Source organism: Ruditapes philippinarum, unplaced genomic scaffold (genome assembly GCF_026571515.1).
Source record: "Ruditapes philippinarum isolate M1 unplaced genomic scaffold, ASM2657151v2 ctg4041_1_1_1_1, whole genome shotgun sequence".
Classification (NCBI taxonomy): Eukaryota; Metazoa; Mollusca; class Bivalvia; order Venerida; family Veneridae; genus Ruditapes; species Ruditapes philippinarum.
Genome location: NW_026859454.1, coordinates 1 through 128633, shown reverse-complemented (window position 1 = coordinate 128633; position 128633 = coordinate 1). Strand labels below are relative to the sequence as shown.

Genomic DNA, 128633 nt, shown 5'->3' with positions numbered 1-128633 from the left:
TGCTGTTTGTTTAATTGTATTGTGAAAATGTCTTCCTGCTCTTTATGTGCAAAATTTTGAAGCACAGGTTGTTATTATCAAATACAAAAAGAGAATGTTAGACACGTTAAAGTCCGAGTCAAGGGACTGGTTCTCAGATATCAGGTTTCAATCTATGTTATCATTATTGGCTTTTAGCTCTTCATGAATTACTCCACTGAATAAATCGTTTTCTAGCACGTTTGGAAAATGATTCAATGCCATAGGTAACACTTTGCCAACAAAATTACCGGGATGTTTGTCGTATTAGGAAAGACAAAACAGCAACGAATGACCTCTCAAGGTCTTGGTAATAAACCGGGTTGTCCATTGACATTGAAAAATGAGCGATGAAGAGTAAATTATCTTTTGTAGACATTTTTTTAGAATGTCATTCATATGTCGAACTGTGACTCTACTCGATGAATGAATGAACAAGAAAAACACGCGTACAAAACCACTTTTGTTCTACATGACACATTCATTGTCCTATTCAATGTGTTGATTCATTCCTCCTCCATTTCTTACGATATTTTGTTCTATCATTCAGTCCCTGTTATTACTTTATCCACAGCAAAAGATACAAATTAACTGTACTTTATATGCCCCAAATTTAAACATAGAATAAAATGAAAAAGTTTTACTTCGCTGATTACTGAAATTGAATAAACATCGAAAGCGGCGTTTTATCTTTATTTTCAAAATACAGTCAAAACTGATCGCCAATAAATTAAAAACAAGGTTGACCAAAACTTAAAATGAAAGTAAGGTAAGCTCATTTATTGCGGAATTGCTAGATAAAATGGCGTTTAAACTAAACATTAAGTGTTTAAGATAAAATAATGTATTGGTACTATTCATTATTAATGGAAATTTATCGCATGTCTTTGTAGACATAAATTCAGCTATGAAATGTCTTAAACACATTATAGTATTTAAGCTGAAAAAAGTTTTGGTGTTGCAAAACACATTTGCCTTAACTGTATAACTTATTTATTTTGTGTTTTAGTTAACAGTATTGTGTATTTGAATCGATAAATTACATTTTTAGCCAAGTTAGACACGTCAAAACTCATTTATCCGATGCAAATGTTACTCTGTCGTCAAATTTGTTTCGTTTGTATTAAGCAATATTTTCTTTACTAGATAAAAGTTTTTGTTCACAAATTGTCACAAATCATAGTATGCATATATTTCTTATCTACTAGCTATGTAATTATTATCTTATTTTTACTATTGCATGTATTTTCGATGCAATAGGAATTTGTTATTAGTAATGTTACGTTCAGACCCCAGGAAAGCCTCACACGACAATTTCAGTGTGCCTACTCTTAGCAACTGCGTTTATTGTTGATGATAAAGTGAACTATAGAATAATAGTGTTTCTTTTCTTGTCAGTTATAAGAATGATTAAAAGATAGGACATGAAAGGAGAAATATACTATGTTAAATAAAATCATGGACCATTTGATTCATTACTATATTGTGATCATTTACGTTTATATAAACATGTATTTTAGATGTACAATCTTACATGTAACAGTCAACATTATCTTTATTTGTAAATCATACGTGGATTTAAAAACCCTTTGATTGAATGTGTGAGATATATTGAAATGTACTCTTTTTTTCTAACTTTTTTCTTTCTACGCAGTTTGTTACCTGCATTAGCCTACTAACATAATTATGTACCTTGATCTTCTATCTTCCTGATCTATATCTGACAGGTTATTTGTAAATTTTGTCATTTGCCAATACGAATGTGTTCTAAAGTGAAGTATACTTTTTGGCTTCCTGATCTATATCTTTGTATTTTTTTTCTTTTTAAAAACAAAGAGTTTAAGGTAAACTAAGGTGAACACTATTTTTAAGTTTGCTCTACCTAAAGAGGGTACTACAGTAGATAAAACCCTATAAAATTCAATATGAAAGCTTCCATCAAAATCTGATTATTGTATTTTGTTTAAAATTAAAAAAGTGATAAGCAAAACATTGTATTAGATAACAATAATCGTGTTATATTAATACTTGTGCCACTCTCTTTATTGATCAACGAATGTATTGTTTTAACTCATGTGAATTTTAGTCTTATATTTCAAGACAGGTTCTTTAACATACCGTATATCATTTTATACATTTCAACATCCTTCTTTAAGGTTATCATAAACCTCCCCAATTAATTTATATTCCACAATAAAAAACAACAGCAATAAATTAATGTCTTATGATGTTATCAAGCGTTGTCAAGTATTGTAATGGAATTGTCTTCATTTAGATTTTAGGGAATATTTATTAATTGAAATGTTTAATTTAAAAATGTGTAAAATAATTTTGAATTATCGCACTGGTGTCCAAAATCCTTTTTGTAAACAACAACAACACATACATACTTATTTAAGACTTGCTTCGTTATTGCACTAAGGTGACGAACAGTTCACTATTCAACGAAAAGACTAAACAACAAGGAAAATTATTATTTAACTTACGTATATTTTCTTCTATTTATATATTATCGGAACTTGAGATATCATATAAAAGAAAAGAAGTGCCTTCCTATTTAATATTTAACAACATGTCATATATAAGACGAATAATCACACACATAAAGCACAAGAAAGTTTCAAATACATTTGTACTCTATAATATAAAGCCTTTTTCTATATCTAAGTTACAAAGCTACAAGTATTGTATTATAACATTTTGAGGTTTATATGTTTAAAAATAAAAAGAAAACATCTATGGCCCGATGCAGAACCATATCGATGGCTGAACGCAACACTGGTCTAACTTGATTTTTGCAAAATTTCAAGGAGGCTATAAAAACTTAATTAATTCTATAAATTGGACATTTTTGTTATTATTTTTAGATTTTTATATCCATATAAGTTAAAATTTTAGTTAAAAGGAGTTTCATAAATAAATATTGTTAAATAAAAAAGATATTTGAAAAGATATGAGTTAGATCAGTTTTCCATTTATAAATCACCAAATTTCAATGATAAAGTTTCAGCAAAACTGGTCTAACTTGACTTAGCCCTATGTTGCATTTACAAAATGGGTTCAATAAGGCCAAAAGAATAATCAATAAGTGCTATGTTTGAAAAAATAGGATGATATAAATAGAAAAAAGCTGTAACTGTAACCATATAGATTATTTTAAAAGAAAACAACTTTTATAAGGAAACCGACAATTGTTAATTTATACAAAATTGACAACTTTTGCATAACATACTAGAAATCAGACAATCTTAAAAGTCAGTTGTTTTATCACATAAAAATATTTTAGAAAAAAATTCTAATTACAAAGTTTCAGTTCGGAATGAAGATTTTGTAGACAAGATAAGATTTATTACATTAAGCATAATTCAATATAACATTAAAATTCAAGCACATACTCATAACTGAAAAATAGAAGCATGTAACTATATAAAACTTGCAATTCTAAAAACACAGGCAATATTATTCAAAATGAAACTAATTTTTGCCTATTGGATCTTCATTTATATTTTCAAGTTTATTTATGTAGTCAGAATTTCAAGAAAAATGTTAACTTTAGGAACATTTTGCATAAACTAAAGTTGCCAAAGAAAAAACTTTTGCCTCTCTTTGTAATTAAACTTGGCATGGCACTTGTATCTATAGCTTTGTCCACCTTCCTTTCTCATCATCCGTTATACTCATTTTTTTTGTCAGATTTTTAAACATATTTTTTCCCATATTCCTATTACAGTAATTCATTACATTTATCTTTTATCTATCATCATTCTTACTGTTTTATCTAACATTTTGCCCATTTAATAACTATTTTCTATATTACATAAACTATCATTTTAACCATTCTCCACTTGCCAGCACTCATCACCAGCATAATGATATCAAAAACCGTAATTTCACCTTCAAAATGATTAACAGCATTTTTATCACCATCATCATCCTCAGCTCTTATACAAACAGCATTGTCTCCACTAGCCCATATTAACCAACATTACTATTCTGAATTCTCATCTCACCACCACTATCTTCCTCACCATCATATATAAGCAGAATTGCCACCAAATTACACCTCATTACATCAGTATTGTCATCATTCACACTTTTATCATCAGCATTGTCTTCCTCAGCATATTCCCCTCTAACTACAATTATATCACCAATATTGTCCCCACTGCCCTTATAATACCAACATTGTCCTCACTATTAACTATAATATCACCAGTAATGTCCCCACTAACCCTTATAATACCAGCATTGCCCAAACTAACAATAGTATCACCAGCATTGTCCCAACTATGATATCACCAGCATTGTCCCCACAAGTTATAATATTACTAGAATTGTCCACTAACTATAATATCACCAGCATTGTCCCAACTAACCCTCATATCACCAGCATTGTCCCCATTTGCTATGATATCACCAGCAGTATCCCCATTTACTATGATATCACCAGCATTGTCCCAACTTACCCTCATATCACCAGCAGTATCCCCATTTACTATGATATCACCAGCATTGTCCCAACTTACCCTCATATCACCAGCAGTATCCCCATTTACTATGATATCACCAGCATTGTCCCAACTTACCCTCATATCACCAGCAGTATCCCCATTTACTATGATATCACCAGCATTGTCCCCATTTACTATGATATCACCAGCATTGTCCCCATTTACTATGATATCATCAGCATTGTCCCAACTTACCCTCATATCACCAGCAGTATCCCCATTTACTATGATATCACCAGCATTGTCCCAACTAACCCTCATATCACCAGCAGTATCCCCATTTACTATGATATCACCAGCATTGTCCCCATTTACTATGATATCACCAGCATTGTCCCCATTTACTATGATATCATCAGCATTGTCCCCATTTATTATGATATCACCAGCATTGTCCCAACTAGCCCTCATATCACCAGCATTATTCTATATTTACTATGATATCACCAGCATTGTCCCAATTTACTATCATATCACCAGCATTATCCCATCTATGATTTTGCAAGCATTGTCTCCACTATTACCCTCTTTGTCAGCCTTGGCCCCACTAAATATAATATATCACAAGCATTGACCCCACTTTTTTCTTAAACATTTCTTTTCTTGTTGGGTTTTATGTCGCACTTACACAGTAGAGGTCATATGGCAATACTCCAGCATTCCCAGTGGAGGAAGACCTCAAGTACCCAAGTTCTTCTGCTTTCATGTTTGTAACATCCGAGGTTACCTTACAAGAATTTATTTAACCTACAAGGAATTTACACCAGCTGCCAGTACAGACCAGAATATCTAACTTGAGGGTAATTTTTATGGCGGTAAAGAGACTGCAGACTGCAGAGTTTCCACTACACAGTTACCCAAGAGCTAGATATTCCTGTCTGTGACAACAGCTTGTGTTTGATTTTTTTTTCTCGCAATATTGCATATTAGTGATATTTCGTAAAGAAATGACAATAACTTATACTTTCATTTAGCACTTTTCTCGTATAGTAGCGTATGACTCTACAACTTCATTATACCCCCACAAACGAAGTTTAGGGGGGGTATATAGGAGTCAGCTTGTCTGTCGGTCGGTTGGTCGGTCGGTCCGTCCGTCGGTCGGTCCACATCATGGTTTCCGGACGATAACTAGAGTTTGGAATGAGGTATTGTAATCAAACTTGGTATTTAGCAACCTTATGTGGAAACTCCGGTTGGTATTGCATTTGGACCCCCTAGGGTCAAGGTCAAGGTCACCGTTACTAAAAATAGAAAAATGGTTTCCAGACAATAACTAGAGTTAGGAATGAGATATTGTTATCAAACTTGGCGTATAGCAAGTTTATATGAAGACCTGGGTTGGTATTGCATTTGGGCCCTCTGGGGTCAAGGTCACAGTTACTAAAAATAGAAAAATGGTTTCCAGACAATAACTTGACTTAGGAAAGAGATACTGTAATCAAACTTGGCATATAGCAAGCTTATATGAAGACCTGGGTTGGTATTGCATTTGGACCCCCTAGGGTCAAGGTCAAGGTCACCGTCACTAAAAATAGAAAAATGGTTTCCGGACAATAACTAGAGTAAGGAATGAGATATTGTTATCAAACTTGGCATATAGCAAGCTTATATGAAGACCTGGGTTGGTATTGCATTTGGACCCCTGGGGCCAAGGTCACCGTTAGGAAAAATAGAAAAATGTTTTTTTTGACAATAACTAGAGTTAGGAATGAGATATTGTAATCTTATTTGGTGTAAAGGAAGCTTATATGAAGACCTGGGTTGGTATTGCATTTGGTCCCCCTAGGGTCAAGGTCACCGTTGCTGTGTTACTAAAAATAGAAAAATGGTTTCCGAACAATAACTAAAGTTAGGAATGAGATATTGTAATCTAATTTGGTGTAAAGGAAGCTTATATGAAGACCTGGGTTGGTATTGCATTTGGACCCCCTAGGGTCAAGGTCACTGTTACAGTGTTACTATAAATAGAAAAATGGTTTCCTGACAATAACTAGAGTTAGGAATGAGATATTGTTATCAAACTTGGCGTATAGCAAGCTTATATGAAGACTTTGGTTGGTATTGCATTTGGGCCCCCTGGGGTGAAGGTCAAGGTCACCGTCAGAAAAATAGAAAAATGGTTTTCGGACAATAACTAGAGTTAGGAATGAGATATTGTAATCAAACTTGGTGTATAGCAAGCTTATTTCGAGACCCCAGTTGCGATTACAATTAATTGAAATATTTCTTTGTACACAGTTGATAGTTTGTGTTCAAATTTTTCTTCAGACTACTTTTTTTTCAAAAAGTCAAAGTTGCTGGTGGGGGTATTAATCACCTTCAGTGATAGGTCTAGTTTGTTTTGGCAAAATGATGTCATCTTTAGAAAGCAATTCATTCATAAAAGGCGCATGGGAATGACTTCATTTAAAAAATTGACTTGTCTTACATGGGCGATGTTAGACAGGCTTTTCTAGCACCGGTGTAAACAGTAGATAATCCTATCTGATATGCAAGATCAAATCTTTCCTGTTTCAGCGACATTATTCTGAGGACCTCAATTCTGTTGGTGCGCTGTAAAACCAACCAAACCAAAAGTTTTATTTTAATGATTACAAGCCTTGTACATACAGATACTTAAAGAAACTGCACTGTGGTCCAAAAGCATAAAAAACTTAAGATTTGAATTTATGAAATGAATCAACTCGGGCCACATAAACAAAAAGACACACAAGAGATATAAAGAAATTATACTTAACATGAAATCAAAATTCTTATCATGGTTCTATTAGAATCTTATTTGAGTTTAAAGCTGCATTAATATGCTTTTCAATATCGGGTAATTTTTTTAGTTCACATAATTGCTCTGGAAAAAAACTTAGCAAATAATCTGAAAGTTTTAACACCACAAGTTATTTGTCCAGACCGTCATCAAATTGGGTGTACATAAATCTCGAAAATATATTTTAAGTCCCATGATGCCAAAATTGGAGTCCTTTTAAGAGTTAGGAGCAAATTGTATTAAATAATTATAAAATCTTGAAATTTTAAAGGGTGGGATATCTTGTTTCATCAGTATTAATAGATCACTATGATTAAAAACGACAACAAAACGACAACAAAAAACAACACAAATTGTCTTGTAAATAATTTTCATCAACAGTGAATTGTATTGAAATTTAACAGCAACACTGTGCTAACTAGAGTTAGTTCAGTGTTATCATCCAATAAGTAAATTTCCATTAATGCAACACAGTTCTAACTTGAGTTAGCTCTCTGTTGCATTTAAGTTATAATCACATTTGAGATAGAGCAAAATGCCAAGTGGTAAATAAAACCCATAAAATTTCACAAATATTTCTAATATTTTATTTACTGATGTATTTCATGCAAATAGACTAAAAAATGCAAAAAAGTCATTTTTGAAAAAAAATCAAGTTAGACCAGTGTTGCGTTCAGCCATCGATATGTACATACATATAATAAGTTTTAAGACAAAGGGTAAAAATTAAAATTTCATATGTTAAATAGATCAACCTTGTACGTACATATTTAGCATTGATTATTGTCTCTATTTAGAAGGAGGACATTTAAACAACAATTTTATGTTCAGCATTCTATACCCATGATTTGTCACGTCAATATTTGTTGACCTACTTTAAAAAAATCCATTAAGGCTTTTGTTGTGGTAAATTTGTTTACGTTTTTTTTTTGTTGTTGTTTTTTTTTTCTTCACGTAGGCATGCAAATCGTTCATGTCCTACAATAATTTGCTGTCTTGTCTGGTGCACCTAAACTTCTTTAAAAAAACATATACAGTAAAATGATAAAATGATATGATAAATCATACGTGGTTTTAGAAATCATATGATTGAATGTGTGAGATATATTGAAATGTTCTCTTTATTTCTTACTTTTTTTTTCTTTCTTCGCAGTTTGTTACCTGCATTAGCCTACTAACATATGCATATGTACCTTGATCTTATTTCTTCCTGATCTATATCTGACAGGTTATTCGTAATTCTTCCATTCGCCAATACGAATGTGTGCTAACGTGAAATAAACTTTTTGGCTTCCTGATCTATATCTTTGTTAAAATATTTGTTTTTTCTTTTTAAAAACAAAGAGTTAAGATAAACAACATTTTTAAGTTTGCTTTACCTAAAGAGGGTAGTACAGTAGACACAAACCCCATGACAATTTAATATGAAAGCTATCATCGATATTTCGATTATTGTATTCTGTTTATAATTAAAAAGTGACAAGCAAAACATAGTATTAGTTAACAATAATCGTGTCATATTAATATTTTGCCACTATCTTTATTGATAAAATGAATGTATTGTTTAAGCTCATATGGATTGTAGTCTTATACTTTAAGACAGGTTCTTTAATATACCGTCATACTAATCTCATTTTATACATTTCAATATCCTTATTTAAGGATATCATAAACCTCCCAGTGATATATTCCACAATAAAAAAGAACAACAACAGCAATACATTTATGTCTTAAAAAGACGATGTTATCACCGTTGTCAATGACTGTCATGAATTGTCTTCATTCAGGATTTTAGGACTTTTTTATTTATTTAAAAGTTTTTATCAAAAGTGTTAAATACTTTCAAATTATCGCACTGGTGTCCAAAATTCTTTTTGTAAACAACAACAACAACAACAGCAACACACAAAGACTTATTTAAAACTTGTTTTGTTATTCCATTAAGGTGACTGACAAACAGTACAATATTCAACAAAAAAAAAAAAAACAACAACAAAAACAGGGAAAACTATTATTTAATTTATGCCGTATATTTTCTTCTATTTATACATTACTGGAACTTGTCATGTCATAAAAAAGACTAGAAGTAGCTTCATATTTAATTCTTCTATACAGAGTCAATACTTTCACAACATGTCATATAAAGGATGAATATTCATGGTTTTTGTTCACATACACACATAAAGCACAAGAAAGTTTCAAATACATATGTACTTTATTATACAAATCCTTTTGTCCTATATCTAAGTAACAAAACTTCAAGCATCGTACATTTCGAGGTTTCTATGTTTAAAAATAAAAACAAAACATCTATGGCCCAATTTAGAACAATGTCTACATATAGACAATAAGTTTTAAGACAACTTGTGTAAATTTAAATTTCATATTATCTTAAATAGATCAACCTCGTACGTACATATTTTGCATTGCTTATTTTCTATATTTAGAAGGAGGACATTTAAACAACAATTTTATTTTCAGCATTCTATACCCATGATTTGTCACGTCAATATTTGTTGACCTACTTCCAACTTCCAAAAAAAAAACCCCAAAAAACAGCCACATAGGCTTTTGTTCTGGTAAACTGGTGTTACGTTGTTTGTTTTTTCTTCACGTAGGCTATCAATCGTACACATGTCCAACAATAATTGTCTGTATCGTCTGGTGCACCTAAACTTCTTCAAAACATATGCAGTGAAATGATAAATGATGAAATTCGTATACCAATAAGAGTCAGTCGATCTTGATTTATTTAGTTGTTTATAATGTAGTGTTCAAAACTTTCATTGACTGTTAATGAATACAGAAAAAGGTAGATATATCTGTGCGGTGCGGTGCCGCAGGGCGAACGAATCGATCCAATTTTTAATTGTTTTCCATTTAATACAATTATGAAGAATGCACTTCAATAATTATGTATTTATAGCTTAAAGATGTTTATTAAATGATTATAGTTAGTGTGTGTTATTATTTATCTAAATATGGAGTAATAGAAGGGTATTTGGCGTTATTCTGGTAACAAAAGACTGTTAAAAATTGAAGTCAGGGCGTTATTGAAATAATTATGCATTTAATATATTTCAAAATGGTTACTAGCATGATGTGCTATTTTGCATTTATTAAGTTATCTAAACGCTATCAGATAATTATGTATAACTGTCATATCATCGTAAGCCATGTTGATGGTAAAATAAAAATCTAAATTAATCATAATTATACAAATGTTCTTCGATCATAAGTAATTTTAATAATTTTACAAAAAAAGAGACAATAGTAAAAATGTATACAAATCGTAACTTCAAATAAATTTAACAAATATAAGAAAGAAATATATCTAAATGCTATCTGTCTTTTACAATTGTAAATATCCATCTACAATTTTAGGCTTACTTACTGAACAATATTGACACATTTTGAACGTAACTATTTTCATACAAAACCTAAGGGCCATGCACACTCTTTGAATTTGAAAACATTTGAAACTATGTTATTAGTATTGCATTAAATTGAATATGAAAGATGTTAATATGTAAAAAATGAGCACATCCCAAGTTAGAAACATTTGGCTCTAACTGACTTTCATTAAAATTTAAACACCTTTTGAGTTATTTTTGTTTACAATTTAAGTTTATACATGTATTATCTAATTTTCCCGAATGTTTTTATTAGAGAAACTTCTAATAAGAAGTCCATAATCTACGCAGTGATATATTCAGATATGTATGGTGGCTGATTTGTGCCATTTGTGTTTTCGCCCCGCGCCCCCGCCATTTTAACTTGTTAATTCTCGACTTTTCGCTTGGCGGGGTCTCGGGACGAAAAACTTACTAATTAGCGGGGGCGCGGGCGAAGTTTTATTTTATTAAATTTCGCCCCTCGCCCCCGCCGTTTTATTTCTTAATTCTCGCCCTGCGATCTCGCGGGGCGAAGTTTTATTTGTTAAACTTCGCCGCGCCCCCCGCTAATAATCGTGTTTTCGCTCCACGACCCCGCAATTTTTACTTGTTAATTCTCGAATTTTCGCTTGGCGGGGTGGCGGGAGAAAAACTCGCTAATTAGCGGGGCGCGGGGCGAAGATTTATGTTATTAAATTTCGCCCCGCGCCCCCGCCGTTTTATTTCTTAATTCTCGCCCTGCGATCTTGCGGGGCTAAGTTTTATTTGTTAAACTTCGCCGCGCGCCCCTGCTAATTATCGTGTTTTCGCTCCGCAACCCCGCATTTTAACTTGTTAATTCTCGACTTTTCGCTTAGCGGGGTCGTGGGGCGAAAACACGATTGGATTAAATCAGCAACCATAGATATGTGATTTTTAAACATGCGCAGAATATTTCTTATCTGAAGGTCACCTTACCCTTCTGTAGGAATAAACAAAATTAATATTTTATCATTGATTGTTAAAAACACATTATCACTGAGAAAAAATTGTTTTTAATCTCAAATAGAAATGCCAACTTTGTGTTCAAAAATAATCCAATAATATGTTTAGAGCATATAATACCGGCGCACGACAAAAAATTGGGTTAGTTCATTACTGTAATTGTATTAATTGTGTGTTGCTTTTAAAGTAGTATTTGCTTTTTATGTTATAATTTGTTTCACTGTCAATAGAGGTATGATTGATGCAAAGTATTGTGTAGTTTTTATTGTTTTTATGCAACGTACATGTAGCATATTCCACCAGTGCAGGAATATATTGGACTACCCTCGTCACATGCGCCGGCATTACGGACGGACGTCTGTCTGACCGGTTGTCATCGTCTACCGACTCTCTTTCTCTTCCACAGAGCGTTTGTGCCATTTAAAAACCAGCCTTCATGACACTGAACTTGTCCCACTTGCCCTTTTAAGTTCGTTGTAGGTATCTGTTGGTGTTTTACCAATATTTGCACCAAATTTAATGATCGTCCGTATTTCCAGACGTTTAGCGACTGACATTTTCACGTAATTACAGTATTGACGACCACACACAAATGTTTGTTTACGACTTTTACAATAGCGCAAATGACGCCATATTTTCTAGTGACGTTAGGAATACGTACACACACTTTTCCCTGAATTTTAACGTTAATATGTAGTGTTTAAAGAATACCGTGATGATTTTTTGTCGTGCGCCGATATTACGTTACCAAGGTAACTGTATGACAATTCGCTTTCAGGACATGCCGGTTACATGTTTTTTTCTTTTGTTTTCTTATTTAAGATATATCTCCTCTTCAAGTGATATATAATTAATGTTTTTCTATCAATAACTCAAACGACAATAACTGCAGTGCACGAATTTTTGGACAACCCTTGTATAATGAAACATTGAATTATCATTAAGCATTTAAACAGAATTTACCGTGTAACGATGTGATACGGCCATGCAGATAAGGGTGTTTTTAAACTTTTACTTATTTGAGGAACCCGATTGCAGTACTTGAGTTAATTTAGAATTGTGAAAATATTGTTTCATATTACTTCATATCTAATCCTCTAACTATGTCAGTAAATATTTTGCCTTATATGTTGAAAGGGTAATTTGGAAGCTTATCTAAATGTGACATGTATGTAAATTGACTTGGTGAAGACGCGGTCTAATTCTTGAAGTTATAACATTCTAAAACTAGTTTAACAATTAATTGAAGTAAATTATTACAATAATATCATTGTTTATGAAATCTAACAAGATACAAGCGAGGATCTACGAGTATAATGCCTGCAAAGGATTTGGTTAAATGGAACGGGATAAGTATAATGTTACCTGAGAAAAGTTAAGATGAATGAAGCAAGTGCATTTCTTCAGCTCCCTTTGATTTTGCGAAATCTTATAAAAATGTTCCATTCCTAGCCTGTCAGAGTATCTCGAGTCACTTCAATAAGTACCATAACAATGTTTTGTTGTCCCTTTCCGTTATACACTTAATTCGATTTTCAACTTGTTTTCTTCCTATAATTGTATAAAATTTCTTAAAATATTGCGTGTAAACAAAGTTAATATTCATGTATAATGCAATGGTGATTGGGTAAAATCTATTTTTAGAATTATGTTATCTGCATATCATAGCAGCAAGCATTCTCACACATAATACAGTGCACTGGTATAAAGGGATCATTGCTAACCTCAATCTGTAATAAACATTAACCATATACGGTCCCTGTGGGGTGCAGTGTTGTGAAATACAAAATAGTATACGTTTTAATACATGGTCAACGTGTTTTAAGCTGAATCCGATGCTCCATCATTTTCTGTGCTTTTTAGTCTGGTACCATATGTTTAGTCTCAAAAAGCTACCCCAATTTAGATCCACTAGATGAAAACTACATTATTTCTTGACGGAGATAAAAAAATATTCGTCACATGGACATAAAATTGTAAATTACCAATTTTTGCATTTAACTGAAAAGGAAAATGGGTACGGAAGTGTTTGGCATATATATGTGTATGTTTAAATTTACTTTGCAATAATTTTTAATACTCGACACTTAATCGTGTTACCCCGCAGTAAATCATGCGTCTAACTCAAAATAGTACAAGACAAATGTTATCCAAAAAAAAACACAGAGTATTTTAAAAGTATAATAACACTCATTAGCTTTTACAATTTGTCGCAATACGTTAACTTTTTATTTCATTTACAATGTAGGTCATTGAATATTTGTGATGTTTTATTCATAATAAGCTGGTGTTGGAATATTAACGACATAAGAACGAATTCTAAACTCTGTTTTCTTATATTTAGTTACATTAAAAAGAAGACATTTATACATGTGACCAGGTTAGTATGTATACGTTTTATACCAAAATGCAAATTTTATTGCTAATCCAAAACAATCCATGTTGAATAAAAGCTTGCTTTTTTAATGATAAGAATATAATGTTTTACTGTATAAAAAATAGATTTAACATTAACTGCTAAACTTTAATAATAAACATTAGGTACAAAAATGAACAATATTTTCCAAAAAATGAATTCATTTTTACCAGGTAAAATAAAATGCAAATGTCGAATGAAATTCTTGAACATATTCAATTCGTACATTAACTAGAATTGGCCAAAAATGCAATGTTTTAATCATCGGATAGAAATATCGGTTGGGTATATGATAATAATGTTTTAAAATTACTTAATGCATTCACTGAGACGAATGTATATATTCAATAGACAATTAATAATGTGACAAGGTTAGTATGTGTATGTTTAATATCAAAATGCAAATGCTATTGCCAATTTGCAAGTTCATCTTAAAACACCTGAACTGTAAACCGAATTCCCGTGCAGCCTTGTTTATTTATTATTCACAATAGAAACTATGACGGAAACAACAGAAAATTGTCCTAATCGATAATCGTTGCATCAATCATACATAATTGTTATAACTGTCACAATTAAAAATTACTTGGGAGAATAAGAACATACAACACATGTAAGGTCGTCACCCTCTTTATATGGAGGGCATTTAAGCGCACCACACTTAGCTCGAACAAAGTAAAACAGTGCCCCGTTGTGATTGGTAGCAAGAGATTTGCTAGCTGGTTCAGGTTCACCATCAACACAAACGTACTCGGAAGCTGCTTTATGGGTAGGATGTCCAGCCATAAGATAACCGTTGTATTCTGTAACGAAATGTTTGAAACAGGTATTCTTCGCAGGTACCATTATAACGCTGCTTCTTGGGACTTGACAAACAGCGCAGGGAACATCATGGTTAGTAATTCCTTCAAACATACTTTTGTAGAGTTCATATTCTGCCCCGTATATCAGACCTACGTACTGTGGGTTATTGCTTTTATTATCCCAGTCTGGACTTTGTGGAAGACATAAATAATTTGCAGCTGCCCCAGTTGACATGTGTTCTCCCCCAGCTGCAAACCCTTCATAAACTAAGGATGCCCAAGCAGGACATGTTCTACGTCCCCAACGTGTGTACATGCTTGTTATTTCAGGATGGGTAGACTCGTGTTTATTATTACGTTCACGCGATCTGGCATCTGTAAACCAAAGAAAGTTTAATCAATTTTTTAGTAACGTGTAATGTCATCTATTTTTACTAACATATTTACTGTACGATGCGATACTTACTATTATAAAACATTTCCTATCCTTAAGATAAAAATTGGAACGGATTTTATTTTCATGTTTAAACTAACAATGAACTTTATTCAAGGCGATTAGTTCCATTGATACATTTCGTAAAAAAATACAACAGCTGATTTGTTTGCCGTGAAAAAACCTATAACATTTTAAGTTTAAAAATATATATAAAGATACGTTGATATTAATTGAATTGAAAATACTAAATAAAATCAAAGAATGTTAAAGAAATTACCAATAAAATTCGAGCATTGTCTTTTGTCGACAACACTTAACATACTATTTATTTCAAGTACAGGCAAATAAAAAAAAACTTTAACATTACAAAACGTCATTGTTTGAGTATAAAAATATATATTAAAGCACTACCTTTAAGTTCGTTCAGTAGCATAGCAATTCCTACGTCTTGAAGATCATACGTAGCATGGTCTAATAGTTTATTTATGGTATCGTCCGCCGATAAATTCTGAGCTTCAGTTTTGTTATCATGCGCGCATGCACTGAGATAAAGTCCACACAAGATAATTACTGCTGTAAAATACATTACTTTTAAATTATTTTATGGCAATCTGTAAGCCTTGATATATATTTAAAAATGACTTGCCCAGCAGATGTCGGTAAATATTAAGTACCTTGACAGTCTTAAGGTGCTTGACCTTTGGATGTAACTATTATGCTACACGCGGTTTATCAGTTGAAAGCCTTTATTTAAAAGTTTGTTTATCATTCCTCATGAACTACCTGATGTAAATATTTTTGCTAAAAATTGCTATTTTAGTTTCCTTTCCATTGTAAGTACGGACAAGATGTATAATTGTATTTGTAGTTTTTTTAACAAGTCAATAACAATAACACGTAAAAATAAAGAGAGACGACCTTCAAATGTTGATGCCTAGTATCATAACTATTAAACAAGGCCACCGGCCCATAATATATACAATGCAACATAAGATAATGCTTATTTCACGTCTCTCTTTGAGCATCATGTTATATACAATTAAAATGGTGTATATAACATCTGAAATTAGAAAAAGATTTTCATTCCAATAATTAGTATTGTTACATGAACATTTAAAATTGTTTTAAAAATTCTAAAATGGAAATATTGATTGGAAGTATTAATATTTTAATGCAACAAACAACCATTCACTGTTTGAACAAATGGATGAAACGGTCAAGATTGCCTAAATCAAGGCAAACCAAAAACCATAGCAAATAGACATTTTGTACTTGCATGTATATAATTACATGTTCATCAATACTGCTGATGCGAGATTTTAAACTTAACATAGGCGAAAGGCAACGGTCAGAATAATCAAAGGTTAAAAACTTCAACTCTATACAACATTGTTAAGAAATTATGCCCATTTGTCCTAAGCGAACTTTTTTATAATAATAATAATACTATCTACATAAAGTTATTTTGATTTCAAAACAAAATGTAAAAGCTTAGTTTTTTTATTTTCATTAAAGAATCAAAGTTTTAGAATTCAGGAATATTTCAGTCGGTTTATTAAGAATTCAAAAGCATGAGAAAAACATATACATGTAGATTTGATTGTAATTGACAGACTCTGCTTCCATGTGTAGTAAAAAACTATTTCCTCTTTGTAAGTAAAACAAAGTGGCACTACACTTTTTGGTAGTTTTGTTCTTTACTTGTGGAAACGCAATGGTAGCGGGACAAAACAAGATATTTCTTTAGACTTTGCGGTATGCTTCTTTCACGAACATCAGTATAAATATGTATCGCATTAGGGATTGATTATTATGATTATATCTGCATAGTTAATATGATCTTTAGATAAAATAAAATTAAAGCGATATTGTATAAAATTACAAAATCATCTAGTTTGAACAGGTAACTGCAAAACTTGTGTAAAAAGTTGGTATATGTTTAAACATTGTCTCTCCAGACTTAAATTTTTTATTTACACTTAAGAGAACTCGTTTATCAGAAAATAAATCGTCACGGAAACAAACGACAATTGTCGCATGTGCATACAATAATCATAATTCCCCCCCCCCCCCGTATTAATGACAAACAACGCACGGCAAACTGAACACTTAACGTAGCAAATCAATGGACCTGTGACATAATGATAGACAGAATAATGACGATTATTTTGTAGCTCATAGTAATAATGTAAGCTCATTTATCAATTAATTACTTTGATATATCATGCATATCGACTTATAGCTAATAAAATAACTCAAAATGATAGCATAATTACTGAAGCTTATCAGGGCCTCCACTTATCTAAAAGTTTCACGTCATGTCAACTTGTTTCTTCTCGCTTTAACCAAAAACATTCAATGAAGACGTTATGATTAATACGTAATACATAAAACATTCCATGAAGACGTAATGATTAATACGTAATACGTAGAAGTTTTAAATCATTGCAAAAACTTTGTTGAATTACGTGAGCTATTTGTCAATGCGAGTAATGTCTTTGCGTCGTACTAAATATTTCAGCAAAGTCGTGAAATCAAGAAGTTTCGACAGGATGTTGATCGAAGAGACAAAAGCTTCAAGCATATCGAAAAAAAATTACTTGCAATGCCTAAAAGCTTCTCATCTTTGTCAGTAAATTTTATTGAGAAATGCAAAAACATCTTATCAATGCGAATAAAAATAAGTTGACTTAGCGCAAAACATCTCACCAACTGTAGGCCCTGATACGCTTCCGTACATAATTGTAACAAAAAAGTTATGTTCACGAACGATTGAATCACAATTATTTATAGTGTCAGGTCAATCGGTTTACTCAAATACTAAACAACTTTAAAACATATAGATACATATTGCCACAAAATTATGACTTTAACAAATAAAGATAAACGCGACTTTCAAGATCTGTTTCGAGGCCGACACAACTAAACAATATAGTACTGGTACACACAATAGTATATCAAAGCCTACAACATTTCTTAAATAAAAATCCAAAACTTTTAAATATTATATCGTGTTAAGGTTTTAAATGTGAGTGTGTAAGATATTGTGTAAGATATTTTTCCGACACTTCAAGGAATTGTATATCCTCATATCACCTTCACATGATCTAAAACAATTATTATAGACATGTTTCTATGACAACAACGAAGATATAAAAACAAAAAGAAATGCTTGTCACGAACACTTCTTGGCATCTTTAAAACTTTTATTGATTAATTCGAATGATGCAATGTCTGATCCATTGAAAATGCAGCTGTTTGAAGAGGAATATATTTTCTCGACTAAAATTAAATCGTACAAAAATTGTATTGTTTCTTTTTACATTGACTATTAACAGGGATAGCCCTTCAATGACACATAAAACCTTTTGCAAAAAAATGTAAAAAAAAAACGTTAAGAAATACAGTCTTTCTCAAAATTTAATGCATCAACTAGAAATGTATTTAATTTGAAAACTATTTTGCCATGTCTAAACTAACATAAAAGCACACAAGCCTCTTAAAGGTATATTCTCGCCCCTTTTTGTATATGTGATCGTGTATAACAATACTAAAGTCAGCTATTTCTCATAATTCAAGCATTAGATTATCGGTATTGCCTTAGTAATACCCTAACAAAGACCGGTATCACACAGATGTAAGAGTTGCAAAACCATTATGCAGGTGTGATCTCAAACCGGAAGTGACGTACATATATCCCTATTTAAATTGTTGATTGTTCATGAAGGTGTCTCTGTTCGTGATAACGATATTTAGCTATGATTTGAATGAATGTACATAATGTTTATGCATTATATAAAAAATATCGTTGAAAGCGATCAATTCCTTGTTCACCATTAAATATTTGGACAATAGCCATTGACTGAATCACTTTTTACCTAACAAAACGACGATGAACTCGACGACTTTAGCCCTTGTATGAAGTGAGTTGATTTAACGAAACATAATCACTACTTACTAGTTTATATCCAACAAAAATATCTTTTTATTCCAACATGAAGATATATTTAAAACAATAAACGCTTCCTTGGATTTATCCAACATACCAGTCATATTTACGTTCATGTATGTAAGTCCTCATACTCCCGGTTTTCAACCTTTATTTTTGATATTCATAATTTTATTGTAAAAGTATCTTTGTTAGTTAAGATATTTCTATTCTCATGTCTTCTCGTATTACAGGGATAGAATACAAACGTATTAATTTAGGGTTTAAACTGTGATGGAAGTTGTATTTCTTCATTAATTATAATGTGCTTTTTATAGTTTATAATATCACATAAGCATTCTTTATACATATCATCAGAAAATCACTTCATTCTTGAAGATATGTGGCCAGGTACATATCGTGGTTAAATGTATATGTAAGTCCTCAGCATATGTCATCATGGGGAGAGAAAGATATGATATTTTATGAAATATTTTCAAATGGTGATTTATTACTTAATTTGTAAAAATATTTTAAACAAATGCTACACATTTATCATCATACAAGCACAAGTCACTTTCCTTTAGATCTGATAATTTCAATTGTGTACACAGTTCTTAATTTCTGCACTCCATTACAGAACTCTAATGGGATTAAGGTCAGATTATTGAATTCCTCGCTGAAAATTGCCCAGGTGGATAACTCGTAAATTCTAGATAAACGAGACATATATAAAGATATACAGCTCGGGCATCATCTTAACATTTGTCAACTGATTCTAACTGCATCGTAAAAGTGTCTGCTGCAAAAGACTATTTCTTGCACAACATTTTGAGCAATATTGATTCCAAAATAAATAGAAACACATTGGATGATTTTGATAACTTACATTAATTTGAAACACAAAATGACAGAAAAAATTCTCTTTATATCACGATACATTAATAATGAATTATAATCTTTTTCTGGTGCTAATGGGGATACCTATACGAAAGGGAGGGTAAGTAAATAATAATGCAAGTTCAGGTCACAATATTCCTTCGATTTAGAAATTTAAAATTGCTCTCTTCGTGACAGATACAAATTTACTTGTTATAAAAGATATGAAAATAGCAATCGTACGTGGTTAATATTCTTATGATACAAAATACCTTAAATTGTTTTTAAAAGACATATATGATATTAAAAAAAGCTTAAAATGTCTTCATGAACCATTTCGAAAAAGATAATTGTCGTATTGTTGTCTTTTGACTCATGTTGACTCATATTTAATCAAAGGGAGGCATAGGCAAAATTTTCATTGCTTCGTTTTTAATTTTTCATTCATCTTTTTTTTTTAATGTCCTTAAAATGAATACACTAGGCAATAACAGAACAAAACTTTTCTCCTTATAATGAAGAATAAACTGGTGGTTTCCTAACTTGACAGAATTTGGTCAGGTTAGAGCGTAAGGATTTCACAATAGTTATCACAGTGATTTCTGGCAAGTATGAACATGTCAAATGAATAATTTAGTCTTGTTTAAATCATATAATATCAACAATATCTGTTATTGTATCTTCAAGGCTTTGTCATATGACTTGTTTTAAAACTTGTCGATGATTCTGTCTGTATCTTTATTTCGTTCAACATGTACATGTATAAATATATCTACGCTTCAAACCACAAATATATAGAATCAATGTCGGAATTCATACTTGGACTTTTAAAAATGTAATTTTAGCGTGATTTGAGTACATCAGGTCATTGTAATGTTTTTGTCTTTGATTTCTTTGAGTGTCCTATTAAAACAAATTCATTGTTCGTTTTTATTTACTCGTATCGATATAACAAATATTCACATATGAAGGGAAGAACAGGTTTCAATTTCTGGTATTAAATATAAATGTCCTTGCAACAACATGCACAAGCAAAATCATCCCCTTTAGTGTCTTCATTTCGAATCAATAGAAGATGCACACACAGAGTAGAACGTTATTGTAAAAATAAGATAATGTTTTCTTTGAAAAAAAACATCTTAAAAATCATACAATAAGAAATAGGAAGAACGGATGAAAAAAGAACTTACGGCCGAGAAAGGTCGTCATCCTCTCCATATGGAGGACATTTGAGTGATCCACATTTAGCTCGAAGAAAGTAAACAGTTTTCGGTTGTGATTCTGAGTAAAAGATTTGCTAGCTGGTTCAGCTTCACCATCAAAACAAACGTACTCGGAAGCTGCTTTATGGACAGAAAGTCCAGCCATAAGATAACCGCTGTTTTCTTTAAGTTTTGAAGTTTTGAAACATGTATTCTTTCCTGGTACCATTCCGACACTGCTTCTAGGGTCTTGACAATCGCCACAAGGAACATTATGGTCGACTATTCCATTCAAAAAGCTTTTATGACTTTAATATTCTGCTCAATATATCAGGTCTATATGCATTGGGACATTGCTCTGGACTTTTTGGAAGACATAAATAATTTGCAGCTGCCCCAGTTGACTGGTGGTCTGCCCGAGCTGTAAACCATTCATGAACTAAGGATGTACCAGCAGTACATGTTTTGCGTCCCCAACGTGTGTACATGCTTATTATTTCACGTGCATATTATTTTGTTCGTATGATCTGCCATCTGTGCACAGAAGTAAATTTATTGATTTTTTTTTTAAAAGCGTTTGATATTATCTTACTTTTCACTGACATATTTTTCTGTACGATGTTTATTATTATTAATTATTTCATATCCTTATCTAGAGCTCCTTCCGCTATTTGATCGTGCAGTTTTAGACATACGATAGTGGTAATTGAAACACTTTGTACTTTTTTCAAAGAGACTTAACTATTTTTCGCTAACAGATATACTCTGTTTGGTCTTTAACTTTTAAAGAAAAACTATTTAGGCATCCTTTTCAATAATATGGCCAGTAGTGGTTGCATGGCTATTATGAAGAAATAATATATTCTCTCTTTCCCACTATGTACGCAATATGTACGTAATAAGCAACTCAATGGGTTAAAAAGTCTAGTTAAATTTTAGCAGAATTCAATTAAGTTCGATTGTTACCCATCTTTTCATTATATTGTAATGCCATGAATACATTTAAAGCCTGGCCATAGTAACATGATTTAGACACCTATAGCACTATCGACAAACGTTTCAGAAAGAATTACGCTGGTTACATTTTGTTTTCATTTTACGACGTCAAGAACGTCATTAATTGTATTGTTAGCGTGCGCGCGGGTTTCTTACTCCTTGTCATTTGAAAGTTTCACGGAAATCTTATTTGTAAACATTTTGCATTGATTTTTTTACTGTATATAGAGAACATGTTCCGATAATTGTCTCTTGTAAATTTGTAAACGTTAATTAAAAAATGTGAGCAGTAGAGCTATAGTAGAGTATATACTGAAATAACTATTTTGAAACATTTAAACATTATAGGCCGGACATACCATGTCATGTGTGATATTGACCAAAAAGGAAGACGTCTGTTCGATGCATATGACAAGTCGTCCCATTATTTTGAACTTTTGTGCCAAAACATCTTAAAATCCCTTGAACGATGACAAACTTATGTATCGAGCAGAACATCTTAAACTTTGACCTCAAAGTGTGATTTCGTATTATTGTAAACATTTGTGCCAATCATTTTAACATCCCTCGATCGATAAACAAATAACGGACCGGGCACGAATTACACCCTGTAATAGACCATACCTTACAACATTAACATCCAAGTGTAACATTGACCTTTGAGATAGGCTCAGGGTGTTGTTAATTACAATTCGTATCATCATTGTGACCTGGAAATTCCCTATTTATTAAAACATATTTAGAATAGACATTAAATATATCATTTGCTGACCATGTTAAGTTATGACCACCACGTGTGACCTTTACCTTGACGGCAGGGTTCCGGTTGTTCTGCATGGCAGGTTGTCCTAATATTGTAAATATGTGTGTCAAGTATGTTTTAAGATTATTACACGATTAAAAATATTGAACTTTGACCTTCAAGTATGACATTGAAGGTAGAAGGCTGAGTGTTGCGCATTCCACGTCACCCCATTATTTTGAACATTTTTGCCAAGTTATTTCATAATCCCTTGAACGATGAAACAATTTTGGACAGGTGACAAAGTAAATCACTGTTACAGTAACATTTCATGTGAAGCTTTGACCTTGGCGGTTGGGGTGCGAAATGTTGTGCATGGAGCGTAATTCACTTAAATGCATGTTCAATACGGTAATGTCAGGAGAACAAAATGATAATTTACGTGATGCATTTCTTTTTAGTTTGCCTGCTTCTGTAAAATGAAAACAATGATAATTCTCTTATTGTTTTTTTTTTCTTCAAATAATTAGAAATGGATCTTTTTTCCATAAATCGTAAAACTGTGCAAAATGTCGAAGCCTATTTTGTTTTTATGAAGCACACATAGAATGTCAAACACGTTAAAATTATGTAGAGGGACTTGTTTTAAGATAATAGGTTCTAATCACTGGTTTAATTATGGGCGATGAGCTCTTCTTTGAGAAGTTTTATTACTATCCTGAACATATCCCGCAAATGATTCAATGCTGAGGTAATACTTTGCCAACAAAATGTTTGTCGTAGTTTTAGAAAGACAAAGCAACAACGAAGTTTCAATGTTTTTGTAATAAAATGGGTTGTCCATTGAAAACTCAGCGATGGGGAGTAATTTATCTCTTGTAAACATGCTTTTTAGAATGGCCAAATTCATTGATATGCTGAACTGAGACTCTATTCGAGGAAGGATTTGGCAAGGAAAAGGTGCCTACAAAACCATCACCTCTCTCAGTGACACAGTCACTGTCATATTCAATGTGTTGATTCGTTCCTTCTCCATTTCTTACCAGACAGTTTCTATCGTCCAGTCCCGATTAATGCTTTATCCACAACAATGTTACAAAATATAAATGTAACAATGTTTTGAATAAAACAGTCTTTGGTATTTGAATCGATTAAGCAAATTTGAACCAATGTAGAAAAGTTCCAAACGCATTTATGCGATGCTTCTATATATCTATTATAATCAAATTAGTTACGTTTGTTCTCAGCCATATTATCTTTCGATTTAGGTTTTTGCTCACCAAATTCTTAGACATTCGGCATTCTATAATATATATTCTTTTCATCTACTAGCTATGTATTTATTATCTTTTTTTTTCTATTACATTTACTTATTTTATTACTTTTAGGAGCTTGTTATTATAAATGTTAAGTCGATACCCCCAGCAAAGCCTCATTTTTATTAGTTTAAATTACTCCCCATGTAATTGGTTTTTCATTGTTTTACAATATTCACGACTACCACAACATGTTATATAAGTATGTTGTTATTGGTAACAATTTTTATTTAGTGTTGGTTCATATACCTATAAATGGCACTACATGTATTGGTTATTACGTAGTAAACTCTAGAGTTACAGTGTTCCATTTCTTGTCAGTTGTAAGAGTGTTTTAGTGTCAATTAATAAAAGGTAGGACATGAAAGGAGAAATATATGTTAAATAAAATCTTTGCGGCCGTATAATTGACCATTTGAATCATTAATATATTGTAATCATTTACGTTTAAATAAACATGTATTATAGATGTACAATCTTACATGTAACAGTCAACATTATCTTTATTTGTGAATCATACGTGGATTTAAAAATTCTTTGATAGAATGTATGAGATATATTTTTTTCTTTCTACGCAGTTTGTTACCTGAATAAGCTTACAAACATTAGAGCTGTAAATATGTTCCTTGACCTTTTTTCTTCCTGATCTATATCTGACAGGTTATTCGTAATTCTTTTATTCGCCAATACGACTGTGTTCTAAAGTGTATAATTTTTGGCTTCCTGATCTATATCTACGTTATTTTTTTAAGGTAAATCTTATTTAGTTTGCTTTACCTAAAGAGGCTACCACAGTAGACAAAAACCCCATAAAAATTCAATATGAAAGCTACCATCAATATTTGATTATTATATTTTATTTATAGTTAAGACGTGATAAGCAAAACCTTGTATTAGTTAACAATAATCGTGTCATATTAATACTCTTGCCACTCTCTGTATTGATAAATGAATGCATTGTTTTAACTCATGTGAAATTTAGTCTTATATTTCAAGACAGGTTCTTTAACATACCGTAATAATATATCATTTTATGCATTTCAACATCCTAATTTAAGGTTATCATAAACCTCCCCAATGAATTTATATTCCACTATAAAACAGCAATAAATGTATGTCTTACGATGCTATCAAGTGTTGTCAATTATTGTAATGGAATTATCTTCATTTAGCTTTTTAGGGCTTTTTTATTTATCTAAAAGTTTTATTAAAAAGTGTAAAATGATATCAAATTATCGCACTGGTGTCCACAATCCTTTTTGTAAACAACAACAACAACAACAACAACAACAACAACAACAACAACAACAACACACAAAGACATATTAAACTAGAAATGTGTCCATAGGACACGGATGCCCCCACACGCCACTGTTCTGTCAATCTTATGACTCTAGGTCAAATATTGTTTGGACTACATGTGCCACAAGTTGAAAACTAAAAATCAACAAAGGGCCATAATTCTGTTAAATTTGGTCGCAACAAAAATTCCTTCCTTTACTACCATCTACACATTAAGGTTGTTAATCCCTGGAAGTTTAAGCAAAATCTGCCATCTGGTTTAAGAGGAGTTGCGTTCACAAAATTTCTACATAGTATATAATGAAAAAATCAACAAAGGGCTATAATTCTGTTAAATTTGGTTGCAGCAAAAATTCCTTCCTTTACTGCCATCTACACATTAAGGTTGTTCATCCCTGGAAGTTTAAGCAAAATCTGCCATCCGGTTTAAGAGGAGTTGCATTCACAAAATTTCTACATAGTATATAGTGAAAAAATCAACAAAGGGCCATAATTCCGTAAAATTTGGTCGCAGCAAAAATTCCTTCCTTTACTATCATCTACACCTTAAGGTTGTTCATCCCTGTAAGTTTAAGCAAAATCTGCCATCCGGTTTAAGCGGAGTTGCGTTCACAAAATTTCTACATAGTATATAGTGAAAAATCAACAAAGGGCCATAATTCTGTTAAATTTGGTCGCAGCAAAAATTCCTTCCTTTACTACCATCTACACATTAAGGTTGTTCATCCCTGTAAGTTTAAGCAAAATCTGCCATCCGGTTTAAGAGGAGTTGCGTTCACAAAATTTCTACATAGTATATAGTGAAAAAATCAACAAAGGGCCATAATTCTGTTAAATTTGGTCGCAGCGAAAATTCCTTCCTTTACTACCATCTACACATTAAGGTTGTTCATCCCTGTAAGTTTAAGCAAAATCTGCCATCCGGTTTAAGAGGAGTTGCGTTCACAAGATTTCGGGACGTACGGACGGACGGACGGACGGACTGACGGACTGACGGACGGACGGACAAGTGCAACGCTATATGCTCCCACATTGTTGGGGCATAAAAACTTCTTTCGTTATTGCCCTAAGGTGACGAACAGTGCACTATTCAACAAAAGATAAAAAAAGGAAAATTATTATTTAATTTACATAATTATGCTTTCTTCAATTTATACATAATTGCAACATTTTCAATTGTGTTGTGTTGGACTTTCTTTAGGGATTCCGTTTTTCTCTATTTTATTGTCATATTCGTGTTATTTGTGCCGTGTGGCGGCTGTAAAAAGTCTCCCTGTACATATAATCAATGGTGTTATATTTTCGATCCTTAAAGATCGTTCGGCACGACATTATTGTTCAACTTGGGTGGTTCCAGTATTCCTACTTCAATACTGTATAATCACCCTTAGGATATGAATTTTATTTATTTATTGCCTGAATTTTAAATTTGTCTTTTGACGTCTTATCTGTGATATGCAGGCTTCATAACCTCAGATCACCTTTCAAAATTACATTTTGTTTTGTTCCGCCCATTGTTTTCTCGTTTAGAGCACACGCATTGTTTTACTTTGGGACCATACGCCGCTTTTCATGGAATGGCACTACTGTGTCACGTCAAAGGTTCCATGATAACTGCCGTATTAACACATCTGCGGATGTTTCTAAATTCAAATTTTCACCAATGTCGTGTTAATGTTGAATTCTGTTTAAGTCGGTGCTAGGGGGCGTGGACGATACCTTGCACTTTCCAGTACCATCCATGAACAGGCTCAATCAAACCGAGCATGCAACATTTTCAATTGTGTTGTGTTGGACTTTCTTTAGGGATTCTGTTTTTCTCTATTCTATTGTAATATCGTAAAAAAGGCAAGAAGTAGCTTCCTATTTAACTGTTCTGTACAGAGTCACGGCTATCACAACATGTCATATACAAAATGAATATTCACACACATAAAGCACAAGAAAGTTTCAAATACATTTGTACTCTATTATATAAAGACTTTTTCTATATCTAAGTTACAAAACTACAAGCATTGATTTATTCCATTTTGAGATATATGTTTAAAAATAAAAACAAAACATCTATGGCTTGATGCAGAACCATATGTACATATAGATAATAAGTTTTAAGACAAAGGGTGAAAATTTAAATTTCATATCTTCAATAGAGCAATCTCATACATGTACGTACATATTTTGCATTGCTTATTTTCTTTATTTAGAAGGAGGACATTTAAACAACAATTTTATCTTTATCATTATTTACCCATGATTTGTCACGTCAACATATGTTGACCTACTTTCAAAAAATAGCCAAATAGGATTTTGTTGTGGTAAACTTGTTTACGTTTTTTGTTTTCCTCACGTAGGCATGCAAATCTTACATGTCCAACATTAATTTGTTATATCGTCTGGTGCACCTAAACTTTAAAAAAACGTGTGCAGTGAAATGATATGATGAAATTCATATACTAAAAGTATTCAGTCGATCTTGATTTATTCAGTTGTTTATACTGTAGTGTTCAAAAATTGGATCGACTGTTCATGAATACAGATAAACCTGTGCGGTGCGGTGCCGCAGGTCGAACGAATTGATCCAATGTTTCATTATTTACCATAAATACAATAACCGATAATGCTCTATAATGACTACGTGTTTATAACTTTACGATGTTTATTAAATGCTTATAGTTTACAAATACAAAATAGACACAATATTAAACAAATCGTACCTACATCTTTCACAAAGATAAGAAAGAAATATATTAACTAAATGTCATCTTTCTTCTACATTTGTAAAATATACATATTCAATTTTATCGCTTACATACTGAAGAATATTTACAGATTTGGAACGTAACTATTTTCATATAAAAATCAATGGCGATGAGCACTATTGATAATTAAAAACATAAGAAACTAAGTTATTCGTATTGATTCAAAATGAATCTAAAAATATTATTAAAAATAAGCACATCCCAAAGTAAAAAAAAAACATTTAGCTCTATTTGATTTTCACCTACATTTAAACACCTTTTCAGTTAATTTTGTTTCTAATTTATTTTTTATCTAATGGTGCATACTGAAGGTTATCCTGACCCTTCTGGACGGAATAAATTACAAAACAAAATGAATATTTATCATTGATTGTTAAAGACACATTATGAAATTAATATTTATTTAATTTTCTTTAGAAAGGTCAATTTTATGCTCAATATTGTTTCAATTATATATTTAGAGCATTGTACATGTTGTAGATGTTAAGCAAGTGAAGAAATTAGCATTGAACATGCAGTTATGTGTCGTAAAGGTAGTAAATTGTAAACAATGTAGTATGTTTACTTCCATACACAATACTCAATTACTATAATTATACCAATACCCAAAAAGAAAAAGAGCAGAAGATAATTTATCTATATAAAGAATGAGTTACTCTTTGGATACTGTAACAAAATAATTAAAACAAAGAAGAAAAAATGAATTTCTCAGGCTTAATGGACCTTTAAACCGGAAGATAAACACAATAGTTTTGTTTGTAAATTTACGTCTGTCTTTGCAATACATGTAACATAATAAGTGATATTAAAACGTTTTAGTTAAGATTTTAGATAGTAAAGTTAAAAGTATGATTTATTAAAGCAGTCCATTTTAAGACTAAGTCTAGATACTTTGTTGATAGCTGAGGACTGAGGCCATTGTTTATAAAACAATTATTGATCATCATTGCAAGACAACATAGCACTTATAATTAAAAGTCGAACAAGTTTTGGTTTATACAGAATTATAAGTCAGTTTTTGAAGGAAGCTATAAGCTTAGAGACACACTTTTGAATCCATCCATGGATCCAAACGGTGTTGAACTATGAGTGTAACATTTCTTGTTCAAGGAAATATCGAAATAAAATAGAAAAAAAAACAGAATCCCAGAAGAAAGTCCAACACGACAAAATTGAAAATGTTGCAGTCTAGGTTTCATTGAGCCTGTTCATGGAAGGTACTGAAAAGTGCAAGTTACCGTCCACGCCCCCTAGCACCGACTTAAGCAGAATTCAACATTTAAACCCACATATTGTGAGGTTTGGACAAACGCGGCTATAGATAATTTGTCCGACGCGATAAATATTCAACCATGTCGGCTGCATAATTAATTTTATTAAAAAAGATACAGTTATGTGCCAATACAGAAATACGAATGTATCACTTCATTTTTTCCGTATGAGTTGCATTATTTGCATGATATAGGGTCTCAGAAATAATGCAGGATAAAAAGACGTTAATTTATGAAATAACAGTCAGCTAATTATATTTTATGTTTATTCCTTTATTATGTTTAGCTTCAATAAAATATTGACAACCCTTATATTCACGTACATATCCAGATAACTGGGATTTTATGATAACACCAGGGTCTGATCATAATATCAGACTCGATGTCCGGAAACGTTTGTATAACACTTATATACTGGAATTGTACTCAAATCACAGTTATTTATCATTGTGTCAGGTATTTCAGGGCCTATGGATTACGTTATTGTTGGCTTTGATCCAGTATAGGGACATTTGGTTTCTTCCTTATCTCATATGCCAGCTGTGCGTGACTTGTATAGATCAGTGGTTCAATCAAGTAAACTGAAAAGTTGCCATAAGATCATCACACAGTGGGTCGGACTTAAAACACGTGGTGCCATAATGTGCACTGGCTCTAAGTTATATCCAGATCTGAATCCTAAGCGAGGTAAAGCCCCGAAATTAGCCGAAAGCAAATTAATTAAGTGATATATTCTTATAACAGATGCTAAACATTAAGTTTCAGTTAATAATAAACAGTCACTTAAAAATGTATCACCTTAATATTATTTTTAACAATCTGAAACAAAGTCTTATTAAACAATAACGCGTAGCACAGATATTTACTAATCTTGCAAAGTTTCTATATTTATTTACTTGGTTTAGTTTGTAAAAGCTTTTTCAAGTTCGATTCTTTAGGGAGGTATAAGCTTATGGTTACTTACTCGAATCAGTCACTTGAACCAATTACTACTAAGCAATTAGCTTAAGAAAACAGCGGCGCTCCTTTAATAACAATAATGATGATAATAATAAAAATATTAATAATAATGATAATAACAAAAATAATTATTATAATAAAATATTATCAATAATAATAATAATATTAATTATAATAATTATGATAATAGTTACAATAATAATGATTATAATAATAATAATAATAATAATAATAATTATGATAATGATTATAATAATAATAATTATATATAATAATAATTACAATAATAATAATAATAATAATGATGATGATGATGATGATGATGATGATGATGATAATAATAATAATAATAATAATAAAAATAATGATTATGATAATAATGATAATAAAAATGATAATAATAATAATAATGATAATAATAATAAAACTATCTAAACTTGTTTTTAACACAGGAACCTTGACAACACTAATATTTATTCCTTATTACACACATCGATTTGATTTTGAAAGTCAAAAAATCCCTGGTAATCATTATTTTGCATTCAATGTATTGTGCTATTTAAAGTGCTGTATGTACTATGCTATTTTTATCATTTTGTAGTACGTCATACATTGCAGATACCTTTGTTACTTGTTGTGTTGTTTACATGGGTTACTATACCGGTGGATCTTTTCTTTTTTTTCCTCAAAATTTCCAGTTCATTTGTATTTGATACACGGCAGAAATGTGATATACTGTCGAATATCAATTATATCTCAATAAATGTTTTTTACTGTATTTTTCTGATGACGTCAGTGTGGCATTAAACTGATAATTGACAACACCAGCAATTGATTTTTCACAGAGTTAGCATTCAGTTGCATTTTAACACTCAATCTGAATAAAAAAAAAAACAATAAAGCCTAGGTACAAATCAAGTTCCGTTAAGTTTGAATGCTGAATTTACAAGACCTAAACAAACTGTTTTTTGTTGTTTGTTTTGTTTTTTTTTTGGATGGAAGGGGTCTACACATAGTACTATTTCGCCGCGACCAGAAATGTCAAATAGGTGGGGTGATGCCGACGTGGCACTCGATAAGCGTCGTTTACGCTCTGTTGTTTGCTGTACAAAATCTTTGCTGTACAAAATTTTGATACCCTAAAATTAAAGGCTATCTTGTTTGCGATAAAAAAGGTATTACGATTTAAACAATGTTTTGTAAGTGAAGTACGAGGAGAATTTAGATTAACAATAAATAAATCTTATTGTAAAAGTGCAGATATTCTGTATAAGATCATTATTTGTAAATCCGTATACATGTTGTTTTGTTATCAATGTTAAAAAAAGAAAATTTGCTTAGCTTTATCATACTTTTATTTTACAGAAATCTTTTATAAACAAAAGTATTTATGAACAAATATCTTTCAAAGTATTCTTAATATTTGTTATTTTGAAGTTATATCTTGTCTTTAGGCGAATACTGTCCTAAGATGATAATTTGGTCTTAACGGTACATGGGAAAGTCAAAAAACGGGGTTAACTGGATTATTATCCGATATCGTAAAAGTAAACACTTACATATACTATATAGCATTATTCTTACAGAATCGTTTGTGTATTACCGTTATGGCTCTGCCGGTAGGTCGGAGTAATTGTAACTTTTAGTGTTTTGTACTCTTAGGTTCGAACCGCAATTAGTGTCATTTTATAATCACAGTTTTTTCTTCTTACTCTGTTTTTTATCATTATTATTCTTTATTTATTTTTCGTTTTCCTTTTTGTTTTCTTCTATAATATATATTATATATTATATGTTAATTTTTTTTATTTCCATTCGATTTTCTTTTTGTATTTTTTGATCGCAGTGTAATAAAATATTCGATATCATATTCATGTATGTATATAAAAAAACTGTCAAACTTGTTTTCTGAAACAAATTGGCTGTTCTGAGGTAAAAACATGTGTCGTAACAGTAGTCGAACTCCTGCCTGTACGGGTAAAACACAATACTGACACGGTTGCCCTGCCTACTGCGCTAACAAGTCACATGATAATATGTAGTTTTATTTTCATTTTTATAGGTTGTGGCATTGATCTGCCAACCTATTTTTTGCATTGTTATTGGTCTTTGTTATGTAAACAAAGGCTCAAGTTATCATCCTAGGACAGTAGCTTTGTTCATTTTTTTCTAACAATGAATAAGATAAAAGTTTACGTTGTCTTTTGTTTGTTGGTATCTTTTTCATGTTAAGTTTACAATGTTTCATTTTAAGCTTCTCTCCAAAGCGTTTATTCAGTAGATAGAATCAGTTTGTTGCTATTGTGGCTGTCTATTGTGAATAAAAAAGACGAATGTATCCTAGTATTTTTAAAAAATTAAGTTTTGAACGTGAAGTTAAAGGTGGATCATCTTATTTTTGCAGCATACTTTTTAAATATAATCACCAAAAAGTGTACCATATTTGAAATTCAGAACTGAATGTATTATTCAACATGTTTGATAATTCTAGTTAAGCTTGACGTATTTTGAAAGGATGTTTTAGTTTGTTTATTGCGTTTTGAATTATTATATAATGATCAAATATACAATGAAAGTAAAGTAAAAATAAAGGTTTTTCTATATCTTCACTTTCATTATGTCAAAATAAACCATTTCTTTCCTTTTAGCCGGAAATATGTTACAACAAGTTTAATACAAATGCACGTAGTGTAAGTGTGATAATTCACCTTTTTAAACTTTCATTTGTCACGAGTGCCCTATGTTACATTTTAAATTTTTGATATCATCATATTTAATTAATTCTAAAATGTCACTTGTCACCAAATTGCAGATCGCCATGGTAAGCAAATACTTCTCGTATCGTATATATTGCTTTTAAAATATTAAAAAAAATGGGCTACTTTAGTTTTTGAATCATAGTAGAAGTGATGAAACATTCTTTACAAATTCGTTATTCAAAATGAGGATAATTAGGGGGAAAAACCTTTTGGGATAGTTCTACTTGCCTTACACGTTTGCCTTAATGAAACAAATAGCCCAAGTTCCGTGATGATTATTTTCAAAGTTATAGCAAATTGATGCCTCCCAAAAGTCAAATATGACAAAAAGAAAAAAAAGAAAAAAAAAACTTCAAAGGACAACAACTCTAAAATATTTATTTCAGAATAATTTCCATTGCCCTGCAACTTACCATTGTCACGATAAGCAAATAGTAATCCTATCCTATTGGTGTCTTCTTAAAATGTATAAATCATGGGCTACATTAACGGTTGTGCACGGTGACGACGACAAATACGCAGCCAGCGACCATAAAACTTCGACTTTAAAAAATACTATGACCGTGAAGGGTTATATATTTTTTGAAGTGAAACGAATTGGATGGATATCTCACCCGGCAGGTGTCAAGTGTAGAATATTAGCTGCCAGATATTTCCCTAGGTAGTGTGGTGTCTTGACATTATCTGATCATTTTCCATTTCACAAAGTTTACTGCTAAGGCTGGAACACACCTGAACCAATGATTGAGATTTTACGGGATCAAAAATGATTTTCTTAGTTTGGAGGAATCTTTCACATTTTACTTTAATTAGTTCTGTTACAGTATGCGCTTTTTAAGCTCATAGTAGTTTATCATTAACTTGATCAATTATAAACTCACTGTATAGCTCATCTATTTTTTGCACATTGGATGCACTATAATATAGATACAATGGCCGTCGAATATCATGGCGCAAAGATACATAGTGTCCAACATAAGTATGTAAAATGGGATAAAGCATTGCAAATAAGCCGATTGCGGGTAACCACCTTTAAATGTGTATGGTATAAAAAGCAACTTTAAACACAATGTTTTCAAGCCTTAGATAGAATATCAAGACATCATGACGAAGGCAAAATTGTTTTCATTTGTCATATTAATAACGTCTGCAATTTCTGTCTCGTTTTCGGAATATGCATCGACTTGCAAAAAATTTGATTGTGAATATAAATTGTTATCAAAAGTGATACAGCTGGAAGAAAGAACTGCTCAACAGGAGAACAAAATAGCTCTACTTACAGCCAAGCTTGAAGGTAAAATGTTCTTTTTCCTCTTCCTGAATGATTTAAATGAAACATATATTAACAAAATTGTTGTTTTTCTTACTTGATTATACTATTAATCTAAACCTTTTTGTTAATGTTTTTCTCTCAATATTTTGGCTATATAAATGTTGCTTTTGATATATTCATAGGATCTATTTAAGAGGAAACCAATAAGATATTTGCATACGCACAAAATAATTAAATTCAATTTTATTTATTACAATATAAATCGTTGACTTACAGGTTTTAAAGATGTAAAATATATCATAAGCTAAGTTTATCAAGTTTTAAAAAACACAGATCACTTTGTAAGAAGAACTACAAAAAAATACATTAATTTACCTTCTAAGTAATTTTATGTATTAGTAAAAATAACAAGACAGTTCGTTACCAGAATGAACATCGGTTACATACAAATTTAAAATAAATGTTCTGATAATTCTCTTTTTTATTTCAGATGCTGAAAAGTCACCAAAACATGACAAGAAAATTGCTATATTAGCCGCAAAACTAGCAGGTTTGGTTGTTTGAATAGAGAAAATAATAAAAGCTATACAATGTTTTGTTATGACAATATAAATAAAAACAACACACAAACTTCGTTTTGTAACTTATGTGTAAAATGAAAACTACTAATATTGATTTTAAACAATAAAAAAATCTAACATGATAAAAACGTACTTAGATCGATTGTTAGAAAATTAAAACGATTCAAGATTCAAGTAATAATTAATATCTTATATTGGGATAAAGACTGATGCTGTGTTTATCACTATATTTCTACTGCCTAACTAACGCAGTCAGGCAATTTTTGCAAATTTTTGGATAGTAAGTGCCGTTTGCAATGTGCAAATTATTTCTTTGTCTTTTTCACAATATTTTACTTTTAAACCATTAGGAATATTTTCATAAAATTTATGATGAATATGGACGCGTACCTCTAAAAATACTGTCAACATTTTTATAGTGTTGTTTTTAAGAGCCAATCCTTAATGTTATAAAAATAATTTATAATTATTTTATTATAAATTTCAGATGCCGAACAAAAACTAGAAAATCTGAATAACACACTAATAAAAACCCAGAAATTCTCTGATGGTGCCACATATATACGATGGGGTCGTACCACGTGTCCTGGTAAAGCCGTCCTAGTGTACGACGGCTACGTTGCTGGATCGCATTATCAGCATAGCGGCACTGCATCAAATCCATTATGTTTGCCAAAAGATCCAGACTACGACAAGCATACTGAAGGTTTTCAATATGCAGCAAGGATATATGGAGCTGAATATGAAGCACACTCCTATCCGGATTGGAAGTATTTGTATAACCACGACATTCCATGTGCAGTTTGTCGAATACCACGTAACAACGTTCTGATGGTGCCGGGGAAAAATCATTGTCATGACAACTACATACTAGAAAATAAAGGCTATCTTATGGCTGAGAACTGGAAACATCTCTCATCCTCTGAATTTGTGTGTGTTGATGAAAGTCCTGAAACGTTAGAGGGAACTCATCAGAATCTGGAAGGAAAACTGTTTTATTTTGTTGAAGGGGAATGTGGTTCACTACGATGCGATCCATACAAAAACGGATGGGAGCTGACATGTGCTGTGTGCTCATACTCAAAAAACGCAGGATCGACAAGTCTACAGCCTTTCACATAGTTTAAAAGGTCTGACTGTTTTACAAAACACATCCAAGATAGAGACGGCGAAACAAATTATATTTTCAAAACATTTTTTGGTATTATCCCTTATGAAATTTTCATAACAACAATATTTAAGGAACATTAACACTGTAACGTAACGATGATATATGTATTAGTATAATTTTATCACCAAACATATGTCATGTTTAAATAAATCAATTTTTTATTAACGACCGACTTATCTTAACGATATTTTGCTACTTTCATCAATGACTTCATAATGCATTGTTTATAAACGAGTCGATTTCGGTTTAGTCACAGTACTTACATAGATATAACAGACAATTTTTTTCCAGTGTTACTTTCTCTTCAAGATTCAATATCAAATCGAGTTTAACGTTCGTCAAGTGATGTAAATTATTCTATAGTTTGTAAAATATGAAACAGTATATTTGCCAAACCCAATACAAATGAATTGTCCGTATGAACAGCCATTCATTTGATTAAACACATGTACTGATGTTTCAGAACATTTTAATTCCTATATTCTTATGACTTTAGTATAAACGACGTTTTAGTCATGTCAATAGAAGAAAAATCATAAGCAATGAATTAAAGGAAATATATTTTGGCCACAATATCCCTAATTGAATAAGTTCAAAAGTATTATATTAAAAGCTTTCCCTGTTGTTTGTGTGTTTTTTAGTTTGTTTTTTGTTTGTTTTGCTTTGTTGTGTTTTAACTTCCTTTGGTCGATTATATATTTAACAGCATCTTATTTGATTTTTTTCAAGTAATAATGTATCAGTTAACAATCCGTAATAAAACACTTAATCGAGATCGCCATTTGAAGGCGTTAACGTCGCGCCAGTATAATATTATATGTTTCCGTTTGACGTTTTTAAAGTAATTTCCATTTTCTATTGTATGTTCTTGGTATTGAAGAAGACTTTATAGTCTAAACATGTATACAATGGTGTTATAAATCAATTTTTTCTCCAGTAACTGTTATTGTCTTAATCATTCTTTATTTCTAAACATTGAAAAAATGGCAATCAAATATACAATAAAAGGACCATTCGCTTAAAAATGTAATACATTTTTCATTCAATGGAAATGACAATTTTCGATTCAATAGAGCCTATATTGCAGTTTCTTTCTCGATAACCACACGTAAACTGATGTTATGTCAATTTAAAACATTTCAAATAGAACATTGTGGGTATTTGTAAGTTTTGCACGTAGTCTTACTCTCTAAAATGGATACATACATGTTTTTTATTATTATTCTAATTTATCATAAGAAATACGTATTTTCGGAGAATTCTTTCTACTTTTAAAAATTCTGACTACGTCAATTATTTTTATTTTCGCAAATTTTTGTGACGTAATTATTGAGCACATATTATCAACACTTTAAGAAAACACATAATCAGCAATAATAGAACACATAATCTGCAATGATAGAACACACATAATTAGCAATTATATTAACACATATTCAGTTATTTTTAAGAACATACATAATCATCAGTTTTACTTAAAGTATAGATCTTAAGCTACACTCATCTGAAAATAACTATTGTTTAACATCATGTGAGGATAATGTCACAGAAAATAAAACAACGCTTGTAGCGTACTAACATCATTACATCACACATGAACCAAAGGTACAAGAAACCTTTCAATGATCATCTTTGATTCTTTGTATATTTTGCATTTAATAAAAAAGGACATTTAATTTCTGAATAAAATAATACGCCGAAACCTGCATGTGCTATTATTTCTAATAAAGTATTCTTATAACAAATTTTGAGTTCATTATTTTAAATGATGTACAAATCAAGGATAATCCTCCTCCTTAAAATGTATTTTAATCATATAACAACATATCTTTAGTTTGTTATATCAAGAGATCAACATCAATGTCATTGTCATTTTTGAATACTAGTTTTACTTAAAACATTCGTCGTATCATGATGAGACAGTTTAGAGCAGATCAAACGGAAAATTTTACGTCGACTTTGAATGTTTGAACTGTTTGCTAAACTAGCAAATCGTTTCTGTTCTGTTTATATAAAATTCAATAGACATGAATAGATGTTTATTTTTATTTTCGCATTTTTTTTATAATTTATTAAACATAATTAGATTGTTTGGTTTGGTAAGAAATGCTTCTGACTAAACTTACACTTCGCTTACAATATTAAGAACAACAACAGGCCCGATGGAATAAAAAAAAGTAGGGAAATAACTTAAATCTCCGACATACATAATTGATTTTATTTTATGCTTTTCAGTGGATTACTGATTTATCCGTGAAAATTATATTTGGTAATTTCACAGTGAAAATTATCAAAATATAATTTCACTTTTTTCAATGACGAAACTACTTTTTTAATATTTTCCCCATGTGGTACCTCAATTTTATTTTTGCTGACAATTCAGACAATGTCAGGCTATTTAAAGAAAAAGGAAAGCTGAAATTGATAAATACTTTAAACGTAAAAAATAATAAAAATCATTCAAATTCCAATCACCAAATTTCGTCTCTAAATTTTTTGTTTCATTTTTACAGTCTGAAAAATACATTCCTTCCACATGCAAACTGCTCTTGATGACATTTGGGCATATTAAAGTATCCTACGAGTAATAACTGCCGTATGCTTTATGAAAAATTGAAAAGCTATGACAGCTACAGCTCGTAGAACAAGTAAACCAACCCAGCGTTCCGAGCAAGTTCCAAGTCTTCCATTTTCATAGCTGCTTTTTTCATGTTTTCACATCTGTCAACACTTAATTTTTGTCTGTTTCAATCCTCAAATATGTTTTCTTTCTTTTAAAAGGGTGTATGACTAACAATTCCAAATGATATCCCTCTGAATCAAGCACAAATTATTTTCCTCCCGTGAAATACACAACTTTAAAAAATGGCTGCCGCTTACATTTAACAAAGCCAGGTCTAATATAAATTCGCAGTAGGTAACAGAAATATGGATGGATGGTTGGACTTTTCTTCTTCACGAATTGTTTGTTTTTATTATTAAAACAAGCGATCATTCATATTTTTTAAACAAAATAAATAATATCACTGTCATTTAATGTTGATTGTCGGACTTATTTTTTCAGCTCAAGACTTCTTGTTTTTAATGAGAAATTCGCACGAAATTGGGCTCTCAATGGGGAAACAGATTTTAATATTTATGTTAATATTATGGAAATTTCGTTTAAACTTGTTTTTTAGCATAAAATAAAAAGAAAATTTGTTTGTTTGTTGTGTAAGATGTAATTTTATTTCATCTCGTGAACTTTAAAAACAGTATTCTCACTCGTGGCTACGCCACTCGTGAGAATACTGTTTTTAAAGCCCACTCGATGAAATAAAATTTCATCTTACACACAAACAAACAAATATCCTCTATATATTTTATGATGATAAAAATGAAGATAAATAATAAAGTGATCGTAATTATCATACTAGACAAGCAGTTATTGAAAAATGTTACATATGGGATCATATCAAATCGTTAATCGGTAACTCTAAATGTATGTAATTTAAAGTCACAATGTTTTGTGCTGGCATGATTTTAAAGAAATAATTCAATTTAAAATTAAAACAATTAGTAGACACAACAAAATTAACATCCTCATTGAATACTAATTAGTGATTACTGTTTTTGCCTATGACACATTAACTGAATCGTTTGATGCAAAGATCAAGTACAGTGAGATGTTTATTTAACACTATTTAATAAATCATTAACTGCTTCTGGTTTGTATCTAACTGTTTTAATGAAGGAGTTAGACACATTTTGTAGTAGCAATTTTCAATGTGTATCTTGCAAGCATAATTTTACAGAAATATTTTGACACGATTACAAGTTTGCCGAAGGGATGTATTCACAAAATTAAATTAGAAAAAAATGGTATTATCCTAGTTGTATGCCGCTGTTAAAAGTATTTAAAACAAGTAATATCCTTGATATAATCGGCATATCCCTCCTTTATGAATCTTCCAATACCAGACATCACCGCCAAAAATAACGAAACTACATTGCTTTCAATTTAAATTGAATGGATATGATGTTGCCTTGCAGTTGAGCAGTTATGATTCTGTACTTAAAACGCAAACGTTTAGTGGTGCATTAATAATACTTTTATTTATCATTAAAAGACATTCGGATTTTCAAAATATTGTCAAAACAAGTTCATAAATTTAAATTAGTTTCATCACTTAATTTTCTCACATAAGGCTTGTGAAATAATGATTTCCAAGGAAGATGCACAACCTTACGGCCTACGGAGAATATGAACAGACAACGCAAGTAAGATCTTCTCCACTTTTGTAGGGCGGACATTTTGATGAACCGCATACAGCTGGAACAAAATGGAAAAGCTTTCCATCTTCATTACCATCAACCATCTTGTTTATTCCGGTTCACCATCGACACATACATATTCTGATGCAGCTTCATGTTGAGGATGTCCAGCCATAAGGTATCCTTCGTATTCAACTTTATATTCATCAAAACATGTATTTTTTCCCGGAATCATAATTATGTTTGTTCTTGGAACGCGACAAACTGCACATGGAACCTCGGCGTTTTTCAAACTGTCAAAAATGGTGTCATGACTCTCGTACTCTGCGCCATAAATAAAACCAAGGTGTGTTGGTGTCTGCGTATGATTTTTCCAGTCGGGGCTCTTAGGAAGACACAGATAATTTGAAGCTGCACCGGTTTCGTGATACATTCCACCAGCTGCATAACCCTGGTAAACTAAAGAAGCTCCGTCTGGACAGCTTTTATGCCCCCAACGCGTGTATGTTTTTGCCACAACATTTTGTTTGGGCTTTTTTCTTCCTTTTCGTGTACTCTGTTTTTCGCGCCTGGAAGATAAATGATACATTTATTTGATCATGTTAAGTAATTATTAATCTCATGCTATAAAATGCTTCATGTTCTGCAAAGTAAATACAATTTAAAGGCCTATTATGCCTCAGAAATGCCATCATTCTTGTTTCTCAAAATCTTTTATTTTTTCTATTCATCATTTTCTCTTTCATAAAAAATACTCATTTAAAGTATCACTGAACTATCTTTGCTCCTTTTGCTTTGTTGATAATTGGTAAAATCATCGTGAATAAGTATTTTGTATGGAAGCAAAAATACAACTTGGTTTACATTTTGCTATTTTTACGACACATAACTGCCCATACAGCTGTACTTTCTTCAGCTGTTAAACTTCTGAAATGCTCTAAATATTTTATCAAAACAATATACTTGTTTGGCATGTATACAAAATTTAACAAATATGGATTTCGTAGCCATAATCATATAGCATTTATATTTAGTGTATTAACTTAAATTGAAAAGTGATAAACTATTATGAATTATTATTTATAAGGTAAGGTTATTAAAGAATGTATAATGTCGTTCATATAAAACCAGTTCAAATTATCTAGTATGAGAGGTACATTATGGACAATTTTACACTGTTTCGATAACAGATGCAGTGCTTTGATTGATAAATATTTATTAAAAAATATTAAAAATATATTTAAAAGAGCATCTTGATGTTTAAGATATATACAATAAAGCGCTTGGTCTGCATTTTCTGAATAAATCACGTATATTTCTGTGCAGTTTTTAACATATGACATAAACAAATCCGACATGTGATTACGTAAAACACAAAGACGATTTTTAATTGTAACCTTATAATAGTAGTAGTAGTAGTAGTAATAATAATAATAATAATAATTATAATAATAATAATAATAATGATGATGATGATGATGATGATGATGATGATGATGATGATGATGATGATGGTGGTGGTGGTGGTGATTATGATGATGATAATGATGATGATGATGATGATGATGATGATGATGATGATGGTAATGATAACAATTATAATTTAGATAGATATAATTTATTGACGTATACATATTTGTACATAGCTATAATACAAAAAACGTAATACATAAATCATAAGTCATGGTATAATCATATTGAAAACAAGCATTGTTAAACAAAAGTATAATATATGGAAAATGTTCTTAAATCCATATTTAAACAATACAACGTTGGCACTGCTCTAATTAATACGTTGCAAAAATGACTTTCATATATTTAATATTTAGTAAATCAACGATTCAATATACATGATAAATACCATACTGCCACTTTAAATGAGCAAAATTATCATGCACATACTGGTAAAAATAGTTTTTTAAATGGTAAAATTAATTAGGTCATATCGACGCTTAGTAGCAAAGATAATGTGTTTAGCAATACCAATTAATTCGGATTTGTTTTTTGACTTCAAAAGCTGCAAAAATTTAAACATACTCGGCCTTCTGTAAAAATATGGCTTAATGAACTCCCTACGTAATGCAGTATAACAATTATAAATGATATTAAAATGAAATTCATCCTCAATTTCATAGTACTATTTCGACGCGACCAGAAATGTTAAATGGGTGGGAGGATGCTTACGTGGCACGTGCTGTACAAAATCTATTCTCAAAGGGGCAATTTTACGTTGGTATGACATGTTTAATTCCAAAAGATCAATAGGATCACCAAAATTTACAATATTTTCAGCGTTATTGACACTTTATTTAGGTTCTTTACAGAGTTGATTGAAACAACGTCCGTCATTATTGATAGCCATAATTCATAATCAATTATCGCGATGATAACTTCCTAAGTTTTAAAAGTAGAATTTGCACGAATGTGAAACGACGAAGTCGAAAATAAATCTCACGTTTGAGGAGGCATATAATTTTATCCTACTTAAATTGTGAATCAAAGTGGGATATAGTGATTTGTCGACTTTTGTTGATTTCTTTGAAAACACAAGAAAAGGGGACACTCACTATTTTCTTAGCAAAGTATTTGCAAAATACAAAAAAAATATAATATGAAAACGTTAGTGACGCTTAATATTTCGTGTTTTGTGTTTCTCGTAATGAAATTTTGATACCCTACAATTAAAGGCTCTCTTGTTTGCGATAAAAAAACGGATAACGATTTAAACGATGTTAGGTCAGTGCGAGGAGATTTTAGATTCAAAATAAATAAATCTTATTGTAAAAGTGGAGATAGTCAGTATACGATCATTATTTGTGAAGCCGTATATTTCGATCTGAATTTTGCTTAGCATTTTGATACTTTTGTTTTACAGTTATCTTTTACAAACACAAGTATTTATTAACAAATATCTTTCAAAGTATTCTCTTTTGTTAGTTGGTATCTATGTTAAGTTTACAATGTGTCTTTTAAGCTTCTCTCCAAGGCTTTTTATTCAGTAGATAGAATCAGTATGTTGCTATTGTGGTTGTCTGTCGTAAATAAAAAAGACAAATGTATCCTAGTATAGTTTGAAAAAGGAAGTTTTAAACGTCAAGTTAAAGGTGGATCATCTTATTTTTGCAGCATAATTTTGACATTAAATCACCAAAAAATGTACCATATTTGAAATTCAGAACTGAATGTATTATTCAACATGTTTGATAATTCTAGTTAAGCTTGAGGTAATTTGAAAGGATTATTTAGTTTGTTTATTGCGTTTTGAATTATTATATAATGATCAAATATACAATGAAAGTAAAGTAAAAATAAAGTTTTCTATCTTAACTTTCTTATGTCAGAATAAATCATTTGTTTCCATTTAGCCGGAAATATGTTACAACAAGCTTAATACAAAGACACGTAGTGTAAGTGTGATTATTCACCTTTTTCAACTTCTTTTGTCACGATAAACGAGTGCCCTATGTTACATTTTTAATTTTTGATATCATCATATTTAATTAATTCTAAAATGTATCATAATTTAAACATTTTTCACCAAATCGCACATTGCCATGGTTAGCAAATACTTCACGCATCGTATTTATTGCTTTTAAAATATTAAAATAGTAGGCTACCTTAGTTTTAAAATCATAGCATAAGTGATGAAACGTTCTTTACAGATTCGTTATTCAAAATGAGGATTAATAAGGAAAAAACCTTTTGGAATAATTCCACTTGCCTTACACCTTTGCCTTAATGAAACAAATAGCCCAAGTTCCGTGATGATTATTTTCAAAGTAATAGTGATGCCTCTTAAAAGTCAAATATGACACAAACAAAAAATAAATAAATTTCAAAGGACCACAACTCTAAAATATATATTTCAGAATAATTTCCATTGCCCTGCAACTTACCATTGTCACGATAAGCAAATAGTATTCCTACAAATAGTACTCCAGTTTTCTATTGGCGTCTTCTTAAAATGCATAAATCATGGGCTACATTAACGGTTGTGCACGGTGACGACGACAACTACGCAGCCAGCGACCATAATACTTCGACTTTTAAAATAAACAGGCAAACTTAATATGACCAAATACTATGACCGTAAAGAGTAATATATTTTTGAAATGAAACCTTTTGCCAAATGTCATTTGTGTTTATTGGAAAAATTGGATAGATATCTCACCCGGCAGGTGTTAAAGTGTTAAATATTAGCTGCCAGATATTTCCCTATGTATTGTGGTGTCTTGACATTATCCGATCATTTTCTATTTCATAAAGTTAACTGCTAAGGCTGGAACACATCTGAACCAATGATTGAGATTTTACGGGATCAACAATGATTTTGTTAGTTTGGAGGACTCTGCTCTTTCACATTTTACTTTAACTGGTTCCTTTTAAGTATGCGCTTAAAGTCATAGTAGTTTATCACTAAATTGATTAATTATTAACTCACTGTATAGCACATCTATTGCTACACATTCGATGCACTATAATATAGATACAATGGTCGTCGAATATCATGGCGTAAAGATACATCGGGTCAAACATAAGTATGTAAAATGGGATAAAGCATTTCAAATAAGCCGATTGTGGGTAACCACCTTTAAATGTGTATGATTTAAAAAGTCACTTTAAACACCACGTTATTTAAGCCTTAGATAGAATATCAAGACATCATGACGAAGGCAAAAATGTTTTCATTTGTCATTTTATTAACGTCTGCAATTTCTGTCTCGTTTTCGGAATATGCATCGACTTGCAAAAATTTTGATTGTGAATATAAATTGATATCAAAAGTGATACAACTGGAAGAAAGAACTGCTCAACAGGAGAACAAAATAGCTCTACTTACAGCCATGCTTGAAGGTAAAATGTTCCTTGTCCTCTACCTTAATGATTTAAATGAAACATATATAAACAAAATAGTTGTTTTTCTTACTCTTACTAGATTATACTATTTATTTAAACCTTTTTAAAACTTTTCTTTCACTATTTAGGCTATATTAATGTTGCTCCTGATTTATTCATATGATCTTTTTTAAAAGAAAACCAATAAGATATTTGCATACGCACAAAAGCAATAAAATTCAAATTTATTTATTGCAATATAAATCGTTGACTTACATATTTTAAAGATGTAAAATATATCAGTAGATAAGTTTATCAAGGTTTTAAAAACTCAGATCACTTTGTAAGAAGAAATGCAAACATGACATTAATTTACCTTCTTATTTTACGTATTAGTAAAAATGAGAAGACAGTGCATGAGCAGAATGTTTGAGAAACACTTACATACAAATGTAAAAATGAAAAGTTAATTTTAAAATATATCTTGGAAATAAAGGAAAATATAGAAACTAGTACTGAGACGGTCATGTGAAATAGTGTTCTGATAGTTCTCTTTTTTATTTCAGATGCTGAAAAATCACCAAAACATGACAAGAAAATTGCTCTATTAGCCGCAAAACTAGCAGGTTTGATAGTTTCAATAGAAAAAAAAAATAATAGCGATCTAATGTTTTGTTATGACAATATAAATAAAAAAAACAACACACAAACTTCGTTTTGTAACTTATGTGTAAAATGAAAAATGTAATATTGATTTTAAACACTATTAAAACATCTAACATGATAAACACGTACTTACATAGATTGTGAGAAAGGTAAAACGATTCAATATTCAAGTAATGATGTATATCTTATATTATGGTAATGACTAATTTTGCTTTATTTATCACTATATTTCTACTGCCTAACTAACGCAGTAAGGCCAATTTTTGCATATTTTTACGTGGATAGTAAGTGCCGATTGCAATGAGTAATTTTATTTCTTTAACTTTTTCACAATATCTTAATTTTAAATTTTCATAAAATTTATAATGAAAATGGAGGCGTACCGCTAAAAATACTGTTAACATTTTTATGTTGTTCCTTTTAAGAACCAATCCTTTATGTTATTAAAATAATCTATAATTATTTTATAAATTTAAGATGCTGAACAAAACCTGGAAAATCTGAATAACACACTAATAAAAACTCAGAAATTCTCTGATGGTGCCACATATATACGCTGGGGTCGTACCACGTGTCCTGGTAAAGCCGTCCTAGTGTACGACGGCTATGTTGCGGGATCACATTACAAGCATAGTGGCACTGCATCCAATCCATTATGTCTGCCAAAAGATCCAGATTTTGAAGAGCGTACCGATGGTTTTCAAAGTGCAACTAGGATATATGGAGCAGAATATCGAACAAGTTCCTATCCAAAGTGGCAGTTTCTTCATGATCATGACATTCCATGTGCAGTTTGTCAAATACCACGTAATAACGTTCTGATGGTACCAGGGAAGAATCGTTGTCATGACAATTATATCTTAGAATATAAAGGTTATCTTATGGCTGAGCACTACAGTCATGCTTCATCGTCTGAATTTGTGTGTGTTGATGGAAATCCCGAAACGTTAGAGGGAAGTCATCAGAATTTGAATGGGAAACTTTTTTATTTTGTTGAGGGGAATTGTGGATCACTTAGATGTGATCCATACAAAAGTGGTTGGGAGCTGACATGTGCTGTGTGTTCTTATTCATACAATGGAAGAGCCACGAGTTTACAGCCATACACATAGTTTATACACACACTTATAAATGGACAATATACACACATTGGGCGATAGAAAAAAAGAGAAGTAGAACTTAAATAAAAAATATCGTTATATCCCCTTGTGAAATTCTTATTAAACTTAAAAAGCATTATCACTGTTGTGTTTTACTTAAATATTTTCTTCAGTAATTATCTCATTAATCATATTTCATGTTTCAGTAAATAAGTTAGATTATAAATATTCCATTAAAATATAACCTTATAAAGTTGATGTAAAATTAGCAAGTGGATTGGCTGTTTTGCGCCTGAATAAGATATAAATCAATAAACATTAAACTGAAATAAATTAATGGTAAAACCATTTCGTGTTGTATTCCTTGTTTGTTAAATTTAGGATACTGTAGATAGAGAAGTATCAATAATTTCTACAAACATTATTCAAAACATTTGTTTAAAAAAATGTTTGTGACAAGAACATTATTTTCCATACTAATATTTGTAAATTTAAGGAAATCATTACACATAATTAATAATACACAGGCAACAAATTGTGTGAAATATGTAAATACTCTTTTACACGTATTTTACGAGCACAAATGACAAGTATCCCTCTATAAAAGGAAAAATAATTGGAAATGAAATAAATGCTACACCTTCAATGTGTAAAACTAATGATAATCATAACTTTCTCTGACTTGAGAGTTAATGTAAGATAGGAATGAAGTATAAGCATGATATTAATCAATGTTCTTGCCGTTCAATTAATTAACTTTTGCACAATTGTTTCTTTAATCGACATCAACTGTGGTAACTTTTGACGGATAATTTTTGGGAACTACAAATATATAGCAAAATGTTAGTTTGACAATGAAAGTATAAAATGGAATGTTAGCTTTATAACAGAGACGAGGTAACAAGATTCACAGTTTCCTGATCTTTCAATTACTAAATTTGTAAATGAAAGACTACTGTTTTCCTTTTTATTCCTAAGCAAAGAAAAAAAGCACGAATTATTCTGCTGCTCACAACGGCGTTTATTTATTTTCTTGCGTCATATAAGTTTTGATATAGAGGATACTTGTTTAGTTCAGTGTAAGATCGGAATATATTTCACCGAGTGAGCACCTTCAGGTATATTTCATAAAGGGCGCAGACATGAGTGAAATATGAACTTTAAGTGTTCACGAGATGAAATATACATGTATTTCGATCTTACATTAAACTAAACAATTTTTCTTTTTATTTTTTGCAAAGAAACGTTTAAAAAGACACTTTAACCTAGTACTAAAAAAGGGCGACAAATAATTTTACAACGTGACGTCATTCACGACATCACGTCATTAAGTTCGTTTCCAATACTATGAACGCTTGTATTTCCTTGAAACAACGTACCGGACTCAAATATTCAAAACAGTTAAATTATCAAAACAGAGAAATTATCAGTTATTATTTCACTGATATATTTCTATTAACCACAGAAAAGCATGCAATAAAGTTGTATATATCAGTTTATCGCTGTATATCATTTACAATTAACAATTAGAATAAAACTTACAATTTAATGACACTAACACAATCATTGCTAATACCGTATAAAAGGTAAAACAACTTATTTCCAGAACTTTATTTTTTGCTATTTCTGCTGAAAGGATGAGACCGCAGATTTAATACCATGGTAATTTTAAGTCGTTGTATCTCTATTTTTTTACATATTATATCGTTTTCTACGGAGAGATAATCTGCATTACGTTGCCGGTTTTTGTGCTTCACATGCATTTGGTCCGTTTCATACTGCATATGCTTGATATAAAGTTGATATAATGCTAATGTGTTATCGGTCTGATATCCATCGTTTAACATTAGGTAAAATACATGCAATCATCGTTGTACAACCATGGTAAAGTAAAGTAAGTAAAACTAAACCAATTCTTGTAGTCATAAATTTAAGGAAATAATTTATCAGTTAATTGAAATATAACACTAAATCATTTTTATGAACTCTAAAGCGGTTAATGTTATCAGAAAAGCGATCTTGTAGTATTATGGTATTGAATAATGAGACTCAAGACATTTAACCTTATAAGGCAAGGATATACAAAAAGAAAGTTAAAGTGATATAAATAACACACATAGTTTTGCAATTTGTATACGTTTTATACAAAAATACAAATTTCATTGATATTTCAGTCATACGCATTAACCCATGATTTCCAGTTTCCCCCCAACATTTTCTATCTCTGGCCAGTGACGAGCATTCAATTATAAGTTACATGACTTGTCACTGTATTACTGATATCATGTTTAAAACATGTCCCTTCCTTCAAGGTGAAGGTCACACTTATAGTTTGAAGGTACTCCCATTCTCTCGAGAAGAGTTTGAAGGTACACATTCATGTCCGGACTAATTTTTTCATGCATGGAAGGTTTTAAAAATTGGCACAAATGTCTACCACATCAGGACGATTTATCGCAGCTAAGGCTCATGTGTGTTTGTCCGTGTGCCCCAACTTACATAACAATCATGCAAGTATGTAGCTTTGACATGCATTGAGGGATTTTAAAATAACTTTGCACAAATGTCTATCTCATTATAATATTCTGTCGCATCCAGGAACCACGTCCCTTCTTCAAAGGTCACCCTTATATTGTAAAGGTTTACGCTTTCACAATTAGAGATTTTAAGTACAATAATACAAAGAGCAATATTGAGCAATTAGTTACTTTCATTCTCTTTTCTTTTCATAATACATGCATGCTTAAGAAACCTTTTCAGAGATATTCGTCACTTGTGTGACAGCTCTTGTTGAAGTCTGAATTTAATAAGGTAAATTCTGATTATAAAGGGGTGATAATTCTGAAAATATTGATGCTAGAGTTATTAAGCTTGTCGTGGTGTCTTTTTTTTAAAGTTAGAAGTAAATTCTTTGATAAATAAAGAAGAGCATAAAATATCAATATTTATTTTTAAAAAGTTAAATAGGGGAAATGATCCTGGAAATATTCATTCTACAGATATGAATCTTGTCACACATGATAAGGACATTTATTTGAAGTTAGAAGTAGATACCTTAAGAAATAAAAAAGTACTAAGTAAAAAGTAACATTTTTAAGAGAAAAAATAAGTTCACGGGGAGATGGGTGCTAAAGTTGAATAAAACATTGTCACATATGATGTAGTTGATGATAAGGAATAATGCTTGAAGTTTAAAGTCAATCCTTTAATATAAAATGAAGATGTTAGATTAAAATATAACATTATTTTAAGTTCAAGGGGATATAGTTCTGGAAATACTGGTTGTAGAGTTTTGTACTTTATTTAATGGTATGAATTATGTTTTGGAATATATATTTGAAATTGATATCTTAAGAAATAAAATAGTTATAGGCACATAAACATTAATTTAAAGTATGGACGCTGACGTCGACTTGCAAACCGAGGTGAGTAGGGACAACCTACCATATTTTTAGTATAGTCGAGCTAATATTAAAAATATCACTTACCTGGTCATTCTAGTTAAGAGTCTTGCATTTTACAGAAAAGAAACATCTATGAACAATTTTATTTTATTCTACTTTTTAGCGGGGAGGGTGGTCAGTCAGTAACATGAATAACAGTGACACTTAAATATTGAAGTTTATTCGTTATGAATAAAAAATTATCGTGTGTTATAATGTATATTTACAAATGAACAAGTCAATTTGGCCGCAGACCCATTTACAAATGAAAGGAGAAAAGGACATTGATAGATTTAGTGAGTGTATCTTCTACAGAAATTTAATCTGTCAACGTAGGGGCCATTAGATAAGAATTCAGAGGGCCAATTAATAGTGACGAAACTCTCAACTCGGTGGACATTTTAATATGATACATATAGTTAATACTGATTTCCTAGTTGATAAGCCCTTACTAAAATTCAGCAGGCTGGAGGACTGATTTCATAACCATCAATATATAATAAAAACCTATTTATAAATTGTAAGAATGTAATGTTTTATTTTATAAAAAAACATAGTATTGAAGTATAGGTTAGTGTTTAATGATACGTTTTAACAAAAATAATTGGTAAACCGTGCTGCAGGCACCGGACCAATTGTTTTTGTTAATGCGTATTATTAACATTAAACTCTTTCAGCCAAAAACAAGGCATTTCTCTAGACAGTTGATCACTGTTGCCGATAGCCCCGCCCTTTTGTGGTCTTCACAAAATAGTGATATAACGCAAACATATGATGTCAACACCCAGTCAAGTTCATTACATATCACATCTAGCTAAGCTAAATAAATGGCCCTGTCAACGTATACTATATATATATTTACACAACTTATATAAACATGGTATTCTTACAAAGGTATAGTTGGGGCATGTCAATAAAAAAAAAATGTGCCTATATATATATTACATATCACATTTAGCTAAGCTAAATAAATAGCCCTGTCAACGTATACTATATATATATAGATATACCCTGGGATGGGCATAATGTCACTTTAACATTAAAATCCATCCCTATTGATTTGCTCCTTTGAAAAACAAATCACCTTAATCATAAATCACAATTAAAAGCTAAGCTAGATACAAAATGATAACGAAATACATTGGTTTTACCCTAAACAAATTCTTCTTAAACCTGTTCAATTAAAATATAAAAGTCGAATCAAACGCCGCTTGAATATATTCAGTTTGTAAATTATTGGTATTAATAAACAATACAACGGATAAGTTTTCAGTTTTAATCGGATAATGATAAAGCTTAAGTGTTGGATAATTAAGTTGACTTCATAATTCTCTGATACGAATTTAAATATTTAGTAGACAATTGTACATGTGACCAGGTAGTATTTTTATTTGAATATCAAAATACAAATATACCTGCTAATTTGCTAGTTCATCCTAAGAAAACGCCTGAAATTAAAAAAAAAACTCGTGAAAGACAAAAATAAACATCAACAAGGCAAAAGCAACGAGTCCTTGACGCAGCCCCGACAAAGCAGAGCTACGACAGCAGGGCGAAAGGAGGAGAGGGACACGTTGTGTGTGAAATACTTATAAAAACTAAACGGGCCCCTATTAAAGGAACAAGGGCTATAAGGTTGAAGAGAGGGTGCGTATTTATTTGTAACAATAAAAACATTAATGAAAGAAAAAAAAGTAAATTGTCGTGATCGATAATCGTTAACTCAATATAACATAACTGTTATTACTGTCACAGTTGGAGATATGATGAAAGTTTTCTACTCGTGAGAATATGAACATACGACACATGTAAGGTCGTCATCCTCTTTAAATGGAGGACATTTAATCGCACCACATTTAGCCCAAACAAAATAAAACAGCTTTCCACCTTTGTTATGAAAGAGAGATTTGTTAGCTGGGTCAGCTTCACCATCAACACAAACATACTCGGAGGCTGTAGTATGGGCAGGATATCCAGTCATAAGATAACCCTGGTATTCTTTAACGAAAATTTTAAACCATATATTCTTACCAGGTACCATCACAACGCTGCTACTTTCAACTTGACAAACGGCACAAGGAACATCATGTCCTAGTAGTCCATTAAACAAGGTGTCATAAATTTCATATTCTGCTCCATATATCAGGCCTACGTACTTTGGGTAATTGCTCTTATTATCCCAGTTTGTGGAAGACATAAATAATTTGCAGGTGCCCCAGTTACCCGGAAGTCTCCCCCAGCTGCAAACCCCTTCATAAACTAAGGATGCACCAGAAGGACATGTCCTACGTCCCAAACCTGTGTAGATGCTTGTTATTTCAAAAGGGGTAGACACGTGCTTCTCATCTTTTTTGATAGCTATAGCATATGTTAAATATAAAACATTTTTATAACGTTTTGTAAGTAGTGTTTGATATAATCTTTTTCATGCAGTTTGATATTTATTATACGATGATTATTGCCCTTCATTATTTCCTATTCTTTTATATAAATTTGAAAAGGAATTAACGAATGTTGATATAACTTTTAATAGAACCAAATTAAAAAATTATCAGTTTGCCTTTATGCATAGCGTAATAATGATATTTGTATACGTATCGATTTTTAAGAAATTGCCAATACAATGCAACCATTATAATATAATAACATCCTTACGTATTTGTGGGCAAACATTTTACTTTCTATTTTTTTTTTAATCTTATATTACAACAAATCGTATCCAGCATGGTCTAAAAGCTTATCAATTATATCTTCTACGGAAAGACTTTGCTCTTCAGTGTTGTTATCGTGCGCACATGTACTGAAATAGAACCTACACAAGATGAATACTCAACTTAAGGCGACAACAGACACTTTCTGTGGTACTACCATAAATGTCATTTAAACCAACATTTTTTTAGTAATAATTGCTATTTATTTGTATCATTAAATGTCTTTGATCTTCATCAAAAATCACATATTTGAAAAAGATGCCTTTGTAAATAATTAATGTTGAACAACAATTCTATAATTTTTATTCGTCATATCATAGTCATTTTTCTTTCTTTTTTTGTCATCAAACTTTTGGAATATAAACATAAAGGAACCGTGTCTCAGATTGTTTTCTTTCTTAAAAAATATTACGTAATGTCAAACATTTTATGCGACATTTTTCACCATAAATATTACGTCATTAAAGATAAACATTGTAGTAAATGCTTAAACGGAAATAAAAGACTTTGTTTATGCAAACATAGCTACGGTTTAAATGGACGTATTTTAAATGCTAATTATTTTTTGGAAAAGGCGTTTTTTTATTATTTGAAGCAAATGTAAGCGGTCATTGTTGACCCGGTTGCATCATCCGACCCGGATGTGAAAGATGGTCCCGCGAAAATTTGACTGTGTTGGACGCAGATGCGCGTTCATTGCGCATGACGTCATGAGACCTTGACGTCATGAGGCAACAAATGGCTACCTGCAGTCGAACTGAGGGGATGTAGAAAATACCTCGTCTATGTTATTGCCTTTCTTGCTAATATGCAATAGAAAAACAAAAATGAGCTTCAATAATTATTTTGATAAAGAAAATAAATGATTGCAAATACAGATTAATCCCCTATAAGTCATTAATAGAGGAAAAATCCCTGACACTGTTTTTTCCGTTATTGAATTCCCTTTCATGTGATTTAAAATGTCAATTGCTTGATTATTGAAAAACATGATGCAGATTCAAAGTTAATCCGGCCCGCGTCGAACGAAATATCATAAATCGGCTGTTTTCTCTCGGACTCCTACGTTTCACGCTAAATTCTTGCATAACACGCAAATATCGCACCAAAGGGGTTCACAAGATATGGTTACAACTTTTTATGACCCAGTGACATCTGACCATTTAACAATCTGCTGATTCATATCATTTTATAGCAGAAATGTATTCAAATCTTAATGTGGTTTACTCTCCGTCTGGTATCTGTCGCATATGTCAAGTGACATCAGCATCATCATCATTATTATATTATATCAATGTCACGCTGCCTGTGTATTCATGAATGAAATTCCGTTAAAATATTAATTCATGAAATAACGAAAAACTTAGCTTAAGTCCGTAGTACGATGTAGACATTACAACGAGGTATTATATAATTTCCAATTCATATAAATGCTTGACATATTTTTGTAGAAATAAAAGATATTACTTGTCGTTTTATGTTGTTGCTTTTTTTTAAATTACAGTCAAAATTATTCGCCAATTTAACTAGGTTGATCAAAACTTTGAATGAAACTGATTTTCTTTTGGTATCAATTCGTACAAACACCACTAGTTTTTTAATGCGAAATGTCTAGATAAAAGTGGCGTTTAAAGTATATATTTAGTGTTTAAGAGTAAAGAAAACTTTTGGTAGTGTTCATTATAAATTGTCCTCTATTGTATGTTTTTGTAGACATAACTTCAGTTTGAAAGGCCGTAAGCACATGATAATATTACAAGAACGTGTGTTGTTGTAAACCCAAATTATCTTAACTGTATAGTTACTAATTTATTGTGTTTTGGATAAAACAGTCTTGTGTATTTGAATCGATTAATTAAATTTGAACCAAGGTAGAAAAGTTCCAAACGCACTTACGCGATGCTTCTATTTATATTTTATAATCAAAGTAGTTACGTTTGTTCTTAGCCATATTATCTTTCGATTAAGTTTTTTGTTCACCAAATTCTTTGACATTCTATAATATATATTCTTTTCATCTACTAGCTATGTATTTATTATTATATTTTTTGCTATTACATGTATCTTCTTTTATTACTTTTAGATTCAAAGGAGCTTGTTATTATCAATGTTAAGGCGAGACCCCCAGCAAAGCTTCACATTACTATGTTATTGGTATTTCATTGTTTTACAATACTCACGACTAGCACACCATGTGATATATGTATGTTGTTATTGGTAACATTTTTTAGTGTTGGTTGATATACCTTCACATGGCACTTCATGTATTTGTTATTATGTAGTAAACTCTAGAGTAACAGTGTTCCTTTTCTCGTCAGTTGTAAGTATTTTAGTGTCAATAAATAAAAGGTAGGACATGAAAGGAGAAATATACTATGTTAAATAAAATCTTTGCGCCGTTAAATAGACCATTTGAATCATGAATGTATAGTGATCATTTACGTTTGAATAAACATATATTATAGATTAACAATCTTACATGTAACAGTCAACATTATCTTTATTTGTAAATCATACGAGGGTTTAAAAACCCTATGATATAATGTATGAGATAATGTGTTGAAATGTACTCAGTAGTTATATTTTTTTCTTTCTACGCAGTTTGTTACCTGACTAAGCCTACAAACAATAAAGCTGTAATTATGTTCCTTGATCTTCATTCTTCCTGATCTATATCTGACAGGTTATTTGTAATTCTTTCATTCGCCAACACGAATGTGTTCTAAAGTGCAGTATTATTTTTGGCTTCCTGATCTATATCTTTGTTAAATTATTGTTTTTTTATTTTTAAAAAAGAATGAGTCTAAGGAAAACTAGAGTAAATTATATTTTTTAATTTGCTTTACCTAAAGCGAGTACTACAGTAGACAAAAACCCCATGAAAATTCAAAATGAAATATACCATCATTATGATTTAATCAAGCGTTGTCAATTATTGTAATGGAATTGTCTTCATGTAGGATTTTAGAGCTTTTTTTATTTATTTAAAAATTTAATTAAAAAAAAGTAAACAACAATTTCAAATTATCGTACAGGTGTCCAAAATCCTTTTTGTAAACAATAACAACACACCAATACTTATTAAAAAACTTATTTCGTTATAACACTAAGGTGAAGGACATTACACTATTGACCGAAAGATAAAAAACAATGAAAATTATTATTTAATTTAGGTATATTTTCTTCAATTTATACATTATTGGAACTGTAATGTCATAAAAAGACAAGAAGTACCTTCCTATTTAATTGTTCTTTACATAGTAACGGCTATCACAACATGTCATATATAATATGATTATTCACACACATAAAGCACAGGAAAGTTTAATTTTGTACTCTATTATATAAAGCCTTTTTCTTTATCTATGTTACAAAACTACAAGCATTGTATTATTACATTTTGAGGTTTATATGTTTAAAAATAAAAACAAAACATCTATGACCCAATGCAGAACCATGTGAACATATACATAAAAAGTTTTAAGACAAGGGGTGACAATTTAAATTTCATATCTTAAATAGATCAACCTCGTAAGTACATATTTTGCATTGCTTATTTTCTATATTTAGGAGGAGCATTTAAACTACAATTTTATCTTCAGCATTCTATACCCATGATTTGTCACGTCAACATTTGGTGACCTACTCTCAAAAATAGACAAATTGGCTTTTGTTATATAAATTTGTTTACGTTTTTTTTTTTTGTTTTTCCTCACGTAGGCATGCAAATCGTTCATGTCCAACACGAGCCTCAACCAAAACAATCGTTTATCAATACTGTTCCATTTTTACTAATAAATTTCCAATATCGGAATCGTGTCACCTGAATTATTAGAACTTTATCTGTGTTCTGCTACAAATTGGGTTTTGTATATCGTTTCAAGCCGTATGCAAATACCTATACACTTCTTGTTTGAAAGAAATCAGTGTTATTAATGTGAAATGCGAAAGCTTTATTCTACATTTGAGTTGTATAATAAATAGATATAATGATATTTTCTTTCCAAAAAAAAAAAAAAAAAAAATGGCTGTAATGTAAATTTGATGTTCTTTGTACAATAAAACCTTCTTTTATTTCACCTACATAGTACAACATATGACAATTAAGATACAGATCAGGAAGCGAAAAGAGTAAAATATACATTACTTCCACCATTTGTTTTTGGCGACTGTATAATAAGCTACGCAATTTAAGATACATGTTAGCCGTAATAAATGGATTTTATAATTTACATTTACAACCAATATGTCATTAAAGCAAATATCAATGATTATCATTAAGATATTTAATACCATGCGCAATCAAAAAATCAATTTGATAGATTATTTGTAAATGAATTCAGTATTAGAAAGCTTTCTTTAAAAGTCACCAAATAAAAGTCAAAGAACTTCTACCAATAGAACCATATTTTGCTGAATCGATGCGCATGTAATATTTAAATCATATTAGAAAATATTTCCCCCCGCAATTTGTTTTTTTAAATTTCTTTCAACGTTTAAGTAATTTTTGTTAGTCACGTAATTAATAAAAATGTAAACAAACCTAAAGGCACACAAGTCCAAGCAGTGGGTTGAGGCATTTATATTGGGTATGTAGGTTCGAACTTAACTTGGGTCACAACAAAGTTTCAGAACGCGGATTTAAAGGTTCTTTAAATAAGCACAAAATAAGCAGATTTGATGTTAAACTATACGTTAAAGTTCATTAAAACCATACTTTTGCCAACTATCAAAATGGTATACAAACAAAATATACACTTTGCTCACATCCAATCAACTCATTATAAAAACATATGTATTTTTATACGATTACATACATCAATGCATCATGTTAATATAAAGAATCGGTTTAGTAATATACACACATAAGGAGCCCATAAGGTGTCCACTCTTCTTTCCTTAGACTTAATTCTATTTTACGAAATATCATTTTGTTTTTACGAAATATTTATTCTTTGCACAAACGGATCGCTACGTTGAAAATGACATATTAAAATTATGACCTCATTCTAAAAAAAATATATTAGAATTGCTCTTAATCTACAAGATACGGACACATAAAAACACCACAGGATTTACTTCTTGAAATGGCATAATCGCAAATTCGAGGATTTTCCTTTATAAAAAACATTTACTAGCAGCCAGTATAAAGTCCATCACAACTGTACAAACTATATTTTTATGCTCCCCGAAAAATTTCGGGGGAGCATATAGTCGCCGCCTTGTCCGTCTGTCCATCCGTCCGTACGTCCGTCTTTCCGTCATTCCGTCCGTCCGTCCGCCCTCACAGGACAGTAATTATGTGGCTAGAGGGACAATAGGTAACTATTCGGTAATGCTTTTATGTGGCTATTTTCTTTTGTGTGGCTAAAAAGAACAATAGAGAGAACAATAGAGTAGCCACATAATTACTCTCCTGTTAGAACGTCCGTCCGTCCGTCCGTCCCTCTCCTTTCCTTGTCCGGGACATAACTTTGAAAGAACAAGAGGTATCAACATGAAACTTTGTAGGTAGATAGATCTCATTGAGTAGGTTTGCAGTGCATAACAACCGTAACTTTGCCTTGCCTAATTTTTTAATTATTTCCCTTTGTTTATTTTTACACTTTGAACTTTGTCCGGGACATAACTCTTAAAGTATAAGAGGTATCATCATGAAACTTTGTAAGTAGATAGATCTCATTAAGTACGTGTGCAGTGCACAAGAACCGTAACTCTGCCTTGCCTAATTTTTGAATTATACCCCTGTGTTTATTTTATACTTTGAACTTTGTCCGGGACATAACTCTAAAAGTATAAGAGGTATCAACATGAAACTTTGTAGGTAGATAGATCTCATTGAGTAAATATGCAGTGCACAAGAACCGTAACTCTGCCTTGCCTAATTTTTGAATTATTCCCCTTTGTTTATTTTTACACTTTGAACTTTGTCCGGGACATTACTCTAAAAGTATAAGAGGTTTCAACATGAAACTTTGTAGGTAGATAGATCTCATTGAATAGATGTGCAGTGCACAAGAACCGTAACTCTGCCTTGCCTAATTTTTGAATTATTCCCCTTTGTTTATTTTTACACTTTGAACTTTGTCCGGGACATTACTCTAAAAGTATAAGAGGTATCAACATGAAACTTTGCAGGTAGATAGATCTCATTGAGAAGGTGTGCAGTGAACAAGAACCGTAACTCTGCCTTGCCTAATTTTTCAATTACCCCCTTTGTTTATTTTTACACTTTGAACTTTGTGCGGGACATAACTCTAAATGTATAAGAGGTATCAACATGAAACTTTGTAGGTAGATAGATCTCATTGAGTAGGTGTGCAATGCACAAGAACTGTAACTCTGTCTTGCCTATTTTTTTAATTATTCCCTTTGTTTATTTTTACACTTTGAACTTTGTCCAGGACATTACTCTAAAATTATAAGAGATATCAACATGAAACTTTGTAGATAGATAGGTCTCATTGGTTGGAAGTGCAGTGCTTGAGAATCATTACTCTGCCTTGCCTTATTTTGAAGTTATTGCCCTTTGTTTATTTTTACTTTTTGACTTTTGTCCGGGACATAACTTCAAAAGTATTAGAGATATCAACATGAAACTTTGTAGGTAGCTAGATATAATTGGATAGAATTGCAATGCTTAAAGAACCTAAACAAAGCCTGGTCTAATTTTGGAGTTCTTGCCCTTTGTTCAATTTTACACTTTGAATTTTACCCGGGACATAACTCTGATATCATCAGGAAAACTTCATAGATAGAAAGATCTCATTGAATAGAAGTGCAGTGCAAAAAAACATAACTCCGCCTTGCGTAATTTTGGAGTGTTTGCCCTTTGTTCATTTTTTTATACTTTCCTGTGTCCAGAACCTTCTCGGGGAGCATCACCCGGTTCAACCGGTTCTTGTTATGGTAAAATTGACAAACTGTTTTCAATTCAAAATGGTTAAACTCAACTTTTGATTGTTGTGTTGCTTGCAACGCCTAAACAGATGTCAACAATGTTCTTATATTCAACAGGGATAAACAAATTATTTCACCTTATAAAATGTATAATGAGAATGACACCCAGACATAAAATATGAAAAAGCAATGTGATTAATAATATTTAAACATATTTATTCCTTAATGATACATAAACAAATATTTTTTTTCTTTTTTATGTGTACATCCAGTATTCAAAGATGTATAACAGATAACTTTAATTTTGAAATACCATTTACTAGGCCGGCATTCTGAGTATTTACGCTGAGGGCATCGGTTGCATCTATAGAAAACATACAGTGCAATACAATACCAAAATATTTCTTATTCAACAGACATTTCAGCATTAAGCGTAAACAACTTAAAGAGGGGCAAAGTATCTGTTCAAATTCTGTACAACTTCTTAATGATAATGAAGAAAAAGGTCCTTAAAAATGTATAAACAATAAAATCTGCATTGGCCTTTGTATTTTTCATAAACTGTTCAACAAAATGTGGCTGAACAACATAATGCTTTTTTAACAGACTGAGCAGTAAAATAAAGCCAAAACATGTGAGGCCTTATTACACAATAAAATTAACACATTGTCAATTAAAAAAAAAAGACATACACAGAATGCAGTTACTTTCTTTTTTAAATGTACATGTAACCATAATGGGAAACCTGACCTTGGCATTTTTACGAAATAAAGCATATGCGTAAAACAGTTTGCGGAACATGACACAAAGAACAGATACCCTAGAACAAGATATATAACTCACCTGAAGTGTATGAAATTACGGAGGATTTTAAAAATGTTTAAGTGCTTTATGGAGAAATATTGTAATCATGCCCATATTTCAATATTTAAAACAATATACCCGAACTATTACCATTATGAATTATATTCAGTTCATGCAAGATACAGTTATCATTTTAACAGTTATCGAACATGTAATAAAAAATGTTGAAAGATGAAATATATTTATGACTTTTTCATTGTAAACACATCAATTATTTTTATTTAATTTTTGTTCTATATTCCAACCATATGTAATCAAAAATTAGATTATTATGTTTGACTGAATACAGTTTGCTTACAATTACCAAATAATCTTAAGAGTTGTATGATCCTTTCAGGTATGACTGTACTAATTAATTATGGTTTGAGAACACGAAAAATACTTGAAGTGAATGTACCAATAAAATTATAACCTGGGCGTGATGAAAACTTTGAAAAGTATATAATCTTGATATAAAGATAGTATACCTTCTTTTTTCTCCGGATATAGGATTTACAAAAAAACTTATCAGGAAGAGGGAACAAAATGGTATTTGTAATGAATAGTCGTAAAAATTTATAGAGAAAATAACAAAGCTTCATAGTGTTTGCCGTGCTATTTGAAGAAAAAAAATTAACAAAAGAGAAAAGAATTTACAAAATTCAAATTATATGTTACCAACGTAAGTCCATACAATAGCGTGACATATCATGTTCATTGTATGCTGAAAATAACATTGTTGTTTAAATTCCTGCTTTTATAAACAACGCAATACATGCACGTATTTGGAGATTGGTCATATGAGGGTCACACGTAAATGCATATGTGACATTTTGTGCTTTGTGTGTATGAAAATAATGATGAATTCTCGTATCTATCCAATTTATCATATAATTCGGCAGTCGTGATTATAAATTATTACTATAAACAACGTGTTTTTTATGTTTGACTATGAAACAAAAGAGAAAGAACACCAAAACACCCGGCAATCTGATTTATACTCGGGGGCTACGCCCCCTTCGATCAAATCAGATAGCTCTTTCTATTACTTATTGTTGTTTTATTAATTATTATTGAGTTTTTTGTCTTTGACAGATATACAGTTTTTTTGTGTTTCCACATTTCCCAATGTCAACAATGTTTTTACAAAACGGATATTAAACACCGGTGCATTAATTCTAAATTGTTTCTCACTGTGTTAATAACACTATGAAAATGTCCTTAATTCCTAACAAAGAAATTTCAGTTTTATTACATCGCTAAATATGTTTGTTGTTTTCAGTTAGTCTGATTCAATTCTTGAATATCAATCCAAAGGAACAAGATTTTTGTTAACTTTGACTAACTTATAAACGGCAAGAATTTTAAAATGCCGCATAAAGCAAGAACTACATATGTATTGCATTTATTAGTATTCGGGAAACATCAGTAACACTTTATTTTTTTAATCGATTCCGTTAAAAGTGATATCTAAACTTTTGAAACACTCTCTTAGATTATGTAACTTGTATATATTTAATATGTGTTTAACTATGACATTTTGTCATTAATGTATTTATGTATTGGTTGATGTCGATGTGCTGTATATGCATAAGACTGAATAAAATTTTCTGTTCTGTTATGTTCTGTTCTGATATTTTTTATCATCTTTTATTACTGACTACAGAAGTGGCACTGTTGCCATACTGGCCCTTCTCTAATGGACAGTGCGTAGGATAAGTATCATTATGCAAACATGATTTGCAAAACATTCGGAATAATGTACAATAGTACTTAATCTGAATAGAACATGACCTGTGCGTGGGAATGATTTGGCAGGGTATTTGTAATGAGCGCATTTTTTGCGTGCTGGGCTTCTCAATTGCTACATTGCAGCATTATTTGTACTTGTAGAATATAGGATTAGAATTAACATACAGTATTATTACATTAATTTATCTATTATAAGGGCGAAAATTTCCATTATGTCATACTTTTTTCATTTCAATTCTATTTCGGATCTTCTCAAAAGAAGTCATTATTTTTCGAATTTGAAATATTAACAAAATCGACAGTCAATTATTGATGGAAGCTAACAAATAAACTATGCATTTTGCTACAGTAGAACGTCCTGTAGGTAGAGTTATTGATAAAATGAGGAGTATTTGATCAGAAAATCTTAAATTGTTGCCATATACCCTACTTTTTGCAAACGACGAAAAACCAACAAAATCTATGAAAGCAATTTTACTTTATTGCAACAACAATACGTTTTTGCGCCCTATATTGCACTTTTTCTACTGATCAAAATATATGGGTTTTTTCATTCGATGCAAACGCTAATCCGCAAAGGTGAAGAAGTTCATAAGACACCTTTTCTTTCATTCTTATGAAACAGTAATTTGCACTTGACTTCTCAAAAATAAATGGTTAAATTTAATTAGTACTTTAATTACATGACTATGCAAGTCTCTATTTGACTGTCATGTGACCGCGTATCTGCAATTTAGGAAAATTGTCGGTAATACATAATGATGAATGATATGCCATATAACATATCCTACACAAAGAATATGTTATTGTCTATAGAAATGGTCTATCATATGATGATACTCTTCGCATGTTTGCTTAACGTCTTTAAATTTTAAACATATTATCATTATCTCATTCTGCTATTTAATTTGCCTAAACATGTATTGGCCGACACGAAATCCTTAAAATTTATATGTAACATAATCACTCTCTATATAAACCAGTTGCACCACTGAGATTTAGTATTCTTCGTTTTATGTTTTCGTTACAATGTTGTGGTTAGGATTTATAATGATAACCGCGGTGACCGATATGTCAGCCAACACTCAAAATGACAAAATGCATGATGACACAAAAGTTCTGCAAATGCTGATTGATTGTGGAGGAAGTGTGGCATCTTTAAGAAATGAGCTTAAAGGTTTTACATATTTTTAGTTATTGCATTTTTTTCATTAATTTCTTCTGTCTTCGTTTAATATTTTATCATGTTTTGTTTGTTTGTTTATTTATTGATGTTTGATTAAAGAAAGTAAGCTTAGTCCAATATAATCAAGTATATTAGTTGTATAGTACTGTGAAGGATAACATATGCGTCCCTATGGCATGATTGTACATGTAAGTAAAATGACGAAAATTTTAGTAGAATGCCTTTTTGGTCGCTCTGTAAGCATTAGCGATCATAACTATTTGTCTACTTCAGTAAATCCACCTTCGAAAAGATAATTGTTTTAACGGAACATTATCATTATTTTGATAACATATTTTTGTTGCATATTATTTCTACTAGTGAGAAACAGTTAATATGTAAAGTTTTTAATTTAAATAAGACACTGTTTTCTTTTATAAAATCATCGAAATACATACATTAGCACGCTTAATATAAAAATCTTAAATTCAGATATAAAAGAAAAGTTGGAACGTGTGAGCACGAGGCAAGCAACGGGCACGTATATAAGATGGGGAAGATCTTCATGACCAAGTGGAGCTACGACTATTTACGATGGATTTACTGCTGGATCTGATGCATACCACAGTGGAGCAGCTGCTAATCATATATGTCTGACTAAGAAACCAAAATACCACTACTATGCGAATAAGCCGAAGTGGACAACATTAATATATGGAGCGCAATATAAAACTTTAAACAGTATTTGGAACAACTTACACAGTCATGATATTCCGTGTGCCGGTTGTCATGTTCGGCGTTCAAGTATCATCATGCATCCTGGACGAGATGATTGTCCAGACAACTTCAAGTGAGAGTACGGAGGTTACCTAATGGCTGGTCATTATAAACATGACGCAGCTACCGAGTTTGTCTGCTTTGACGGTAATTCACATGCTGACAAATATTCAAGCTCAGCAGGTCATGACGGGTCGTTGTTTTACTTTGTTGAAGCGGCATGTGGCGCATTGAAATGTCGGCCTTATGAATCGGGGAAACAGATCACGTGTGCTGTGTGTTCATATTCTCCTTAGATTTTTTTTTAATGTAATATAATATTGCTAAGAAAAGGAAAAACTGCTCGGCATCATACATTTGGAAGTAAGATCAATGACATTAAAATCCATAAATCTGAGTTTTGAAAAAAGTTTATTTTGCATGGTTTACTTCAGTAGCGGTACCAACATTTTGGAATTGCTGTAAATAAATGAAAAGTAAATAGTACAGGAAGGCATATAATAATGGAAACACAACCCGCATAGTATTATTTCTCTTGTTGGTGATTAAGCATAATATACTTCATCAACAATTTTCTTCCTCAGTTTATACACGCTCTAATATGTGAGTCAAAGATATGCTGGATAATGTTAATAAAAGATGATTAAATGTCGTATACTTCTTCGATTATCACTTTTCTTTTCTTTCCTTTCTTATTTGCTTAGTCTGTAGAAACATTATAATAAATAGTAAAAATAGACTTACCTTATATCGTTTTTCGGTTCAACTTACACTCCAAACTAAAGTTAAACTTAAAAGTGTATTTATATTACCCTTTCTTTAAATTTCGAATAAAAGTAAACCTTCTTAAATTGATAGAGTTACATTGCCGAATTCAAGTAAATTGTAGATCGCTCATTGAAAAACTTAATTAAGTTTGACAACCCGAAGAAAAGACGCTGTTGACGGTGTATGAATTTTACCTGAAAGAACTTATAAGTAAGAAATATAATTCCTTAATTTGTAGAGTCCATTCGATAACTCAATTTGGTGTATTTATGTACACTGTTGCAGTGGATATGAGATATCTATATTATCCTAAGACGCAAATGTCCACTTTCATTTTTCCTCGAATGGCACATATAACTAGAACATAGTGCACATGTATAGACGATATCACTGTAACGTATCTTGAAAACCTATGCCAGTCAGTGTGGACCATGTATTGCGATAACAAGCTCTTGTTACTTCCAACCAAATTGAAAGTATTTTGGAAATTCTTGCAGACTTATACCAGGGTTGATAACACAATATTTGAACCCGTTTATCCGCGGTTATAAAACATGATTTTATGAAGTTTTTACCCGCATTTTAACGTAACATTTTACACATTTTTGAACAAAAAGTTAGTACATAAAAGTATCGAAGTTTGAATTAAAAGCACAGCAAAACAATCTAGAAAAGAGAAAACTCTCGAAAGTAATGAATAAAAAGAAAACATGCATATTGTTTACTCGGTTTGGTCTCTCTGTGAGGGGTTATTGAAAAATGCAACATCACTCACGTCCCGGCACCGGTTTAAGCGAGTTCGATTTATTTTAACAATACATTATACCCACCGACAAGAAAAATAACAACACCTACGAGAAAAGTAGGGGAAACAGCGCCAGTCAGATCGTTTGTGGTTTTAACAAAAATGATCTTTATAGTGAGGTAGTCTGACTTATTGTATTCACTCTCAAATGAAAAATGTGTTAATAGATTACCGGATGTTGCATTTACATATCATATAAAGTACATTCAAAATTTTATTTTCGAAAACTCAGTAACCAAATTCATGATTTTGCATTTTCTTTATCTCGTCAACCTTTCATGAAACCGTAAGGGAAACTTTCTTTTCTGTTTCGTTATTATTTCTCTGTGACTGTATGACTAGAGAAATACAATGTATACAATGGGTCAAACGTTCTCGTTATGACTTATCAAAAGGTTAAAATGGGAATGGTTAAGATATTGTCTTTCGGTTAATTCACATTTCAATTGCTAATATTCCGACAACCCTTAAAAGTCATTGAAAATTAGGTGATTGTTCATAATACAACAGTTTCAAATGGCTTTTCAAACCTTAAAAAAACATTTTCAATTTTGTTGTTTTGGCCTAAGCTATAGGGATTCCTATTTCTTTTTTTATGAGCCATCTACATTGGCCTAAGCTTTTACGGTCTCATTCCAAAAAGAATATTTTGACATTACTAATCACAAAACTCAAAAAATAGGTGCATCATTAATATAAGTGCACATGGATTACAGACGGCTATATTTTCTTACCGGAAATTTATCCAAAGATAAGCGTAGTTTGTCCTACAATAATTTACCTAGAAATAATACCTATTCAAATTTATACTGAACGATATATTTGTTCATGTTTCGCTTGTTGTTCAGACGGTGCTTAATAACGGAATAATTCAAACAGATTCATTTACATTATAACAGTCCATGGCAAACCTTAAGAAGTATTGATATACTAAATATAATGAAACATTTTAAAAAAATCATTTTACAATTTTAACAAGACTTACCGTTTCCCCGATTGTGGCTTGATACGGCCATTTGGATAAGGTGGTTTCTAGCGTTTTTAATACTTATGTATACAGTGTATCATAATCCGAAATATATTGAGCTGGCAAAATAAGTTTTTATGAATGCAATAGTTTAAGTTTAGAATATTTGCAAACATTAAGAAAGGGGAGTAATACATTTAGAAGATTAAAGATACAATGTTCATTATTTTAGATTCACATTGATATATAATAAATACGAATCATGAAATAGAATCATTTTAAAGAAATTAAAAAAAAAAAAAAAAATCAATTATGAGACACAATACAATTGACAACCACGCAGAATAATGATTGGAGATAACTGATTTGCTATGCGAATCTTTGATGTCGGATCTTGTACGTAGTTATGTATTCGAAACATTTATGTGTTAGCATTATATATGTATGGCTATTGTAAAAAGGATTTAGGGAAACTTTAAGATCAATTACTATGCAAATGACATTATTATATGTTATCTGTTAATTTAAATACCTTAAAGCGGCGGTCGTTAATATTAGCTCAAACATTTGTCGAATATCCATTAGTTGAGTATATTTATATAAAACATAGCTTATTGCCTTTTAAGATTAAGACTTAAGCGGTATATTTTGTATTTATATTTTGATTGGTATTTTCACTTAGATTATTCAAACATTGGTCTTAAGATTGATTAATGATTTTTATCATATGACCTTAATATAGCTGCTATCTCATTAGTCCAAACCGTAGTCAATTAAACCTTTTATAAAATCATATTTTCTGGGTGTAGTATCATATTCACTGGCTGAATTGGATTTTCTCAGTCTAAAATAGATCGAGATTCATATTCAATTACCGTTTATTGCGCGTGCTTCTCAAAATAATAATTGCAGTTTTCTGTTCTTAATGATATATTTCTTGATTAAAATATCACTATCTTACTATTTTACTATTTATTTCTAAGTTAAACACAATGATGAGTATAAACTTTGATTACTTTTGTATGCGTAGCGTTCGCGTATTCGCTGAAACGCCTGGCGTCTTTTATCTCGCGCTTCAACGAGTCAATATATTTTTGTAATTTTTTTTAAATTCTTAGCTTATTCATATGACATAACAATTTTTTACTAGTGATCCATTGAATATGATGTAATATTCACCGGCAGATGACATATTGACCGAGGCGATAGTAGTCCATAATTGTATATTATTGAATGTTTTCATGTTCCTTCAGTATTAGTTAAAATAGATATCGTCACTTCATACGCACAGTTGATAACATTTTTGTTTAAAAATGGTGTTCAAACGATATCTCAAATTTATATATTTATAAGCAAATTACCAACAATTAAAGAAAGAATGAAATAGAATTTGAGAACAAAGTACATGAGTACATGTATAAGTCATTGAAGGCGTCAAACCCGTTACCAAATCTTATCAAAATAAACACGTATTACATTGTTTTACGATATGATATAAAAGGCGGCAACTAAAATGATGGAAGCCGCACAGAACTACACAAATCATCTCAAAAGAAAGAAAAATAGAAAAATATTTAACTTCTTCAAAACAAATTTGTTTCCTAGTTTATAAAGTAAAAATTTTAACTTTATTTATAGCTAAAACGTGTTTATGCATGATTTAATTTTGGCCTTGCTCCGCAATATATGACATATGATGTAAACCAGAGACAGTTGCACAGTCGATTATTTGTATAAAGAGATGTGAAAACATTGTCTTTCCATTTGAGGAAAGTGTAAACAAATAATTTCAACACAGCAATAAGTTTTAAATTGGTTCTGAAGTGTAAAATTGGTGAATATGAGTGTTTTATATACTTTTGTTTTCATTGACTACTCGCAAAAATGATCGTGTCATTCCGCAATAAATCATGCCTCATTCAAATGCTAAAAAAATCGACTGTTTCGCAGCCAAATTATGTAACTGGTAATAAAAGAGATAAAAATAACAAGACATGTTTGACACGCTGTTAAAATTTTAATGATAAAATAACAACATCAATTGTTAAAATAGAAAATTCTGGTATTTTAAATAGCATACATTTCCGCGATCTATTTCGAAATCAGCTTAGTAACGTTACCTTGCAAGTCTTAGGTTAGAACACAACTTATATTAACATGTTTTTAATAAATCGTCATTTTCCGTTTTTTATATAAAACTAAAAAAGAAATTTCACATATTAAGAGCGAGAACATGTTTAAATTTCTGATATCAGACATAAATGTCCTTGCAACAATATGCAGAAGTACACATCCCATTAGACTTAGAAAAAATCATTATAACTTTGCTGTCTCCACTTCCGAACAATATACAGATTACACACAGTTTTTTTCGGTTAAAATAAGTTATATTTTCTTTGACAAATCAATATTTTTAATGACCTTGCAAATAAATATATGAAGAACATATTACATTATTACATGTACGTCAAGGAGAATAAGAACACACGACACATGTGAGGTCGTCACCTTCTTTATATGGAGGGCATTTGAGTGAGCCACATTTTGCTCGAACAAAATAAAACAATTTTCCATTGTGATTTTGAACAAGTGATTTGCAGCTGGTTTTCAGCTTCAACCATCAACACCAAACATAATTCGGAAGGCCTGCTTTATGGGTAGAATTACGGCCATAAGATAACCCGGTGTATTCTTTAACGAAAGTTTTTAAACATGTATTCTTCCCAGGTACCATCAACAACGCTGCTACTTTTGCTTGACAAACGGCAAAACCGGAAAATTGTTCTGTTTTCCTTTTAACACCCCTGCATAAATTTTCATATTCTGCTCCATATACCCAGGCCCTTGTTTTGGGGTTATTGTTTTTAAATTCCCCCCAGCCCCCGGGGGGATTTTTTGGAAAGACTAAAAAATTTTGGCGGGCGCCCCAGTTAAACTTGTTTTTCCCCTTCCCCCCGTAAAACCCCTTAAAATTAAACAAGGGGTGCCCCAGCGGGAAAATTCCCCAAACTTCCCCAAAACGTGGGGTTGGGGCTTGTAAGTCTTTGAGGGTAAACACTTTGTTAAACCTTTTTTTTGGAAAGGGCCTTTTGCATCGGGTTAAATATAAAAAATTTTTTTTGAAATATTTTAAGTATTCTTTTTTTTTTTTTTCTATTCCGTTCAATTGAACATTTACTGTGCTGTGATTACTTCTTATTTCATATTTTTTGTATAAAATTGAAAAATAATTGGGATGCTGATTAAAATATAATACTACAATTTTATCAATATTAAAAGATTATCAGTGTGCATTTATACATAACATAATAATCACCTGTGTATCCTTTTCAAATGAAAAGAAATAAGATGCATCGTAACATATATCATTTTGCTTTTGTCGACAAGTATTTAACTTACTAATCATTTCAAGTAAAAGCAACATAAAATATCATTTAGATTACAGCAATTCGTTTTGTGAGTATAATCATTTATCTAAAATATATTTAAACTCTACCTTTAAGTTCTTTCAGTAGCATTGCAATTCCGGCATCTTGAAGATCATAACTAGCATGGTCTAATAGCTTATTAATTGTATCGTCTACGGAAGGGCTCTGATCCACAGTTTTGTTATCATGCGCCCATGGACAGAGATAGAGTCCACACAAGATGAATACTTTAGGAAATTCTTACTTTAGCGTCAAATTGTAATTTGGGTAACCTTGAAGATAACCAAATGGACACCACGGCAAATATGGTATATAAAAAATCTTTGGACAGTCTAAAAATATTGAACCTTTTAGTTTAAACTATTTATGTGGCACTTTGTTTATTGTCAGATTTTGGGGTTCAAGTATCCTTTGTTTAAATCGTTTTGTTTAACTATCTGAGTAAATGTTTTGTTTCATAAGTGTCTTTACTTAAGGGTTTATCTGTAATTGAAAGTAGGGTACGTGTAATGATTTTATTTGAAGTTGAATCACAAGTTCAATAAACAATAAAATTTAAAATTATAATATATATAGATAGAAAAGGGCGGTATTCACATTTTCATTTATGCAGTCAAACTATGTTTGACAGGTTATGCGTCTTTTTATTGAAGCAAATGTCCTGAAAAAGACAATGCCACGTAGAAATCTCAGGGACATATTTCTTAGTCTACAGCTTTGTGTTTTACATTACTGTAAATAAGAACTTCAAATTGATGCAATTTTTAATCTGGAAGGGAATTACACACATGTCGTTTAAACGGTTGGCCTCGGTATATTGTGTTTTACACGATTTTTTGTTCAATACTCTTTCAGAAAGAACAAATCGCATGTCCAAACAACACGACAATGCAACACTGAAATCTTTAATTGCAGAAAAGGAAATCCTCCAAACCTAGGGAATGATTAATCCTTAACCCATTACGTTATATACACGCCTTTTAACGCCTTTTTCACCCACCCCCTTTTTGTTGTCTCAAATGGTAAAAAAATGCCTTATGTAGGTCCCCAACACTTGTTTTTGTTTGAGAAATGTTGTTAAAAAAGTGACCTCTTTTTCGGTGCGGCCCCCCAACCAAGAGATACATCAGGGGGTTGCCAGAAGGAAGATGTGCCCCTTTCTGTTTGGGGGGTTTGAAGGGGGGCGGAGTCCCCCTCATCGCCAAGAAAATTTTGGACTTGTGAGAGGTTATAAATGACCCCAGATTGATCATAAGGTACCGTGTAAGCAACGCTGAAAAACATTTGACTCTATCTCAATCCATTGAGAAGTTGCAGCACTTTGAAATCAATTTTGATGGAAAAAATCAACGCAAAATAGTGATTTTTTGGCAATTTTGAGATGTCCCGTCGTTGCCATGGTAACAGAAAATTTAAGCCTGAGTATGTTGTTGCAAGGGCAATGGTTCAGTCATCATTTGTGCCAAGTTTGATTAGTGTTGAAGCAGTTTTTATAGTATTATACCAATTTGAACTTGTAACGGGAGACTTTTCAATCAAAACAGCCATTTTTCACAAAATGCTCATGAAGTAATGGGTTAATGAAAACAATCAAAAAATCTACAAAACAACAATTTTTCTTCAAATTTTTATGACAGGCCATGCTTAAACATGAAAAAACGCGATTTAAGGTAATTTCAAGTATTTTCATCATTTTCTGTTAACCCATTACGTTATATACACGCCTTTTAACGCCTTTTTCACCCACCCCCTTTTTGTTGTCTCAAATGGTGAAAAAATGCCTTATTTAGGTCCCCAAGACTTGTTTATGTTTGAGAAATGTTGTTAAAAAAGTGACCTCTTTTTCGGCGCGGCCCCCTAACCAAAAGATACATCAGGGGGTTGCCAGAAGGGGGATGTGTGTAAGTGTATTAATGTTTGGAGGTTTTTCTTTACAGCAACATCAATCACACAGATCTGACGCAAGGAAAATATCCTTGAGATGCTCGCTTAGCATTGTCGATTTTAGGATCTGCGATTTGTTCTGCCTGAAATATAAAGTGTACACAATTGTAATATGAGGCACAAATCTCTAACCTAAGGAAAACGGCCACGAGGACATGAATTGTCCTTACCAAAGTATCGTTTTGTTCATTGGTAAGTTAGTAAAGTAAAGTTAATTCTTGTATCATAGGCCTCCCGCCCTAAATATAATATGATATAACAATAATGACATAGCAATGGAAAATACAATGAGGTGATCATAAATATACATAGTATATTGTAATATGAACATTGGTAGACATCATATCAAAGAAATTTAAAGATATTTAAGATATTAGGAGAATTTCGTAGATCATCGGATGTATTACACTATATTATTACCATTATAATGTTTTATGTATATATTTTTATGTACTTAATTAGCGTCTATATTTAAATGCATGATCGAGAAAACGTGCAATTGTCTAATATAATGTCGCATATGCGTTTGTTAAACATATATCAATCTTTTACGTGAAGAATTTTTCACCAATATATCTGGTAAAATGTTTAAACGTATATAATTAAAGTGAGTGCAAATCAAGAGAATGTGATATTTATCATAGTAGTCCATATATTGTCCAATGGTTCGGTTATGTCAAATTCTAATTCGGTTAAGAATACCATACCTGGCTTTTAACGTTTAATACAGAACCGCAGAAAATACTTAAGTTGTATATCAAACAATCATGTATGCCAATGAAAACAACATTTATTTAGCATAAGCTGACCTTTACATAACAAACCGATGTATCTGTTATCATATAGAAAACTCAAAGTCAATCATTTTTCTTCATGTCAACTATAAGAACCTTTAAATTGCGAACAGACATAAGAAAATTGATACATATTAAATAAAATCACCAACCGGAATAATATGAATGAAAGACTTAACACGTAAATATATTGTCTGATATAAAGAATTTAACCCTTTTTAGTTGAATTGACGGGATATATTGAAACACACATTGTAGTTAGAATATTGACAGTTTTAATGTACGCAGTTCGTAGCTTGTGTAAGCTTAATATAAAATGCGCAGTAGAGATGTATCCTGATTTTTGTTCTTCCTAATCGAAATCTTGTTTTAGTTAACCCTTATCAGTTCGTTCGTTCGTTCGTTGTATACGTCAGTACAATTTTCTTTTGAAATAAAAGCATTATTATTAAATTTGACTTCCTGATCTATATCTGTGTTGTTATATTTCAAACAATCAGTGTAAGGTAGACCACATTTTATTTTTTTTTAAACTAAAGAGGGATACCCGCAGAAGACATTCTTATTCAAGTTACAATGAATTCTTGATTATTAATGGATTCTTATTATTATCAAACCATAATAAACAATGAGAGTACTTTGTTATTAAGGAAGGGTAGGGCATGATAAAATCCACGCTCTCGGAATTAGTAAATGGATGCATTTTTATGTATTGTTAACTTCTGTCATATAATATACATTATAAGACAGGTTCTTTAATATTTTGCAATAGAAATATTACCTCAATGTGTTTAAGGTTATCATAAACCCTTTCTTTAAATTCAGTTTCAAGCATAATCAAAAGAAACATTATAGTATAATGTACGTGTACGCTTTTATATAATATGTTCTTATATCTTAGTAACAACACTATAAGAGGTTGTCTATGTAAGTGAACACTTACTTTTAAATAACATCAATGTGTTAAATTAAATAAAAACCTTACGCAATGTCGCAAATGTTTAAATAATGTTTTTATTATTAACTTTGCTAACATGTTTCCTTCGTAATTGTTTAAGATGATTTGAATTCACTGTGTTTCGTTTATGCAAAATTTAAAGTATTCATAAATAATTTGTAAAAAGAGAGTATACCCATTTATAGCATTTATTCGCAACATGTTTTATTTGAATTATCAATATTAAGATGTTTTATAGGTACATAACAATGAGCTTTGCTCTTTTCACATGAATACTTTAAGTGACAGTTTTGCAAGTCACATCTTTCGCTGACTGAACAACTATTTTTTGGGGGGTTTTGGGGTATTTTTTGTTTACTTTTAAATGAAAAAAAAGAAAACATATACAAGAAATTCAAAAGTACATAATATTAGTCTAATTAAAAGTCGGAAAGCAACGATTACACGAATTGTCTTCTCTTTTATTACCGCCCTTTCCATTAACTTCATCAATACTCAGACAAACATCAATCTTATGTTCATTATTTACACAAAACTGGTTATTCTACTTTTGAAAAGGGATGGTTCATGTTAAAAAGCTATGCTCTTTATGTTGCAGGTTGGGAGAAAAGTCTTTTAAATCATGTATTCTATAAGCAGATAAAACGCATTGTACATATCGTTGTAAATATAAAATACGAACATAGTATACAAGTATTGACTGTCTTTGAAAGAATGATAACATGTATTTCAAACATAAAAGTTGTACTCCTCAGAAGTTCAGATAAATTTACTCTTGGATTTTAAGAGATTTAGTTAATAACAATTATTTCTGAAATATTTCGTATATCCTCACACATTTCCATTATGAGTTCTCTTAATATTCATAATATAAGGCCCCTAGGTTACTTATTATGATATTCATTGTTGATGTATTTGTTGCAAACCTCTGCTAAAATTCATAAGGTGTCATAAAGCATAAGTGATGGTTTATTAAGCTATGAGTGTCACTGGTGTGGATATTTCAGGTAATTTAGAAATTGCATTTTATAGACATGGTGTCGCCTATCGTTGGCTTACTTTCAATAATAACATACAATAACGTTGTAAATGGCATATTAACCTAACCACCGGATGTCGAATATTGTGATAACCATTGTATTTATCTAAAGCTCTAAGAATGTCTTATTTTCAAAGTGAATATAGCTACTAGTATATGTCTGTATATTGTCCCGAACTTGTAAAACATTACGTGCCAAAATGTTTTTATGACAGAAATATGGTAGACTAATGCCTTAAAAGAAAATGATGCACGTTTAACATGTAGAAAATCATTTCTAAATGGCGGATCCCTACTTAAATATTTTGTTAAAGAACATTTTTATCTGATTACGAACAATATTCACGTTTGTAAAATTTGCATATCGATCATAAGTTTAAAGCTAACAGGTGCGATTTTAAGAGCATTAGTTCCTAACTGTAAATACCCGGCAATACCAACCTCCAAATACGTGAACATAATAATTGAGTATTTTATTTTCTATATTAACGAGGAGGACATTTAAACAACAATGTTTTCTTAAGCATTCTACAAACATAATATGTCACGTCATTATTTGTTGACTTACTTTAGTGAAATAGGTTTTTGCTGTCGCAACTTTGTTTATCTTTAAAATAGTTTTATCCTTTGTTAAATTTCTTTATGGAGTAAGGAAAAACTACGATGTCAAACAATTATATGTTATGTGGCTTTGTCATTTCTAAAGATTTTTACGTCTATTCAAATATCATTTTGTTCTCTCTTCCTGATCAGTATCTTAATTCTAAATCAACAAAACAAGAAGGTGTTATAAGTTTTTTTTAAATATTGTTCATTCACAAACATTCTATCACGCAAACATTATGCTTACATGTATTTGTAAAATTACTATCAGTAGTTTTCGTATCCTAAAAAAAAAAAGAAATAAAAAGAAAAAACATAAATAAAGCAAACATATACAGCTGAAGAATCTTATACAAAGATATAATTTGATAATAATAATAATATATATTTGTTTATTAGGTATGGTTTAAATATTATAATAATATATAGTATTAAATGGTGAAACTGTTTATGCGGCGGTAGAAGGCGTATGCAATTAGCTGTATACTATGATTAAGATAATCAATATTTGTCTTTTAAAACTGTTTTGATAACACCTCCGGTGTCTATTAAAATGATAATATTAGTGCTTATGTAATGAACTGAAAACATTTAATAAAACATTAATTCAACATTGAAATGAGCAGACTCCAAAATGATAGCATTACATGTTACATTAGATAAGCTATAAGTAGAATAGTAGAGAATTGAAAAATTATGTATCAAGGTCAGGTTTTCTATTATGGTTACTGGCAAAATAAAAATAAAATGATATAGCAGGTGCATCTTTCGTTTGCCGCTTTTATACGTAACTTGTGATAATTTTCACAGGATATTGTTGGATAAGAAAATAAAAACACCAATTTTTTCCGTCCGCCGTTCAAACATCATGTGTCTGATTCCGTTGCAAATTCGTTTTTTGTACAACTTCAGAGAGTCTTCTTTGCACAAAATGAAAACAAAAGCCCTTACCAAAACAATTTGTCCAGATTTCCGCGTGGCATGGTTATTTTAAAACCGGCGTATTGTTCTTTCTGTCTATAAAGTGCATAAAAACACTATATTCAAAACCAACCGTTAAGACAACATTCGTCCAATTCCGTAGCAAAATTGTTTTTGTTCAACTTCAGAGGGTGTCCTTTGCACAAAATGAGTAACAAAGCCCTAACCCAAACAATATTTTCAGGAGATTTCCGCGTGGTATGGTCAATCTTTGCTCCCGCGATTTGTTCTTTCTGTATATAAAGCGCATAAAACACTATTTTCTACAGACAACCGTTAAGACACCATTCGTCTGATTCCGTTGCAAAATCATTTTGTACAACTTGAAAGAGTGTTCTTTGCACAGTATGAGTACCAAAGCCCTAACGCAAACAATATTTCCAGGAGATTACCGCATACATGGCCATTTTTGGAACGAAATTTTTGTTTTCTGTTTATAAGTGCATATAACAACCTTATTCTAAAGCCAAGCTTTATGACACCTTTTGTCTGATTCCGATGCAAATGCATTTTTGTACAACTTTGGAGGGGCTCCTTTGCACAAATTGAAAACCAAAGCTCTAACCAAAAATCTTTTTCCAGGAGATTTCAGCATGGCATGGTCATTTTTTGGACCGGAGTTTTGTCTTACTCTATATAAAGTGCATAAAATTTCGTAAAAACATCATATCTAGATCCAATCGTTAAACACCATTTGTCTCATTCCGTTTTTATTCACTTTTGTACAACTATGGAGCGTCTTCTTTGCACAACATAAAAAACCAAATCCCTAACCAAAGCAAAATGTCCGGAAGATTCCCACATGGCTTGGTCGTTTTTGGACAGGCAATTTGCTGTTTTCGATATAATCGAAGATCAACTTATGATTTGCAATGTCACATCGCGAAGACAAAACCCACCTGACATTGTATTTTACATTATTTTGACCGATCACAACTTAATGAAAATGTTATATAGTGTTGTTAGACAGAACGTGGTTTGGAGAACGTTCCTTCGAGAATTGACATCACTTCCAGCTGCCTTTTTTAAAATAAACACTACGTACGTAAAACGTGGAATGATAATGAGATTGTGATAGTTTAGAAGATATTCTTCACAGTATTATAAACCTCGTGATAGCAAAAGGCCCGCATAAAATGAAGGTATTTTTTGACAGGCGAGGAGTTCTGTAAGTATATAAAATCTAAAATAAATCGTTAAAAAACACCATATCCTACCGTCCACCGTTAAAACACCATTTGTTGGATTCTGTTTAAAAGTCATTTTTGTACAACTTCAGAGGATCTTCATTGCAGTAAATGAAGTCCAAAGCCCTAACCTAAACAAATTGTCCAGGAGATTTCCGCGTGGCATAGTCATTTTGTGGACCGCCGATTTGTTCTTTCTGTATATAGAGTGCATAAAAACACAATTATCTGGAACCAACCGTAAAGACATTATTTGTCTGATTCCGTTGCAAATTCGTTTTTGTACAATTTCAGAAGGTTTTCTTTGCACATAATGAATACAAAAGGCCTAACCCGAAGAATATTTCCAAGAGATTTCCGTGTCATGGTCATTTTTGGCCCTTCAATTTGTTCTTTATGTATGTAAAGTGTATAAAAACACCATATTCTAGAGCCAACCGTTAAGACACCATTTGTAAGATTCTGTTGCAAATTCGTTGTTGTACATCTTTGAAAGGTGTTCTTTGCAAAAAGATGAGTAGCTAAGCCCTAACCAAAACAATTTGTCCAAGGGTTTCTGCGTGGCATGTTAATTTTGTGAACCGGCAATTTGTTCTTTCAGTATACAAAGTGCATAAAAACACAATTATCTAGAGCCGACTGTTAAGATACCATTTGTCCGATTCCGTAGCAAAATTGTTTTTACACAACTTAAGAGGATGTTCTTTGCAGAAAATGAATACAAAACACTAACACAAAGAATATTTCCAGGAGATTTCCGCGCGGCATGGTCATTTTGTGTCCGGCGATTTGTTCTTTGTGTATGTAAAGTGTATAAAAACACCATCTTCTAGAGCCAACCGCAAAGATACCGTTACAAATTCGCTTTTGTCCCATATTGGAGGGTGTTCTTTGCAAAACATGAGTAGCAAAGCCCTCAACCAAACAATATTTGCAGGAGATTTCAGCATGGCATGGTCATTTTTGCTCCCGCGATTTGTTCTTTCTGTAAATAAAGTGTATAAAAAGCACTATATTCTACAGACAGCCATATAGACACCATTTGTCCGATTCCGTTGCATATCCGTTTTGTACAACATTTGAGGGTGTTCTTTGCTCAGTATGAGTACCAAAGCCCCTTTCAAGGACATTTCCGCGTGACATGGCCATTTTTGGAGCGACGTTTTGGTTGTTTTTTTTTCTGATTATAAAGTGCATACAAACACCATATTCTAAAGCCACACATTATGACACCATTTTTCTGATTAAGATGCAGATTCGTTTTTCTACATCTGTGGAAGGTTTTCTTTGCAGAAATTGAAAATCAAAGTTCTAACCCAAACACTTTTTCTGGGAGATTTCTGCATGCCATGGTTATTTTTTGACCGGAGTTTTGTTCTTTCTCTTTATAAAGTGCATACATTTTCGTAAAAAAACACGATATTCTTCGTAACCGATATTCAAACTTAACCTAGAAATTATCAAAACAAACTTGCCAACACATTCCAGGGATGTTTGGAAAACAAGAGTAGCGATAGAGAGTAATAACATTTTTTATCTATTTTTAGCCATTGTGACCTAGTTTTTCATCAGAGATTTCCCATGTTTGAAGTTCTTCATAAAATAAGCTACCTGAGAAAGTTTGATGAAAATTGAGTCACGAATATGACCATAAGAGTGTTTACAAGGTTTTTCAGTTTTAGGGCGGTGTGACCTAGTTTAAGAGCCGAGGTTACCCATTTCGAACTTGACCTAAAATTATCAAAACAATTTTTTCAGACTCATTTCCAGGACATTTGAATAAAAAAAAGTTGCCACTAGAGTGTAAACAAAATTGTTCTTTATTAAACTGCTGTGACCTAGTTTTTGCCCGGTATTCAAATCTGATCTAGAAATTATCAAACAATATTCGTGACTAATTTCAAGAATATTTGGATCAAAACTGCAGCCACTAGAGTGTTTACAAGATGTATTCATTTTTTGCTATAATTGTGACCCAGCTTTTGACCGGAGATGACTTAAATTCGAACATGACCTAGAAATCATCAAATTTAAACAACTTTCATCATAAGTATCCAGAATATTTGGATCAAAACTGCAGCCACTTGAGTGTTAACAACATTTTATATATTTAGCTCCTGTGACCAAGCATTTTAATATTCGAATCTGACATGTATATAATTGAGTCAAACATTCTGACAAAGTTTTATGATGATCCAATCAAACTGTGACTGCAAGAGTGTTAACAGCCCAAATGTTGACAACGCACGACGCACAACGCATGACGCACGAAGATGGACCATCAATGAACCTCAAATTGACCACTTTGTCGTCATGTGAGCTAAAACAAATGGCAGGAAAGAGGTATCATATTTCGTATAGTAAAGATATATTATCGGTCTTAGCGGGGTTAATCGGATATTAAACACCGGTTTGGAGATTTGATGCGTATGAATTGGCCAGGAAGGCCGTAGGCCTGAGAGGTTAATTGTTTCGCATCACAGCGACAAAACTAGCCAATAAACACCGCTAAAACCGATATTATTTCGGTTCTGACACGATAAAATAAGGAAGATCACTAACGTTATTTTTTCAAGCGGAAATAATTTCCGGAGCCGATTTGCGTATAACACTGTTCGCTTTTTGCACCCTACTGTTGCGAAGATATAGAAATTATCAAACAAAAGAAATAATAAGAAAACAAAACGTTATTTTATCAAGTTTCAACAATAAAAACTTACTTTGTATTGTGTTAACATCAGTGCCCTATTTATCATTTTGTATGTATGAAATAACGTCAGCTTGTTTATGAATGTGTTGTTTATGTAGAATGACGTCATTACGCTGCGTACGGATTGGTGCTTTATTATTTATTAACTGATATTGATCAAATATTTGGCGTTAGTGCATGTGGGATAATATTTCGGTATTGTATGAAAATAGAACATTATAAGTACTGAAAATATAAATTAATATGATTGTTATTGTTGCTTTAAAAGTCGTTGTAAACTATATAATCGAGGGTGAAAACATAATGGACGCATATACAAGTAGCCCCTAACCAGTGTTTATTGGCCGTTTCACACCTTTTTTTCCCTTCTTTGTCTATAGTGACAAAATCACGTCTAGTATATTAATTTTATATGTTCAATTTGCTTTTGTTAAAGGTACAGTGGCCAAAATGTCAAAGCTGTTCTAAATTGTAATGACATTTGCTACATTTTGATATAATTATGAAATACTTTTGAATTGCTTAAAATTGGAACCGATAACAGTGAATTACTTTTGAACGAAACTGTCTGCAAGATGTGTTTAACCACACAAAATATGATCTACAGGATGCTAAAATTGAACAACTTAATAAGCTGACAGATAAAAAAAATTGAATAATTCAACAGCGACACGAGAATTAAATCAACAAAATGCACACTTCTCTACTACTTAATTTGGTGCTAGTATTTATACGCTCTTGAGACGTAAATGGTCAGGATGTAGTTACTCTTGTCTCGGACAAAAATATCATGGCTGACTCAAAAAGGAAATGAATTACAGGATCAGTAAAAAAACTATTGATAACTATTGTTTTTATTCATTTTTATCAACTTAAATTAATGAATTAATTAATGACAGTCGATCGTCTGAAAAGAACTGAAGTATAAAATGCAAAATTGTTGGATAAATAATTGTTTATCTAGCTAGATTACGCAACGTCAATGAATCAACAACAATTGACAGAACTTCAAATTATTGAATAGCATGTTTGGCCTTTTACACTGCGACAACCCAATTCCATAATTATATCTTACTTGTGTAAATTAGAATTAAAAATCAAAAAGTATCTTATTTTGATACAAGCGTATTGAAAATGTAAAGTTTGTATAATTAGATCTTAAATATAGGATTGTGCAATAAAGGAATATTGAATGATAGAATATTATTGTATGATTATATGTTTCCAGGTACCATAATAGCATAACTTTTAGGTACATGACTTACTGCACAAGACACTTCATGCTCATTTAAACCATGAAATACCTCCATAACTTTCATACTCTACTATAATTATTATTAATATCACCCATATCTTCATCATTATTGTTATCATCAACTTCATCATTATCGCATAATTATATAATTATATGCAATATCAGCTGTTTTCAACTTGTCATGAAAATGCATATATCATAACAAAATGATATAATTTAAAATGTACCCCTTTGCGATACTAGGCTACTCACATCTTAAATTTAAAAGTTATTCCACATTTTGTTAGAAATGTTGAAGACTTTTCATATTTCTTGTATTATGATTAGAGGTTTTTTTTAATGGATTGTTCCACATTGAACAGCTTTTGCAGAGTTATTCCAGCATTTACTACTATCTAACGCACGAACGGGTACTATTCAATAGTTTATATAAATGCGGGGTAAAAAACATTCATTATTCAGGTTTAAATCGTTTATAGTGTAACCACGAAATAAAAAAGTTTTATAAAATGATAGGAATATTGTTTGGATTTTTCTTAACATGCGCTTAGTAATGAAACAAATTACCGTAATCTGTCTTTGAACGAAGCCATCAATACTTTGTTAAACCACGCAAAATGTGATCTTCAGGATGCTGGACTTGTTCTTTTTCTTGTGAAACTCAAAGGTTAGATAAAAAGAATAAACAGTTTTATCGCATTAAGCCTAACGATGAATAAGAAAGTACTTTTATAATCTTATGTTGTTTTATAAACTGTTTATTTTGAGAGAACTTATTAGAATAGCATGCAATTTGCATATAGTTAATGTGCTTCAAGATCGTACGAAACAATGACTCTTACATCATACATTTACAAATATGTAAATGTTTATTTATAAAGTGAAATTAACCATGACTCTTGTTCATTACTCCTCAACGATTTGTTATGAATATTTTGATAATTATGTTTTGTGCAGGTCTACGAGAATCCAGCCGAAAGAATCCACAAGTCCATCATAGTTTGGACGGAATTAGTTCTTACACGCGTTAGGGGCGTAAAACGTGTCCCGTTGGAGCCACTCTAGTATACGAAGGGTTTGCAGCTGGAGGAATGTACATTGAAAGTGGAACTGCATCCAATTATCTCTGTCTACCACAGAACCCTGATTTTGATAGTAAGATCGATCAAAAATCGCCTTTTGCAATGATTTATGGTGCCGAATATGAGACCCATACCTTTGTAAGCGGACTAACGGATAAAGAAGCTCCTTGTGCAGTATGTCAAATCCCTAGATCAAATGTCATCATGATGCCTGGAAAAAATATTTGCTTGAAAAATTATAAAATGGAATATCATGGTTATCTCATGTCAGGTCATCCTAAGCATGTCGCTGCTTCAGAATATGTTTGTGTGGACGGAGATCCAGAGGCAACAACAGAATCACTCCCCAGTAATCTTAATGGTGTATTGTTTTATTTTGTAAAAGCTAAATGTGGATCGTTGAAATGCCTTCCTTACAAGGACGGTGAAGTCCTTACCAGTGTAGTATGTTCGTATTCACCGTAACATAACATACTCAGTTTAAGACGGATTTTCGCCTGACAAAGCACCGGAAAACCTAAAAGTTGTAATTACTGTGCCCGTAATTAGGTTTTGTTGAATTTTTTCAGAATCTGCAAAAAATCAAAATCATTCTATCGCATTGAAATGATATTCTACATGTCCTGTAAAAAGTTTAAGATATGTTTCTTTGTCAACATAATATAATCATAAAAATATCAATTATTAGCATGAAGGTTTCTCAAATTATGTTTATTATCACTGCAGGTAGCCTATATTACTTTTTACCTCGCGTAAATGAATATGCATTAATATCGAGGGCTACATTGCAAAACAGTTGCTATCTTATATCAGGACATTGTTTTATACAAGTCTTATTCACATGAGAGTGTTTTTTTTATCTTTTGATACAAAAAAAACACCAAAATATAGTTTAAAATGACAGTTATATGATGAGTAAAGTTTTTTACGTGTTAAGAGGATATTTACAAAATTATAATATTTTATTTCAAACTTCTAATGGATAAACATAACATTAATGTCAAGTATTTGTATTCCAACTTGGAATGTTCATTTCAATTTTATCTTGGAAACTTAGATTATATAGTATATATTATATAGTAAATACATTATATTTCATTGCTGTCATTTTATAGTAGCTATGTGTAAATGATTAAAAGTTTCTGAAAAAAATTCTAAATTATCCTAACTGTTAACTAATCTCATCGCTTCTCGAGATAAAGGAATAACAGGTTAATTTGGATTTTTTTCTATAAGCATAATCATTACTGTATTTGCCTTATAGTGAGTTGAAAGTGGTATTTAAAACAAAAAACACTTTAAGTTTGTGTGTTTTTTATTGCTTTATTTAAAACACATAACACACAAAATGTATTTACAAAACACTATTGTAAACACTATTGTGCTTTTTACCATAGTAAGTATTAACTTTCGTGTTCAATCGTTTATGAGTAATTATGATGAAAATAAGAAATATCAAGTCGAGTATTGTACATGTTATGTATCGTCAAGTGCCAGGATATGATGAGTTTGCTGTTATGGATCTATTTAATAAAAAGCAATAAAAAGGAAACAAACAGAAACAATTTCCAAACAATTGTCAGAGTCTATTTAATGTTAAGATACTTCTTGATGAATCTTTCATGTTTTTTTTTGTAATTGCTGTGCATAATTATAAAGCAATCGTGACGTGTCAATAGAAAATTACTTCTAATATTTTAACAAGACAAAAAATAAAAAAAAGTTCTATATTATATTGATATAGTTGACGTGTTTTGTTTTGTTTTTGAGCGTTTTTAGTTCGACTATTCGAAGAATATGAGAGCTATTGTAGTCCCCCGGCGTCGGCGTCGGTGTCAGCGTCTGCGTTGGTTAAATTTTTTTGTAAATTCAAATATCTCAATTATTGCTTGAGATATTCAATTGAAACTATCAATATTTATTTATAGTAACAATGTACATCAGATTGACAAGTTGGATAACTCTGCTTACAATATTGACAGAATAATGCCCCTTTTTAACTTAGAAATTTTGGTTAAAGTTTTTTGTAAAGTCAAATATCTTAATTATTGCTTGAGATATTCAATTGAAACTTACAATACTTATTTATAGTAACAATGTACATCAGATTGACAAGTTGGATAATTCTGCCTACAATATTGACAGAATTATGCCCCTTTTTAACTTAGAAATTTTGGTTAAAGTTTTTTTGTAAAGTCAAATATATCAATTATTGCTTGGGATATTCAATTGAAACTTACAACACTTATTTATAGTAACAATGTACATCAGATTGAAAGGTTGGATAACTCTGCCTATAATATTCACAGAATTATACCCCTTTATACTTTAGAAATTTTGGATAAAGTTTTTTTGTAAAGTCAAATATCTCAATTATAGTAACAATTTACATCAGTTTGCAAAATTGCATAACTCTGACTGCAATATTTGCAGAATTATTTGCCCCTTTGAAACTTAGAAATTTTAGTTAAAGGTTACAGGTCTTCAAAGATATTTACTTGAAACTTTACTCATGTACTTAGGGTCATAATTGGAGAGTCATAATTGTATGTCACTGACCAAGTTCCATAACTCTACTCGCATTTAGGCTGATTCATCTCCCCTTTTCTACTTAGTCTCTTGGTTAATGTTTACATGCAAGTTTTACATATCTCAATAACTATTAAAGATATTTATTTAAAACTTCACATATGCATTTAGAATCATAATTGTAGGTCACTGACCAAGATCCATAATTCTATCTTGCAGGCTGATTTTTCTCCCCTTTTTCAACTTACAAATTCATGGTAAAGTTTTGCTTGTAAGCTGTTATCTCCATAACTACTAAAGAGTTTGTGCCTTTTTTTGGGACATTTTTATGCATTCATAATAATATAAAGCAGTGATTTACTTGATAAAACATTTTAATAACAAGCCTTTGTACCTCTTCGGTCAATTTTATGTATTCATAGGTAATAAGCATTATTATACTCAATAAAACACTCTTGTGACAACTTTTTGAATAGTCGTGCCAATACTGTCCTCTGACAGTTCTTGTTTTAAAAGTTGTTGCTTTATTGATATGCTATTGATTCTAATCCTGTGGTACTTGTGGCAATGGGGAAAGTTTGTTCTATGAATTAAGTATATTAAACAGGCTTCAAAATGAACACTCCAGTCATAAATGAACATTGTTAAATGTAACAGATTCATTCGGAAAGATGTTCCCAGAAATCTACTTGCCGGCCCAGAAATCTACTTGCCGGCTTCTACTAAATGAGTGAGATGTGTCTAACAACAAATTGTCTTGTTCATTCATTTTGTAGTTTTTCAGAGTTATTTTTCAGGCAAAGAGAACAAAAAAAAGAAAAAGAATAAAGGGCAATAAGTCCAAAATTAGGCAAGCCATAGTTACGGTTCTTTTGCAATGCATATAAACCCAATGGTATATCTCGACCAACACAGTTTATTGTTTAATCTCTTATATATACAGAGTTAGATGTATAAATGGACAAAGGGCAATGACTCAAAATTAGATAGGTAGGGTCACGTTCTTTTTTGCACTACATCAGAGTCTGTATTTACAATAATAAGAGTAAACTATAATAACTAATTAAAATAAATCTTAAAAGAAACACTGCCAGATAATTCTGTCACTCGATTGTCACCGAAGAGTACCGGATTAAATAATAATACCAAAACGACGGTAAGAATAAATATATACAAGAGCCAGTAGAAGAAGATTTTGGACATAGAGAAGCAGTTTCTAAATGATATCTCTTGTATTTGCAAAGTTATGTCCAACATTTCACTTCTAGAACCATTGTTGTGTATCAATTTTTGTAGTCCCAGTGTTTGTTTTTTGAACAGTGAACAAAAAAATAAATAAGGATATAACTCAAAAAGGGCAAAGCAGAGAAATGTTTCTTTTGTAATGAATTTTTCCTCATTGGGATCTAACTACCTACAGCGTTTCTTCCTGATATTTCGTTATACATAGTTCCTGACATAGTTAAACATGTAAAAATGAACAAAGGACAATTACTCCAAAATTAGGTGGACAGAGCTACGGTTCTTATGCACTACAATACTCTTCTACTTTATAAGATGTGTCTACATACAAAGTTTCTTGTCGATACATCTTGTAAATTTAGGGTGTGTCCCGGACAACGTTAAAATTACCTTTAACCTGTAATTGCTTTCACATAGATCTGGAAAATAAATCATTGTTTTAAAAATATTCGGGTTATCAACAATATTTGAATTATCTGATTTAAAGACACATTTTAACGCCATTTAAATGGTTAATGATAGTCTTTTGTTTTATCACATGATACTGTTATTCGTACATCCATGAGGCTTTCTTGTATTTGAATGCGTAATATACGTTTAATTTCATATACGTGGTAGATAATTTTGTCAGATATTAGAACAATTAAAGTTCTCCATATTACAGCTTAAAGTGAGCAAATTAACTTACATATCGGTACTTAATTTTTTTTAACAATACCAGTTAATTTGAATTTTTAATCAAATATATCATTTTATCGGGAAATAACTTGTATTTTAAGTATTTTATTGGTGTAAAAAAGCAAAGCTAATTAATAAATTTCGTTATCATGACCAGGTTGTGTATCAAATTCAAAGTAACAAGCCAAGAAAAAACAACAATCTTATACCTTATATCATTTGAAGTAAGAAAAAACAACAAAAAGTATATCCCAAAACAAAAAAAAATTATTGTTGACTTTTTTGTTGTTTTTAGCGACAAAGTTTAGTGCTTTCCCATTTGGTCCCTTAATACAAGTATAACAATATGCCTTGTTAAAAGTGGGATATTGTCAAATACATTAATTGAGCGCTGAACTCCAACGTCTGTGCAATTGTCTTGAATGCTCTGTTTAAAAGAACGGGACATTCATCGATGAAAATAATGTTTAACATTTTGTCCCTAACAATATTATTTCTGAGGATATGAAATAATAAAAACAGAGATCTGAATCTTAAGATAAGTGACACAAACACAGCCGTTAATCTAATTTCGAAACATATAAAACAAATCATCAGTGAAACAACGTTTCAAAGAGATCAGACTTGAATTAAACACCATTTTATATGAACGTATACACATTCCGTGTTAATATTTTATTGTATAAAACGCAATATGACACCTATTTTCAACATAAAGCGTATACAAGCTTTGATATTTTACGCCGCTTATACAGTAGGGTAAACGTTGTAGTTTACACATAAACGCACGCTTTCGAAAACACGAACGCATGTTGCACGATAAACGAACGAACGTTACACGCATGCTGTAAGAAACGAAATATAAAGAAGCAGTCGCTCGCAAACGATAAATGCTAACCGAAATACTCCAAACGATAAAGTTTAACGCTCTTTTGAAACAATAAAACGTAGGCAAAATAAAAAACAGTTTCTAAACGTTTATAATAAAATAGCGCATTAATATAGCTTTTTAATAACTTTTAGCCGCGATCGTTTATTCCGCTGGGATAAGAATACCGACCGCGATTTGATTAAATTATAGCTTGACATGTAGATTTTATAAATATTTATGTAAACATGCCTTCATCAAATAAATTAAAATTTAAGAACAATTATTATATAAGACTAAAATGCGCTAATATGCATCCCTATATTTAAACAGGTACGTCTTCATGAACCCTTCCGGAAAAAATATTTTCTTTAGCCAAAGTATCTTTAAAACACGTTTTCGGTGTAAACAAAATAAGAGAATAGTAGCAATTTTAGCAAATCAATGCTTGTATCATCTATATAGTCATTCATATAGCAACGAACGAAACTAATGTGTTATTCCTGAAAATGTCATGTACGTATTGGGCCCGCAGTCCGCCATATCTGTTTCAAGACCTTTTTTTAGTCTGTTACATAAAAAGGGGTCTAGAAAATGAGGTTGCCTTTCAAGATAATGGCTTTAATAACTAAATGACAATTGCATCCGTGATGCGTCCACTCAACCCTTATGAAATTTAATGATTGTATACTATTTAGAATAAACTTTCATTTTGGGTCTCAATCTGTAAACGAGCAAAATGAGGACAATTTTGAAACCAGTAAACCTTTTTTGTACCTCCATTGGTGCCAGATAGGGAGGGGAGTGGGAGTAGTGAATCAGGTGTTTACAAATAGAGCGCATCAGAAAATATAAGTCATAGCACTATAACTAAGTTGAAATTATGAGACATGATATCTACATTTTATTAATATGCTATGTGCGAGGGTTGTCCAAAAAATTCGTGCACTGCAGTTATTGGAGACAAATTTCCCCTTCAAGTAATATATACGAGGGTTGTCCCAAAATGTCGTAGACTACATTATTTTCTCTTCAACCTGACGTCATAACTTAATAAAATTTACCAGATATCTTCCTTGGTCATTTGTTAATTTACCCTCTTAAAGTAAATAGCCAATATATAAGGTAACGCTTTTTATCAGGGTTTTATATTAAACAGTACAACATACCTGGAGCACGATAAAATATTAGTCAGTGTTGAGAGCATGCTTCTTAAAAACACGCCTTTAACTTCCAGCATAATAATAATTATGGGAAATACATACCTGTGGAACGACGTCATTCATTTTTACATCATATCCCAAACAGACATTTATGTAACGCTACTTTGAAAAAATCTGTAGCATAATATGTATCAGCAATGCTATTTTGAAAATTCCCAAAATGGCGACGTCAGATGAAAATGCGGCGCAGCGCGATGTCATTGAATACTGTGTTCAGTTCAAGAAGCGTCCAGCATTAACTGACAACATGGAGAACATTATATTTTATCAAGATAATGCACTTTGCCATAGATTTCAGGGGACACAGCTTGAACTTGATGTGATAGGTTTTTAGAGACTTCCATACGCCCTTAGACTTTACCCTGGCTTGACGACTCTATTGTTTTATAATTGATTGAGTAACAGACTTTGTCTACGATATTTTGGGACAACCCTCGTAATTCTTTTGTTTTTAATAATTACTCTCACGACGATAATTGCAGTGCACGAATTTTTTGGACAACCCTCGTATCATTTTTAAATGACTAATATTATGTATGTTTGTTTATCATATTAACTATAAAGAATTTTACAAATTGTCTTCCAGTTTAGTATGTTTTTTTTGTGATTTCATACACCATGCCAGTAAATGGCCCGAGACTATGTTGCTATCTTACACGCCCACACCCACAATTAGATGGCACTTCGCTACTGTAGCATAAAAAAACTATTTACACGACTTTGTCTTTAAAATCCAAAATGTTTAGTGAAGTTCTCCTGATTTAAAGTTGAGAGCGCATCATATGTTTACCGTGCTCCAATATATGGACTTCCCACAAATAAATAACATATCCCTGAAAATGTGTCAATCTTTATAAAGTGATAAAAATCATCGCTGTGAAACTGGAAAGCTCAACTATGTCAAATTTTGTTTGTTTGTTTGATTGGGTTTTTACGTCACATCGACACAGTATAGGTATGTCAAAATAATTTACATATTGATTGATTGTTTATAATATCTATGGGCATAAACGTTATATATATGTAGAAATTGAAACATGCATTTGACCCATTATTAAAAGTAAAAACTATCTTAAAAATCCCTTGATTTATATCAGAATTTAAACATTTGCTCACTTTACCACTACTTTCCAAATTATTATTTATTACATGTACTTAATAAAAGTAAGCCTACAACATTTTATGATTTTGTTGTATCATTTAGCTTTTCAGTTTTTCTCTATTTTAAAAAGGAATTAACTCATGTTAAACTTAACCGAATATGTCTATTTATTCTTAGTCATTACAGACTATTATAGCTGCACATCACCAGTATGGTTACCGGCAGTTTGCTTTAAGGGGCTGTATAATAACATTCAAGGTATCTTTTTCATTACATGCTTTTCGGTAATTTGTAGAAATATATAAGTGAACTTAAAAAAATGATATTTCACTGTTTGAAACAGAGAAATCATCAATTTGATAACTTTCACTGTTTTGAATTTAAGCCCGATACGTTATTTCAGTAAAATGCCAGCGTGCATAGTACTTGAAACCAACTTACTGAAGTGACTTCGTAAACGACGTCCCAGTGTATTATCATTTGGCTCGCATTTCATTAAGCATTAAGTTAAAGCGTCTTTTTAATCATTTCTTTGCATGTCATAAACAACATTTTTTTAGTTGCTGACCTACTCGTGAAATATACCTTTTGGTGCTCACTCGGTGGTCTTATTTTCTACATATTGGTAAATAGAACAGAATAATAGAACCGTACCATTCATTTAAACATTTCACTAGTAACAGACGCAAAAACACTTACTTCAACATTTTGACGAACGTAGACGAATGCTAAACGTTTCTGAGGATGCCAAATGAATGCTTTAAAACGCAAGTTTAACATAAAAACGATACACGAATAACGATAAACGATACACGCTGGAACGATTCACGCTGTGTAATATGGAATTGATATTGACTTTTTGGAATTCGGAAATTCAATTGAGGTTTCAGTGAAAAAAAATAGACTTAAAAGAAAATGATTGATATAGGTATATCAAATGATGAAAATGCTAAAAGCATATTGGTTATATTTTATATTGGGTTCATCATTTCGTTGTATTCAAGCATTGCATATACATGTACCTTTATCTTTATATGGCTATATACCAGGATATATGGATTGAAACTCTTTAAGGGCATTACCAAATTTTTTCTGATGTATATCTTGCTCCAAAGGACACATTCATTTATAAGTTAACATTAATAAACTACACAAATATAATAATATTTTACGCTTGTAAAAAAATGAATCTCACTTTTTATAAGTTCTTGGATAATAGCTCTGACTACGAGAATAGGTGTTTTTCATTTTGTTTTAGAGTGCTGCACTTGAAGGTTGAAATATGTTGAGTTACCCCAAAATCATTAGCATAAATGTACAAGGTAAGTTTTTGCTGTTGGTCTTTTAACAATGAAGTAGTCACAATTATAAAGCCTTAATGTTTATGTTTTTTACACACACATTTTGTGTACGGGCATGCAATGATAACTTCTAGTATAATGAATGACTAGTGGTAAAAAAGTAAACCATAGAGCAATGCACGTATAATAATATTAAAGTTTAAGACGTTGACAAAAATGGGCGCTTTTTGTTCACCACTATTTTCCTTTACCTTTTCAAAAAAAGTTATATATTGTTCACAGTGCAAATAATTGACGTAAAACACAGTAAGCATAAAATATGATATTGTGTCATATATAAAGATATGTATGAAAATAATCGATATAGTGTATGTAAGATGTTTATTTCATGATTTCCTGTGTTTTGCTGTAATATAACAGATTATAATATTCAGATAAACCACAAGTAAAATTTACAAAATATAATGTTCACTGTAGCCGGACTATATCTGAATGCGAATGAAAAGAATATCATAACTAAATGGAATAACAGGCAAATATAAATGACGTCAAACGTAAACGTTGCTTCTTTTGGAAAAGAATGTCGGTGTCATCATACATCATGTTAAATATGTAATAACAAGAGAAATGTAACATAAATATATTTCAATATTGATGATGTGACGTCATGGTGTGATGATGTTATAAAGGAGAAATACGCACGTTACGCGGCAAAATCAGTAAAAATATTTAAAATCACTTAAAACGCATGAAATTAAAAGAAAATGTTTTGTGATTAACATATAAGATTGAAATATATTTCATTCGTGAACACCAGCTATAATATTTTCATTGCATATTGGTTTGTGTTCACTTAGTGAAATATATTTCAATCTTACATGCAAAACAAACACATATCCTCTTTATTTCCCATATAGAAAAAGTTGCACTGATTATGAAATAATTTGTCATAAAAGTTGAGCAATGTACATTAAATTGTTACCTAATGGAAACTGATGCAAGACACCATAAACAAAAAAATAAAAATAAAATTAATTTAATAATATAATGTTGAAAGCTTTAGTGTGCCTTTCGTATGTTGGTTATTTCTTTATGATAAATTAATTTGGTATTATGAAACAAAAACTGAAGGTACAAATTATCTTTAGATAACATCATATTTGTTTGAATTTTTTTCCCTTTTTTGCTAATTTATGAAATAGAGAAAATAAGAATCCCTAAAGAAAGCCCAACACGGCAAAATTAAAATGTTGCAGGCTCGGTTAGATTGAGCCTGTTCATGGACGGTACTGTCAAGTGCAAAGTACCGTCTACGCCCCCTAGCACCGGCTGAAGCAGAATTAAACATTTAACACGAACTGGTACAGTTTTGAATTTCAAACATCGCAGATGTGTTCATATGGCGGTTATCATGGAACCTTCAATGTGACACGTAACTGCCATTCCATGAAAAGCGGCAAATGGTCCCCAAGTAAAAAATTGTGTGTGCCCTAAACGAGAACACAATGGGTGGAACTAAATTAAATGGAATTTTGAAAGGGGATCAGAGGTTATGAAGCCTGCATATCACAGATAAGGCGTCAAAAGACAAATTTTAAAAGCAGGCCATATATCCTAAGGGTGGTTCAACAGTATTCAAGTGAGGAATACTGGAACCACCCAACAATAAAATAGCCGAATAGAAATAACTAAATTACCACCAGCACAACAATAATGTCGTGCTGAACAATCTTTTAGGATCGGAAATATTACATCTCTGATTGAATGTACGGGGCGACTTTTTACAGCCTCCACACGGCACAAACAACGTTAATGTGGCGATAAAATAGAGATAATAAGAATCCATAAAGAAAGCCCAACACAGCACAACGTTGCAGGCTCGGTTTGATTGAGCCTGTTCATGGACGATACTGTTAAGTGCAAATTACTGTCCACGCCCCCTAGCACCGGCTTAAGCAGAATTCAAGTTTGTGATCGTGCACAATTTTTGATAACATTTTGCAAATTTAATATTAATTTCTATTATTTATTATAAAACGGGGAGATGTTGTTTATAATCGATATTTTGATTAGCATCCACATAATTTTATTTTGGAATAAATATACATTTGTTTTACTTTTGCACTTAATTTAGTGCTTATTTATAATGTAGTATTATCTATTTGTTTTTGAACAAATATGTATAAAAAATCTAAATATTTCTTACATTGAAACTAGATTTTTTCCTTATGATTAACAACTTTGTTTATCTTACTCTTGTGTAAACAAAAATATTGAGTTATCTGTACTTTGTTTTTGTTTATTTGTATTGTGTCCTTGTATTTTGGTAAGCCTATATAATGTGTCCTTTATCGCTCCCGTCATCATGATGAAGATTGCTTTCTTTTGCAATGGGTAGGTAATAACGAAAACGTTGCTAAATTGTGGTTGTCTTTTGGAAAAGTATATCCATGGAGAAAGACAAAACAACAGTAATGTTTCAATTATTTTTTAAAAAGGAAGTTTGGTACGTTAAGTTAAAAGGTAAAGGTAGCCTGTCAAATATTGCACCAGCACTTTTTGTGAATTCACTAAATTGCAAATGAATTATAGTTTGAGGCAAAAAGTCATTTTACTCTGTTTTAAACATTGATAATTTGTGGTATCTTAAGAGTTGTTAATTGTTTTCCATTATTAATGTTCCTTATTTCAAAATCACCGCTGTGGGTTCAAATCTCGTTTATGCCGGAATTAATGCATGGAAGGACACCCGAGGTCTCCCTCCACCATTAAATCTGGATCGTCTCTTTATGACATATATTGTGTCTGTGTGACATAAAACACAATCAAACAAAATAAACAGATTTCAAAATCATCCTCTTTCCAGAGCCAGAAGTAGATTAATGTTTATTTCACAGTAGTATTAGTGTTGATTTTATTGTCTTGGATGTCCCCTGTCCTTGATTTAAACTTACTAACTGCTGGCAATTATGGTGACACAGAACAGAAAAAAAGCCATTTGTGCGTTTTATTAATCTCGTACGCACGAGATATTTTGTCGTGGCCACGTGCTATTAAGTTGTTGGAACGAGATAATTAAGTGGTGCGCACGAGGAACTATATCGTGACCACGACTGACAAAGTGGTGCGTACGAGATACTATGTCATGACCAGGAACTACTAAGTCGTGCGCACAAGTTACTAAGTCATGGCCAGGAGTAACTTAATCGTGTGCACGAGATACTTTGTCCTGGCCACGTGTAGCTAAGTCGTGGGAACGAGATAATTAAGTCGTGTACTCGAGATAATTAACAAATCAGATTACACAATAGACAATTTAACAAACAATCACCCTTTTAAGGTACACAGTGGCTTTACAGCACTAAAAGTATTAAAGGTTGTCTGACTTTGTATAATAAATTGTGGTTAACAAGATAACCTAAATATAATATCTCAAAATACCGTGTTTTCTAAATGTTTATCAAGATAATTGCTAACAAGTAAACTGTCATAAAACATGGGTGATAATCGGCTTAATTTATTTATAATGCCTTTCTTTACATCAGACATTCACCCTTAAGTTAAAAGTTTTGTATTTAAGCTTACAACGCAACGATTACAAACCATTACCTCCAAATGCTTCGGTTGTTATGTTTTAAAGTTGAAATTATTACTATAACAAAAAAATGTTTATTCCAGTCATTTGGTTGTTAATTGTGATGTTTTCTTTCGCAATGACTGATGATGAAACATGTCATGAGAAATTTGAATACGTGTTTAAAGTCATTTACAGATTATCCGAAGTTGAAAGGAAACTGGAAGAGCTGAGTTCACAAGAGGAGACAAAACAAGGTAAAAGTATAATCTTAAATTATTATACAAATTGTCATAATTATGTTTCGTTTAATTTGAAAAAAAATTTGAATTCAAACACAAGGAGAACAGAATTTTTTTTCATTGCATGTTATAAAGACTAAATAAAGTGCATATGAACTAAACTAATTAACATTTATAAAATAACTTTGACTTTTTTGAAACGCTAAGAGTATTAGTATTTTCAATATATGTCGACATGATAAACTTACTTCAATTTGTATCATAAGTTATTCAGAACAAAAAAATCAACAACAATCTTTACGATTCAGGTGACACGTTCACGAGATGGGGAATGACTTCTTGTCCAAATGGAACAACATTGATTTACGACGGTTTTGTTGGAGGTTCATACTATAACAGTGAGGGCGGGGCTGCAAATTATGTTTGCCTCCATAAAGAACCAACATGGAACGATCGAACTGTTATAAAATCAACTGTAAATAATATATACGGAGCAGAGTATGAAGTTGGTTCTTCCTGGGCAAGCATTCATGAGCATGATGTTCCATGTGCCGTATGTCACGTTTCTAGAAGCAGCATTTACATGATTCCTGGAAGAAACATTTGTAATGAGAAACATATCTTGCAGTACAGTGGATATCTTATGTCTGGTCATGACAGCCATAAATCAGCAACGGAATTCGTCTGCGTTGATGATCAGCCGCAAGCGTTACCTGGTACAGCAGCAGACCGTAATGGCAGATTGTTTTATTTCGTTTATGCGAAATGCGGATCACTCAAATGCCCGCCGTACGAGGAAGGAAAGAAAGTTACATGTGCCGTTTGCTCATTTTGAAAAATACTTTTATTAATATATATCAAAACTTGATATCACAAATGCCTTGTTCTCCTTTTTGAAACGACAGCTACACAAATATGTTCATCATTTATCACTGCATAATTTTATCAATTATTAATTTTAACTCAATAACCAGTTTGACAATAAATTATGAAATGATCCGTAAAAGAGATCGTATGGTAACATCTTACTCTGAAAAGCTCATACAGTATGAACATCATTTTGAAGAACATTCTTGTTTGACAAAATATTAATACGTATGATATTCCAGACGTGTTGAGATTGATACAATATATCATAAGATACGAAAGAAAGCATCATAACATTTATGGATATCCAGAAATCAATTTATATAAAATGATTACAAAAGAAAAGTTCATTTTTTATTTATTTCCATTGAAAAAGCAATCAGTTTTACAATTACCTATCAATCACATTTTCCAAACTGGATCATAATTTGGAAGTTAAATTTATAAGAACAAGATAAATTTTATTAAAACAACAGGACTTTTGAGCATTTGTTACCATTCCCCTTACTAAAAGTTGTGTTATTTTATATTCAATAATCGATTTATAATCATGAAACTTACAATGTTTTTCATCTTTATATGCATTAACACTTACTATTAAAATTAACATATTAAAATAGTATGTCATTGTTATCAATGTTTTAAACATGTGCTAAATATATATTCAACGGACTTATGTGAATCTTGTGATTATATTGTTTACTCGATAGACGTTTAATATGCTTTTAAATACACAAAACGTTTATTTTATTATTACATGACATTATAAAAAACAGGTTTACAAAATAAGCATTTTTATCCTGTACTGTCTTTTGTTATAGCATATATTATGAAATAATCTTGCTTTTATCAGAATTGTTGTAATAAAATAACATTAAAAAATATTTTCTTGTATTTTATCTTTCTACATGTAAACATACGCAAACTATTCACTTATCGTACTACATCAATTTGTATATACTCGTTATATCTAAACAAATGCTTTCAAGAAATAATCTTACGACCTAACACATGTATTAAAAGAATTTGAAACGTTGCACAATGTGATAATTCAATTCAAGTCATTTATTTACACAATGTTATCAACTCAATCCTCGTTTTCATTCAAAGTGACCACATTTAACCCGTATTGACTTCCATATTGACTCGGTTATCTATTTGTTCTCCAAGAAGTTAATACATTATCTATATGTTACCCTACCTGTAGTCCTTAATCGTTTGTATTATCTCTTGCAAAGTGGAATAATTATTGCGTTTTAAATTCCGAGCCGTTCAGCACAAAATCACTGTTATTTGTCGTCTTCAGCAACGAACAGTTTTAAATGTAAACAAAACTGTTTTAAGAGTGGCGGTGTAAAATAAGCTGGACATTCTATTGGACAGGTACGCAGCTGCAATACATATGTGGGACCCGGTCTGTGGCTCATTAAATTAACAGTTGAGTACTGGATACTGTACACAACATGTATATCAACATTATGCCAGCATTTCCTGGCCGAGTGGTTTACGTTACTGTAGACTTTAAGGCCGTCGGGGATTTCCGATGTCATTCTAACATGGAAGGTCCAGATTTGAAATAAAAACGTGGTTAAGCCGTGGAATAAGCAGGTGTTGAAGTACTTTTAAATTTAATAAGAAGCATTTCCTATCATTTAGGCTGTGCACTTATGTTAAAGTTTGATCAGATAACAACCTTTGCACATAATGTTTTGTGTTTTACCACTTGAAATAAAGATTTATTAGACAGTAACGACCTGTAACACAAAAAGTGACAAAGTATGCATATACCGGTATTCCACCCTAATATATATATATATTTAAGTGAGTACAGATTTAATTTAAGTTTCTATTTTGAAGGTACGAGCTTATGTTCACACTTCCAAATCCGTCCATAGAACTTGTAAGTGTACGAGTAAAGTTTTGTTTTGTAACGGGAGTAAGAAACAACGCGACCAGCAACCCGTTGATTACTAATCCGGTGTGTAAACACGCGTACATACCATCACCTTTAAATGAAATCATGAAATTATAAAACTTTAGATATAATGAATATTTCTATACAGCTAATTTGCGTAATTGTGTATTCTTTACCTATAGTAAGTACAGTAACTGCATAAAACCAAAAATTGTTGAATCATGAACAAACAAATATCATGTAAAACAGGCGTATATTTCCATTCATCTAAATATAAGCGGTTATGTTGTTGTTGTTTTTCAGTTTACGTGCAAAACATACCCACATTTTTAATTTTACGGTAAGATTTGATACCGACGATAGTATTCATACCCGTCTCGCCGCTTTGCAATGCTTAACAATATGATATTGACACTTATATATTTACATAATAGCGATTATGCAAAACCTTTAATGCCTTAAATGACTCCGAAATACTTTTATTTTTATTTCTCATTTTTTCCCAGCTTTTTTGTATACTTTATGGTATCCAATAAGTTACTCATTACCTGAACAATCTTTTTCACTTTTTGGCATTATGTAAAATAGGCATTGGGTATGGTTGTACTACTAATTCAAGAATTATTTTGCAATGAAGATCATTTATATACTTTTATTGAAAAATGCTTCATATGACATCTTATCTAGTCGTTAATTTATAAAACTGAATGTGTGTCATGCGTACAGTGTACTAAAATCACAATATTTTGAGCTGGCATGATTTTAAAGAAATGAATAAGTTTTGAAAATGTAACAATTACATTGTACTTGACACAACACAATTAACAACCACATCGAAGTAATTAAAAAGTGATTGAAGGTTCTACATTTGACACATTTATCTGTTGGCAATTGGTTAAATTAGGTGATTATGTCTTTTTGTATGGAAATGAAATTTTTACTTTGTTTACATTTCCTTTCTTTACAACACATAACTGCATGTTCAAATCTACTTCTCTCAGTTAAATAAAATCTAATATGAACTACATTCGTAATGTCAAAGTTATTCGACACATGTTAGATATTACAACAGAATCAAAAGAAAATATGCATTTCTTAGGCATAATATGTCTTCCGCGTTGTACTTTTACCTTAGGCTAATACATTTTATCAAAGAATATAGTGTTTATTTCTTATCCCCTTTTCCTTTTCTTTTTGTTAAATTCTGAAATCGATATATTTTCTATCTCGATATAAATCAAAACAGAAAGTATTTTATAAAGCATGGTGATATCTTCATTTAGAGTTTCTAGTATCTAATTAGAGTGTATACAGCTACATATCTTCTACAAACAAATAATATTATTATATAAAAGAATATGGTAGTTACTTTATATTGGCAATATCAATATTTGTTGAATTTGCATGTCGTTGATAAGTTTTACAACTGGGGCAAAACTTAAAGAACCTTTGTCCCTTATTTTTCACAATACTAACATTTTAATACGCATATTGCGTTGTTTGTTGAAGCAGGATATTAAGTCTACAATGTTATCTTCAGCGTACCATTAACATGATATGTCACACAATCGTCTGTTGACTTACATTTGAAAATAAGTTTCTGTTGTGCTAAATTTGCTAATATTTTATCTCTTGTAATTTTTCTCCAAATGGCTGTGGCCATATATAAAGATATTTACGTCTATTCAAATATAATTGTGTTCTATTTTCCTGATGTATATCTGAATCAAAAGAACAAGAACGTATACTAAGTTTTAAGTATTTAGTTTACAAAATTTTAAGGACGCAATGCCAGTGAAACAAACATGCTTAAGATTCATACACAAATATATTACGTTTATTACGTTTGGTACAATTATATATTTTAAAAGATTATTTACAGGTGCCGCTGCTTATGCGATAGTAGAATGTGTTTGGAATAACTTTTTATTGCATACCATTAATAAAAGCATTCATTATTGTCTTTTTTATATTGTTGTTTATTGCACCGACGATTGTTTGTTATATAAGTGCGCATGTGATGAACTAAATATAATTCATAAAATGAGTATTCAATATTGAAACGAGGTCATAGTTTGTAATGAGCATACTTGAAAATGAAAGCATATAATGTAACAGTAGATAGCAATAAGAATAAATGTAGATATAATAAGCAATCATTTACACGATCTAACGCACAAATTGAGATACGAGAACATGTTAGCTAATAATTCAAGTTAAAAAAACAACAAAGCTGTAATTTTTAGATTATTAGTATTATAAGACATCACAAACTATCGGCTTCAGCGGTACGTAATTTTCAATACTTAAAAGTGCTAAACAAATTGACAAATACAATGTATCATCATATCCAATAAAACACACAAAGAAAATTATAACAAATTACGAGGATGAGGGAAAATATTTCGTATTTTTTGTATGATCTTTTTATTTTTGTTAATTGTAGAATTAATTGTCAAATTTGTTTTAAATTGTACTATCATTTGTTTTATTTTGGTAAAAGTATGGCGAACCTTTTAGTATTTTATTGTAATTAATTAAAAAATGATTTCATAGTCTTAAGTGTAAAATCTAACTCAAATATGATGAAGCAAACAATTGTATTGCGTTTGTATTGTTTGCCGAACCGCATGCCAATGAAATAGATGATCGTACGAAGCTGTATACAATCTGTTTAGTAATGCAAACTATGATCTACTTGATGCTAGGATTGAACAACTTAAGCTGACAGAAAAGGGTTGAAACATCTAAAAATCCATGTCTCATTCTTAACCGATAAATGATATACGACATACTCTTACAGTATATTACCTGGTTAAAGTAAACTGTTGAGATAGCATCATAGTTCTTTGCTTAGAGTTTTGGATTTGTGTATAATTATAGACTGATAAAAATCAAAGTCAATATTTTACTTTCGAAATATTTTTATCGATTTTGTCTTTTAGAAATTGCCATAGATTTATACACTTCTTTCTTCCACAAAAATGGAGGATTAACGTGTTTGTGTTATTTGCTATATCGTTTGCTAAATATCCAACATGGACAAAAGAAGTTAATAAACAAATGCGCAATTCTCTACTACATCATTAAGTGTAGGTATTTATACTATTTGGGAGGGTAAAATTGAAAGATGGAGCTTTTGTATTGAATAGACTTAGTGAGAAAGAAGCAGCCATTAAGTATCTATGCCTACCTAAGACCCTTTGTTTGGTTGAAATGTTGGCTCAACCATCACAAATTGGTACAATTTATGAAACGTAGTACGAAATTTACAGGGGAGGTTTCAGCAAATCAAATAACAATGAAGTTCCTTTTGCAGTTTGTCACATTCATTGCCCAGTGATATTATGGTGCCCGGTAAAGATACGTGTTAAACGAATTATGCAAACTGTATCTTGGCTGTAACATGGTTTTCCACGATAACCAACATCTTCAGAATCTGTTTGCTTCAAAGGTAATCCCGAAGCAACAACGGACTCACTTTCAAGTTACAGTGTTGTGTTCTATTTTGTTCTAGCTAAATATGGATCATTTAAACGTCCCTCGTTCAAAAACGGTCAATACTTACATGCACATATTGATAATTTCGTATTTCGTGTTAATCACTAAATGTCGAATGTGCTTCACCTGCCTAGACATTAATATACATGATTGTGTAATCTAATACTTTGTTGTGTCGTCAAACTTTTTTTGCTGAATTAAGCGCCTATAAAACGTTTCTTTAGACCTAGTAGAATGTGGTTTCTTCAAGCTACAGAACCAAGTACTTGTTTGAATAATCACCGTGACATGTACAATATGATAATATACGTTTTTATAATACATCCTATATACACCAATCGCTGGTGGTAACATATAGATGTGCATAAAATATTGAAATTGACCGTAAAAGATCCGATAATGATGTTGTCTGTGTTTATTTTGCTTTTGATAATTATGCAGTGTTTCTTTTTCGTTTTATATTTATTCACGAAATACAAGAAGTGTGTTACGTTTTGTTTACGTGAAATAATGAAATAAAATTCCTAAGATATGTATTCTAATAGATAAAACCGACAGCCCTATTCCTAGCACGTTTGACATTATTTGTTATAACATTAAGTCGAAATAAATTATATAAAATGATCAAACCGTAATTGAATTTAACTTGACATACATGTAAAGGCATAGTTATAAATAATACTAAAAAAAAGTCAAAAACAATCAACAATTTAGTTTTCATTTTTCTTGCGGTAGAGCTTTGAGCCTTATTTTGCTGTGAAAAAGAATTTCTTAACAGATATAATCACCTTGGTAATAATTGTTCCTTTTTTTAAATAGCTAACGTTAATTTTACAATAACTAACTTAGGATAACATCAATTCCTTAAAGAACGTTCTCTAAATTGTGCTTTTGTCATACCAGACCAAATTTTATTTTTATAAAGTATCGAAATAATGTCATTCTCAGTTTGAGAAGGATGGTGTCTTTAAGATGTTGATTCTTCAGATCTGCGGTTATACAGAAAAAAATAAATTCACGGTCCAAATACGACGATGTCATGCGGAAATCTCTTGGACATATTGCTTGTGTATGGGCTTTGGGCCTTATATTCGGCAAAGAAGACCATTGTACAAAATCGAATCTGCATTAGTATCAGACAAATACCGTATAGTGTAACTACAGGTTCGCTGAGGACAATGGGAATCATGCCTGCATCAGCAATAATGTCCATTTAATATAATAAACATTATTTTCAATGAATGCAAAAAGTAAACATTTATTATTATGTTTAATAAATAATTCATTGAAAATAATGTATATTACATTATATGAACTTTATTGGTGTGCGCAAACAGACTTAGGGCCATTTGTTTTTTACGTTTTTTGACCAATTAATCCCTTCGAATTACAGCTAAAAATTAAATTCAGAACCAAATATTCCTTCCAATTTCTATTATGTCAAGTCATATACTGGTTTGTCCTTTGGAGATTCGCAGCATGTCAATTGAATGAATGAATGACAACTGAAACAATTTTACGTCTTAACTTCTAGGAAGCCAGTGTAAAAGAAAAAACAAACAAAAACTAAGTGATGAATTTTATTGCTGTGCAAGACTGGTAACGTGAATTCGAAAATAAATAGATGACCTTAACATTGTGTAAATCTGGAAATCTATTTATAGAATTGGTTTTATTTTTTAATTTGAAACTATTTTAGAAAATATATTTTAAGAATGATCAGTCAGGCCAAATTTACTACAAAAATAGTTTTACTGATCAAAGATTAACATTACAGATCAAATACAGCTAGATGTGAACTTATGTAAGGAAATATATTGCGTAGTCTATCCTCGCATTCGATTTGTCATTTTTTTATTGTACAACTTGCCGCAAAACATGTAACGGACTTGTGAAAAACAGAGTCGATGAAAGTTTTTTTGTACTATTTTACATATGGATTTTGATATTTCTTACCGTGTTTACTTGTTGATATTTGTAGAAAATAAATATCATTATAGGTGAAAAAGAAAATGTACATACTTTGATATGATCTATTATTACTGACTAGTGACTCAAATAGAACAATGTTGCCTTCTATCATGTCACAATACAAATCTTGTAAGTCTAGTTTATGTTTGGATTACTTCTCTTACCAGATAAGCATTAGTGTAAGCATATTTTTATTTAATATCTGGCCCCTCTTTGAAGGACAGTGCATAGTATATATATGCAAATTCAAATGATTTATAAAATATCCGTTATAATGAACAATAGTAATCTAAAAAGAAAATGCCCTGTGCGAAGGAATGATTTGCCAAGGTATCTGTAATGAGCATTTTTTGGTGGGTGACGGAGCTTCTCAATCACTGCATTGCAGCAACATTTGTACTTGTATGACATAAAGATTTTGTGATAGCATGGCATGAAGACGACTCTATGACATCTCGTTTAAGTGATTTATGTTGTATATTCTTTCTAAAGCATCATATTTTGGCAACAGAATTTTCATATCAATGGTACTTTAAGTTAATATTACATTTTAATGCATGGCTTATACAACTAAAATTTGCAGTAATTTGCTTCAAAGGTCATGGTTCAAGGCTATCAACTAACAGCCACCGGAAAATCTTTGCACCACCGGGATAGTGGCAAACTTCACTACCATTTATACTTGCCCTAAACACTTAAAAATCATTTCATACGATAGATTTAATGTTAATTATAAATAATTGACTTCATTTGAAGCTATTTTAATTTTTTTTCTTATCAAAAATTGTATTTTAAAAAATTTGTCCGGGCGGAAATTCATGTATTCCGCCCGGAATTATGCTGTCCGGCCGGAATTTACTTATATTCCAATTGGAATTTTTTCCAACATTATTATTTATTCCAACGGGAATTTCAATTTTTCCAGCAACGCTTAAACTATAAAAATAACCATTCATACATCCTTTAATGACTTTCTGACTAGTTTTGAAGAACTTATTCTCTAAAATAAAAAAATCCCATTTTGAAAGCTGGAAAAAATTCCGACTGGATTTTTACAGAAAAATTTTAATAAGTATAAAAGCGATAATAATTAAAGGCAAATGATAGTTTTCGATAGAAATTAACATAATTATACACGCTGAATTACCAATAAGGTGCTTTGAAAAAAATGAAAATCCGATTGGATTTATTTCCAATTATTTTTGTTGGAAAAAATTCCAACTGGATTTTTTTCCAATAAAAGTTATTGGAAAAAAATCCAACTGGATTTTCATCAAATGATTCATTTTCAAATTATTTCACAGTTATCCATTTGATTTCCTTTTAATAAGAGATTACGAATTATTTATGACTATGATGATAAATAAAAATAATAATAATAATAATAATAATAATAATAATAATAATAATAATAATAATAAATGACCATATCACGCTGAAATATCAAGGATGTTTAACTTTTGTTACGGCTTTGGGCCTGATATTGCTGTAAACAAAACATTATAAACAAATGCGAAACGATTCATAAACGAAATCAGTCAAATGGTGTTTTAAAGATTGATGATTATATGATTGTCTCGAGAAAATTTGGCTTTTAAAAAGTTTCTTAGATTTTCTGTAATTGTAAAACAAATCGGCCGTCCAGAAATCGAACATTTAACGCAGACCATTGTTGTCATTTTCCTTGCGTGTTATCTTTTAATCTTATTTTGCTGTAAAGTATACCCTCTAAGCTAATGAAACCTACTAAATCATTACATCAACATTTTGTGCTAACTGTACATGGCGTCACAAATACTATGAACCTGTTCACACGCGCCTTTTGTCACACATCACCTTATCACATTTTCATTAAGATGCAAGACCAATGTTCAGTGATCATTCGAAATAATAGTTTCAGAAGGGTGTTAATTTTAGTCGATATACATGAGAAAGCAAATCGCCAATCCAAATAAGAATTTTGCTCGATTTACCTATTACTCGGCGGAAATGATTTGGAAAGGCCTGCATGTCATGGTCGTTTGTTTTGATCGACAACTGGTATCTTTGTATGTAAAGTGTATGAAATTTCGTAAAATAACCCCACATTTTGGAGCCGCTGATACAATCTTATCATTATCCTTTTTAAAAAGGAATACAATTAGAATCCTGTCCTTCACAGCAATTTAAGGCATCCTAAGGCATCTTCTTTGTGGGAAATCTTCTCGGTGTTGGTGGTGGGCATGATGTCATTGATGTTTTCTTTTTCTTTTTGTCTTTTGATCGTCAATTTGTTCTTTTTTAATTTCTATTGTATGAATGTTCGTATAAACGTAAATTTATATATACCATTTGTCTTATAACGTACTTAACAATTGCATTAGATTGGGGGTTTTTCACAGCAATATTAAGTAGAAAGCTTTAACTTAATAAAAAATGTCCACCAGAGGACTTAAAGGCATGTTCATTTTTTATCGGCGAATCGTTATTTCTGAATAAAAATGTATGCAATTTCGTGAGAAAAAAAAACATTTTCTGGTATCATTCAATGCAAAACACTTATTCATTTGTAGATGAGCAATTGAATTACATTGCAGGTTTTTATACCGCAAATTTGGCCCCAAGTGCTAACCAAATGGCCTCGGTATGCCCGCAGTTCATGGTTGTTTTTTGAATGTTCTTTCTGTATTAAAAACACCATTTTCTTGAACAAAAATGTTTAATCACCACTTATTTAATTCCTTTGCGGATATGTAATTGCATTATATTTGATCGACAATTTTTGCTAAGAGTATATCCTAAGATTAAATGAAAGTTTCGCAGGCCATATATTAAATCCCAACCCTCCTGAAAATGTGGTCTTTATGATTTTGAACGGGCACGAAATCATTGTATGTCTTGCACAATAGGCCGCTTTGTACTTAAAAATGGAGTAATTATCAAGTAGAGTCTATTAGTTTAGACGTTTTTCTTCACAGAAACATAAGACTCTTAGTTTTAACGCAAGGAAACGATCGTGAAAATCCCGTGATGTCTAGCCTTTTTGGACTGACGATTTCTTTTTATTGTGTAAAGTCTAAGAATTGTCCACGCAATATGTCTGATTCAATTGCTGAGTCTTTATTGCATTTGTCTTGCGGTACTATTGCACTGCAAATTATAGCACACGCTCTAACTCAGGACACAGTTTCTGCGATAGGCTCGCAAGGCTTGATTTTATTTTTAGGATCCGTTGCAAATAAACAATTGCATTTAATCAGATATTTTAACAATAACGTAAGACACGAAGCACGTACCCAAGAAAAAATTATTACGAAACGCCAGCATTGGGTGTCATTTCTTTGAATATTTGACGCAAGGAAAATAGCCTTGAGAGCCTCACTTATCATAGTCTAAATTAGGATCTGCGATTTGTTTTGCCTGTATATAAAGTGTACACAAATGTAATATGAGGCGCAAGTCTCTTACCTAAGGAAAACGACCACGAGGACATGAATTGTCTTTACCAGAGTAGCGTTTTGTTCAATGGTACGTTTGGAAAGTAAAGTGTATTCTTGTAACATAGGCCTCCCGCCCTAAATATAACATAATATAACAATAATGACAAAGAAATGGAAAATACAATGAGGTGATCATAAATATACATAGTATATTGTAATATGAACATTGGTAGACATCATATCAAAGAAATTGAAAGATATTTAAGATATTAGGAGAATTTCGTAGATCATCGGATGTATTACACTATATTATTACCATTATAATGTTTTATGTATATATTTTTATGTACTTAGTTGGCGTCTATATTTAAGTGCATGATCGAGAAAATATAATGTCGCATCTGCGTTTCTTTAAACATATATCAATCTTTGACGTGAAGGATTTTTCACCAATATATCTGGTTAAATGTTTTAACGTATATATTTAAAGTGAGTGCAAATCAAATCAAGAGAATGTGATATTCATCATAGTAGTCCGTGTATTGTCCAATGGTTCAGTTATGTCAAATTATAATTCGGTTAAAAATACCATACCTGGCTTTTAATGTTTAATACAGAACCGCAGAAAATACATAAGTTGTCTTAAAGTTAGATTAAAGAGTTAACACGTAAATATATTGTCTGATATATAGAATTTAACCCTTTTTTGTTGAATTGACGGGATATATTGAAACGCACATAGTAGTTAGAATATTGACAGTTTTAATATACGCAGTTCGTAACTTGTCTAAGCTCAATATAAAATGCGCAGTAGAGATGTACCCTGATTTTTTTTCTTCCTGATCAAAATCTTTCTTTTGTTAACCCTTATCAGTTCGTTCATTCGTTCGTTCGTTCGTGGTATACGTCAGTACAATTTTCTTTTGAAATAAAAGCATTCTATTTTAATTTGACTTCCTTATCTATATCTTTGTTGTTATATTTCAAACAATCAGTGTAAGGTAGACCACATTTTATTTTTTTTAAACTAAAGAGGGTTACGCGCAGAAGACATTCCAATTCAAGTTACAATGAATTCTTGGTTATAAACGGATTTTTATTATGATTATCAAACCACAATAAACAATGAGCATAATTTGTTATTAAGGAATGGTAGGACATGATAAAATCCACGCTCTCGGAATTTATAAATGGATACATTTTTATATATTTGTTAACTTCTGTCATATTATATACATTATAAGACAGTTTCTTTAATATTTCGCAATAGAAAAACTACCTCAATGTGTTTAAGGTTATCATAAACCCTTTCTTTAAATTCAGTTTCAAGAAAAACAAAAGAAACATCACAAAGAATGTACGTGTACGCTTTTATACAATATTAGTGTTCTTGTATCTTAGTAACAACACTTTTTTAGTTAACACTACCTTTGAAATAACATCAATGTGTAAAATTAATGAAAACCTTACGCAATGTCACACATGTTTAAATTATGTTTTTATTATTAAATTTGCTAACATGTTTCTTTCGTAGCTGTTGATGATGATTTGAATTCATTGTGTTTCATTAATGCAAAATTGTTGTAGTTGAAATCGATTTTCTAAACAAAACATAATTCACATATCTAAACACAATAGCCATACTTACAATCAATAAGTCTAGTTTTGAACAATGTAAGACATAATCGACAAAACGTGGATGAATGAAATACTTGGGATTTGTCAGACAATTCAAGGCCTATATCAATACCTGAGAGGGAACTTACATAATTCTGAATATGTTTTTATGTTGTAAATCATTCATATCAGAAGCTTAATATTTTATATTATAATAATATTTATGACATATTGTTTGAGAATTAAAATGATATATACGAATAAAACGTTTAACTTCCATGTATTGGTTTGGGTTTTCAAAATGGTTTGAAACCAGCATGGAATATCCTTAATAGTTTAAACTACACTAAAATGTGAAACAGAATTTTAAATTGTTAAATGATAAATATTTATAAACTGTTTAAATATTTTTGAAAAATAAATGTGTTTATTATATGTGTGTTTATATTTATGTACATGTATATACTGTAGGTTTGTTTGATAATATTTGCATTAATTATTATTATTATGTAATATATACGTTGCATATAATTGATTTAAGGGACGTCGAAGGACGGCACCGACCCCTCATACCTATTACGGGCTAAAAAACCGGGGTTCTAAATAGACACGGACATCAACATCATTGAATCGTTTGCTACTTGTAGCGGTTAAATTCAATATTTTATCCACATCCCATGTTATCACCTGCCATTGGTGTACATAGGATTCATAACAAAAAAATATTTGTCCTATAAATACCGGTAGTACACTTAAGGGTCATCATAAATCAATGTTTGATTCAGTATTTAAGAAAACACATTCACCTTTTCTTTTCAACTGGGTTCAGAGATGTTATATTTACGATCCTTTAAGATCGTTCAGCACGACAGATAAAACGCATTGAAAATTTCGTGGTAAATATAAAATACAAACATAGTATACAAGTATTGACTGTCTTTGAAAGAATGATAAAAAGTATTTTAAACATAAAAGTTATACTTCTCAGAAGTTCAGATAAATTTACTCTTGGGTTTTAAGAGATTAAGTTAATAACAATTATTTCTGAAATATTTCGTTTATCCTCACACATTTACATTATGAGTTATCTTAATATTCATAATATGAGGCCCCTAGGTTACTTATTATGACATTCACTGTTGATGCATTTGTTGCAAACTTCTGCTACAATTCATAAGGTGTCATAAAGCATAAGTGATAGTTTATTAAGCTATGAGTGTCACTGGTGTGGATATTTCAGGTAATTTAGAAATTGAATTTTATATACGTGGTGTCGCCTATCGTTGGCTTACTTTCAATAATAACATACAATAACGTTGTAAATGACATATTTACCTATCCACCGGGTGTCGAATATTGTGATAATAATTTTATTTATCTAAAGCTCTAAGAATGTCTTATTTTAAAAGTGAATATAGCTACTAGTATATGTCTGTATATTTTCCCGAACTTATAAAACAATACGTGCCAAAATGCTTGTATGACAGAAATATGGTAGACTAATGCCTTAAAAGAAAATGATGCACGTAAAACATGTAGAAAATCATTTCTAAATGGCGGATCCCTACTTAAATATTTTGCTACAGAACATTTTAATCTGTATACGAACAATATTCATGTTTGAAAAATTTGCATATCGATCATAAGTTAAAAGTTAACAGGTGCAATTTTAAGAGCATTAGTCCCTAACTGTAAATACCCGGTACTACCAACCTCCAAATACGTTAACATAATAATTGCGTATTTTATTTTCTATATTAAGGATGAGGACATTTAAACAACAATGTTTTCTTGAGCATTCTACAAACATAATATGTCACGTCATCATTTGTTAACTTACTTTAGTAAAATAGGTTTTTGCTGTCGCAACTTTGTTCATCTTTAAAATAGTTTTATACTTTGTTATATTTCTTAATGGAGTAAGGAAAAACTACAATGTCAAACAGTTATATGTTTGTGGCTTTGTCATTTCTAAAGATGTTTACGTCTTTTCAAATATCATTTTGTTCCCTCTTCCTGATCAGTATCTTTATTCTAAATCACAAAACATCACGGTGTACTTGATGTTTTAAAGATTGTTAATTTACAAAAATTCTATCACGCAAATATTATGCTTAAATGTATTCGTAAAATTACTATCAGTAGTTTTCGTATCCCCCAAAAGAGAGAGAGAGAGAGAAAAAACATAAATAAAACAAACATATACAACTTAAGAATCTTATACTAAGATGTAAAATGGCATTATAATAGTAATTCGTAAGCAAATAGTATTCAGTCAAATATAAATAAATATATTTGTTTATTACGCATGGTTTAAATATTATAATAATATATAGTATTAAATGATGACTGTTTATGCGGCGGTAGGAGGCGTATGAAATTATCTGTATACTATGATTAAGATAATCAATATTTGTCTGTTTAAACTGTTTTGATAACACCTCCGGTTTCTATTAAAATGATAATATTAGTGCTTATGTAATGAACTGAAAATATTTAATAAATTTTTAATTCAACATTGAAATGAACAGACTACAAAATGATAGCATTATATGTTACATTAGATAAGCTATAAGTAGAATAGTAGAGAATTAAAAAAATATATATCAAGGTAGGGTTTTCTATTATGGTTACTGGCAAAATAAAAATAAAATGACATATCATGTGCATCTTTCGTTTGTCGCTTTTATACGTAACTTGTGATAATTTTCACGGGATATTGTTGAATAAGAAAATGAAAGTTTCGTTAAATAAAACACCATATTCTACCGTCCGCCGTTCAACACCATTTGTCTGATTCTGTTACAAATTCGTTTTTGTACAACTTCAGAGGGTCTTCTTTGCACAAAATGAAGACCAAAGCCCTAACCCAAACAATTTGTGATTTCCGCGTGGCATGGTCAATTCTTGCTCCCGTAATTTGTTCTTTCTGTATATAAAGTGCATAAAAAACACCATATTCTAAAGCCAACCGTTAAGACACCATTTTCTGGACCGGCGTTTTGTTCTTTCTGTATATGAAGTGCATAAAAAAACACCATATTCTAAAGCCAACCGTTAAGACACCATTTGTCCGATTTCGTTGCAAATTCGTTTTTGTACAACTTGAGAGGGTGTTCTTTGCACAAAATGAGTAGCAAAGCCCTAACCCCAAACCATATTTCTAGGAGATTTCCGCGTGGCATGGTCAATTTTTGCTCCCGTAATTTGTTCTTTCTGTATTTAAAGTGCATAAAAGCACTATATTCTACAGACAACCGTTAAGACACCATTCGACTGATTCCGTTTGCAAATTCATTTTGTAAAACCTGGGAGGGTATTTGTTGCACAAAATGAGTACCAAAGCCCTAACGCAAACAATATTTCCAGGAGATTTCCGCGTGCATGGCCATTTATGGAGCGATTTTTTTTTTGTTTTCTGTTTATAAAGTGCATAAAAAACACCATATTCTAAAGCTACGCATTATGAAATGTTTTGTCTGATTCCGTTGCAAATGCGTTTTTGTACAACTTTGGAGGGTCTCCTTTGCACAAATTGAAAACCAAAGCTTTTACCCAAAAACTGTTTCCAGGAGATTTCCGCATGGCATGGTCTTTTTTTGGAACGGAGTTTTGTTCTTTCTCCATATAAAGTGCATAAATTTTCGTAAAAAGACACCATATTCTAGATCCAATCGTTTAAACACCATTTGTCTGATTCCGTTTTATATTCGTTTTTGTACAACTATGGTGTGTCTTCTTTGCACAACATGAAAACCAAATCCCTAACGCCAGCAATATGTCCGGATGATTCCCACATGGCTTGGACGTTTTGGGACAGGCAAAATGCTGTTCTCGATATAATCGTAGATCAACTTATAATTTGCAAAGTCACATCATGGAGACAAAACCCCCCTGACATTGTATTTTACATTATTTTGACCGATCACAACTTAATAAAAATGTTATTTAGTGTTGTTAGACAGAACGCGGTTTAGAGAACGTTCCTACAAGAATTGACATCATGTCCAGCTAGCCATTGTAAAATGAACGCTTCGTAATTAAAAAGAAGTGGAATGATAATTACATTGTGATGGTTTAGAAGATATTCTTCACAGCAATATAAGCCGCATGATAGTAAGAAGGATTTTTCGACCGGAGATTAGGTCTGTAAGTATGTAAAGTCTTAAAATAAGATTGTTTGATTCCGTTAAGGATTGGATATTTTTTTATTTATTTATTTTTGACCGGCGATATGTTCTTATTTATATAAAGTGTAAAACATTATTCTCAAGCTCCGTTAAGAGTCGGTAATTGTATTAGTTCTGAGGTTCGTCTTGAAGGCTATACATGTATTAAGCACACAACTCTAAAGGAAAGGAGTATGGTCTGCACATTTCCGCTTGGAATAGTTGGTTTTATTTTATTTTGACAGATGATATGTTCTCTTTCTATAATATCAAAAGTACAATTTTTGGTCACTATTCTGTAATGCCATCCGTTAAATCACCATACAAGTCATGTACGGTCAGTCATACAAAAATGAACGCTGCATACGCAAAAAAGTAATCCTTTCGATTGAATTATTTTAAAAAAGATGGCAAAATATAGTCAATTTTTCCATTTGCATTGGTAGAAAACCATCATTTTGGGCGAAATGTTAATACACTTCTTTTATGATTCTCTGCAGATTAGCAATTGCATTTGAAATAGAGTAAAACAGAATCCATAAAAAAAGCTCAACAAGGCAAAATTGTAAAATGTTGCAGACTCGGTTTGATTGAGCCTGTTCATGGACGGTACTGGAAAATGCAAAATACCGTCCACGCCCCCTAGCACCGGCTTAAGCAGAATTCAACATTTTAACACAAAAATGGGGAAATGTTGTATAAAAAAACATCCGCAGATGTGGTAATACGGCGGTTATCATGTAACCTTCAATGTGACACAGTAGTGTCATTCCTTGAAAAGCGGCGTATGGTCCCCAAATAAAAGAATGCATATGCCCTAAACGAGAAAACAATGGGCGGAACTAAATTAAATGGAATTTTGAAAGGGGATCTGAGGCTATGAAACCTGCATATCACAGACAAGACGTCGTAAGACAAATTTAAAACGCAGGCAACATACCCTAAGGGTGATTAAACAGTATTCAAGTAGGAATACTGGAACCACCCAAGTTGAAAAAGGCCAAATACAAGAAACTAAAACTACCATCTTAAATGTATACACAACAATAATGTCGTGCCGAACCATCTTCAAGGATCGAAAGATAGCATCATTGATTAAATGCACGGGGAAGCCATCTTGTACAGCAGTATAGTTAAAACAAAAGTTGTCTGATTCCGTTGCGGATTAGTTTGGAGTTTCTTCTTTATAGCAGCACAAGGTACAATCTTCTAGCCTAGGAACTATGACCTTGAAATTCGAGTGCCATTGCCGTTTTGTATTCTTTTTTTTTTTTCTTTCTTTTTTTAGGGGGTTTATTCCTTTTTTATATGAAAGTAAAATTTTTTATAAAAATGCCAACCGTTTAAACACCATTTGTGTGATTTGGAGAATTGCAAGAATTGGAAATTGTATAAGTTTGGAGTTTGGTGGTTTCCAAGGAAAATGGCCTTGAGCTTTTCGCGTTGCATATTATTTTTCTGGACCAGCGGTTTCTTCTTTTTCTCTTGGAAGTGTATTTTTTCGTAAGAAACACCAGTTTCTGAGGTCAACCGTTCAAACATCATTTTTGCGATTTCGATACAGATAACAGATTCTTTTACATGGGATTTTTTCTTTACAGCAAATAACACAATAAGCAGTATATAAAAGTATAGGCCAAGGATAATGCCTTTGAGATTTTTTTGACTGGCGATGAATGCCATGTACGGCGAGTCATGTTAAAGTGACCGCTACATACTTAGAAAAAAGTATTTCATTTTTTGGTATTTCCTTGGAAATTCTTCTTTACACCAAAATAAGGTTCAAATATCTATGACGGCAAGCTAAAACCATTTTTTTCTCACGGAAGTGTATTGTTTCGTCAGAAGCACCAGATTTTGAGGTCAATCGTTCAAACATCATTTTTTGCGATTTCGATGCAGATTAGAGATTCCATTACTGTAACATTGGATTTTTTTCTTTACAGCAATATAACACAATAAGCAGTACATGTAAATACAGGTATAGGCGAAGGATAATGCCCTTGAGATTTTTTTACATGTACGGCTAGTCATGTTAAAGTGACCGCTACATACTTAGACAAAGTAATTCATTCGTTTTTTTTATTCATTGGAAATTCTTCTTTACACCAAAATAAGAATCAAATATCTAAGGCAAGGTAAAATGACGGCAAGGTAGAGCCATTTTTGGCATTTGCGATTTGTTGGTTAAGAATATACATTACCATAAAAACACCATTATTTGGAGCCAAATGTTAACCCTTAAGGCTTTTGATTCCTTTGCAGATTATCAATATCATACGATTGGAGGTTCTCCTTTACATTTTACATCAATATAGGGCAACAATCTCTATCCAAATACAAATGGTTAATTCTGTCGATCGGTGACTTGTTCTTTCTGCCTGATAAGTCTATAAATGTTCTATGCTGTCAACCGTTTAAACAAGATATGTCCGATTTATTTTGTTTGGATTAATGTAAGGCTTATAGTTTGGAGGTTCTTCTTTACAGAAATATAAGGAACAAAGCTCTAGGCCAAGGAATATGGAGACATTTCGGAGAGGCAATTGCATTTCATTGGATGCTCTTCTTTACATCAATAAAAGTGCAAAGTTCTAACCAAGAAACAATGGCATTTAGAGGCATTTTCATTTTCAAATTTTGAACCGAATTCTTCTAAACCTGTGGTTTATACATTTTTCAACCGGTCACGAGCTATTGGTTTTACTGCTTCATTTAACTTGACTGGTTTTAGACATAAACGAGCGCGTAAGAGTACGTTATTACATGAATGTACGCCATGCATGACCTCTTTTGGACCGATAATTTGTTTAATTATGTAAAGTCTAAGAATTTTCGTTAAAAACTCCATTGTCTCGAGCCATCCGCTAAAACACCGGCTGTCTTATGCCATAGCTGTTTAGTCATTGTATAAGTTCGGAGGTTAGCTTTACAACAATATTAAGCACAACGCGCTAATCAAAGGAAAATGGCCTTAGAAACCCGCATTGGCGTTCCTGTATATACGGTGTTTAAATATGAGGATGTTGCAGATAAGCAGCTATTGAATTAATTTCGATTGTCTTCTTTACGACAATATATGGTCCAAAACCTTAATCAATGGAAATTTGCCTTGAGAGGCCCTCTTGGCATGTCCGTTTTTGTTATTTGGAAGGGGTTTTGGGGGGTTATCGGCGAATATATCCTCCTGAATTGTATAAATCGTAAATGAAATTTCGTGAAAAAACATGTGTCTGTTTCCGTTAAGTATTAGCCATTGAAGTTTTTTGGATTACTTTCTTCACCTTAATATGAGGCGTGAAGTCAAAACGGTCGCTAGAAGAGCATTTTCTTGTCTAGATACCAAAAGAAATCGTCAAAATTGCAAATTAAAATTACATGTACAAAATGTATATAAATTAATAAATTTATATCATCATTTTTAATGAAATAATTTTGTTTGAAATATAGAATTGAAACCATTTTAGTCGAATATACGAGATACATTGAAATATACATTGTAGTAAGTTGACATTTTTATGTACACAGCTAACAACTATTTGCGCAGTTGAAAAAAACATTGAAAGCATTTGCTTCCTGATAAGTATCTTTATTTGTTAACCCCAAACTGTTCGTTATTGGTATACTCCAGTAAGAAAATGTTTTGAAAAAAATCTTTTAATTTTGACTTCCTGATCTATATCTTACTTGTTACTTTTGAAACAGAGGACGTAGGGGTGACCCCATTTAAAAAATATTTTAACTAAAGAGGGTGTAGCCACATATGACAGTCCAATTCATGTAACCATAAATTCTTGATTATAAATGTTTTTTATTGTTATTATCAAACCACAATAAAAACATAGCATAAAATATGATTAAGGAATGATAGGACATGTTAGCATCAACACTTTCAAAGTTCATAAAACAATTAAACAATGGAAAATACTCAATGTGTTTAAGGTTATCATAAACCCTTTCTATAAATTCATTTTTCAGAATAATTAAAAGAAACAGCACGATTGAAATATGTGTGTTATATTTAATTATAAAATATTAGTGTTTTATATCTAAGTAACAAAACTATAAGAATTATGCCAATTATTGCATAATGGCGCTAGAGACTAAACATTGAAATTTGACAGGTATGAAGAATTTACTAACATCATGCGAGTCAAAGATATAAAAGCTACTTGAAATTAGTAATAAATAAAAAAGCTTTTGTTAATTCTATTACTGGGAGAAAATATACTATTTTGTTAAATCGCTTGACCCACCAGTTTGTTTACATTCTCATGATAAAACTGCAGACGGATGTTTCTGTTGTTTACATGTCACAGAATTTGGCAAATCAACATTCCCCTCAAACCACCATAAAATCGATTGCCTTCAAACAAAGTTGAATCAACTTCTTACAGCAAAATGTTGATTTAAATATTCGATCAAGTCCGTAAAGAAGAAAGGAGCTATTAATTTCCCTAAAGAACCATGCCTAAAGAGTGCAATATATTGTTAAATATGCTTGAAGTCCATTCCTGCAAAATTCTCTAGTTCGTTATTTATTAACATAGCGCGACATGAATAACCGTTTTGTTAAGTTTCAGACTCAAAATTTAAAAAAAAACTAAATTAAAACTACTTCTATAAATATATTATTTGACAATGTTTACTAGGTAATATATGTATAGCTTTCGAATAAAATGCATACATAACCTATACGTAATACAAAAACTATATATCGGTTTATTTCAATAAATTTATTATGTAATCCGTTCATTTATTGTTTAAGGTCGACTCAATTCCGCTCTGTTGTCTGGAATGATTAGTACTCAAATCATTTCCTATCAAATGTCCATTTAATATAAAAGAAAATGAATTTAAAAAGGTAGGATAAAAATATAAGTATGTCTCATCGAGATATTTTAACATATTTGTAAACAAAAACTAGATAAGTAAAGTATCGAAGTTTGAATTAAAAGTGCAGAAAAAGAAATCTGGAGAAAAGGGAAAACTCTCGAAAGCAATGAAACAAATGATAACATGCATATTGTATATTCGGTTTGGTCTCTCTGCGAGGGCTTATTTAAAATTGCAACATCACTCATGCCCCCAGTACTGACTTAAGCGGGTTCGTTTTATTCTTTAATAATGCACGTGCTGAAATTTATTATACCCACCGACAAGAAAACTAACAACACCTAAGTGAAATACGATTGAAGTAGGGGAAACCCTGCTTATAAGATCGTTTGTGATTCTAACAAAAATGGTCTTAATAGTGAGGTAGTCTGAATTTTTTATTAACTCTCATATGATATATGTGTAAATAGATTCCCGGTTGTGGCATTAACATATCATATACAGTACACTCGAAATTTTATTTTGGAAAACTATGTCAACAAATTCATGATTGGGCATATTCTTTATCTATGAAACTTTTGAGGAAACCTTAACGGATACGTTCATTTCTCATTTGTTTCGTTTTTATTTTCCAGTGACTATATGACTATAGAAATATGCAATGCATCAAACTTTCTCGTTATGACCCATATAAAGGTTAAAATGATAGAGGTTAAGTTATTGTCTTTCGGTAAATTCGCATCTCAATTGCTAATATTCCGACACCCATTCAAAGTCATTGTGAATTGCGTGATAGTTCATAATACAACAGTTTCAAATGGCTTTTCAAACATCAAAAACATTTTTAATTTTGTTGTGTTGGGCTTGCTTTTAGGATTTTTATTTTCTCTATTTTTTTTAAATGAGCCATCTTTCAAGTGGTGATACATCGGACCTTGGCTTTTAAGGTCTCATCCAAAAGAAGATAAGTATTGTAAGTGTGGTAACGGGGAACATAATTCGTGTACTAGCATAAACACAATTACCTGTAACGTAGGTATACTATTCAAAATAGAAAAGATAAAAGTAAAATCGATGAACATCAACTAATCAAATCATCTTACTAACCTAATAATGTATTTAATGTTTTTTTTACATATTAATGATTGATGGCCGTTATCTTATGCACTGTAGTCAAAGATAAACTACAGTCAAAAGCTAAATAAATAGATACTTAATTAATCAAGTGAAATAATACATCAGTTTGGTGTATGTTTACACCTGCAAGATGTGCGATTATTTGTTATTTTTAAAGAAGGTGTGACATTTGACAAAATCTGTTCGGATCCGAGAGGTAAATTTTAGAGTAAAATAAGAAAAAAAATAAAAAATCGTCCGGAATTCGGAGTAGACAGGTTCCGGATCCGAAAGGTTTTTTACTATTGAAAATAGAACGAATAAAATCGGGACCGGACACTTCGTTCGGATAAGAAAGGATTCCGGATTAGAAGGGTTCGGATTAGCAAGGCTCCACTGTAGTATTTTCAAGCTCGTTGGAAACATAACACACTTATCGAGATTGACGAACTTGGAGTGTTAAGTTTCACAAAATTGTCATAAATCGTGTAATGCATAATTATATTTCTTTATCTACTAGCTATGTATTTTTCTATTGCATCTATTTTAGATAAAATAGGAATTCGTTATTAGTAATGCTACTTTAAGACCCTCAGGAAAGCGTAAAAATACTTACTATATAGTTGGTTACAATTTATTTTGGTATTGACAACTGCATTTATTGTTGATAATAAAGTACACTCTAAAATATTATTGTTTCTGTTCTTGTCAATTAAAAGAATCTTTAAGTGTCGGTTACAAAAAGATATGACATGAAAGGAAAAAAAACTATGTTAAATAAAATCTTTGCGACCGTTAAATGGACCATTTGAATAATTAATGTATTGTTATCATTTACGTTTAAATAAACATGTATAGATGTAAAATCTTACATGTAAGAGTCTACCATATCTTTATTTATTAATCACACATAGATTAAAAAACCCTTTGATTGACAGTATCAGATATATTGAAATGTGCTCTTTAATTCTAACTTTTTTTCTTTCTACGCAGTGTGCTTACTGCATTAGCCTACTAACATAAGAGCTGTAAAGATGTACCTTGGTCTTTTTCTTCCTGATCTATATATTACAGGGTTTTTGTTATTCTTTTCATTCGCCAATACAAAGGTGTGCTGAAGTGAAGTATACTTTTTGGCTTCCTGTTCTTTATCTTCGTATTATTTACTTTTTTAAAAACAAAGGCTTTAAGGTAACTAAGGTAAACATAATTTTATTTTTCTCTCCCTAAGGAGGGTACTACAGTAAACAAATACCCCAAAAACATTAATATTCAATATGTAAGCTACCATCTATACTTCATTGTTGTATATTGTTTATAATTGAAAAGTGTGTAGCTCATGTGAATTTTAGTCTTATATTTCAAGATAGATTCTTTAACATATCGTATATTATTTGATACATTTCAACAACCTTTTTCAAGCTTTTCATAAACCTCTGCAATGAATTTATATTCCGTAATAAAAAAAACTACAACAGCAATAGAGATTTATGTCTAACGATTTTATCAAGCGTTGTCAATTCTTGTAATGAATTTTTTTTCTTCATTTAGTCTTTTTGGTCTTTTTTCTTTATCTAAATGTTTTATAGAAAAAAGGGTAAAATAATTTCAAATTATCGCACTGGTGTCCAAAATCCTTTTTGTAAACTTTTTGTAAACAACAACAACAAACAAAACAACACAAAAAGATTCATTTAAAAATTATTCGTTATTGCTCTAAGGTGACGACAGAACACTATTTAACGAAAATAAAAACAAGAAAAAATATTATTTATTTTTCGTATATTTTCTCCTATTTATTAATTTATTGAAACTTGTCATGTCACAGAAAAGACTAGAAGTAGTTTTCTATTTAATTGTTCTGTACAGAGTCACGGCTATCACAACATGTCATATACAAAATGAATATTAAGAGGAAATCAAAGAAACGGTTACAAATCCCTTTGCATGTTAGGCAACTGCAATTGTACAGCGCACAGTAATATATTAATTATTTATAGATGTGTCTTGTTTTGCACGTGATGTTTGGCGCTTCATTGTGACGTCACGTAAATAACTCTTTAATATTCTTTACAGCGTTAATGACTGAATTAAAGATATTGGTGTTCGGATTTATTTTCTTAGTTAGACCATTTTCTATCATTTTAGATAGTTTTCAAAACAAAATTCAACAAACAGTTGTTTTGTATTTATCAGATTTTTTCCAACAAAATGCTTAAAGAAGTCCGTTAAAATAAATGATTTTGACTCTGCCCACTTTCATATTTATATTTCATAATTATTTTTTTAAAATATATGAAATATATTTGACTGATATAGCAACATTTTTCATGGGTAAAATAAAATAATCATATTTATTTTGTTCACAGACACTTATAAAGCACACGGAAGTTTCAAATTAATTTGTACTCTTTTATATAATGCTTTTTTTCCTATATTCAAGTTACAAAACTATAAGCATTGTATTATAACATTTTGAGGTTTATATGTTTAAAAACAAAACAACTATGGCCCAGAACCATGTGCACATATAGATAATAAGTTTTAAGACAACTGGTGCAACTTTAAATTTCTTATCTTAATTATGAAAAACATCGAACGTACATATTTTGCATTGTTTATTTTCTATATTTAAGAGGGCATTTAAACAACAATTTTCTCTTCAGCATTCTATACCAATGATTTGTCACGTCAACATTTGTTGACCTACTTTAAAAAAACAAAACAGGGAAAGGATTTGTTGTGGTAAACTTGCTTACGTTTTTATTTTTCTTCACGTAGACAGACAAGTCTTAAATGTTCAGCAATAATTTGCTATGTCGTCTGGTGTACCTAGCCTCCTTAAAAAAAACATATGCAGTGAAATATAATGATCATTTAGAAAGTTGTTAACGTAATAGATATATTCAAACAAACTATGTCATAAATGGTTTAAAGTCTATGTGCTATCATTAGTATTGTCCATATGACAGTATGTCGGTATTAAAACAATATCACTGTGTGTACAGATAAACATATAAAAATTGTTTAGCTAAATTTCTTTAAATAAATCGGTTGCAAACATGTTTTTTTTATTTTTTCAGCAACATAGGTTGCCCATTTATTTTCCCCGTAATTGGTGCAGTGGGGTCGGAGAGCCACCCCCCACTGTACCTTACATTATCATATTATGGCATAAATCATCATATTATATTTAAAACATTTAAGTGACATTAAGCTCATTTTTTTTTTTCAATGTCAAGTTGAGTTTTATTGACTATTAGTTTCAATATTGACAATAATAATGGTGCTTGACAACAGTTGATATAAGAAAAAGTTTTGGATAAAATATATATCTGCCTAAAACATAAAGACTGCCCCATACTTTTATTAAGTATAATTTTTCCCTCTACAGATATTTCCAAAATGTTCCTTGAGAGTTATGGAATATATTGAAAAACTGAGACGAATCATGGCAAAAATGTATTTCAACTTTCACTGTTTATTCACTATTTGGATGGGCATAATGTCACTTTAACTAAATAGATACAATATTGATATGCTAAAATAATTATTAATAGCTAAAATGGGGTTTTTGTGAATTTTTAAAGTAGTCTATTGCTGAATTTACATTTTTCTTTATATTCGAATTATATATACAAAAAAGACAAAGTAAAATTAACCCCATTTTAAAACAAAATACTAAAGATATTACTACACAGTAATGTTGATATTAATTAAAACATTCAAGGGTTGCTGAATGAAGTTAAGTTGCATTATTTGATGTGCATGTCATAGGGTATCAGAAAAACAATAAACGTAATTTATCATTTTAAGAAGAAAAACAAGTGAACATACTTTTGAGAGTTGATTGTTTTTTTATTTATAATGCTTTACCACCCGATTCAAATGATTACTATTTTTATGATTACATGGTTAAACAGCTACCAGACTTGCACAAGGTTCAGATTATTGAGCAAGGTTTGTTTTGTGTTTGTTTGTTCTACGCCGATTTAAACATATTTGATATCTGTGATCAGGCCACCTTACCTGCTTTAATGAATAACTTACCAGTAATTACAAAATTTAATATGGCCGATTACAAATCCAACTTGAATTCTGAAATAGCAATGTCCGATATCAATTTTTATGGATAAATTTTGTCTGGCCCGAAGATCGAACCTACAACCCAAAAATTACAAATCCCAAAGGAGAAATACGTAGATAAGTTTAGCTGTCAACATCTATATTTGAGTTACAATTTGTTCACATACATAAAAAGGAAACTAAAAACAAAAATTGAGGCAAAACTATTTACATCGGATAGCTGATGACAAAGGTACAAAGCTTTAAATAAAGGGTACCTTAACTTAAACTGATAAACCGCGTGTAGTATATTAGTTACATCTAAAGGTCGAGCACCTTAAGACAGCCAAGGTATTAAATATTCACCGACATCTGCTGGGCGAGTCATTTTGAAATATCTATCAAGGCTTACAGATTACCGTAAATAATTCAAAAATAATGTTTTTTACAACAGTTATCATCTTGTGTGGACTCTATCTCTGTGCATTTGCGCATGATAACAAAACTGAAGATCAGAGTCTCTCCGTAGACGAGACAATAAATAAACTATTAGACCATGCTACGTATGATCTTCAAGACGCAGGAATTGCAATGTTACTAAAAGAACTTAAAGGTATAGCTTAAATATATTTAAAGATTTTGTTATACTCACAAAATGTATTGTAAAAGGTAATTAAACTAGCCTGTACTTGAAATTCATCATATGTAAAGTGTTTGAAAGACCATGCTTGCATTTTATAGGTAATTCGTAGATTTTACTTAGGACATATTTTCAATTAAATTAAGTATCTTTTCTTTCTTTTTAAACATTGATTTATTTAAGCTCGATTGCAAAACAAGTTCTTGCAACTTATATTAATTACCTTCGATTTTGCTTCCTGGAACCAACCAGTACTGGTGTCATATTAAGAAACATGGTAGTGACCCGAGTAGGACTCGAACTCTTATCGCCTTTGAATTAAGTTCAAAATCCGTTCCAATTGTAACTTTTCTTTCAAGGATAGGAAATTGTTTATAATAATAAGCATCGTACAGTAAATATGTTAAGTAAATGTAAAAAGATAATATCAAACGCTATTTAAAAATGCAATTAATTTACTTTGTTCACAGATGCCAGATCGCACGAAAGAAATAATAGGCGCGTGAATTCTTCTCGTTACATTACAAGCATCTACACACGTTGGGGACGTAGGGCATGTCCTGCTGGGGCATCCTTAGTTTATGAAGGATTTGCAGCTGGGGGAGAATACCGGGACACTGGGGCAGCTGCAAATTATTTATGTCTTCCACAAAGTCCAGACTGGGATAACAAAAGTAATAACCCGGGCGGTGTAGGCCTGATATATGGAGCAGAATATGAAAGTCATAAAAGCATTTTTCAACATCTAGCCGAGCATGATGTTCCCTGCGCTGTTTGTCAAGTCCCAAGAAGCAGTGTTGTGATGGTACCCGGGAAGAATACCTGTTTCAAAAACTTTGTTAAAGAATACAGCGGTTATCTTATGGCTGGACAGCCTACCCAAAATGCAGCCTCCGAGTACGTTTGTGTTGATGGTGAACCTGAACCAGCTAGCAAATCCCTTACTACCGATCTCAACGGGAAACTGTTTTACTTTGTTCGAGCTAAGTGTGGTGCGCTTAAATGCCCTCCATATAAAGAGGGTGACGACCTTACATGTGTCGTATGTTCCTATTCACCCTAGTAATAATTAATTATGACAGTTATAACAGTTATGTATGATTGATGTAACGATTATCGACATGGACAATCTTCTGTTGTTTCCGTCATCGTTTCCATTGTGACTAATGAATAAACAAAGCTGCACGGGATTTTGTTTACATTTCAGGTGTTTTAAGACGAACCTGCAAATTAGCAATAGCATTTGCATTTTGATATTAAACATATACATACTTACTTTGTCACATGTATAATTGTCTATTGAATATAAACGTTCGTCTCAGTGAATGTATTAAGTAATTTTAAAACATTAGTATCTTATACGCAAACGATATTACCATCCGATTACCTGGTTAAAAAATGAAATTATTTTTGGTTAATAATGTTTATTTTTTAACCTAATGTTTATTACTAATGTTTAGTTAAATCTATTTTTATACAGTAAAACATAATATTCTTATCATTTAAAAAGCAAGCTTTTATTCAACATGGATTGTTATGGATTAGGAATAAAATTTGCATTTTGGTATAAAACGTATACATACTAACCTGGTCACATGTATAAATGTCTACTTTTTAATGTAACTAAATTATGAATAATAATTTTAGAGTTTAGATAATAGTTTACGGAAACATTGATATGTCGTTAATATTTCAACACCAGCTTATTATGAATAAAACAAAAACAATTTATCAATGACCTACATTGTAAATGCAATAAAAAGTTTACGTATTCCGACACATTGAAAAAAAGCTTATGTGTGTTATTATACTTTTGAAATGTTCAGTTTTTATTTCAACAACTCCTAGTTGTGTCAAATGTCGCTTCATTATTTAATTCCACGACACATCCGTTGTTTTTATTCTGATAACATTTGTCTTGTACGATTTTGAGTTATACGCACGATTTTACTGAGTTGTAACACGATTACGGCCAGTAACCGGTGATTCCATGGAACGCAGATACAATGTAATTTATATCACTACAAGCACATAATTATCATAGATAATGGGCCCATTGTGCTTCTTCTGTTTATGTTTGGTATCTTGTTACATTATTCAAAACGATACTCGTTTGCTATAATCATGAATTTTCTTCTGCATCTTTATCTGTTGGTAATTGGTTTAATTGTAGTGAAATAGTATTTTGTTTGGAAGTCAAAATACTACTATGTTTACTTTCCTATCTATTCACCACATAACTGCAAGTTCAACGCTATTCCGCTCAAGTGTTTAACATCTAAATATGAACTTAATTCATTATGTAAACATGAACACATGTTTGACATTTATACATAGTTAAATCAATATGGATTTCTTAGGTATAATGTGCTTTTTCCCTTAGGCTAATACATTTATCAAATAACTTAGTGTTTTTTGTCTATATTTACTTTTTCTTGGTTTTAATTCTGCAATCGCTATATTTTCCATATCGATATAAATAACAACAGTAAGTATTTGATAAGGCATGATGATATTTTCATTTAGAGTTTTTAGTATCGAATAAAAGTGAATGTAGCTACATATCTTCTACAAAAAAAATAATATTCCTATATGAAAGAAATATGGTAGTTTCATGTTCGTTAAACTTGCATATAGATAATACGTGTTACAGCAGGGGCAACTTTAAGAACATACGACCCTAATTTTTTACAATACTTACATCTAAATACGCTTATTGCTTTGTCTGTAGAAGAAGGACATTTAATCAATAATGCTATCTTCAGCATACCATGAATATGATATGTCACGCCATCGTTTGTTGACTTACATTTGAAAAAAGGCATTTGTCGTGGTAAATTTGTTCATCTTTTGTATACGTATGTTTTGTTATCTTTCTCCAGATGATATCTACGTCTTTTCAAATATTATTATCTTCCCTCTTCCTGATCAATATCTAAATCAACATAATAAGAGGGTACACTATCTTTTGTTTAAGGTATTTTCTATACAAAGTTTTAAGCACGCAAACATTATGCTTATATTCGTAAAATTTCCATCAGTAGTTTTAGTTTTCACAAACTATAATTACTCATGACAATTATAAGTGAAGCAAATATATTTAGCTTCAGATTTCTACACAAAGATATGCAATAACACTATAAGTGTAATTCGTAAGCTAATTCGTATTCAGTCAATTATGATTAATATACATGTTTATTTGGTATTGTACAAATAGAATCATTCTCAATTTTGAAATGTTATTACCTATTTAAGGTTTAAATTTATGGTTACTGTTGCTTATGCGGTGTAAGGAGGCGTTTGAAATAAATTTATCTTGTAAACTATGATTAAAGTCATCAATATCAGTTTTTTTTTTTAAAAATATTGATTGCACCGTCGGTGGCTGTTATAATGATAATATTAGTGTGTATGCAATGAACTGATAATTAATTGACAACACTTGAATTCAGTATTGAAATGAGGGCTTAGTTATAATTCAAAATGAACATACTTCAAAATGGTAGCATAACATGTTACATTAGATAGCAATAAAGAAAACGTAGAGATTTAACAATCATTTACACGATTTAAGGCGCAATTTGAGATACGAGACCTTGTCAGCTGAAAAATCGAGTTAAAAACAAAGCTAATATTATCTGTTGGCTAAGACAATGTATGCTCATAACAAACAATCGTGTTTTTTTCTTTATATCTAAAGTGACACACCAGCCAAATATGTTTTCTACAGCTCAATCCAACATTCAAAATGTCAAATAAATGATAAAAATATTGTTTTACAAATTGACAAACAAAATATAACACTTTTCTCTAGCCAATAAAACGCTCAGATAAAATAGAAACACATTTATCGATTTTGTTTCTTTGAAGATACCATATAATTATACTCATCTTTCTTACTAAAAAATGAGGATTTACACGCATGATATTCAACAGGGACACGAGAAGTAAATCAACATGACATGAACAATTCTCTACTGCAACATTTAGTTTAATTGCTTACGGGTTTGGGACGTAAAATGGTTCAAACAGCCTCCGGAATAAGTTTGCAAATCCGGAATTTTCGCAAACTCAGCTACCTTTTTTAAATTGATTAGAGAAAAAAATTAAAGACCTGTCAATAATAGAGATAGAGTCAAGTAAAACCTGGCCTTTGAAATGACGATACCCTTAAAATTAAATGCATGGGAGACATTCAAAGTTGGCCGTCCCATGGGGTTTTTCGATTCCCCCACTGGGGATTTGGTCTCCCAGTGGGAGTTTCGTGGGGTTTCATTTCCTCTTTACGAGAATGGGAGAAAAAAATCACGGGAGAATTAAAAAAAAT

The 128633-nt window shown here is 31.2% G+C and overlaps 6 protein-coding genes and 1 long non-coding RNA gene across 11 annotated transcripts; 5 read left to right on the top strand and 2 right to left on the bottom strand.

Annotated features, from left to right (window-relative positions):
* Nucleotides 1-14457: 14457 nt before the first annotated feature.
* LOC132756555 (short-chain collagen C4-like) lies at nucleotides 14458-79533 on the bottom strand. Its single transcript, XM_060747651.1, has 3 exons — nucleotides 79410-79533; nucleotides 70947-71105; nucleotides 14458-15263 (listed from the first exon to the last, which is right to left on the bottom strand). Exons 1-3 carry the CDS (start codon nucleotides 79531-79533, stop codon nucleotides 14668-14670), a joined length of 879 nt encoding a protein of 292 aa, XP_060603634.1. The 3' UTR covers nucleotides 14458-14667.
* Nucleotides 34499-47605, top strand: LOC132756560 (uncharacterized). Of its 4 annotated transcripts, none has more exons than XM_060747659.1 (3): nucleotides 34499-34732; nucleotides 35202-35261; nucleotides 35780-37087. In XM_060747659.1, exons 1-3 carry the CDS (start codon nucleotides 34543-34545, stop codon nucleotides 36412-36414), a joined length of 885 nt encoding a protein of 294 aa, XP_060603642.1. In that variant the 5' UTR covers nucleotides 34499-34542; the 3' UTR covers nucleotides 36415-37087. The 4 variants fall into 4 exon arrangements, with proteins under 4 accessions (XP_060603642.1, XP_060603643.1, XP_060603641.1 ...); XM_060747658.1 differs by lacking the exons at nucleotides 35202-35261; nucleotides 35780-37087 and adding exons at nucleotides 46120-46179; nucleotides 46697-47605 and having other exon boundaries at nucleotides 34508-34732; XM_060747657.1 differs by lacking the exons at nucleotides 34499-34732; nucleotides 35202-35261; nucleotides 35780-37087 and adding exons at nucleotides 45310-45571; nucleotides 46120-46179; nucleotides 46697-47605.
* LOC132756556 (short-chain collagen C4-like) lies at nucleotides 40696-41306 on the bottom strand. Its single transcript, XM_060747652.1, has 2 exons — nucleotides 40841-41306; nucleotides 40696-40775 (listed from the first exon to the last, which is right to left on the bottom strand). Exons 1-2 carry the CDS (start codon nucleotides 41304-41306, stop codon nucleotides 40696-40698), a joined length of 546 nt encoding a protein of 181 aa, XP_060603635.1.
* On the top strand, nucleotides 63982-65213 carry LOC132756559 (uncharacterized). Its single transcript, XR_009629343.1, has 2 exons — nucleotides 63982-64145; nucleotides 64626-65213. It is a non-coding gene; the product is annotated as an uncharacterized LOC132756559 (long non-coding RNA).
* A 3907-nt stretch (nucleotides 79534-83440) lies between the features above and the next one.
* LOC132756554 (uncharacterized) lies at nucleotides 83441-83896 on the top strand. Its single transcript, XM_060747650.1, has one exon. It carries the CDS (start codon nucleotides 83441-83443, stop codon nucleotides 83894-83896), a length of 456 nt encoding a protein of 151 aa, XP_060603633.1.
* A 12110-nt stretch (nucleotides 83897-96006) lies between these two features.
* On the top strand, nucleotides 96007-97058 carry LOC132756558 (uncharacterized). Its single transcript, XM_060747655.1, has 2 exons — nucleotides 96007-96205; nucleotides 96499-97058. The coding sequence occupies exons 1-2, from the start codon at nucleotides 96040-96042 to the stop codon at nucleotides 97023-97025; spliced, it is 693 nt and encodes a 230-aa protein (XP_060603638.1). The 5' UTR covers nucleotides 96007-96039; the 3' UTR covers nucleotides 97026-97058.
* A 23635-nt stretch (nucleotides 97059-120693) lies between these two features.
* On the top strand, nucleotides 120694-125937 carry LOC132756557 (short-chain collagen C4-like). Of its 2 annotated transcripts, XM_060747654.1 has the most exons (3): nucleotides 120694-120801; nucleotides 124121-124279; nucleotides 124777-125937. In XM_060747654.1, the coding sequence occupies exons 2-3, from the start codon at nucleotides 124258-124260 to the stop codon at nucleotides 125367-125369; spliced, it is 615 nt and encodes a 204-aa protein (XP_060603637.1). In that variant the 5' UTR covers nucleotides 120694-120801; nucleotides 124121-124257; the 3' UTR covers nucleotides 125370-125937. The 2 variants fall into 2 exon arrangements, with proteins under 2 accessions (XP_060603637.1, XP_060603636.1); XM_060747653.1 differs by lacking the exon at nucleotides 120694-120801 and having other exon boundaries at nucleotides 123971-124279.
* The last annotated feature ends 2696 nt before the right edge of the window (nucleotides 125938-128633 follow it).

What these genes read in the sequence shown, in the direction of transcription:
- LOC132756558 (XM_060747655.1), top strand. Translation starts at nt 96,040, where the DNA reads ATGTTTATTCCAGTCATTTGGTTGTTAATTGTGATGTTTTCTTTCGCA. An exon ending in ACAAGAGGAGACAAAACAAG is followed by an intron (nt 96,206 to 96,498) that starts GTAAAAGTATAA and finishes TTTACGATTCAG; the next exon opens with GTGACACGTTCACGAGATGG.
- LOC132756556 (XM_060747652.1), bottom strand. Translation starts at nt 41,306, where the DNA reads ATGTATCATTTATCTTCCAGGCGCGAAAAACAGAGTACACGAAAAGGA. An exon ending in AGAATATGTATGTGTCGATG is followed by an intron (nt 40,776 to 40,840) that starts GTGAACCGGAAT and finishes ATTTTGTTCCAG; the next exon opens with CTGTATGCGGTTCATCAAAA.
- LOC132756554 (XM_060747650.1), top strand. Translation starts at nt 83,441, where the DNA reads ATGTACATTGAAAGTGGAACTGCATCCAATTATCTCTGTCTACCACAG.
- LOC132756557 (XM_060747653.1), top strand. Translation starts at nt 124,105, where the DNA reads ATGTTTTTTACAACAGTTATCATCTTGTGTGGACTCTATCTCTGTGCA. An exon ending in GTTACTAAAAGAACTTAAAG is followed by an intron (nt 124,280 to 124,776) that starts GTATAGCTTAAA and finishes CTTTGTTCACAG; the next exon opens with ATGCCAGATCGCACGAAAGA.
- LOC132756555 (XM_060747651.1), bottom strand. Translation starts at nt 79,533, where the DNA reads ATGGCCATGTCACGCGGAAATGTCCTTGAAAGGGGCTTTGGTACTCAT. An exon ending in CAAATGGTGTCTATATGGCT is followed by an intron (nt 71,106 to 79,409) that starts GTCTGTAGAATA and finishes AATTTCCTAAAG; the next exon opens with TATTCATCTTGTGTGGACTC. An exon ending in GCTACTGAAAGAACTTAAAG is followed by an intron (nt 15,264 to 70,946) that starts GTAGAGTTTAAA and finishes TTTGGTTTACAG; the next exon opens with ATGCCAGATCGCGTGAACGT.
- LOC132756560 (XM_060747658.1), top strand. Translation starts at nt 34,543, where the DNA reads ATGACGAAGGCAAAATTGTTTTCATTTGTCATATTAATAACGTCTGCA. An exon ending in ACTTACAGCCAAGCTTGAAG is followed by an intron (nt 34,733 to 46,119) that starts GTAAAATGTTCT and finishes TTTTTATTTCAG; the next exon opens with ATGCTGAAAAATCACCAAAA. An exon ending in ATTAGCCGCAAAACTAGCAG is followed by an intron (nt 46,180 to 46,696) that starts GTTTGATAGTTT and finishes TATAAATTTAAG; the next exon opens with ATGCTGAACAAAACCTGGAA.